Here is a 122,200-nt window from a genome sequence, read left to right on the forward strand (position 1 = left end):
ACCCCCAAGCTGGTGTAGCCACCAATCCACCTGAATACCCAAATTAAAAAGACTCACTAAGAATGGTCAAATGCATTTCTTTCAAAAGCCAAAGCATTGCTCTAGCAAAAGCTATTCATGCATCATTTGAAGTTTCACATCAAATTAGAGGGAGGGAGAGATGAGAAGAAATCCTTCCTGCTGGACAGACATTTGCACTTGCCTCTGAAATACAAATGTGTGAGACCATACATAGTAAAATGTCTTGGAAAGGGATTCTCCTGTCAGTTAATGCAATGGTGAGAGACACTGAGGACATCTCAGAGGGCTGCAGGTTCTGGTTTCTTGGCCCATGGGAACAAATTCCCAAGTCTATTCTGAAGCTTTATTAATTAACATTGCAAATTTCCCTATATGTACATATACACTCCAATTACATATTCTCGAATCACAGCAGAATATATACAAATAAATATGCATAAGATTTTTCTTACATTCTTGTTCAGAGAAACTGGAAATGGCTGGGTTTTTTTTAACAAGGTGTAAATTTCCTAAATTCTTAGAACCTTTTGGTTTGTTAGGATTTAATAATAAACAAAAAGTAGATAAACTTTTTTGTTACTTGTGTTATCTGAAGGACAAGAAATGTTAAGACAGTAATAAATTATTTTTAAATGTTACAAAAGCATGTCAGTTTAAACATGATATTTTGGTGGTTGGGCCCAAAATGTTCATCATACTTTGGAAAAATATGCATGAGAATAATAAGAAAGCCATGCTGGCAAAGACTGCATACTTCAGAGGAAAAGCACCTCATCTTGTGGGTTTTTTCCCTTTCTGCTCCATTGAATGCTTATCCATAATTTTTGATTATTCAGGATGTGGCTGTGTCAGTGCTGAGATCACCCTGACCTTGCCTCTGCTGCTCTTGTCCTGCCAGTGCCTTGGGGATTTCCTGGCTCTTGTCATGGATCCCTACTCAGAGACCCACAAAAAATTTACCATTCCTCTGCTCCTGCCTTTCTACCAGTGCTGGAAGATCCCCTGATCAAGTATTATGGAATTGTATCATTAGAGTCAGATTTCTGAAGCAGATTCTGCATAGAAAACTTCCAGTCTTCTATGGATGTTCCAGTTACTGCTGTGTGTGGTACAGACTGTCACCCAGTACAAAAACAATAATAATTAAACAGATCAGGTTCATTCATCTGTTTATTTATTTATTATTTAGCTGTTTGTTTAGTTATTACCTGGATGCCCCATCCCTGGAAGTGTTTAAGGCCAGGTTGGGTGGAACTCTGAGCAACCGGCTCTGGTGGGAGGTGTCCCTGTCCAGGGCAGGGGTGGAACACGATGATCTTTAAGGTCCCCTCAAACCCAGGCCATTCTGTGATTTCCAAAACACACCTGTGAGACTTGCACACAAAGGCAAATGTCACAAGCAAGGGGAAGGAAATGTTTCAGCCATCAGGAAGCAGAAGAAAACAGGCCAACCCCCAATTCCTACTCTATCATATCTTATTTATTGCTTTGTTTTAGATATTCCTCTCGTTATGTGGCAACAGCTTAAACTCATCACAAGCCTAACGAGGAGAGTGCAGCTTAATGGAAAGCAGATTACTCCAAAGAGATTTGATATCTTTCTCTGACAAGATTAAAAATAGGAATCATAATGGAGACTATATTGTTGATATAATATAATCAGACTTTTTTAGACTTCTGGCTTTGTGCCTCTAACGTTCAGATAAAAAACCTAAAAACAAGAGCATAATGGAAAATCAGAGTGGGACATACTAAATCAAATTGAATGTGTCAAGCTGATAGGCTCACTGCAATTAATGTGAATGCATCAAATAACTGCAATGAGACTTGTAATATCCTATAAATACTGTTCTATTGTATACATATAATCTCATTTTACAATGATATACAGACATAATGATAGTGTAAATATACACTGGTTCCTGGAAAGTTTTCAGATTGCATAAACATTGAGATGTGGTAAACAAGAAAGCCTGTGAGCAGATCACAGAGCTGTGAAGTGTTTGGCATGGCACACCAAGGCATTTTTGATACAATAAATCCCAGTGTTCTTCCTACAGGAACAAAGAATCATGTGCAGAGACCTGGATCTGGACAGGCTGGAAATTTCTGTAGGCAACCTCTTGAACATCACTGAGCTGGATGACAAAATATATGATAACAGAGGAGCACTGAGGAGAAAATGAGCATTTCTTTGTAGCTTTTGTGACTCAGCTTCCATGTGTGCCCTTCAAAACTGTCTCTGGTTCACAGAGGAGCAGTCAGAGCAAAAACTGGTCTGGAAAACAGGACAGAGATCAAAGGAGCTACAGTCTCCAGCTTACCATTGGGAACTTAGAGGTGGTTTGGTCAGAGTCTGATGAACAGAAATCTATCAGATGCCTCTTTAACCCAGCAAAGGCATCTGACACACCCCTGTTATTATCCAGCAGTTCAAAGAAATGGAAACAGGGAATAAATTGTCACTATAGGACATGAAACACAGGCACACCACCGTTCTCAAGGTGAAGGAAGAAAAGGGCAGTTTATTTTCTGACTTCAACATTTATAGATTTCCAAAAGTGACAGCGGATTGGAGGGTGACAGTGACACCTCTCCAATCTCACTGGACAAACCAACCGTCCATCAACTTTCTCCTCCTCCATAAAGGATGACAAAACAATGGGTTATTTACAGAAAGTGTGTGATAAAGTTCACTACAAGAATGTCAACATCAGAAGGCTTGGAAAACCTTAAAAAACCAGGGTGACAATAAATCACAACTTATAACACCCAAAGGACATGGCAAGGTATATACTATGTCATCTCTCATCTGATCCCTTTAAATCAATAGGTGGGGTCTTTCTAAAGGTGGTTCATGTTCTGTCATGGTCTTGTTGCAGGGAGAAGTGCATGTGAATATGCACAGAGCAGGTTAGATGATCACAAAATACATCCTGTATTTGTGAAATATAAACTTTGGATCTAACGTGCTCCAGGTCAAATATGGCTTCTGTATTTGCCTCTCCATGATTGATTCCCAAATTCCAGATAACTGTTAGCTTTCAAAAATCATCTAATCTACTAATTAACTCTCAGAGTTCCCAGAAAATACATTTTTAAGCAATAGCATAAATCAAATTCAGTTTTTACTCCACTTTGTGCCCCTAGTAGTGATAGAGAACTGGAGATTTTCTCACAAGTTACAGGAACAGCAAAGTTAAGAAAAAGTTCAGATTTCATACATTTGGAAACACACAGAAGTCCCTGTCCTTCTGCCCAAGACATATGTGAGCATCAGATGCTGCTTCCTGGGAATCCATTTCCCACAGGATTCTCTCAAATGACGGAATCTCTGTGTTACCCCCCAGGGACTGCACACATGGGTATTAAGTAGAATAAGCTGCTGTGGTTTTCTTTTTATTCTGTCGTTTTGGAAATATAACTTAACAATTCCAATTATCTTCTGAAATATAGATATAAATACAGCTGATTCTTCAGCTATGGCTTCTGCTATTGATTTTCCCCTTTGAGATCTGCAGAGCCAGTTCTGCTCTGCCTTTCAGTATCACAATTATGAACTGAAGTGTTAATGAAGATGCATCTGCAGTGCCAGATGTTGGCCTCAGCCATGGCTGTAGCCAGCTCCTTGCCTCTCTGCCATTGTATATTCTGAAATTATGATTTTTAGGGAGATGAAAATTGATGGGATGTGTTATATAATACCTTCCTCTGGCACCTGCTCATCAGACAGTGCGAAGAGTCTGACTTTAAACAGGAATGATGTTTTCTGATAAGAAAAAAACATGGTCATTGCTTATATTAGGAACATGCTTGATGTGTTCAGCCAGTAAAAAAAGGATTCTTAAACCCTGCATTTACAGCCTGGAAGAATCCATCTGCCAAACCCTCTGCTGTAAAAGTTCCTCTGTTTCTGAGAAGGCAAAAACACAACACAGTGACTGCTTCACTGTCCCAGCACGGCCTGATAGAATTTAATAACTTAAATTAATTCTTTTTTGCAGCCGAAATGTTCCAGAAGGTGTAAAAGAGCCGGCAATGAAGGTAGCAGAGCTTTGGATATGAAGCTGGAAAGAGAATGTCTGAGGCAGAAACCCTGTTGGAGAAATCCCCAGAGTGGTTCACAAGGAGAATGTGAGGCAAAACCAGCATCCCTCGGGAAACACTTCCTTGCATAAAGCTTTTGATGTCACATTTATTGGGCTAAAAGGCACTCTGAGATGTGAAAACTCAGAAGGGGGGAAATATCTCACTAAATATAGTCACACTTCAAATGTTGTTAATTAGTACTTGGAATTTCAGCTGTTTGTCCAAATTCTGTGTTTGTACCTATCTAGGTCTATAAGGCATGAGTTCCAGGATGTGATTTTTGGGTAAATTCTTCTACCATAACATAACTACCCCTGCAAATAATTATTGTTTTTTTCTAGTCCAAAGGAAATGCAGATTATTAAGCCATTTTTCAGTGTAATATAAAATTAATATAATTAATATTTTTAGTTAGGGCAACACAATTATTTATTGAGCCAGCTTTGTAAATATTGATTTTGAGAAGCATTTTTGATTATCTCTGAAATAATACATGAACATTACATAATATAATCATGTAATATAATTATATGATCTGCTTATCTCTGAAATATCCTGAAAAGCAGCATCTCCTCTGGGCTGTCAGCATGGTTTTAGCTGGTGTAATCTGAGGTAAAAGGCAAAGTACTCTGCAAGTCACTTGTGCACTTAGGCAATTTTTTTACATCACTGCTTGCTGTTTTGTTTGGGTATTTCTTTAAACCATCTACTCTAAATTAAAAATACAAGGAGTTCAAATACACTCCTGCATCTCTGTACTCTGGTACAATGATTTTCCAGAAAGCTTCCTATTTTCTAAACAGCAGTCATGAAGCTTTTGTTACACTTTTAATTAACTCCAGTTCTCAGGTCCATGTGCAATTCCAGCTGATTTGTATTCTCTCTGTTTCTCTAATATCCGGGTGGCCACATCACACAGGAGAGCTCAAATGCAACATGTTCATAAACTAAGCCAGACCAAAGAAATATTATCAGCTGATGAAAGTCTTGAAGGAAATTAAATGTGAGGCAAGAGAGTTTAAAATGTTTAGCTTAGGGAGAAAGAGATGAGAAAGTGTGATAAAAGTCTACAAAAATCAAAAGTGTGCCAAGACTGAAGCAAGAAGCAGCAAAGGCACAGGGGCACAGAACGAAGCATGTGCACAGACTTAGAGGAAAATGTAAACTGAATGCTAAGGAGCTGTTGGGGTTTATTTACATACAGATCCCTGCAAGTCCAAACACTATCTCCATATAAAAGCACATTCTAAAATCGATTATAGCATTTTTTGGTGAATATTATGGAGTGAAATAGAAACCATGAAAGAAAATAATCAATCTTCTTGACCCACTTGATCATTTGCCTTCTAATACCTTTTCTCCAGCTAGAAAAAATAAAATTTACAGGGAAGCACCTGAAATTTAAGAGGAATTGCTGCAATTACTGAAACAAGCATACTTAATATTGAAATTCTAGGCTTAAATTTATCCAGCTATACAAAGAGAAGGAAAGGTATGAATAAAAATGATGAAATTTTATCTCTGCCTTATAGCTATGCCTTGTATATGTATCTCTAATGAAATGATCAGCATAATGCAGAGGAAGTTTATGTGCTCACCTTGTTTTTATCACCAGCAAGCCCATAATAGGTCTGAACAACTTTGTTTTTGACCAGGTTGCATAAGGTTTTGACAAAGAGCACACGGCCTGTGACAGCTCAGAAATAATCAAGATATCAGCAAAACTGGCAGCAGCAATTCAGCCATGTGAGAAACAAGAACACCCATGGGAATGACTGAAGAAATGGAGTCATTAAAACAAGCCACTTTTCCCAGGAACAGCTGGTATTATTTTAGAAAACAAAACTTGCTGAAGGGAACTGGAATCTTGCCAGATCTGGTACTTAAAAAGAAAGGCAAAAAGAAGATAATAAAGGAAAAAAATTAGAGCATTTGAAGATTAGCAACTGTGCAAAAGGAGAAAACCTCCTTTGCAGCATCCTGAGGCAAGCACCAAGAAATGGGCCAATATTAGCATATGCATTCAGCACACTTCTGGAAGCAAGGACGTGTTTAGAAAGATTCATGTGCAATACCTGTCTTTTGTACCAAGGAAAATACAAGACTAGAAAAAAGCAGAAAGGGTAACAGAGGACACCACTAAGGCGAGATGGAGCAGGCCAGCTGGACTGTTATGATTTAATTAAGGAGAGTTTGACTCAGTGGGATTCACACATGGGAGGTTATTCCTATCAAATCTGACAGAATTTTTCACAGTGGTAACATATCACAGAGGGAAGCTGTGGACATAAAACCAATTTGACACTGTACTGCACGCTGTTAAATTAGAAAGTTAATGATTAAGGTATATACAGCACGAAAAGCTTGCAAAAGGAAAGAGCTGACTTTGAAATCTAATACATGAACTAAAAAGATACAGTGTAGACCACATTTTAATTCATTCAGCTTCATCAAATTACATGTAACAGCCTACTCCTAATATCTTTTGGTCAACTAACCATAGAGGCATAATACTCCACTTCCAGCAAAATATGAATTCCCATCTTCTACCTAAAAATGCATAAATTGCATATTATCTAAATGTGATGAATTCTTTCTTGGATTTCAGTCATTTCTTTTTGTCCCAGCAGCTCACTGTCAAGCACCTTTATTAAGAACTGTTCTTCCTATAATTCAGAGAGCCGAAGAATTATTGAGGTTAGAATGGACCTTGTGGAGATTGTCACCACATCACACCCACTCCCTCCACTCCCAAAATCCTGGGGGCAGGAGCTCTCAACCAATTGAATTTTGAATACATCCAGGAATGGAGATCAGTGACAGCAGGAAAGATTTTTTCCATAATTTACCTGAATTTAATATATTTCTATTCCTGTCCATTGTCCTGTCTGTTTGCTTTACTCCGTCTTTACTACCCTCACAGCTATTTGACTGACTTTTAATTCCCCCCTGATTCTCCTCTCCTCTCCTCTCCTCTCCTCTCCTCTCCTCTCCTCTCCTCTCCTCTCCTCTCCTCTCCTCTCCTCTCCTCTCCTCTCCTCTCCTCTCCTCTCCTCTCCTCTCCTCTCCTCTCCTCTCCTCTCCTCTCCTCTCCTCTCCTCTCCTCTCCTCTCCTCTCCTCTCCTCTCCTCTCCTCTCCTCTCCTCTCTCTCCTCTCCTCTCGTTCTCAGTTCACTTCCTACCCCCCTATCTAGGCTGCAATCCATCCTTTTGTCTGTAGGAGTGTTATAGGAGTAAGCACTGAAAGCCTTTCTCAGGTCAGGGTAAACAAATTCCACCATTCCTCCCTCATCCAGTGATCCAGGAATGATTGTGGAAAGACATCAGGTTGATCAAACATGATTTCCCCTTTATAAATTCATGGGTACTACTGACAAACACTTCCCTGTCCTTCATACGGTTCAAAAGGGATATTTGCTCTGCATCCTGCCAGGGACTGAGGAGACTCTAATGAGCTCTGGTTCTGCAGATCCTCCTTCTTACCACCTTGTTCTTTGTCACCACCTCCCTCATGTCATTCAGCAGTGGGTCTGTGGAAACCCAGAGCACCACAGGGAATATTTCTCTGTCTGCTCTGGGGTGCCCTGACCCCCAGGGCAGCACTGACTTTGACCCTCATTCATGGAGAAAGTTTCCCAGACTTCAAGATAGACTGGAATCCACAAAAGTGTGAAATAGATTATAGAGAGCAGTGTAGGTGTGTCACTTGGTGAGAAATTGAGGTTTTGGGATTTTTAATCTGCTGTGGATGGAAGCAAGATGGAAGGCACAGGGTGTTGTCCTGGGTTTCTCCTTCATGCTTCTTCTCCCTCCTTCTCCATGGGTTTGGGTGGCATTTTGTAATTGGGCAGAAAATTCCCATTGCTCTTTGGGATCAGTTATTGGGTTAAAAGAGAAAATAATCCAGGTGTCAGCTCTTAATTGGATAGTTTAGTCTTAAAATACCTTGTACCAAGAGATTGTTGGCCATTTTGTGCCTTCTAATGAAAAGCTGCTGAAGTCACAGTGATGAGACTGATTTACTGATAAGAAATAATAAACACCTGAGTCTGAACAGGAATTACTCTCTCAAGTGCCTTCAATCCAGACCCAGAGAAACCCACAACTGGTATCCCAACATGGGCCCTCCATTTATTCATCTTCCTCCTGCTGCCAGCACATGTTGCTTTTCCCACCCTTCATTACATTAAACTCCAGTTGAGCTTTTGGCTTCCTTTTCCTACCCTTGCCTGAATATTGAACAGCTTCTCTGTATTCCTGTGGGGTCACTCATCCCTTCTTTCACCTTTGTATGCTTATTTTTGATATTACAGTTGAGCCAGGAGCTCTTTGACCATCCATGCAGGCTTTCTGCTGCTCTCATTTGATTTTCTGGACATTCTGGGTCTTGGAGAAGGTACAACTTTGAAATCTCCAGAGCCATCTTTTACATGGTTCTTATTTCAGTAGTTCCTGAACAGGCCAAAGCCCACTCTGCTGAAACCTGGGAGCTCACTCTGGGGTTCAGAGGCTGCTTTCTGCCCAGTTCCCTCCTCCCAAAGTCCTTCCCTCCACTGCATGGTCCCTAAATCCAAGACTGACCCAGCCTTCACACTCCAGACCAGTTTTTCTTGTCTATAAGCATCAGGTCCAGCAGAGAACTTCCTCTCCTTGATTCCTCAGCCCCCTGTATCAGGGAGTTTCCACTGGGGTACTCCAGAAACTTCCTGGCTTGCTTGTGTCTCCTCTGCCGCTTTTTCAGCAAAAATCAGAGAATGGTTTGGTTTGGGAGGGACCGTGGGGCTCCTTCCACTAGACCAGGAAACTCAGAGTCCCATTCAATCAGGTCTTGAACATCCCAGGGATGAGGAGCCCATGCCTCTCTGAACCCAGAAAGTAATTTTAGAGAAACTCCAAGACATTGCTTGTTGAAAAAGTTTGAAAAAGTTGAAAAGAGAATGTTCCCTGCTTGGCTAAGAATGAAAAGTTTGGTGATTTTGGCCCTGAAATTGTACTTGGCTAAGACTGAAGTTATTTGTGCAAGTCTACAATGTTTCTGGATAAAAGTTTAGGGTTGAAGGCAGTCACTCTAGATATTATCACAAAAAATAACAGAGAATGGTAAAGTTAAAGAATGACTCATTTATTTTACCCATTAATGTTTACAGCAATGTAATCTGTTACAAAGATCACTCTAAAATAGCCTAATATTTGGAAGGAAATTAAAAGCAGGCTTTGACAGTTATCTGTTCTGAAGATCAGAACTGGGGCCACACATATTGATTCTCTCTAATAACATTCAGACTCTCAGAACTCTCAGCTTGGCAGCAAAAAAGCAACATGTTTATCACTGTCAGGCTGATATTGTGGTTATTTCATAGACAAAAACAAAGAAAAGAAAAGATAGTAAGCTTCTTAGCAATAAAATGTAATAACATGTCTCAGTTAAGTTATGTGTGGAAAGTTGACTGCTGTGTTTTCATACACATTGTAACACATTTTGTAACCCACACTCTGGTGTGGCATTTAGGGGCAGATCTCACACATGTGCGAAAGCTGCATCACACCCTGCATCATGGGATCCCTGAGCTGGAAGGGGCATACAGGGATCAGTGAGGAAGGGGCACACAGGGATCAGTGAGGAAAGGGCATACAGGGATCAGTGAGGAAGGGGCATACAGGGATCAATGAGGAAGGGGCACACAGGGATCAGTGAGGAAGGGGCACACAGGGATCAGTGAGGAAAGGGCACACAGGGATCAGTGAGGAAGGGGCACACAGGGATCAGTGAGGAAAGGGGCACACAGGGATCAGTGAAGCCCAGCCCCTGGCTCTGTGCTTGAGGGTGATGTCCAAATGCTGCTGGAGCTCTGGCAGCCCTGGGGCTGTGCCCATTCCCTGGGGAGTCTGGGCAGTGCCCCACTATAGCTGCGAGGACCCCGATGAAGGAGGAATGGTGAGGGGGACTCCATTGATATCAGAAGGCTAATTAATTACTTTATTATACTTTATTATTCTGTACATCTAAAACTGAATCTGCCAAGCACTCAATCCTATACACAAATGCACTGAATCTAGTGACTGTCACCCGACAGTCCTGACACACACACACACTCTCTTGGCCCTGACAGGCCAAGGAAACAAAACACCATCACTTTGGGTAAACAATCTCCATGTTGCATTCTAATTTTTCACAAATGCAAGCACAGCAAATTGCAATAATTTTGTTTTCTTTCTCTGAGGTTCAGAGAATGGGAATCCCAGAAATATTCTTGGGAAGAATTGTCCCTTGCTTTTTTTTTGTGAAGAGAAATGTGGCTACACCCCTCCACTCTGTAGGGAAAGAATCTTTTCCTGATATCCAGCCTAACCCTCCCCTGACACAGCTCCAGCCATTCCCTTGGGTCCTGCCCTGGTCACAAGAGCAGAGGTGGGAGCTGCCCCTCATGGGAAAGCTGCAGACCCTGGTGAGGTCTGACCTCAGCCTCCTCTCCTCCAGCTGAACCAGCTGAGTGCCCGAGCTGCAGCTCCTGTGCCTTCCCCCACAGGCCCTTCACCAGCTTTGCACCCTCCCTAACAGTTTTAGAGGTCCCTAATAACTTTAGATCTCTCCTCTGCTGTGGGACCCAAAACTGCCCTCAGGACTCGAGGTATAACCCGCACAAAGTGCCCTGAAACCCTGTGTCAGTATTATTCCTCGGGGAAGAAGATGCATAAATTACCTTTTTTGGAGTGATTTGCAAATGGAGGGAGAAAGTCAGAGGAGGAATTCTTGCATGCCACCTTGTTGTGAAGCACTTCTATACCACAAATAGAAGGGGATATTTTGCACATGGGCTGTAAGTATAAGGCAACTAGATTTTTAAATTATTTTTCTTCTTATTATTTTTATTTTTCTGCAGGCTTAATCTCCAAGGAAAGCTTTATCTTGTATGTGGATATTTTAGGAGCTCTCTGCTCTGCTGGTACATCATCATCTATGTGAAAATGATACAAATCTGCTCCTCACAGTATCTTATTGCAGCATTTGTTGTTCTCACAACTTCCTGGAGCATGGATTCTGGAGTGGTTTTGTCAAGCCAGGTCAACCTCAGGCTTGTTAGGAATGCCAAGAGTCAGCACTGCCCCATCCCAGAGCTGTGCCACTCTTTCTCCACTCAGAATTACACAGCTCCTTCAAACCTTGCTGTTTCTGGGCCCTCCCCATTACTGCTCTTCACAGCATCTGCATTGTGACAAAAGGCTGCAAAAATCTGCATTTTGGACTCTGGCCACACCATCTCTCCTTGATTAACCCCTCTTTTTCTCAAATCTCATTTACTTGATGCCCCCCATACCATGGTCAGTGCCCAGAATAATATCAGGGAAAACTTTCCAGTTGTCCAAAATGTCTGAATGTCTCAGTTGGCCCCTTGTAACATTTATATAACCACTTCCTTATTTCCCTCTTCTTACAGAACCTTGTGTGCCCTTGTGTGTGTGTCTGAAGAGCACCTACCTTTCTCACAGCTACTTATTTATGCACAGAGACCGAGTTTGTGCTGACTGGCACCCCAGAAAGCAGACAAGGACAACCGAAAGGTAGGCGTCAGTGAGTTGAAATTCAGATTCAACTCTTTCAGCTCTCAAACACAACTGAACTACAGCAAAGCATCAAAAGGAAGGAGGATGTAGATTTCTTCAAGTAAAAACAAAAAGCCCTTGAGGAACAAAGGGATGCAGAGTGAAGGAAGCATGAGCAGAACAGAATGATTCACACATGAGAGAGGCTGTGCAGCAAAAGGTGCTTCTTGTGCCCAGGAGCATCCAAGCACACAGGCACCAGTGGGTTTGGCTCACCCCACTGAGCTCTCAGCCGGGGTTACACAGAATTCAAGTGACAGGAGATGTACAGGGAAATCCCAGACTGCTGTGACACAGAGAGATGGCGCACAAAGGAGGGGCTTGGCATCATGGGGAGTGGTTACCCAGTGAGGTTTTGATTCTTTACACATACATACGGCTTTAAATACCTCTGCTGACTGGGCTCTTCACAAAGAGGTAAATCAAATACAGCTTCTCCAAGGGTTAAACTCCTTAAAATTGCCATGGTTTAGCAAGACAGCTTTGAAAAACCCTGTGTGAGTTAAGCTTGCACAGTGCATAATCCATCTCAATTCCTATGTTTGCTATAGTGAGCAACAACTATTTTTGGAGAAGATAAACAAGTATTTATTATCTCTCGCTGCTCTTTTCCTTTATCTGTTTGTTTACCTGCTATCCACATTTTCAATCTCCTCTTAGAACCCTGTCCTGCCCCACCACTGAGGTTACTGCCCTGCTTTCTCTGTTCTCCTTCCATCCCAAATGGAGTTGTATCCACAAGCAAAACTTGGGGTCTACATCCCAAACACATTTCTGCTTTAGCTCATGATGTTTTCACTCTGCAATTCTCCAAGAATTTGTCTTTTGGTGACATGATCTGTCTGCTTTCGAAATTAATTTTGTTCTTCAAATCTGGTCCACTCCTGGCTAAGGAAAACTGTGTCTCCACATTTTCTACTCAACCTCCAGGATGTCTGTTACCTGTCTGCTGATATTCCTCTGTTCCTCTTCTCCCAGAAAACCTTTGTGAATCCTTATGCCTGGCCTCATCTTCCTTTTCTCCAGTACACTTTCTTTTCTTCTCTTTTGTTGACCATGTAGGTCAGCAGTCCTTTTAATGACCTTTTCCTCCAGCTCTTGACTTCTTCCTTCTCTCTTCAAACTGAAATTTTATGTCCTTGAATTTGCAGATAGATTTCAAGAAGCAACTTGGTTATATCCTAGAAATGGTGTGGATTAAATCACCACAATGCTGATAAATATTCGTCTCTGAAAAAAAATAATCCAAAACCCCAAATGCAGTGTTTAAACTATGGTTTTTGTCAATATGGGGTGACATTTCAAGCATACTCCTGCAGGGATCTGTCATGCATTCAACTCCACAAAATTATTGTACTAGCATCTTATATGCTGCTGCCATGCACACAAAATCTTGGCTGATGCCAAACTAGGACATGGAAATAGGAAAACTTTCTGGAATTCAAAAGAACCTTGTCAATTTGGGAGGGAGAGTTTGAAATAAGACAAAATTTCCTAATGACACATTCAAAAAGGTGCAGGCAGGAGGGGCAGAGCAAATAGAGCAAAATAAGGAATTAAATGAGTGAGCAGTACTGCAGAAAATATCTGGGGTTATAGTGGTTCACAGGCCATAAGATGACACTTCCAAAAAACCAGAAAATCTCATTCTGGAGTATATTATCAGAAGTGCTGTGTGTAAGACAAGGGAGGTAATTATTCTGCTCTACTTGTTACTAGTGAGAGCTTGGTTCCTGCTGTGAGTACAGCATTTAAAGAAGCAAGAACATAAAGAATATCCAACAGAGAGCAAGAAAGATAAAGGTTTTACCCAAAATCACAGTCCTGAAGATTTGTTTAGATGATAAATAAGGAGACTGGGGAAAGGTGAGAAGAGTCTTCCAGTTTATTAAAGGTTATTGCAACAAAACCAGCGATCCATTGTTCTCTGTGTCCTCTGGAGGAGGGCAAGAAGTAATCTGCTTAATTTGCAGCAAAGAGGATTTACATTACACCCCAGAAACATTTGCCTCTCCAAGGATGGTTAAGCTCTGGAAGAGTCTAACTGGAGAGTTAGTAACATCCCTTAAGAACAGGTTTGACTGGGGTGTCAGGGATAGGATTGCATGGATTTAAAGTTTCAAGTGAGGTAGAAAAACATTTGGTCATCTCTTGCATCTTCACTGTTCATTTTACACTGCACCTACACAAACTCTGTGTGGTTTTGCCACTGGCCAAGCTGTGCCTCTGACCTCACTCACACTGATCAGCATTTTCACTGCAGAGCTAGCAGGAGCTCCTGTGAGAGGCCTGCTGAAGTGTTTGCTAAATTACATCAAGATCTATTCCAACCATCTCTGATATAATTTGTTATTTACACACATGCTGACAAGGTTAATTAGCAGCATTATTTGATGACAACATTTTATTATGAACCAGAACAGAAACAAAAGTAAATTATTACAGGACAGATCCTGCTAGAGCAGCCTGTGACTGTCAGCAGGTCACTACAGGATTTTTGACACTGGACTTCACTAATTTCTAAAATTCTTTTGTCAAGCAATACCCACAGAGTACACCATACCTGTATTTTGAAGTGCAATATTTTCTCATTTGGAAACTCCAATATATTGTTTTTAATTTCTAAAGCTTAATTTGTGTTTTTCCTTTGAAATCCTCTTTTTCCCCACATGACACTGAGTGAATTCCTAGTTCCTGAGCTGCTTTGACACACAACAACCTTTTCAAATGGCAGAAACCCATTAGCCTGATATTTTCTTTTGTGACCTGCATGTAGAATTCACCTCCTTCCTAGATATGACAAGACACAATGTTATTCTCTCAACATATAATGTGGTTAGTGGGTTTAATTACACTGAGCCTAGGAGTTTTAGATTTGCAGAAGAATAAGGTATTTTTAAGGACAGAAAGTTTGCTGGAATTTTACATTTAAGGAATTTATAAAACTGTCCAGTGGTCCAAGTTAAGTGCTTTGAGTAAGTTAAATTTAAATAAACAGATAAACAATATGCTTATACTGAGCTGTGATCATGACTTAACATTTTTAAATTTTCATCATCTTTCACTTGTCTGTTTCTGGGACTTGTATTTTTTCATGCCAGTAACAGAATCAGAGTTGTTAGAATTTCAAAATATATTACGTTTTCTTTCTGAAGGATCAAAAATTGCTTGAATTCCTTCCAAAACCCCAGTTCTTGCTTTTGTGCACCATTTGAACAGGCAAGCAGTGAGTGATGCACACTGCAAGGTGAGAGACCTGCACCTCCAATGAATACAAAATCTAGCACCAAACCACAAAAGCTGGGAGAAAATGGGCAAGAAATAACATCCACCAATTATTATTACACTAGGATGGAGATGCAAAAAATATTGATAAAGCAGACTTAAGACAGGTACTTAACATAAAACAGATCTCTCAGGAAAAAAATCCAGCAAAACCCAAATCCCAAGAATTACAAAGGGAAGCAACCTGAACAAAAGGTGTATAAAACATTCTAGAACAGGCTGGCTCAAACATGAGACAGTTAAATTGCTGCAGCAGTTAATGATTGAGCAGCTCAGAATTGTATTTGTCTCCATTGTTTTAAGCTTGTGAGAAGAAGTGTACCCCATCAGGTGCTTTCAAAAGTCTCAGATTTCCAGTAGGAGCGAAGGAAATAAAAATGTTTCTTCCCTATTACTGTAAAAAACCAAAACCACAACAGCAAAAAGCATCAAACAACCCAACAAAAACAACAACAAAAGCAATCAAATACCCAACCACCAACAAAAAATCCCCAAAATCAAACAAAAAAACAAACAAACAAACAAAAAAAACCCAAGGAAACCCCTTTTACAATTTTGTCCTTTCCTCTGGGCCTAGGTAGGAAAGGATTGCTTTTTAATGCTGGACTAGCCAGGTACCAACTGTCAATCTCTTTATTATATTGAGGAACAACCACTTGGTTCCAACCCAATGTTTTCCACTTTCACCTTGTATTTAAAACTATTAATTCAGAAAAACCCAGCAGAATCTCAGGAATAAGAGTGGGACAGGTTGGGATGCGCTCTCTTCACTCTCACATAATAACAGAGCCAGTTACAGGGTATTTGCGTGATAAGAGCAGAAGAACACACCAAAATCAGCACAGGCCACAGTGGATCTGCCTCAGGAGTCCTGGGAAAGGCAGACTGGGACACTCTGGAATTGCTGGGGGAGCTGGAATTGCTCAGGGAATCCAAAGGCACGCTGCTAGCCTGAGAAGAAAAGAGAAGGGGGAAGAAAATGGTCTACAGGATTTTTTGTCTTTTACTGCCTGTACCTTCATGTCATGCTCACCATAATTTAAATTTAGAGCAAATGGAGGCACCTTGAATCGTGTTCCCAATTTGTCCAGCAGGTTAGGGAGATAGTGGTGGAGCTGCAACACATGCAAAAGGGATACAACTTTTTTTTCCATTGAGTCAGCAACATGCAGCCAGTGTAAACCACTTGTGTTTGTTCCATGTCTTTAATCTGTCTGCAGTCTGTAGAAGAATACATCCCCAGAGTCTTTAGTAGACCCTGAATTCGAGCAGCTGTCACTTTAAATTTATTTCTTCCTCTGTCTGGGAGCTATTTTAGTGTAAATGCAAGCACACATGCTCTGAGCACAGCTCCCAGGAGCGCCCACCATGGCAGGTACACTCCCACATATCTGTGTCATCTTCTTTCAACAGGCTTGAAGCTGGTGGCAAATATTTTTCCTTTTAGTGTATGTTTTGTCTTTTGTGTATTTCTTTGGCCATTTGTGGTGGTCCTTTTCCCCATTGTTTCCAAAATCATCTTCTGTGGCATAAAACCTTGGGTGCAGCAGCTCTGTAGAGTTTGGGGAGGTGTTGGGCTCACAGCAGCCAAAAGATCCTGGGGAAGGAGGAGCACAAGGAGCTGCTCCAAGGCTCAGACCTGTTACAGGTTTCTCCACTGCAAACCTTCATCTCTGCTTCTCTTGAGGTCCAGCCTGCTCTGTCAGCAATTGGTTTTCAATCATGAGAAAAGGAAATCTCAGGCTCAGGAGTCACACTGCCTCATTTCTGGCTTTTTCATTGCTCCCTGAATTCCTACAGCCAATTCTCCAGCTCTGCCTCTTTCTGTGCCTGTTTGTGCTGCATTATGAGATAGTGACCTCTAGAAAAGCCTGGATTTCATTCCATTAGTCATCCTCTCCCTCTACCCTGTACAAATTGTGTTGTCATCATCCTTTGCTCCCCAAAATATTTCTAATTTTAGAATTAGGAAGCCAAAGAAACAAGGGAAGCTTTAAATTCTAAAAATCAATTCTATTTGATTTCCCTGATGCTAACAATAACCTTTAATCTTTTCACCAACATAGAAACCTGCATTTCTCCCACACTCCAACAATAATCTGCTGGGATTCAAACTGGGGAGCAGAGCAGGGTGTGGCAAGGCTCAGGGAGAAGGGAGGCTGGGAGCAATTTAACTAGGGGAATAAACCCACAATTCATTTAACTTATTCACTCAGGACTTATTAATGACTAATCAATGACAACTTGACTCCAAAACCTGAACTGCTTGAAGAAGATTACAAATAACAAAAAGTAATTTTGCTGGGCTTTCTTGCTCTGTCTAAATCAATATTTTAGTAGCTTTGCCCTGTGAAGAGACAGAAGAGGAACCTCTGGCTAGACAAGCTTCCAGGAGCAGACATCCCTAATAGCCAAAGGGTGAGATTCCCCTGTCAAAAAGGAAATGTTGGTGGTGCACACTGTCACCTTGGAGCTCGTTGTCTGGGCTGCCTTGACAAGGAGACAGAAATAGGCCTTTCAGGGGTCACCTCATCTCACTCAGAGATGGGACAAATGACTAGAATTTCAGAAGAATTTATTTCCCTCCAATGGATATGAAAGGAGATTTCAAGATTAGATCAGATGCAGATATCTGTGATGCAGACTCCTCAGATTAGGTGAGATGAGTCTCACTAGACTTTGTAAATCTTGCCCATGCACTTCCCATTTCTCCTATGTAATATGAAATACATAAACACTAGATATAATATTAAATATTAGATATTTTATTCTTTCTCTAATGAGAATAGAATTCCTTAGTAGATCCCTTACCTTGCTGTAACTGAATACAAGTGTACTAATTAGGGAAAAGGAGACTGCTGCCATAGGAACATTTAGGAGCCAGATAAAAGAAGACAGCTTTAAATTCTAAAAAATCTACCCCACTTGACTTGTTAGGTATGAACAATACACACAATGAATGTTTGTTGGTGCTTGCTGTTAATAACCATCACCAATTAGTCACACAGGTTATTTTAACAACCTTATTCCAATTTAGCTGTAAATGGCCAATGCCATGGAGAGGGTGTCATGTAGGCAGGGCCAAGAGCTGCAGTTCTTGATGATCTCTCAGTCCATGAGGTGAAGGTGATCACCTCATGTTCTGAGTTCTGAGAAGTAATTCCCCTTTCTTTATAACCCACAAATTGAATGTTTTCTCCCTTTATAAGTGTTTCATTTTCTAGACAGTTCTAAGCCATTCACTTGTTCACTGCAGGGTGCTGGGGGTAGGACTTCCCCAGGCTACTAAATGTGTCTTGGCCTGTGATGTGTTTCTTGCTTGGTGCTAACATTTATGGGGTATTTTCTTTTTTAATCTCTTGATAAGCTGCTGCACTTGCTGCCCTGACCACCACCTCACAGCCACAGCAGTCCTTTCCAAGCTTTTCAGGGTGTGTTTAATCACCAGTGGCTGATCAGCAATGATCAGTTCATTGCTGGAGGCTCTGCTTCAAAATGTGCCTGTATTTTCAAGGCCTTCACTGCTAGCCCGTGTTTAAATTGTGTATTTAGCTGAAGTTCACACAAGGTTCTTGTAGGAAGGATTGCAGCCTGGCACAATTCACATAAAGCCTGTGAGCTCTTCCTGGCAATGCCATTATTACTTTTACTGGGACACCAGGCACAAGAATGTTTATCCACTGTTTGACATAAATGTTTGACTATGCAGTTTTATCCACTCTAATATGAAGGTCTTTGTGTTTGAATTCAAAACAAAGTGTTGTTAATGATATCCTGCCTATGGATTTCCTACTTTCAAGGCTGCAAAAGGTTTCCAATTTGGCTACAGAATGTTTTGAAAGCTTCATCTTCTCTAGAAAGAGCTATCAGTCTCAAGTGCCTTGTCCAAAATACTCATTATACTAATGAAGAAACTGTAGCCTTATTTACCATCTAAAGACCTTCATTCTTCAAGCTGCTCTGTTTGAATTAGTGGCTCTTACTTCACTTATTTTTCAGTGAGATTTCTATGCTTGCTTTAAAAAGGAGCATGAAAAGTTCAGTGGAGATTAAACAAGACTGTTACAGAAAAGAATAAAGAGCCTCATCTGGAAAGTCTGCTAAGTCTTCAACAGCATGATTTCAAACTTGTGATTTGGACTAAAACTGTTTATGACAGTTTGCAACACTGGGGACTAAGAAAACATGGATAACATTTCACATATTTGAAAATGGGATTTTCTTTTAGACTGAGTTTTCAAAAACAGCTAAGATTTTCTTACCTGGTAATGTTCAAGAAAAAAGAGCTCAAAAGGCAGCATTTAGACCAACATCCAGCTATGTAAGGTCCCATCTTAGAAATGCCTTCCTAAAAATTTTCACAGGGAAAGAAAACAAAATATTTCTTGAAGGAAATAAATTTTGCATAACAAGGATCATAACTTACACCAAATACTACTTGATGTTTTTTCTGCATCAGAGAGTTGGTGCTTTATTGATTACAATTCTCTGAGCCTACTGGGAAAAAAGTAAATTAGAACAAAAAGGCATAAAGGAGAGAAAAGACCAGCTCTCCTAACAAGTGAGAGAGCATCTCCTCCAATGCAACATGGAAACTCTAAATACTTTTCCAGCTGTAAGGATATGGTTTCATCAGGCTCCACTCAGTCTTCTGGGCTTCTTAAGCAGACACTACCAAAATTTGCCAGTTCTGGACAATTTCTCTAACAGCAGTAACACCATTTCTTGTAGGATCTGGTGTGGTCACTGCCCAGGCAGGCACACCAAAAGAACAAACACTTTTATTAACATTACTCAGGCGGAAAAGGAATTGTGCCTGTAAATGCCTTGAGACAGCACAAACCTTTTCTTACCCATATTCACAGTAAGCCACGATAATCTTTTAGTAGCAGGGGAAAAGAGTGGTCCCAGTGACCTTGTTGGATGTGTTTGAGGAAGAAGCCCAGCTATGAGGCTGCAGCAGAAAATGTCTTGTACTGACAGAAAAAAGAAGTGTATGCAATAATCCACTTTTTCCAAAACATGCCAGCAAAGTCAAACTTGCCCCCAGCTTTTATTGTGGCATGCTACATTTCAATACTGTTAAAAACTAGAGGTTGATGAAAGACCTTGTGCCATTTGCCCACTGCATGATCAAATTCCTGTTTTATTTGTTATTTCCTGCTTGTCCTTGTCACACAGAAGATGAACTTGACAGGGTGTCTCCATTTTGAGGGGCTGTCCTAAGTTGCCAGTCAGCCAGAGAAATGTGAACTGCCACATCTCAAAGAGCTGAAAATGGTGAAATGAAACATTCATAGTTCAAAAATCAATGCCTTTAACTCTTTCATTTTTACAGAAAAACTCCTTTATCTACAACTCTTTCCCACATTTTTTCATGTGCTAAAAGCTCCAATTCTTTTCTAATAATTTTTGACACTTTCTGTGAGACTGTTTTCTGAGAATAGGACAATCAGGGCTCTGGAAAAAAAAAAAAAAGAGAAAGTGTGTCATGTATGCAATTTCATATTAAAGGAAACAGTTCAGAAGAACTGTACTGATTATGTGAGCAATTGAAAAAGAAACCACTGCAAAATTTCTCGTCTTTTGCACCAGGGAACTATGGAATGAGCTGATTGAAAGTAGGACTTAGGACTCTGCTGCAGCATGCACATGGCCTTGACAATTAGATTTGTGATATTTCCCTATCCTACACTAAACTGCAGTTGGCAGTGGCATTATTTTGATGATTACACGTCACTGTGGCCCAAGTAAAAGATTTCATCGAAGTCCAAGCTTCAGTACACCCCACTGTTAATAAAAGGGTGACTTACATGAGATAAGAAACGGGCCCTGAGAAGCTGTGAGAACATTGAAGGGAATGAGAAATTGCTAGATAAGTATCTGTCAAAAATGACTGCAAGAAATGAGAACATTTCTGGACAGGTTTCTTACGTGCTGTGCATGGGTTTTCAGTAGTGATTGTTATTTTATCAAAGCATTGGTCCATGGGCTTCATCTAAAATGGCTGTTCTTTTTTGTTAAGTATAGAATAGACCTTTGGTGTGATGACAGGCTGAGGAAGCTGGGGTTGTTCAGCCTGGAGAAGAGAAGGATGCATGGAAACCTTAGAGCAGCTCTCCAGTCAGAAGGGGCCCACAAAGAATCCAGAGAGGGATTGTTCATCTGGACCTGACAAGAGCCAGTGGGTTCAAAGTGAAAGTGGAGAAATTTAGGTAAGATTTATAGAAGAAATTCCCCCCTGTGAGGGTGGGCAGGCCCTGGCACAGGGTGCCCAGAGCAGCTGGGGCTGCCCCTGGATCCCTGGCAGTGCCCAAGGCCAGGCTGGACACTGGGGCTTGGAGTAGTCTGGGACAGTGGAAGGTGTCCCTGGCCATGGCAGGGATTTGGAACTGAATGGGCTTTAAGGTCCCTTCCAACCCAAACCATTCAGTGATTCTGTTCTATGATTCTTTATCTTCATTCAAGTGCAAGACAAGAATTGGCTCAGGCACCTTCAGTGACTGAGTATTTTTAACACCTCTTGGAACTCAGGAGAGAGACCTGTGAAAGAGACTGAGCCACTTTGCTAAATTAGTGGGCAAAGAGCCTGAAATTTGTGTCAGGGAAAAAAAGAAAAGACTGGAGTGGTAAGTAAACAGTTAAAAGCAAAACCATGGCTTTACGAAAAATGAGTCTTGTCAAGTAAGTGCAATACAGTTTTTAATTACTCATTGGCCTGATTTATATAGAAAAGTGTGTTAACAAAAACCCAATAAATTTCTATGCTTTAGTTTTCCACAACAGTGATGATATATAATAAAGCTGTAATTGAGTATCCTGAGTTGGATGGTACCCACAACAGCCATTGAAAGATTCTGCCTACAAAATATCTTACAGCAGCTAGGACGTGACCAGTGTGAAATTTTGGGATCTTCTATACATACTCAGGGGATTACTGTTTCTCCAAAGGCTGCTAAATGAATAATGTATGAGAAGATACAAAATTATTTAAGGAAAAACATGCAGATGGCACATACTATCAAAATGAGACACTTAGGTCAGACTGAGCTCAACTGGTTTGGGAGGTGGAGCAACAGAGACACATCTCCTTTATGACATCCAAAGGCATTATCTTACATGATCAGGAATGTAGGTCATGTGTCTGACTGGAGGAATCATATCCATAACAGCCAGGCCTGAAAAGGGCTTTGGAGCAGTCACTGAAAGAATCCAGAGGAGCTTATGCTGATCATGCCAGGGACTGGCCTGGGTGTGTAGGTGTTGCTAGGGAAGGATTGGGACACTGCCTATTGGAATTTGGGGAGGTTTGACTTTGTGTCACCCATTGGTCGCTCAAATTTACAAATGGCTAAAAATCCATGAGCCAGCTGTAGCCAAGAAGGAGGGACGTGGCATTTCAAAGCATTTTTATGAGTTTTCTGGAACAGAACTTGGGGTAGGTGGGAAGGTAGGACAGCAGAAGAGAAGCCAACATGATGGGCTTAGACAGCAAGTGTTTGGACAGTTTTTTTATTTTAAATGTGTGTCTAGACATGGGCAGAAATCCAGTCTTGCTGAATAAGCCCAGTTCTGCCCTTCAGGGGAGCTGGAGCAGGGGAGGAGAAGGAAGCATATAAAAAATACAGGAAGATCTGGTTTCCTCCATGCATTTAAAGAAGGCTGCAGGACTCATGGTTGAGCTAACTTACCAGAGCAGAGGAAATGGCCTCATCCAGCTGCACAGGCAGGAAGAAACTTGGGATCTTTCAGGATGGGATGAACCAAATCATTATTTGCCCTGTGGGTGGGTAAGCATCAGATCAGCTACCCCATTTGCCACCATCATGCCATCATTGATTAGCTGCATGTATGGATTTTGGGGCCAGCCCTGTGCCTTTACACAGAGCCGGTACCAGCGGCCCAAAGCCCAGTGGCACCTCCAGCCAACAACATAAACAATATAAACACTCCTGGTGCAGTGTGCACATGTCCTTACCCACTGAGGTCAGGCAGCATGGCCAAATGCCCCTGGGGTTTAAGAGATTTTAGTGCAAACCTCTGTGCTGGGGAAGGACTAGACTGGGCACAACATAAGTGACCCTGTGGGGTGTGCAGCCCTCCTGTGAGTGCTCACTGCATGGCGGAACATCTGGGCTGCACCCACACCTGCAGTTTGACCTATTTCTCATCCCTCACAGCTGCACGGGTCTGGCAGCTTCACCACAGAGCTCATTTAGCAGAGGGGTTTTGCTCTGGAAGTTAATCAATGCAGAACTAACTGCACCATCAATATTGATCAGGCTCTGAAGGCTTTGGCATTACAGCTCTGCAATATCCTGCTCCTCACAGGCTGCTTTGCAGGAGCCTCTGTGCATATTAATGACTGAGCCCACATGGCCTGGCAGGTTCACAGAGGAGCCCAGCAGGGCACAGTAAGGGCCTAGGCTAAAATGCTCCAGAGGAATTCTAATTTTTTTCTTAGATACTAAAAAAATGGAGCAATACAACTCACAGGTCAGCAGTTCCTGCCATGAGCCCAACAGCATATTTGACAGCTTTAAAGATGCTATGGGCTGCGCATTTGTGAAAGCCTGCTTGACCCAGGGGGCCATTAGCAAGCTCTGTAAGCAGACCAGCCACTCCCTGTGACTGAAAGTAAGTGCATTTAGTGACCTGGACTGACCTGTCACACTTCCAATCTGGTACCTTCTAATGTGAAAGAATTCAATCACATAACCCTTTTATCACTTTCTAGCTAATAAATATCTCTTTACTGGTGCTGCTGCTCAGAATCTGACTCAATGTGGCCAGCTGAGACCTACTCTTGTGCATTTGGAGGGAGCCTGAGGATAAAATAAAACTGGTTTCACCTTTTCGTGTCATTTCTTCCTCGAGAACAGAAGGAGGTCTTTGTGCCTGCCATTTTCAGTGCAGTCACCCTTCAGGGTAAGATGCAGCTCATCTTCAGGATTGTATTTATATTGTGGCTGCACTAAAGTAGATTAACAAGAGATTGTTACATGTGGCTTTGGAAAGATTAAGGTAGCTTTTGTGATGCTTGGTGGCTGCTTATGTTTGTACAAAGAACTTCCCGAGTCTACAAGTAGCTGGACTAACGCAATTTACACACCCTTGGGGTTTGGCAGATCCTCTTTATTGTGTAAACACCCATCAGGAGCTTTGTGGATCATTTCCTCCAATGTCAGTACCTAAGTGTTGCATAATCCCCTTTTAAGCGTGTAAGAAGACAAGCAGATTTTAGGCTAGATTTTTCATTATTTTAGGTTTGTGTCTTATCTAGCACACACCTCAGGGAACTTCTATCCTGAAGGCGAAAGGTGACAGCAAGTTCAGCAAAGTTAAGCCCCTTATCCTGTCACCACGTAGCGCTGGATGAAACTGCTCACAGCTGGGGTTCAGAGCATCTGGAGAGAACCAGGCTGAAAAAGCTGCTCTGGACAGGTCCCGAGCCTCTTGTGGCAGCCCATGGAACAAGATCCTGGCTCCTCACTGAGCCTAAGGCTGTTTGCACCACGGGTGATGATGAGGAAGTTGGACATCAGCCAGTAAAGGCTTGAACAGTGTGGATAATTTGGGAGTGGTAGAAGTGGGGATGTATGGAAGGCCTTAAGTGCCAGCTTACAGAGTTGATTTGGTTTGTAATTGTTCAGCACATCACTCCACCGAGAGACTTCAGGCAGGATTCTTTCAACACCCACAGAAGGAAGTTCTTCAAGGTAGGGAGTGAGTCATGCCTCCCTCATGGGGGTTAAGACACTCTGGGGGCTTGCTTAGGATATTTTCAGTCTAGCTTCCCCCAGACCACACAATTGCTCCCACTGAGTCTGCACTAAGTAGAATTTGAGCCACTGAAAAGCTGAAGGATTTATCTAACAGGAAAACTATTGCAGGATTAAAAGTCTAGGCTGGCTGTGATTGATGTGTTTTAACAATTACTACATCTTGTCAGCCTTGCTATGCAGCACCATTCCTGTAATTAATGGGCAAGGACTTTCTAATTCTCCTCAGTGCAGCTCAGGCGGTGCCAAGACACTCGAGGTGTCCATAAAATATTGCCAAAGGAGCTGGAATGGGGCTGCCAGGGCCAGCTCTGTCCCCCCAGCTCAGTGCTGAAGCCTGAGATCACATCTGATGCCCCAGCAGTGATTCACCACCCACTGCTGAGCTCCCAGGGAGCCCTTCAGGGCCTCACACTTGGTTCAGCTTCAGGCATGACTTCTGCTGGGATGGCACCTTGGTGACATGGTCACTCTTCAGCAGCACTGTGCCCCTCAGGTGTGCTCACACCCCATAATTTCTGTGCCTGCTGCCATGCTGTGCCTGGAGGGGAACATTTCCCATCTGGCAGCATAAATGGGATTTTCTCTTCAGCATTCCTGCTCCCCACAGGTCCCCCCACCACAGCGAAGGAACAGGGGAGCTGAGGAGTGGCAGTGACACAGACTTAGGGCTGCTCCATTTGGTGTGAAGGCCAGCTTAGTATTTCTGACCCTCTGACAAGGTTTTAAATCTGGTTTTCAAGCCTGGCATGTCTGTTTTGTAATATGCTTCAGACATCAGTTCCTGAATGTGGATGAGTCACTTGCTGTCTCTTTGCAGACAACAGTGACACAGCTCTGGGCACCACTGCCAGGAAAACATTTTTAACATTTTTAACATTTTCAAGCTGTGTGGCATTCTGAGAGATGTTTACTTCACCACATCTCTGTCATCTTTTGATGTTAATACCTGTGTCAGAGTGATTTCATGGAGGCTGTCCTGGGATATGAAAGGGAAGCCACAGTGCAGTGTAAAATATGCTCTTCTCATGTGGCAGAGATAATTCTGTGGTGCTTCATGCTGAAGGATTTAATTCTTTAGTTCTCTAAGCCAGCCTAAGGCACCTGGAATACAAATACTCTAGAAGTAGGTGCCTAATGTCACCATATTAGAATCACTCTGAAAAATCAGATCTTCATGATACCTAAGCAGTATTATCAGTGACAGTGGGTATTGAGGTTTTCTGTACAACATAACCATGTCCCAGATTTTACATATACAATCATAGAATGGTTCAGGTTGGAAGGGACCTTAAGTATGATCTAGTTCCACCCCTTTGTTACAGGCAGGGACACATTCCACCAGACCAGATTGCTCCAGATCCCATCCAGCCTGTGCCAGGCCCTCCCCACCCTCACAGGGAAAGATTTTTCTCTAACATATAATCTAAACTGACAATCTCTTAGTTTGAAGCCATTTCCCTCATCCTGTCCCTCCAGGCCCTTGTCAATTGTCTCTCTCCATCTTTCTTGCCAGCTCCCTTCAGGCCCTGCAAGGCCACCCTGAGGTCCCCCCAAAACTTCTCCTGTGCAGGTGAACAATGGCAGCTGTGCCAGCCTTTCCTGCCAGCAGAGCTGCTCCATCCCTCTGCTCATCCTGGGGCCTCCTCTGGCCTGGCTGCAGCAGCTCCAGCTCCTGCCAGTGCTGGGGCAGCTCTGCAGGTGGGGCACAATCCCCTCCCTTGGTGGCCACATTTTGGGATGAGCTCAGGACAGGTTTGTCTCTGTAAATACTTGGATACCCACAACTCCCACCCTGCAAAGGCAGAGCAGTGGCACTGGATCCTCCAGGGATCCGCCTGGGGATCCACAGAGAGCAGAATGAACCCAGGAGAGCAGAGAGCGCAGCATCCCCCTATCCAGAGCTAATGGAAAATTAATGTATATGCCATCACTACTGATTCCATAGCATGCTGGTTAAAGCTGCACAAGGTCAGTCCAATGTGCTAAAGCATTTATTCTGTCAGAGCTGTGCTCTGCATTCTCTGACTGTTCAGTTTTGGTGCAGCCAAGCCACCCAGGCATATGTGAGCCTAATTCTGATTCCAACCACCACAGGAAGCCCTTCCCATCCAGGATTTATTATTGCTGTGCTTGGAGCCCTCAGCTCTGCTTCCAGAGCAGCTATTTGCTTCATGCAGGTTCAGCTGTGTGTGCTACCAAAACATTGTCAGCTGTTCACTCTTTTCTCCTTCACAGACTTGTAGAGGAAGAAAGGACTTCAGGGTACACTCACTCACCAAAGCCAAACTTTTGATTAAACTTTTATACTTCTGCATATTTACAGGAGCCTTAACAGAACACAGGGCTCTTGGCACTATCTTAAAAAGGTGTTTGTAGTCAAGGAACAGTCAGTAGTTTCTAAGCAATCAAATAACAGCAAAACTGAGGACCCTGTTCATTCTTTAGGACTCAAATGAGGGAAATGGTTCAGCTCCTTCTTTAATATTTGTTTTACACAAGATCTACAAAACTGCTGCGAGGGGAGAATTGGGTTTGGAAGGAAAATTGTACCTGGTTTATTTTATCCAGTTGTTGACACAAGCAGGTCTTGAATGAGTGAAGTAGAAGCAGAAATGAAAGATGATTCTAAAAGGTATCAAAAGTACCTGCAATTAATTTCATGACTGATCTTCATATGTGAAATTTGGGAATGGCATTTGGGGTTCTGTATTCTTCCCCTGATGTGAGATGATTGGAAAACTTTTAATGAGATCCCCTCATATGATGTGCAATGACCCATGGGCTGAGCAGAAAGAAACTGCACAAGACCAAGTCTTAGAAGCCTAATGTAAAATGAGATTTTTTTTTAATGACAGGATGTAATTAATATACAACATAGCTCAGGTTTATTGTTATAAAAGCCCAGTAGTTTTCATCATTGATCTTGTATGCATAGAAACCAGACTTCCAAAGACAATATGCTCACAGAGAGTATATATGGATTCTGAAAGACATAAATGTTCAAGCGGTAAAAAGCCCCAAAACTATAATTTCCTTGTTAGCAAACTCTGCAGTGTATTTTGTCATGCTCATTTCATTGTCAGCAGGAGGATTAAAGAATTTTTTTTTTTCCTAATTTGTGTTGTTATTGGCCACCTCTGGTTCTCAATTTGCATCGTTGTGTGGTGTTAAAACAGTAACCCCCAAACTGTGGTGGGATGTGCAGATCCTGCCCCCACCTACCCCTGGTCCTCCAACCATACTTCCTGTCAAGGGTTTCTCCTCCTGGACACCCAAAATAAGGATGTCAATGGTATCATTTGTACATTAGTTATGAAATAGCCAAATTTCACTGTAGACATCTCAGCATTCTAGTTGTCCCAGAGGGTCCAAATATGGAAAAATCTTTATAAAATCTAGTGAGGTGCCTGATTCAGTATTCAGACAACACAGTGATTGTGTGGGATGTATATTCTCCTGGTGCATCCCAGCCTCTTTTGAAACAAATCCAGCAAGAGCTCCTCCTCTCCTGTGAGAGTTTTTTCTCTGTTCTATCAGCTCTCCAGACTGGAATGATTATCATCATTGGTAATCATGCTGGAATGATTATCTTCAGATTATGTTTTGTCTCCCCAGGCACTCAAGCATACAGTCCCCCTGCAGTAAGCACCTGCAATAAAGGCAGCATTGGTAAATGTAATTTTGTGTTAAAACCAGCAAATTTGAGACATGCTGCAGCTCTTGGTTCGTTTTAATAAATGCAAGCCTTGGAAAACCAGCTGTGTATGGCCACTGATGAAAAATGAATGAGTCAGACTGGCTTGCATAGGGGAAAATGCAAGCACTCAAAAGAAAAACCAATATTCAATTAAAATCTAAAAATAATCAAGTGTAGAAGATTCCTGTAAGAATTAAATCTTTGTCCTGAATTTTTGCCAGAGGCATTAAGAGAGCTATTTTATGATGAATACATAACAAGAGTATTCTTCTGTGTGTTTAAGCTACCACTGTAACTACAGTTGATGAACGTTTTGGGAGCTGTTGGATTAGTCACCAAATAAAAATAAACACCTAAATGTACTTGCATAGCACATTTGCATAAAAGAACAGTTGCCTCCCCAAAGCTTAAGTTTTTTTTCCTCTTGTCTAGCCTTTAAAAGTGAATCAAGGATTCTCTTTCTCAAGTAGCACCTTTTTATTGCCAGTAAAACAAGACTGGTAACAAAAGAAGACTCTAAATAGACCACATGAGGCCATTGGTGGTTCATGCTTTGAGATATGAATTCTTTTATTAGAGCTTTGCTGTGATGTTTTAAGATTTGCTGCAGGTTCTTAAAAATGAATAGGAATTGTTCTATTCTGAACTGTCAGCAGTTTGGAAACTTAAAACATCCAGGACATGTCTCAAGAAATCCAGTTGTTCTCTTTGATCCTAGATTAAAGGGCCTTTGGAAATTTCAGAGCTATGTAGTTTCTTACACAGTTCCAATTAACACAACACTTGAGCTTTATTCTGTGAATGTACAATAATGTAGAAAACTCCTTGGAATTCCCTCATCAGCCATATTCTATTTAAAAATACATGTATTGGTTTTAAATCAACATCCTCAACCACATTCAATACTCCATTTATACCCTTAGGTTTAGTAATTCACAGAACTTCAGCTTCACAGATTCTTACCAATAAATCCCAAAATGCATGCATGGCTTGGTTTAAGAAAGATATTTTACTTGTGTTTCATACACAAAAAAAAACTGATAATCAACAGTGGCTTAAAAAATTAACACTACTCCACTTTTCCACAAGTGTACAAAAAAGAAATAATGAATTTACATTCAACAGTAAAGCTTAAAGTCCACTCTAATAATAGTTGCATTGACATTCACATACACAAGCACAGAATAAATATTTCAGGATTCTTATAAGAGCATACAGCATACATACAGTACTTGAATTTTACATAAGGAGTGTTAGTAGGGTCAGGAATTCATAATCTCATAGAAAAGTAAAACTAAAATCAGAAAAGGTCGTGTGGGAGGTCACACCAAGGTACTGCACAGAGCTAGCAGGTTAGTAAATCCATCTGTGTGAGGAGTTTGCTTCTGCTTCTTCATATTAGGACAGTTTGTTTGCAAAGGTGTATTCAAAGTGCAGAATAATGCAAAAAAGAAAGAGAAGATATTCTTGTATTTATTAACACATGCAAGAGGCAGCCCCCAAGTCACCCGACAGAATAAAGCTGTGATTGGCAAGTGGCCGATATAATACAGATGGTTCAGGCAATTTTTCTAAAGCACTTTAATAGCAGCAATTGTAATTTATAATGGCTCTAGATTGACTTCTGTTTGGGTTAAAGGGCATCATATTTCTTTAACATTTACAGCTATATTTCTTTATAAATAAATATCTCAAATAACAAATAGCATAGTTAATGTTACTTTTTTTCTCTCTTTTGCATAAGTGTCGTGGAAAAACTCTGACCTTTTCAGAGACATAATGTGCAAAATAATGTGGAAATAGGGACACAGAGCATCACAGTTACATTCCTGGGATGTCAGCCCAGCCCTTGTTACTCTCTGAGGGCTAGCCTTACCAGGGTAATGCAGGGCTTTAAGGGACAATTTTTCCAATGGCTTGCTTGGTAAAGAGATAGAATTTATGGTGTCTTAAAGAGCTGTAAATGTGAGGTTTCATTTGAAGCAGTGTGTACAATACGTCATGTATAGGAGTCAGTATTTCCACACAGTGACTTCTCAGGATTTGATAAGTCTGCTCATCTCTCTTTCAGACATTTTCTCCCCAGCCTGAACATCTTTGAACATTTGTGTTCATTAGGTGTTTCCTCTGTTGCATATTTACCAGCTCTTCTTGCATTTTATAATCTGATCTCATATCACCTAGCTGACATCTGCACACAAATATTTCCAATCAGATAGAGGGTGCACAACATTAAAACTTTTAAACCTGTCCTGTAAGTGTCATCAAGACAGGAGCACAGGAACCACAGTGCAGAGTCCAACCTCTCACTGGCTGTACTGTGAAGATTCTCCTTTTCGGCGTAGGAGAAAGGAAACTTGTGTCTGCTTTTTAGATTCTGAAAACAAGCCAGAGTGGAGAAAAAGAGTTAACACCAGACTTAATAAAGCTTTTAAGACAAAACCTGTTAAGCAATTTAGACAGACACTGAATTTCCTGCTGATTTTCTCAAGTCTGTACATACAGGAAATTTGTTAACAATAGGAAGAAGTTGGGATTTGCTACATAGGAGAAATCTGCCATTATTACAAAAACTGGCTAAGAGGGTTTTTTCAGTATAACTCCCTCACTGGTCACTGTTCTCAGTGGTGCTGTTGCCCTTTTCTTTTTTCTCCTGAGTCTTGTTTCCCTTCTTCTTTTTCTTCTTTTTCTTGGTCTCTTCTTTCTTGCCAAAGGTTATGAAGTCACTTTTGTCAATTTGGCTGTTGGGTGGCTCCTGCCGGATGGAGATGATTGCAGGAGATCCTGGGATAATGAATTTGTCTGGCAACTCACCAGGACCACCTTGTTTGGAATTGCCCGGTCCGAATTTAAAGGTCCAGCTGTTGCTGTTCACACCAGCTCCCACTGGGGGGGACACCTCTCCCGCCTCAGGTTCTGAAAAAGTCAAAACAGCAAGAAAAGCTTAAAGCATCTTTAAACACAGGCACTCAGTGAGCAGCAGCTCTCTGTTTGAAAGGCTTCAGCCTACAGTGACTCTCGTTTGCCTGGCTGCTCATCTGGGGGTTATCCACTGGTTCTTGTCCAGTCCACTCAGTGTTTGCATGCACTGACCCTCTCCTCGTGCTCCTGGGTGCAACAGGCTCTGGATCGCATTTTGTTCTTTTGGATTTGAAGTGTTTTGAGTAAGAGTTCACTGTGATGCAGCCCACTGAAGTGTTTTACAGCAGAAAACACGAGCACATTGCATGGCAGAAGGGTGTGTTTGAGGGTGTTGAGCCTCTTGGGACAGTGTTAGAAGAGTGGCCAGGGCAGGGGGTGACAGCCTTGGCATTGTGCACATCCAGGTGGGCGTTTTAGCAAACCATCCTGTGATGGATGTGTCCAGGAATCCTCGTGCAGGGAAAGAAGGGAGAGTGTCAAAAGGCTGGAACGGAGCCAGGCTCGGCTCGGTGGTGCTGAGCAGCAGGACAGGAGGGGACAGGAATGGATCAGGACAAGAGGGGACAGGAATGGATCAGGACAAAAGGGAACAGGAATGGATTAGGACAAGGGACAGGAATGGATCAGGACAAGAGGGAACAGGAATGGATTAGGACAAGAGGGGACAAGAATGGATGCCCAGGAAGTTCCACCTGAACATGAGGAAGAACTTCTTTCCTGTGCAGTGACCATGCTCTGAACAGATTGCCCAGAGAGGTTGTGGGGTTCCCCTCACTGGAGATATTCCAGAACCATCTGGATGCAATCCTGTGCTGTGTGCTCTGCTTGAACAGGGAGGTTGGACCAGATGAGTGCTGTGGTCCCTTCCAAGCTGACACACTGTGTGACTCTGAGCTGGTGCATCCCAGAGAGGAACCTGAGCATGCGTGTTTGTGTGTAGCTATGGATGCAAAGTGGCCGAGCAGCAGACACAGAGCAAAAGCAGAATAAACTGAATTGCCTGGGCAGAGCTACTGCAGGATTACTTCCATCAGGGTGCACAGTCTGGTCTCAGAAATATTCATGGTCTTCACAGAATCATAGAATACCCTGATATCCTCTCTAGATCACAGTATTTTATACAGGCAAATATAAAGTAAGTTCTATCCCCAGTTTTAGGCTTGCAGGATGAAGTCAGTTTTAATTTTGTTTCCATTATTTTGATTAGATGGAGTTAATCAGATTGAAATGTTTGCCTATGTTGCTCTGACAAGGACAAATTTCTAGCAAAATAAAATGCTACAGAATTAGGTTTTCCTGTGAAAGCCTTAAGACTTGGTTGTTTTCTTTCCTTTTATACTTCGAACATTTGTTGTAATTTACATAACTGCCAATTTTGAATAGGAACAGCATATCTATTTTAATGTATCATGGTAAGTGTTTTAACAACTGTGATGAGGGGGAAACTCAGTGTTTATGCTCTGATGCTAAAGCCCTCAAATCAGATGAAAACTTTCTTATCTACACCCTAAAAGTTCAGTAACAAAACATGGGACTCTCACCCTTGTAACACTCCTAGCCACACACAAATCCACAAAGCCACACAAACAATTCCAACACCACTGATCTGATTAAATCTCAGCATCATGTATCAGAGCTGTCCAGCTGAAGAGACAAAGATGTTTGGGGTAAAGAAGGAGGGGGAACCATGATGGAAAACCATTTCAGAGGGATTCCATGTCCCTTGGAAGAGGAAATGAGGACCCTGGATGGGGGAGAAGAAACCAAGAAGTCCAAGGTCTCCTGCAGGTTAAAGAGGGCAGGAAGAGAAAACAAAGCAGAGACATTCTAGAGGGTGATCCCCAATGTTCTGCCAGCAAACATCTGGTACTGGCTGCTCTGTACCCCTGCAGCTGTAGAATGCTGTATTAACTTCAGCAGCTCTTGTATTTCTTATTCTTTAACAATTCTTCATCTTCTGTTATGTTGTTTGTACAATTTTCTATTTTATGAAATAAATGCTGTGTGGTGCATGCAGACATAAGGCTCTGATTTTAGGTTCAAAAGCTGAAAAGACATATTTTGCTGCCTGATAACCTTTCTCCTGCCTGGCAGCAAAACAAGGCTGGGAAGCAGGATTCCTTTTTCAAGCTTTTCTATAGTGATGCAGCAGGTCCATGTTACAAAGCCCAAGGAATGTGTGTACAAAACACATCAGAACCATCTCTGAACCCATCAGAATAAGAGGTTTTGGCACATGAAATCTTTGGCGTCTCTGAAGCTCCATTTTACAATGCTGCTTTTACAATGTGATATTTAATCAAGAACTAGAAGACACTGTACACTTCTTTTCCCCCTAAGATTGTATTTAATGATGAAGGAGCTTTGACTTTATGTTCTTTCTAGGAGCTGCTGACGTTGCTTTAATGACCTTAACCTCTCGAGTCTCATATAGCTTTTCTGATGTTATTATTAATGGAAGAGCTCCTCCATTTTATCAGTGGTAGCTTTTCTGTACATTTCCTATGGTCCTAAGTATCAGCTTCAGATTTTTTACATGTTTCCTGTAAGTAACAACAGTGTCCTAGAAAGGCCTTTCATAATAAACGCATTAATATGAACCAGCTTTCATTTCTGTTTAATAAATTGTTTTGTTCAGGTACCTTTTATATCACTTTTCTTTCTCTGAGATGACAAATTACAAAGGTGGAAAATGTGTGTCTTGGCCTTTTTCCAAATTATTAATCAATTGTCCTTCTGCTGCAATACAAAAATGTGAGCTTTCCTATTGTACATAATAAATTAAGGATTTATTTGACAAATAAATCCTCTCTTTCCCCCAGCAAACCACACAATATGCATTCCAAACACTGGCCCAGACCCAATGCTCTTTTTCTGTTCCTGGCAGGAAAAAGACAGCTGAAGGTGACCTCAAATCATGTTTGACCCACCCTTGCCCTGGCTGGGAAGAACCCTGTAGCAAAAGAACAGTAGAAAAATTGCTTTGAAGAGTAGAGGGTGAGAACTCTGTGAGCTGCAGGGCCACCAGAGCACAGCTGGAGCTGCAGTGCATGGCTGGGCCACTTTGGGATGAGCATAGAAACATAAAATGATAGAATGGCCTGTGTTGGAAGGGACCCCAAATCTCACCCAGTTCCAACCCCCTGCCATGGGCAGGGACACCTTCCTCTAGGCTAGGTGGCTCCAAGTGCTGTCCAACCTGGCTTTAAATACTTCCAGGGATGGGGCAGCCACAGCTTCTCTGGGCGGCCTGAGCCAGGGCTTCATACACTTACCTTGTATTCTTCCTAATAACTGATCTAAACCTTCCCTGTGTGGGTTTGAAACCATTCCCCTTGTCCTGTCACTCCAGGCCCTTTTAAATAGTCTCTCTCCACCAGTCTCTCAGGGACTGGGAGAGGCAGTAAGGTCACCCTGAAGTGTAGGAATGTGCCCCCTGTTGATGGAATGACCAAATTATCCTTTGTCTCCTTAAAAAGGAAAAAAGCCCAGCAGTTTCTTTCTTCAATTTGGTAAAAAAGACACCTCATAAGACCTTTAAGACTTCACCTCAAACCTAAGGCTACCCAATTAGACAGAAGCCAAAAAGTCCCACCTAAATAATTCACTAGAAAAAGAAGAGAACAAAGGAAATAATCACTTTTGTGTAGTGTTTTAGCAAGAGCAAGAACCTCTTGCCCCAAGCTCAAGTTTTCTCTACAAGAATTTTGTTATTTTGCCTTTTATTAAAACTTTTCTGTTTCCAACACTACCTCAGAAGTCCTCCTACTAATTCTATACCATTTGCAGTAGCTAGGCTATCTCATGTATGATAGATCCTCTAAGAGCTCATAAGACCTAGCTCAAAGAGAAAACCCATCATGAAGCTTCTTTTCTCCAGGCTGAACAATCCCAATTCTCTCAGCCTCTCCTGGACAGGTGCTCCACTCCTCTGATCAACTTTTGAGGCTGAACAGAGGCCATGGGACAATGACAGTGACTTGATGTAATCCATTTGACCGCACAAATTCAGTAACATGCAAGAATCCAGGGTATCCCTGAGGCAAAGAATCTCTTGTATAAAACCTCTTGCCAGACTAATGGGGCGCACATCCACATCTGTACTACTGAAATCTAATTCAGAGCAGGAAAACAACCCTTTAATCTGCTTCTGATTTGGCAAATCAACTCACCAGATGAAGTCAGTAACATTTGCCACAAAAACATCTGACTTCATCATCCAAACACAAGAAATCCATCCCACCTACCCTGGAATCAGGATTCTCTCAGACTGTGGGGTTTGCCTGCACCTATGTCTGGTTTTGTCCCATCCTCTGAATACGTTTGTTGTCCATATGAACTAAGCATTTTAATACTCCTTAATACTCACTAATCCAAGGAAACTAATTATCCTTACAGCTGTGTGGAGAGCTTGAATACAAAAAGACAGACACAGAGAATCTAATGAGTTAATAACCATAATTTCCTACAAGTGGGGCTTCTCCAGTCCTCAGGAAATGTCTCTTCTGCATGATTTACCTGAGAACGTGTGTGTTTATCTGTATTGGCAGGCTGGAAGGTCACAGTTCAGCTGCACTGACAAAGTCGTATGTTGAGGCATTTCAGATCAAGGATAAATGTCATTTACTACCTAGATTCCAAGGCTTCCTTAAATATCTCTTCTGTTTCTTATCAGCAGGGATTCAACAACAAAAGCTTTCTATTTATGTGTCATTTTACATTTAATGGGATTAGTTGTACTTCTTTTGCATATTTTCTGCATCTTTAATTGAGTGCTTAAAATTTGTTTATTAAACTTAGAGGAAAATCTAAATAAAACAAACCCCCTGGTTATATTTATAACACTTAATTTAAAACATTACACTTCTCTTCTTCCTACAGCTAGAGAGGGGGGTTGCCTGAGTTCATACATAAAAGCCCAGAGTCTGGTCATTTCCTGGGGTAATTTTTTGGGATTACTTTGAACTTTTTCTTTTATTCTCAAGGAATGCTTTAGACTTCATGTTCAATGACCAAATAATTAAATTTTTAAATGCTTGCATGCAGCAGAACCCAAAATCTAGGCTGCACCTGCAGGTCCTGATGCTTCTTTGCCTGTGTGTCTGCAAGCTAAAATGGGAGATGAACTTTTCACCCCATCCCTTTCCTACTCTCACCGAAATACAAATGTCTCAGTAGACTTTAAATGGAAGCCAGAGCAGCAGAGACTCTGCAGTTGAGTAGGTCACATATTTAGCTGGCATGAAAGGACTTCTAGGCTGTCTTTCAAAATACTTCTTTTTCCATCCCGTGACTGCTGTCTGAAGTGCACAGGCAAACTTACAGAGAAAAAAACCTCCATATCCTCAAATCACCTATGTGAAAGCTGGAGGGAACTGGGTATGGTGCAGAGCTAATGCTTTTTCTCTTCCAGAGGCATTTAATGGTCGTGTATTGCAGTCCTCTGCCCCTCACAGGACTTCAAACCATAAAAACCTCGGTCAACAGGCACTGCTTCAACAAGCTCTAATTGCTCTGGAACACCTGATTTCCTACACAGTGTCAGATATAGAGGGTCATGTCTGCCTGGAGAAGCTGTGGCTGCCCCTGGATCCCTGGCAGTGTCCAAGGTCAGGCTGGACAGGGCTTGGAGCAGCCTGGGACAGTGGGAGGGCTGGGACAGGATGAGCTTTAAGGTCCCTTCCAACCCAAACTATTTCAGAATTCAATGTGGAAGTCACAGTGTCCAAGATTCCAGAAAGGAAGCAGGCTGCAGGTGAGCTGTGTCCCCTCACTGATCCTCACCTGCATGCTCCAGGCAGTCCTGCTCTCAGCACACAGCTTTTTCAGAGGTTCCCCTGCTCTGTGCAGGAAGCCTGGACACCAACAAAGAACCAAGTCCCTAAAATTCAACCTGTAGTAACTGTAGGTACCTACATTTCCTTTTCTTAGAGAGTTAAACACCCCTTTCTTAAATCCAGACACCAGAAATGTAGGCATCCAATCTACCATGTCTAATTTAATTCATGCTGCAGTCTATTAACAAACCACCTGGTTTAAATGCTTGGTTTAAGAAGTATTAAATTAGTATTGAGGTATTGAATCCTTATCACTCTCTTTGGAGCCTTTCTTGCTTTCTACATCTCCCTGACAGGAGGTTGTAGCCAGGTGGGGATCAGCCTCTTCTCTCAGTGGCAGGACAAGAGGACATCAAGCTGCACCAGGAGAGATTCAGGTTGGACATTAGGAAGAATTTCTTCCCAGAAAGGGAAGTCAAGCATTGGGAGGAACTGCTCAGAGAGGTGGTGGAGTCACCGCTCCTGGTAGTGTTCAAGAAATGACTGGAGATGGCACTCCAGCGCTCCGGTGTGGCTGACAAGGTGGTGATCAGTCAAAGTTTGGACATGATGGTCTTGGAGGTGTTTTCCAACCTAAATGATTCCGTTGAAAAAAATCCAAATTTTCTCTGTTCCTCTCCTCTCTCTGCTGGAGACAGCTAACTTTTGGGTAGCTAGGAAAAAAGGAGCTGAATTCTATCCTCACGAGCCAGGTAAGCAGCACCACGGCTCAGTGGGTGTTGCACTAATGACCATGCCAGAGCATTTTGGAAAAAAGAAGAAGTTTGAAACTAATCTCTTTAACAGAGGCAGCCACAAAAAAATCCTGTGCAACTGTTTGCAACTTCCCCAGCCCTAATCTTTTCATAGGATTTTCACTTAGGTAGGCATTGGCATCTTCTGTCCAAAAATGCCTGAGAGAGCACAGCCTTATGTTCTTAAGGTTACTCCAGTTCCACCCCTTCAAAGGCCACATTTTAGTTATGACAGCAATGCCCCAGTACAGCTCAGAAGCTCTGGTGCAGAACCCTGAAGTACAGGTCTGTCACTGAGATTTAAGGTGCTGTCTTTCAGATGTGGAACTTGCAAATTCACTCAATGGAAGGGCTGGCTTTCCCCAGCCTGTAAAACCATCCAAGCTGAGAGATAATGCCGAGCGATGGGTACAAACAGTCTGAAATTGAGATGTCTCATACATTTGGGACAAAATGTCTGCTCACAGAACATGTCATCACTCAGCCCAGGTATCAATATCCCATCAGGTCTGGGCTATTCCATCAGGCCTGCAGTTTCTATCTCACTGACATTTTTCTCGCTTTTGGGGAGGCCACATGGTTTTCCCCTGACCCTGCACAGCCCCAGAGCTCCAATCTGCTGTTTACTGAGAACAGGTGGTGCTCACTTCCCATGATGGGAGCTGCCCATGTATCCTGAGTGTCATGAACAACCTCTCCACCTCCTATGGCTCTGCTGCTTTCTCAAGGAGCCTTTGTCAGAAGAGGCTAACTCATGTTAGAACAGATGTGCCCCTGCTCAAGGGGGAGAAGAGGAAAACATTTCTGTGCAGCTCTGTCTCCCTGCAGAGACATCTTTGACTGTGTGACATGCTCAGCCAAGACAGCAGCTTGTTTGCACTCTGTTCCATCCCTCCCCACTTTGTCCCTGTCTTTAGAAAACTTGGTAGCTCATGGAATAAGAAAATATAAAAGCTTTCAATCAAAATTAAATTTAAAGGAAATATTTTTCAATGCTCTTTTCTAGACAGCAGAGCATGAGGGCTGAATCTACTGTAAGACTCAGAACACTCCATCATTAATCACAGCCCCTTCTGTCCGCAGGTCAAAGTAGCAAAACACATTAATTAAATGAATTTGTTTAAAACTGAGATCAGGCAATAAGCAGGAAGCAAATTGCAGGGAAAGCTAGTCATTAACCTGATTTCTCTCTTCCCTGCCTCCTCTGCTGATGCTGTACTGACTGCAGCTCCTGCCCCTGGCAGGCTTAATGAATATTCACCACGATAAAGAGTCTGAAACAGCACATCCAATGCAAACAGCGTGCACTGAAAAACCCTCTCTGTGTCATTTGGAGGATCTCTGTGGACATTCTGGCTTCACTGATCATCCTTAAGCCTTTTTGGGATTAAAAAGCCCATTTAATCTTTCTCTTTTTTTTTTCCAAAAACAAAACAAACCAAAAATGCAAACCCACAAAAAAAAGAGAAAGTGAATAAAAATCCATCATCAGCATGATAAAATGACAGAAATAGAACTGAAAGACAAAAACACTATTCAATCAGAACAAAATTGAACCAGTTTAACTAACACTTTGCCAAATAATCCCAAACATCACTAATGACTTCCTCAAACTGGAGTATTAAACAGAAACCCAAGTAATTCTCACTGTCTGCCCTCCCATCTCTTTGACCTGTTCTGCATTAATGAATTTGGAGGAATGAACAAAATGGAAACTTCTCCCCACCAGGAGCTTGCAGCCTTAATCCAGTGCTTGGGTTTAAAGGCAGTATCATTAATCAGGGTAATTATAGCACAAATGTTGTGGGAGATTTGTAACCCCCCACTGCTCCAACATCCAGGCACAGAGGTCACTTCCAGCTCACTCTCAGGTTACTGTCCACGCTGACACTGACAATTAATTTAAATTGAGATTATTTACCTCACTATAAAAACCAATCTTACATGGCTGTGTATTAAAGGAATCGTCTCAGCTATCTAATAGCTCTGCCAGCATATTCTGAGATATGTGAAAGCATAATTTGATTTGCTGGCTTCCACAGCCTGCTGGTGCCAGAGCACAGCCCAGGGTAAATGGCTTCCTGCAGCTGCTGAAGGAGCAGACAGAGCACGGGGTCTGCAGCTCCTCTCATTCTTCTTTGGCTAAAAACCACTTTTCTTCCCATAAAAATATCAACTTTTTCAGGTAATATCCTTCTACTAGAATTTAACCCCTTTCCTCCCCAAACTGAGGGTTAATCTGCTGCCTCCCTGAGACTGCATGTGCACACATCCAGGATGCTCCTTATCATCTTTTGAGCTCTAATCAAATGTTGGTCCTGGGGGATGCAGCACTGAATGTTTGTGTTGCTTGAAGAGGGGATTAGAGAGACATTACTCCTGCAATATATGAAAAAGTATTTTTGGGGGGTATTTCCCATTTCTGCAAGCTCACAGTGTCTGTTTTTAAGAGTTCACAGCTGAAAACAGATCCCTTCCCCCCACCCCTCCCCCCAAAAAAATCCAAACCCAAACCAACCAAACAAAAAAAGCCCAAATTATTTTAATCTTATAAATGTGTTTTTAATACAGTGTGGGCAGACAGCACCAGCCATTCTGCCCTTGTTTTAATGCACACAGTAAGGTAAAAGCACTGAATAGTGCAGGAAAATTGAAATTGGAGCTGGGGGGACTGCTCTGCCCTTCAGTACCTGGGAAGGGTGTGGGCAGTGGCTGAGGACAATGTTCCCCTGAAGATCTGTGGTGGGTTGGTCTCAATACCACAAAGGAAATGCTTTTCTTTGCTTTCATGGCAAACCAGGTGCTGTGCAGCCTAAATGTCCTAATTAAATGTCCTCAAATGCCCTAAACTGAAAGACTAGAGCAGCAAGCAGCTACCCAGACCTCTGCTGAAGGCTGATTTTAGGCAAAACATCCCAAAAAGGTGGACTTTGAGTGAGAAATTTAAAAATTTTTGAGCTTTGTGGCTCACATCTTTTGTATGTGACCAGGAGTGGGGGTGTCACTCTAACCATTTTCAGGAGGCTGCTGCTGTGGGTGGGGTTTGCCTCTGTTATATAAGGACATGAAATATTGTAAAGAGAGCAAAAGTCACCGCAGAAGACAAAGCCCTGAATGTCGGGAGGACAGAATACGTCTGTACACTGCTTAATGTACATTATGGAAAGCCAATTCTTGTTACTGTCTTCTGTCAAATTTAAATAAAAAAATAATTTTATTCTACCATACAAGCTCTTTTATGAGAGAGACAACAGGCTCACCGAGCATCATAAATCCTGCTGTGAAGGTGAAAAGGAGGAAGCATTTCCTGGCTGCTGCTGGAGCTGTAACAGTGCCCTGCAGGCAGCCAGCCCCCTCCTGCCCTGGCTCCCTGAGCTGCTGAACTGAAGCCAAAGCACAGACGTGCATCCTCTGCAGGCATCTCCTGCCACTGGAGGCCACTGTGCCTCTATGGGGTGACACAGGATCCACCTGGGCTCCTGTCCACAGCCCCAGTGCCTGTCTCAAAGCCTGGCTGTGATTAATCCCCAAAGAAGGAAAATTTTCCTAAAGGGAAGGCAGGATTAAATGTTTGAGTATTGGATTTCTGTTTACAAGGGCATCGAGTGGCAGGACAAGGGGAATGGCTTCAAATTGACAGAGAATAGGTTTAGATCAGATATTAGGAAAAAATCTTTTACTGGGAGGGTGGGCAGGCCCTGGCACAGAGTGCCCAGAGAAGCTGTGGCTGCCCCTGGATCCCTGGAGTGTCCAAGGCCAGGTTGGATGGAGCCCAGAACAGCCTGGGATTGGGGAAGGTGTCCCTGCCCATGACAGGGGGTGGAAACAAGATCTTTAAGGTCTTTTCCAAGCCAGGACATTCCATGATTTTGTGATTATATGTTTTCCTGGACAAGGCTTAGATTGGTTTTGTTTGTGTCCATCTTGGGGAGTGAACACTGCTAAGAGAATTGACTTCAATTCTGTCCCTGCCTCCTGCTTCCCCTCAACAAAACTTTAACAATTATGAACCTTTACAGCTCTGAACAGCTCTGAAATAAATTACCAGCTCTTTACAGCTCTTACACCTTCCACAGGTACCTTACCTGAGCACAGCCCCCATTGCTGCAGGTGCACAAAAGTCCAGCACAGCTCCCAAAACCCAGCGGGGTGAGCAAGAGAGAATCCCCTCCATTTAACTGAGCACAATTAATAGAAAGACAGTAACTATGGAAACTTGAAGCATCAATTTTAGCCTTTCAAGGCAGAATCTAATTTTAACCAACTAATTGGGTGCTCGAAGTGGTAGTGAAATAAAAAGAGACACATTTTTGTCAGTGCTCTTGGAGGCATCTATTTTAAACATGAATGAATGTGTGAGATTCACCATTTAGAAAGGACAGAATAGTAATGGAGCAGGGACACATGAGAAATGGTCTTAGAGATAATTTTTTCTTACTTTCTTCATCATCTCTGTTTAACTTACAGACTTCAACCATTCCTCTTGGGCTGTCACCCCAGTAGCCCAAACCATTGCAATCTCCAGGCCAGAGGATTGCAGGGTAAAGCTTTCTGTTTGGATATTCTTTTAAAAACCCCCAAACACACAAAGCTTCAGACAGTGGAAAATGCAGTTCCTTGTCTCTCAGAGGCTGGAGATGGCTCTGAACCTCAGAGTTGATACCTGTTCCCTGGCTCCCTCTGGCTCTGATCTCATATAAAGGGATAAATTTACTGGTATTTTACAGATGAAACCTGAAACTGACCTTTTCTCTATCTATGAAGGGGAAGAAAGGGTACTATTAATGTTTAATTTAGTTTGATTTTGTTATCCCCAACTGATTTCATAATATTAAAAGTAAACTCTACCATACAGGTATATAAAATTCATTTAGACCTACAAATCCTTTAGCTGACCTACTTTGACTAGTTTATCACTAAACCTCTGCAAACTTCTCCTCCTCTGAAAGCCAATTAACCAAATACTAACCAATGTCTATTTTGATTCTCTGTTAGCCAGCAACCTGCCCTAAAAGACATCTGTCACTGTAATACCTTCCACAAAATGGGGCTGTAAAACTGAAGACATCAAACTCCCCAAAACAGACTCTGGCAGTCACAGCACTCCTTCTCTTTCCCTTCCACAATATATATGTCAGATTAGCAGCTCCCTATCATCTCCTGTTAGCATCACATCCCATTATTATTCCTTTTTACTGATATGGGGTGAATGGAGCTAATAATATTCCACATCAGTTAAAAAGGAATCTTAATTAAATGTGATGGGGAAGTGCAAATACAATATGATAAGCCCCCTGGATAAGCACACTACATAATTTCTCTCTTTTCCAGAATCTTTTAAACATTCCTTCAGAAGAAAAGGGAGGTGACCTTGCAAAGGCTCCCCACATCCCTTCTCCTGCTGCAGAAATAGTTTTGCTCATTCAAGTGCTTGCAAGGCCCACATTTGGAGGATTTTTTCTCAGGTTGTAGGTAAATCCAGGTGTTATGATCACTGAGAGTCATCTGGGCCTTTGAAGCAGATTTTTTGGTGCTGATGAGATGAACCTGCCTGACTGCTCTGGAAGTCTGGACCTCCTGGATCATGGAGCCAAACCTTCTGTTTGTCTTCTGCTGCAGCTAAAGGTGTCCTCTCAAAACTGATCCAAATGATGAATTAGGCTTTCAAAGGGTATTTATAGGTGTAATTCTGCAGCAGATCTATCAAATATCAAACCCCAGCTCTGGATGGTTGTTAAAATCCCATTTAAATGTGTTTATAAACCTTCTAAATTGGTCAGTGCTTTATTCTACTTGGCCACAAAAAACTGAAATCACAAACTGCCAGGTGATGTGCTGTAAAGGCCATGTAATACTGAATAATACTAAAATAAACTTTATAAAAAGATAATTTAGAGGGGGGATAATACACAGCTAGGGAATATTAAGGTATATTTACCTCAGTAAAGCTAAGATCAAACTTGGCAGTGGCTGGAAATGGATGGCAGCACATTGCAAAAGGCATTTCAACAGTTGCAGCTGCCTTTGTGACTTGTCTCAGACCACACTGCCTTAAATATTCATCAGATGGTGAGTATCAATTCTGGGAGGCTCTTGGAAGTCTAACACACAAAAAAGTGGGTAGAGCTATCTCACTTGATCACTATAACCACTTCAGAATAGACCACTCATAATCCCAGTGTATGAGTTAGTAAATTACATGCCTTCTATTTCAATATTTTGATTTTAGTTTTACAGCCCCAGTCATGCTTTAAGGCAAGAATTATTCCCTCAATGGAACAATTGGAGAAATGGCTCAGACTTGTCCTTCCACATAAAATGATACTTTACATTATACTCAGGAATATGAGTATTAATGAGCTCTTTTTCAAGAAAGGCTCAAATAATTGTAGTAAAACATCCAAAACTTATTTATTTAATATTACTGCCATTTCACTTTTCTGAAGGAAATATTAAAAATGGAAGAACTGGCTCAAAACAAACAGGAAGATCAAATTTGGGAAATTAATTATTGCACACAGATTGTAATGGATGTAAAGTGGGTATCTGAGAGCAAAGAATGGGAAATTAACTTTGTTTCCACATTATTGCTTAATGGAGGCTGACTCTGGAAAAAGTCCTACCCTGGTTAAATTGGAGAAAATGTCTTTTACTTGTGATCCCTTTAAATGAATAGGCAGGGAAAAATCAAGGACAGACTGTATCTGGATTGATAGCATAGTTATTTTCCTTCCAGGAAATGTGTCATGTGCTCAGGTAACTAGGACAAGCTGTCAAAGAATAGAAACTTTTAAAATATCTTAATGTTCATAAAGGCTAAAAGGTGATGTTATTGCTTCTTGAATCCTTCACTTCAAAAGGAATTTTAATTTGCCATCTGCTGGAATCTACATGTAGAATATTATAAAATTATTTTAAGACAGAATTAAAGCTTACACTTTCATTTTCCTGCTGTAATTGTGTGTATTACACATGTCCATGTTAATATAAAACTGGGTCATTTGTTTTGAGTTTCTGCAGTTCTTGAGGTGGTGACTGACTCCTAAATTTCACACATCAGACTCTACTTTCCCAGTATCTTTTTCAGTCCCACCATCAGCAGATCAATTAATGGAAGAGAGGGCTTCTTAAATTATGAATTCTGTATCTGGAAGTAGCTGAGTGGGTGCTGTCACAGAATTTTTAGGAGAGAAAGGGAGCTCTGGAGATCATCCAGTCCAACCCCCTGCCAGGGCAGCGGCACCTGGAGCAGGTGACACAGGAAAGTGTCCACACGGGGTTGGAATGTCTCCAGAGAAGGAGATTCCCTGATCTTTACGAGCAGCCTGTTCCACTGTTCTGCCACCTCAATGTGATGAAGTTCTTCCTCATGCTGAGCTGGAATTTCTTGTGTTTTAGTTTGTGGCCATTGCTCCTTGTCCTGTCACTGGGCACCACTGAAAAGAGCCTGGCACCAACCTCTGACACACCTTGGAGATATTTATGGCCATGAATGAGATCCCTTCTCAGTCTTTTCTTCTCCAGACTAAACAGGCCCAGCTTCTGCAGTCTCCCCTTACAAAAGTGATGCTCCAGACCCCTCATCATCTTTGTGGCCTCCAGTGGACCCTCTCCAGTGGCTCCTTGTCTTTCCTGGACTGTGGAGCCAGGTCTCAGCTTTGCTGTATGAGTTGGGAACTCCTCACTGCAAAGGTGTGAGACCAGCATGTGTCAGAAGGGGAGCACAAAGTGAAAAATGCTTCATCCTCAGACTGTGCAACCTGACAGTTCCATGACAGGGGATTTTTTTCAGCAATTTCAATATGCTCCCCTACTGGAAAGGGAAAAAAAAACCAAAACAAACCAGGCAACTTCTGCAGCCAAATGCCAGCTGTGTGGACAGCAGCAAGAGCTGCTGATAGTATAGGGATAAAATGTTTCTAAAATCATGGGATATTCAGGGCGGGGTAGAAAGAAGGTCAGGCCTGATAGGCCCTGTGAAAATGTTAGGCTCATGCAAAACTGCACCTGTATAATCATTTGATTGCTATGATAAATGATATGATTGTTAAATGTGATGATTGTTTGGTAATTGGATATAATTATTGTTTAATTGTAACAAGAATCATGAGAAACAATGTTTGGGGGGGGTTGATGGAAATTACAAAATCCATGCTTGGATGAAATCAATGTATTCAATAGAACAATATAAGTTTAATAATTAATATGTAGTTATATAAAAACGTATTCATCTCAAACCCATGTCAGAGTCAGATTTGAGTCTGTATCCCTGACACCCAGAGCTCTTCAATAAAAGCACCTGCATGTAATCATTCCATGATTATGTGTTCCTGAACACTACCACTGCCATTCATTAATCCTGATGTGCCTTGCCCCACTAAGCACCAGGTGTAAATGGCTACAACCCTTACATTCCTTCATATGCTCTCCATGATCCACAACTGCAGCACCAAACATCACTTAAATGTAAGGAAATACTTAAATGTATTCCCTTGACACCAGACTCGAAGAAGAAATAGCTTGGGGTAGCCAGCAGAAACACAGACCATGACAACAAGGAGGAAAAAGCTCTATTTTTATCTCTTCCTGCTGACACACGGAGCAGCACACACTTCATTCAAGCATAGACACAGCTGCTCAGTGGCTGGGATTTCTGCAGCAGCTCTGAGGCTCGAGGAAGTGCAGTCAAAGCAGATATTCTCTGTTCTGAGGAGGAGAGACAGCACAAGGATGCTTTGAAATGCTCTGCTCGATCTAGTTCATTCTACTCACCAGGGAGGCACACAATTCCATATTCAAAAACATGTGTGCATATTTCCTGAAACTAGCACGAATATTTAATACCTCTCCTTGCAAAAACAAGATAATCATGCCTGCAGATCTTCCACAAGCAGCTATGGAGCATTTTTGCCTCAGCAATCATTCAATTTGCATCTCTAGTGAAACAACTCAGTGAACAGGCAAACAGATTTTTATCTCTGTGCTTGAGCAGATCTGCCAATTGCTTAAAGCTGAAAGTGTCAGGCTTCAGGCAGGGACAGTACCTGGAGAGAGGACAAATATTTAGGCTCAAGAGCAAAAACCAGAGAGAGACTCTTCATCAGGAACTGTAGTGATAGAACAAGGGGGAATGGATTCAAACTGAAATAGAGGAAACTTAGGTTAGAGGGGAAATTTTTCATTGTGGGGGAGGCCCTGGTACAGGGTGCCCAGAGCAGCTGGGGCTGCCCCTGGATCACTGGCAGTGCCCAAGGCCAGGCTGGACAGGGCTTGGAGCAGCCTGGGACAGTGGGAGGTGTCCCTGCCCACGGCAGGGGGTGAAAGAAGATGATTTTTAAGGTCCCTTTCAACCCAAACCATTCTGTGTTTCTATGCTTCTACTGATTTGAGAACCATACAGCTTTTAGTATCTGAATCAATTAACAAAAATTAATTATGATGGCTTTTTTTTTTCAGGGGCCCAAGCTTTCCCTTGGTACATGTTTTTTAGAGATACAAACACAACTTAAAAAAAGAAGTGAGAGGGAAAGCCAACAATATGACAACAAAACTGTTTGCAACTACTGAAAATATTGTGTTAATTGCTCAGCTGCTCTCTTGAGGGCCTCAGACTTTCACCAAAATATTCCAAGTGGAGTAAGGGGGGTGGCTTCATCCTCACTGAGGAAGCTCAGATAAAATCATGAATCCATGGACAGAGCAGGAATCTTCTGTTTCTCCTTCCACCCAAAGTCTCCTCTTTGTACAAATATGTCTGCAACTGCACCCAAAACTGCAGAGCCTTCTTAAGGCAAAGCCCACTCTTCCCCCCTATAAATAACTCAGGAATCAGTTCATACTCCTCCCAAATATCCTTCCCACTCCTGCCTGCAGCTTTGATTTCATGCTTGTCTTCAGCAGCCAGAGTGAATCACCCCTTCCCTGCCTCCTAATCCTCACTCTATCACAAAGCTCTGCAGCTTTTCTGCTGCTCCTCCAGGTATTTCTGCTTTGGGCTTGGTAAGAAAAGCCACATTAGGATAGAAAAATGCTGAGCAGGTGGCACTACCATAGTCTAACACACAGAGAAAGGAATCAAGCTTGTTCCCTCGTGGCTGTTGTATTTTAAAGACAATTAAATAATGAAAGAGGATAAATTACAGCCTGGATTTTCTCACATAGCTTTTTCTTCCCATGTGGGGTGGAGAATTCCACGTGAGATTTTAGTGTCTCCAGTCTTTGCCATGTGGAATTGTGTCATAGCCATTCAACCTTGACAGGTCACTTTTAAATATCAGTAGTTTTGTGAGAATCTCAGGTTTCACATGAGAATAAAGAAACCCCAAACCATAAAAAAAAGTAAATTTTGGATGTTAACACACCAGGAAGCAAACAAAAGGAAGTCACTTGAGGATTAAGTTTTGAATGTTTGGGATTGGAAGCATAGGACTGACCTAGCGCAATTTCATGGTCTGTTTATCCATCCTGTTCTCTAGACCATCATGAATTTTATAACAGGTGCTTTCCCTTAGCCAGGCATCTGTGACAAACAGAACATGCTGCAGAGAAAGCAACTGCCCTCATAAATCTAATTCCAGTCAATGAAGAGCTCGTGGCTGAGAATCACAGAACTGCATAATCAATAACCATGGTCTGCAAGACAGAAAAATATCTTCTGATGGCTTCCTCCAAAGCTGTGCACCAGATTCTGGATTCTTTTTCAGTATTTCAGGATTATGCAGCTTCCCTAAAGGCTGTGTGGACCAGCACTGCTATCCTGCATAACTCTATCTGGCACTTGACCTGAATATGTTTCCCTCGATTAGGCAGTGACATTCTCATCTGGAAACTCTGTTTGTACATTCAAATTGTTGTCTCAGCATAAAGGTGTGCTGCAGTTATTCTGAAAACCCAGATGTGTGACACTGTCTGTATTTCAAAAATGTTAGTTATTAGCATGACTTGGAAGATTTCACTCCCAGATTCCAGGATTTGCTGCCCATGATTTCTCCCAGCACATGTGTTGTGAGGTGATGAGTCTCTGTCAAGTGGTGGTGCCAAGCTCAGCAGAGAAAAAAAGATTTATTAACACCTAAATAAGAATTAGCTAGTAGCTGCTGGCCTGGATTTTTCTAGATGAAGCAGGTCTGCAAAGGAGGTACAACTTCTACCCAGCACCTCTTCTGTGCAGCAAACAGGGGACCTCACTGCCAGGTGCAACAATTTGTTCCCTTTGACAAATACTAAATTGGCCTCAACACCCAAATATCCCATTTACCTTAATTCATGCTCCATATTTGTCATATTTTCCAAGAGAATTGCACAGTTTCAGATCACATCTTCCATATGGAAAAAAAACCTGCAACAGCTGCCACTTTGCAGATCAAATAAAGGCAATTCAAACCAAAATCATCTCCTGTCTTCTCAGTTCCCCTGGGAAAGTAGGACTTGAGATACAGAGCAGAAAGCCAAAAACTCAGCACATGGCAGGGCAGAAAGCAAGCTCTGCTCCACAAGAACAATTATTTGCCAGTTCCAAGAGTAACACACTGAGTAGCTGACCTGACCTTAACTATCAATCTAACACAGGATGTGAGCAGTTGTGCTTCCAGAAGTCACAAAATGTTTACAAAAATAAATACTACAGAGTTAACACAGCTCCACTTTTTACCAGGAATTACTCTGAAGTGCAAAATGCCCAGCTCTCTCATTTTATGCCTGCTACATGATGGCTGCTACAGTTTTTGAAGGCTCACAAGCTGCTCCAGCATTACATAATCACAGAATTAACAAAATCAAATCTATAATCTCTATGGCATTAGAAAAAGCTGGGCAAAGGGGAGGGGAGGGGGGAAGTAAGAAAAATAAATCACCACTCTAATGATGTAGAAAAAACAAATAAGTAAATTTTTTAAAAATTAGATGATCTTTAACTACTGAGCTCTGTACATGGGGTTGGTAATAATTACTTTTCAAGGACCTTCTCAAGTATAATGCTCTGCACAGCTCAAAGGAAAGGTTATTGCCATGAACTCAAAATGGCAGAGCAAACATTTAATTACTGTTTACTCCAACTCCCAGGCTGTTCCTCAGCAGACCCCAATGCAATCCTGCCCACTTTAGCCAGAATCCATCAGCATATCACCTAAATCCCAAGCAGTAGTATCAAAGACTGATGAATTGTTTGGAAAGAAAAAAATTCTTTGGCTTTCTAGGCAATGCATATCATTTTGGAAAGACATCAATTGGGTGATTGAGCTAAAAATAAAATTTAAAAAGATACAGATAATCGGGGTCTTCAATTAAGAGTCTCCTCACCACAATCTCAGCATTTCAGTTTTTTAACAGAAGCAGATGCAGGTCAGAGGATGACTGGTCAGCTCATGTAAGGAGAGAACAATCACTTAACTTGAGCAGCCTCACTTTCCATGGCAAGCTCTGGGTAAACATTCATGGAAGATTTTCCCTCATTTCCAGGACTCCGGTTGGCTACAGACCCCCTACACCCACTTCCAGGGTGTGAGATGAGGATTTTTCTCTGGGCTTGCTATCTTTCCAAATAAAAGGTAATTCAGTGACATTGGGTGACACTTAGATGTCTAGTTCCTCTATTGTCTGCATATATCAACACTTTTTCAAGCCCTTAAGCACTTACTCCCAGAAGTGCCTCCTAAAAGCTGAGGCAAAGACAGACAGACAGTTCTGTCTGACAGAACAGAGTCCTGGCACCAGAGTCAGGAAATCCTGCCTTGGGCAGGTCACTTTGTCCTCAGATGGTGGAAACAGCTGACATTTTTATCAGTGGGCTGCCAGTGATGATTCTCAGCTTACCCACAAATTTTACAATAATTATTTAGTTGTGGATTTACTTTCTAATTGTAATGAAGAAAACACTTCCCTTTCTTCACACTCTGTTCTTTCTGCAGTGCTATTATCGCATCTGATGGCCACTGCATTTCAGTAGTTCCATGAAATGGTTTTCATGGCTCTGTTTTGACTTCAGCTTACTCTTAGAAACATCCTTAGAGGGTGTGGGAAGGGGAGAAGAGCACAGATGAGTTCTCCCTTTTCTCTTGTGAATATGCTCAGGCAACACTGCAGCCACATGCAAGAGTGACTCTGCCTGCTGGGATAAATTCCAGATAATGGAGTCTCCTGGTGCTGGGTTTCTTCCTCTCATTCTGCAATTGCCCAGCAGCCATTCAACACTAATCCAACACTGGTTCTCCAATCTGGTATTGCTGCTCATCAGCATTGCTGATGATATTGCAGCTGGCAGCACAACCCATCTGCAGTGGAATTGGGCATTGATCAGGCTGCCCAGCTGGCAGCTGGATGCCTGGCAGCTCTTTGTGCTGAGGCTCTCTGGGTCTGCAAAGTCATGCCATGGGTGTCATCCTCAACCTACATTTCCACATTACAGGTGGGTTCTTGTGCCTGGTTTGTTTGAGACTGGATTGCTGCTGTATCCAGATTTGGAGTAAATATTTTCCATACCCAGATCAGTGCTGGTCCTTCCCAGCAAAGGACAAAGGTTACAGTCATGGGTCTGGCTATTTCCACTTCCAGCTGCAAAACAGCATTTTCAGTAGTGATGGTAAAACTACTCAACTAACACTGAAAAGGGAACTTGGTGAACATAGTTCGGCTGATCTCTTTAATTACCTGCTCAAGGAAATGACAAATTAAATGTAACACATCATTTGTCTCCACCAGAATTTGCTTGAGCTCACAAGTTCATGTGACCACCTGGGATGCCATCATTGACATCACAGGAGACTAAAGGTCAACCAAAAACTCATCTTCTTTTTTTTCCTGATTTTTCGTTTCTTACTTGTCTAATTTGTAATAGCATAGCTGTAACTAATCTGCATTTCATCCGTAATTTCTAAATTTGATGTATTGAGTGCCGCAGATTCCTCAAGCAGATTTCTATTCAACATTCTAGTTCATAAATACACTTCAGACCAAATAAATTTTAGAAGAAATAATATTTTCAGGGGGTTAATATACTTCTCAAACCCCTTATAATATGCTTTAATATTCTTAGATGTAGTATCTCTTTCATTGTTTGTGTTGTACTTACACATAATGAAAGTCCTTATCTTTCTTTGCTTTTTATCATCTGTTCTCATCAACTCTACAACAAGATCAGTTGTTCTTTCCTCTTTCTGCCTTGTTTTCACAAGTCAGATTCTCTACAAGCACAGCAGTCCTCTGTTCATGCAGCCCCACCCATTCAGTCTGTGGCACCCCTGACCCCTTTTGTGCCACTCTGAGCTCTCAGCAGCAGCTGAGTTGAAAATGGAGCCTCCACAAACCTCTTCAGGCACAGTGAACCAGCTTATTCTGTATCAGAGGAGATTTGATAGAGGACTGGAATGTATGGCAAGAACTAACAGAAAAAGCAAAACAAAAAAATCCCAAGATTTCATAAAATAGCCTGGATTAGAAGGGACCTTAAATCTCATCTCGTTCTAAACCTGTGCCATGGGCAGGGACATCTCCTCTACACCAGGCTGCTCTGAGCCCATCCAACCTTGAACACATCCAGGAAGAGACCTAGACAGGTAAAAGCTGATAGGGAACTACATAAAGCCATTCATTTAGTACACAAAATCTCCCTGAAATGCATGCAAGCTCTTCCTGCAGTTGAAACACAGCTCTTTCTAAAAATTAAAATTACTTCCAGGTAGGACTACAGACATCAGGACAGAAATCAGCTTCCTAATGCTTTCTTCAAACTGGTTTGTGCAGCTTCTCTCCATCCTCCACCAAGGAAGGGAAAAAAAAAAGAGGAAGAGCAGCAAAAATCTGTCATGCTCATGATATCTGTGCAATACAGACTAGGGATTTGTATTTTGGTTTCCTAGCAACTCTGAAGGCCAATTCAGCAGTGATTTTATACTGAGCACCAGTTCCAGGGTTGCTTCAGCTCTTCTCACAGAGAGATTTCTGAATCTTTAACTGCCTCCTTCTCTCCTTTAATGCACAGGTAAAGTACAATCCTAGGCTGACTGCTAGATTAGAAACACCTACATTTTGCTTTTATCTACATTCCATCCTCTGATGATTTTTTATTCCACATGAAAAAATGATGAAGAGCTCTTAAGCTAGTGTTTAATCAAATTGGTCAGGGGAAGTGAACAAATGGAAAGGAGAATCTGCAGATTAAAATGAAGCTATCATCAAAGAAGATCAAAGCCAGAGCTGACCTCACATCGTAGCTATGAAAGACCCAGATGCAGTTTCTGCAATGTCTGTTGCAGAAAACTTGCCATCTGTGAATGGTAAAAGGAGAAAAACCAGGCAAGAATAACAAGGTTAATTCTAGACCTTGATGAGCACTAAAGCCTTTTAAGATTATAATTTCAAAATTCATAAAAATGCATCAAGAAATAAACACTGGGAGCATCAGTATTTATGGCTGGGAATATATTTTCCACTGAGAACAGCTCCAAAGCTGGCAGGAATGCTCCAAGCTTTCCATCACACTGTCTGGCCAAGATGCCTCAGAGAAGATCAGAAGTTGACCTGCATGGATTTAGTCTGCACAGCCCACTGGCCTCCCTGCTGGGGCTGCCAATTAGTTTCAGTTGTGAGAGTGTTTTCTGCAATGTGGCAAGTTGCCAGTGGGGAACTGGATTAAGATCACCAAATTACTTTGCCTGCCAGCCCAGAAGTAAAGCAGTTCTCTTTTCCATTTACCTCTAGATAGGTTCAGCTGCAGTTTGAATGCCTGTGCACCAGGATGGATGCACTGATTCACAGTGTGGACCAACAGAAATGTGTTTTGTTCTGCCTCCAGAATTCACTGCTGAAAATAGTTTTACTGTCTAACTGCACCTGCACTCTTCAGAGGGGAAAAGGCAGGGACCCAGAGCAGCCAGCAGCATGTGTGGTCCTTGAGAAACTCTGTCACCTTTTTTGCCCCACAGATAATCAGTTCAATTAAAAGCAAGAGGTGATGTTCCTCACGGTGCTTTATTTCTCCTAACCAAAGTCTGGGAATAAATGAAGCAGATAATCTGACACTAATGTTATTAATTTATTTTAATTCTTTGGTTTGCAGCTACACATGTGGGAGACTCTGCTACCTACTTAGCATAAATTTGCAGCAAGATCATAATCTACTGAGAACAGGTAATTTTCCCTGTGAAGAGATGACATATTCATGGTACCTGAGAGAACAAATCACCTGGAAACCGAATCAGCAGAGTGCTGCTGGCCCACTCCTCCCGCTGATGGTCTGTGCCTGCTGCAGTCACAGGGGTTTGAGAGAATTTATCCTCCACATCTGACTGAGACATTTGATTCCAGGCATTTGGAAAGGACACTGTTACCATGAGAGTCTGTTTGTTATACTGTCAGAGATGACAGCAGGAGTGGTCTGAAATGGTGCAGAGTGGACAATTCAGCTGCTGTTGTTATTAATTATGACCACTTCATCCCCACTATGGCTGCACACATTGATTCACCACTAAAATGACATCTCTTGCTCCTGGGAGCATAGTGGATCACAGATGCAGCACAAGGTAGTGAAAAGCAGAGAGCAGGAGGGAGGAGAATGTACTTTGCAAATCCTGAGATGTGTTTAATGCATAGTGTTCCTTGGTAAAGAAAATTCCAGTTTGGATTTTGGTATTTAAAAGCAAATTTATAAGGTCTACAGGCAGTGTTTGAAGGAAAACTGGGGAAAGAATCGTTTGTTCTGCATCTTTCAGTATCATGATAATATGTTTATTATTTATTTTGCCATTTTTCACTCACTGCCTTTGGTCAAAACGTCTTTCATTTTATTCTGTCTTACAACATTCTTCCTTTAAACTCAGTTACCACATTCAAGTGATTATGTGGAAAAAAGTATCAGAACATTTAATCAAACGGACTAAAGAAGGCTCATGGCTTTCCTGATTGTTTATAAGCATAGTCTGTGTTCTGCATTTTCAAGTGCCTCCCAATGCATTCAAAATCTGCATATGAAAAAACTGCTGAAATGACTTGAAGATCAGATCTTGCATCTTGGAAATAACTGTTTCTTTTTTCAAGGTTTGAATAATTTAACTAGAATAAGCTATCCGAAGGCCCAGGCACCAGGCCAAGGAGGAGTGGTTACAGGATAAGTAGGCATAACTTCAGGCAAAATCCTTTGGCCAGCTCAAGTAACCACAGGGACAAAAGCAGAGAGAGAAGGGCAGAGGACCTCTCTTGCCCTTAATTGTCTAAGTGAGCCTAAGGAGATTAGCTGCACAATTAGGGATCTAATTAGTGCCACTCCCAGCCAGGACAGCAGCCTGTTTTCCATGTGCTTCAGTGTTATACACCTGAGGTCTGACCTATAAAGGGAGTTTGAGCTCCCTGTGCAGCCCCTCAAATCCCACCTAGCACCCACACCTCCTAAGAGTCTGGGAATCCTTGGGCACAGGATTTGCTTGTCAGGAAGCAAATCTTGCTTTTTTCAAAAACTCCTTTTCAGAACAGCCCAAAAGAAGTCATGCAAGGCAGGCATGAGACAGAACTGGGATACAAACAGCAAATTGTAGAAGGGCTTGGGGTGGAAGGGACCTTAAATCTCAGTTAGTTCCAACCCCCTGCCATGGCAGGGACACCTCCCACTGCCCCAGGTTGCTCCAAGCCCCAGTGTCCAGCCTGGCCTTGGGCACTTCCAGGGATCCTGGGACAGCCACAGCTGCTCTGGGCACCCTCTGCCAGCACCTCATCACCCTCCCAGGAAAGAATTTCTTCTTAACATGCAACCCAAACCTACTGTCTAAGTTTGAAGCCAACCCCCCCTTGCCCTGTCACTCCATGCCCTCATCATTCTTTTGAAGCACTTGTCCTGTTCCTAGCAACCAACTCAAGAAAAAGATAAAAAATTTAATTTACTCATATTCAAACCACTCTCAGGCAGTTTGTTCTAGCTCCAGCCTCCACAGCTTTGTGGTGGGATGACCTGCTGCTGTTCACTGGTTTGTTCTGGTCACCTCTTGGTGTCTGACCTCAGCCCTGGATGCTGAATGGGGACACCCAGGCTGCACCACATCTCCTTTGTGATCTCTGAACCTGTTTTATCCCCCTGTGCAAACAGAAGCAGCACACTCTTTTTCTCAGCATAAACACATAGGAACAACTTCCACAAGACCACAAAGGGTTTCTGGTGTGGTTTTTTCCTTCCTAATCAACCCATTTATTTTGCTAGTTGTGTGCATGCTAAGAGGGGATGCTTTTAGGGATGGCTGATTGTAATTATATAAGACAAGAGCAGAGAAGCTGCATTCAGATTCATTTCCTCCACAGCCAGAGCCTTGATTTTCTGAGAATTAAATCCCCATAATGAAGGGGAAGCCTTTGTGTGCTGCTCTTGCTGTTTTACATCTCTCATTGCACCCTCTGAGTGCACACAAGTAATGACTGAATGATTTCAGGGTTTAGCTCTTGGAGTAAAATCAGCATCTGCAGGTCAATGTTACATAAATAGGCAGAATGTGTGCTGGTAAAACATGCACATATTGCTTTCTGTGCCTTGGGCAGCCCTGTTCTGGAGTCTCAGCAAAACCAGGGTACAGCCAAGAGAACAGAGAGGTTCACAAGAGAGAAACAGCATTACATGGAATGGCTTGGGTTGGAAGGGACCTTAAAGACCATCTCATTTCAACCCCCTGCCATGGCAGGGACACCTTCCACTATCCCAGGTTGCTTCAAGCTCCATCCAGCCTGGCCTGGGACACATCCAAGGATGGGGATCCACAATTTCCCTGGGCACCTTGTGCCAGGGCCTCACCACCCTCAAAGGAAAGAATTTCTTCCTAAAATCTAATCTAAACCTACTCTGTAATTGTGAAGCCATTCCACCTTGTCCTGTCACTCTTGTAGAAAGTCACTCTCCAATGGCCCAGAGGAGCAGGCAGCAGCCTCTGCCTGCCTCTAACAGCAGGGCTTGGGAGCTGCTAAAGGTCAGACTTCACAGGCAAAGGGCCTGTGAGCACTGCAGGGAAACAGGAATAACTGCAGTGCTCAGGAAGCCCTGACCTCATGGGCTCTGCATGGCTCAGCAGCTGGGAAGGAGCAGGGAAGGAGAGCCCCAAAACAGCCTCACAAAGCTCTTCATCCCCTCCTGCTGCACTGAGAGCATTTTGGGCCAGGTGGACGCTGATCACCATCCCCACAGAGCACTCTGTGATAAGAGTAATTTTAATTTTCCTGTTTTTCCTCTTTTTAAAGCAGGATAATGAACATGTCCTTTGCCTTGTGTTCCCAGACTTTGTCTGCCCTGCTCATGTCAGTGGCAAGTTCCTTAAGGCAAGGCTTGTCTTTTGCTGTTTGTGTGGGCTTTGTGCAGCACCATCTGACCTGAGAGGCACTGCCACACTACAGCATGAACAACAGACGCTGAAGCAATGCCTGGTTACAAAAATAAACACATGAAAAATACATTTATGACCCTTGTGTACAGCAAAGTGCTGCACACAGGCAGACATCCATTAAGGGAAGATTCAATATCACAGAGTGGTCTGGACTCCTTCAACCTCATTTCTTCTTCCACTACTCACAATATAAATACATTCCAGACCAGAATTTCTTAGGATTACTTAGAAACACCCTTCTTTCATCCATTTATTTTCTATCAGATAGCGAATTGTATATTGCAAGAGATAACAGGGTTAAACTTCATCTGGGATCATCAATATCATGGGTTATTTTAACATTTACTTGAGTATATTTTCTTTCAAAAAAATCTAAACAGAATAAAATTAAGCCCACAGCAGTAGAGAAAGAAATAAAAAACAACCCCCAAAGCATGCACACAAAAGTGAGGCACAACAGGGAAAAAATAAAGCAGCTGTAAGCTCGAGTGGAAACAATTTGATTACCATCAATTCCCTGAAGTACTGACCAGATAAACACTTGTTTATTTTATAAGTTCTGACAAGATCACAACCCAAGGTAGTACAGCAGCAAGGGAGTGATTTTTCTATTTATTTATTGAAACTGCTGAGAAAATAATAAAGACAGGAATCAAAATCCATGTCTTCTGTGTAGCTACAAAATATTTCCAGTAGGCAGACAAGGCAAACTCACTGGTATTGTTATGAAGATCACAGACCAACATGTCTAAAGCAACAGACAGTGAAAAAGTTGCTTAGATTTGAAAATCTGACTTTATTATATTTATAAAATTATTTCCTAACAGATGTCTAAGAACTAATCACATCATCTGGCAAATGCTATATTTGCTCCCCCCTTTTATTTTTTGGCTCAGTTATGAGAAATATTTTTATTTTTTCAGTGCAAATTTAACCTCCATTTTGAGGAAGCAAAAAGATTTTTACAGAAAAGGATGAATTAAATAGACAAGGAGTTATTGCTATTAAACTTTCTCCCAGTGCCTAAATATAGAAATTATAGCCAGATAAACTGCTTACGTAAAATCTCTTTATCACTTCTTAAAATGATGAAGTCTGGAGCTGCAGCAGCTTTTGCCCACAGTTTCAGAAGACTTTTTTCATATTGTTCAGTCACAGAAAACCTCTAGCCTTTTCCCCCTTTACTCTTATTTAATTCCTGCTTTCAGATATTTTGCAGTTCCCCTGGGTTATTTACATCTCAGCTGGAGCTATCAGTCCTGCCTTTAGGAAACCTGCTTTGAAACAATCACCCCATGTGGGGATCAGAAATTGGACTTGTTCTCTACTTGGGAAAATTCAACAACTGGCTCCAGTCAGGGACAAATGTACAAATGTGGTCCTAATCCCAAAGGAAGGATGCACAGACACAGGGACTGGACTAAATCATGAGATGCACAAATGCATTCTTGGCCTAATGAGAAAGGGAAATTCTTCTCACAAATATTTGCAGCAGGTGAAATCAAGAATTTGCCACAGCAGATGAAGACATAAACTCTTCCAAGACCATTCTATTTGAGAATCAAAATTAACACAAAGTCTTATTAAAATACATGAAGTCAAAGAGACCACACAATTTAGAAGCTTCCAGCATAAGCCTTTCCCAAATTCTGATGAGTCCTATCCTTTTTTCCTTACACTGAGCCTTCAAGGACTAAGGTATTAAATCTCCCATCCATGTCATCTCATTTAGTTGGTACACCCTGCTGAAAAATAATGGAGCCCTTGATAAAGATCACAAACACTATTTCAGGTCAGTCACGAGGGTTTTGCAGCTAAGAGGAAAATAAATTAACAGAAAGTAAATTTAACTTTAGCCAAGTCATGACTGCAGTTTCTGTATAATATCATCTATCATCCCCTCCTCTCTTTGCTCACTCTGCTGAGCAGAAATCTAAACTAACCTATTAATTTACCCAGCCCTGGCTCCAAATATTGAAAGCCCAAAGTGCTGGTTCAGCCACAGTTTGGATGGGGTGAGGCAGATGAGTTCCTGGTCATAACAGTCATCAGCTTTTAAAAAATAATGATCAGTATGTCAAACAGCATCTGTCATAAAAATATGTATTTTGGACATGTTCTTTTTTGAATTTCAAAATGCTTTTCTTCAGTCCAAGAAGCATTTGAAATTCTCAGTCCTCTCCAGCTTCCATCAGGCTGTCAAAATGAGAAGCATTTATCCCTGAAAACTCTTAGTTCAGTATGAAATATTGAAAAGGTGATGTGGGGCCAAGCTGGTGACCTACATTTCAATATTCCTGAAATAACAATACAGAGGGGAGACAGTGGACAGATGAGCAGGAAGAGACCAAAGTCATTAGATGAAAGGAAAAAACAAGAAAAATTAGGAAAAGGGAGGTACATACATGGCAAACCAGAGACGTAACAAGAAAGGAGTGAAAATGGAATAAACAGAAGTGCAAAGCCAAAAAGCAGGAAGCATGCAGGGAATGTCCTGGAAATAAAATGTTCTGGGAGCAGGGGCAAAACTGAGGACTGTACATCATGTTGAGGGTCTCAGCAAGTGGCTGGAATTGACTTGAGAATTCAATGAGCAAAATCTAAAAGTAAAATAAAAGAAAGGGATTTAGCCTTATATGGCCCTTGCAGATTATTTCTATTTCAGTTTAGGCAGGGCACTGCATCCACACAAGTAAGCTGGCATGATTTCCTTCCCCAGACCACTGAGCTGATAGATTCTGCAGCTTCAAAGAATTCCTTTAGTGTGCTTTAAGGGCATGATTTTTTCCATGATTCAAGAGGCTGTGAACCAAATCTCTGTGATACTTTCCTACAAATTCTTAGGAACTGCTTAGGAGCTTCCTTTTGGGAATTTATGAAATCACTGTTTTGAAGACTAATTTTCAGGAGAAACATAAATAACTAGGCTGTTCTGGATTCCCCCTCTTCTGTTCTTTAAAATATTCCATATATTATCACAGTGTTTTTTAGACTACTAAAGATACGAATTTTAGGGCTGATATTTGGCTTTCGATCTATTTCTTGTTTTGAAGGTTGGAATTATGAAATTCCATAGAAAACTGATTATTAATTTAAAAAATAGAGAGAGGCTCTAGCACAGCTGCATTTTCTAGCTCCTTCCATTTTAAACAGCTGCAGCATTCTGCACCAAACCAAGAACCTGGTTTTGTATTATGGGCTGCTAATTAGTTATTATCTTTTATAGCTTTAATCAATGAACTGCTAAAGCTAAGCCAGAGCAGTGCTGTTATTTGTAAATTAACCTTTAACAGTCTCAAAGAAACACTTTCAGCCCCTGCACATTCTTTGCAGTGACTGCTTGATGAGTCTTGATCACACCCTTTTTCTCTAGATGAGGAAGGTCATTTGAAGAAGGAGAACAGAAATTCACTGACATTTCAGGAAGAAATTGTCCTCTACTTACTGTCAGAGTATAAAGCTGTATCATATGAAATATGTTACAACTCAGGTCTCATCACTCTGTGAGTTATTTTCTTAGGCTCTTTCTCTTTAAACTGGATTTTTAGAAGACTAATTCAGTAGTCAAGAGCTTTGTGACAGTACTGTGGGGCCCTTAACAGCTTCTCCTGTAATGCCTGCCTGATTTCAAGACCAGTGTCTGTTCTAACAGTGAGACTCAATCCTCCCAAAACACTTTCCATTCCTTCTGTGCTGCTGTTACACTGACTCAAAGATGCAGACAATGTTAAATGGTTATTCCATGAAAAGAACAACTGCAGTGCAGCTCTCTGCCCCACTCATCACAACCTATTACCCGAGCCCAGGGTGCCAATCTCCTTTCCAGTGACCTGTGCTCAGTAGTCACTTAAAAATCAACACTGCCATTCCCTTGGAATCTGCCTCCTGCAGACCTTCTAGCATCTCTTCCAGTTGTTTCTCTCCACCAGATCCTCTGTGCTCACCTTTCTATACAAGAATTTTACTGGTGTGATGTGAGAAATGGAAAGATAGAAATTTCCACAGACACTGAAAAATTTGATCCTTGGAAGAAGCTTGGATTTATGTAAAAATACAATATACAGACATTAATCAGAAAAATTATAAACTTATTTTTCTATAGTTGTAAGTAAGAATATGCCTTAAGCAAGTAAAAAACTGTATTAATAAGATGGTGAAGGGTTTATAATGTAGGGGTGTGGTTGTATAGAGTAAAGTAAGAGTTTAGAGGTTATAATAGAAGCAAATGTGTGCACGTGAGACAGAAGCCCGTTGGATAAAAGTATCCACAGTGCAGCAAAATTAAGTAAAGGTGATAGGTTAGAAAAGCAAAATAAACTTTGTGGCAACTGTCCATTGGATTAGAAAGTTCTATATTGTCTTGTGACCATTTTGAGCTCTGGCTGACTGCTTGCTCTCTTAAACCTCACAGCCTCTGAGACTGTTTATCTGAGCAATAAATAATTTTTAGCCCAAATGTGGTCCCATCCCTTCATTAAATAATAGTGTCCCCTCTCAAGACCTTAGGATTCTCTGCTCAGATCTCTTTTCCTTGCACTATCATCCTGTATCTCTTCTCACAGTTTCATTGGAATGAAGTTCTCTTTCAGATATAATATTCAGATTGAATTTACTTGCTTGGCATCCAGATTAATCTGTGAAACAGAGAATTGGGAAAGCCACAACTAACAGAGGGTAATTATAATGATTTCTTTCCCTATCAAGGTATTTTTGGACATTTTTTCTTAAAATCCACACAAGAACCCCTGTCCTTTCTTCACAGTTTTCCCACAGTTGTTCTGTTCACAACACCCTACCCCAAACCAGCAGCACAAAACTCACTAGGAAGACTGACTTTATTTTTCAGGAAGTTTTGCTTATTTGACATATTTACAGTTGGTTCACATTTAGTTTTTTGAATTCCTAACTTACTCTGCATATCATGCCCCATCAATGGACCTTGTCTGTATTCCAGGTGATTGCAGCAGAAACCTTCCTCTGAGAGCAATACAAATTTATTCCAGAGAAACTGTAGTTCCCAGGGTAAACCTAGGGCAGCCTGGGACTGTGTGACAAGGCATATCCCTAGCTAGCATGGCACATGTGAGAAGGTCACAGGCAGGAAGTAAGGAAGAGTAGGAGAAACAGAATAAAACCAGGAAAGTTGCACGACACACAAATTTCAGAGAAGAAATGCTGAAAGATTCAGATTTGGGGTGATGAGATGCAAAGAGCTTTGTGTAAAGGGATCTTGTTTATTATCTTGTTCTGCCCCCCTACCATGGGACACCTTCCACCATCCCAGGCTGCTCCAAGCCCCATCCAACCTGGCCTTGGATATTTCCAGGGATCCAAGGGCAGCCACAGCTTCTCTGGGCACCCTGTGCCAGGGCCTGCCCACCCTCACAGGGAACAATTTCTTCTTGCAATGCTCCCAACCAGTCCATGATGGTCTGTCTGCTGTCCTTCTGTCCTTGCGAGAGCCCAGGCAGTGCAGACAGGTTGAAATAATTGCACTGCATCCAGCTCTGGGGCCCCAGCACAGGATGGACATTGACCTGTTGGAGCTTTACAAAACAGTGTTATCACCTCTCCTCCCCAGCTAATTCCCTGAGAAAAGGAAAAGAAATAGCAGATATATTTAGGAGAATGTTACCACAGCAAAATCAGAAGTAAAAAATTAGTGTATTTTAGGATGGTATTTGCCTAAGCAATCTTAATTTTGTCTCTTGTGCATGTTTACGAGGGCAGACACTGAAATCCTAATTTCCTGAAAGTCCATGGGCTATTGACATGGACTTCAGAGATGCCAGTATTTCACCCACAGCTTCACCTACACACTTACAGATTTCAGATGCAGATTTTATCATTAAATCCTTCCCTCTTTTACAGAGCTGTCTGAATGGAATCTTTTATTTTCCCCTATCTACATATAGTGTGTGGCCCAGTGCCTGATTTACTGCACACATATAAAGTCTGTATTGAATACAGGAGTTGAAATTTCTCATGACTGTTTTTCATCACAAATCCTTACTGTTCTCCTGAGTCTTACATGTGCTATGAAAGCATCTTTAGACTGGTTTTGTCTAACAAAAATGCATTTTGAAGCATTTGCATTACACCAGTTCTGTTTTGTAGATTGGAACCAGCAGCACAGAGAAATACACATAGATTTGTCTAATGCCTACTAAGTCTAAGCTCTGAATTATTCATAACTCTGATTTATTCAGAAATATTCAGTGTTTTATGTCTAGAGCAAAATTTCTGCTCATCTTAGTTTCTGTTATGAGCTCTCACCACTTTCGCCAATCAAGCTCCATTTATTCTGAGTTAGTTATCAAAAAAACAGAGTTCACTCACATTAGTGGTCATCTAAAGTCTGAGAGAATTGCCAAAACTGCCAAAGGACATGGAGCAGAAACCAGAAATGTGTCTTCATTCCCTGATCTCATTGTATAGCATGTGAGGGACTAACAAGATGCCCCAGAGAGCTAAACTCAAAGCCAGAGGGAGTTTGAACCTTCTTGTCCCACCTCACCCAGAAGACTTCCAGCTGCAAACCTACAATGGGTTGGACTGGTGCCTGAGAAGATGCAAACACAATTTTAAAAATGTCACACCCAGATTCACTGTTCTTTGCATGGATGAAATATTCAGTAAAGTCAACAGGAATGCTGTCAGTCAAATAAAGACCAGGTTTTGCTTGGGCAACACATATTTGCTGAAAAATGGGTAAGGATGTTGGAGTTCAGCCATATATTAGGAATTAAGGATTTACTAATTTAACACTTCACTTGTTATTACAGGTCTTGAACCTAAACCAAAAAAGGAAAGAAGCACTGAAAGAGATATCTGTGGGAAACTCTAGGCAGGATTCTAAAGCAGTGGTAGTAATTTGCTAAATATGTGGTGTACTGAGGCTCAAAAAGCTAACACAACCTTTAATCCTGAGATTTCTCCATGAAACACCTGTTTGCTGTTAAGGATCAGGGACATCTAAAGCTTTCAGTTACAAAGAGAGGAGAAGAATATTATCTGAAACTCACAACATAAAAAGAGAAAAGTCTAATTAATGTAATATCAGGGTCACTAATCCCTTGGGAGGGGACAAAGACCCCAAAACCAAAATAATCTTTGTGCTGGGATGCATTCATTGCACAAGTGCCTCACGAGTCATGGAAGGAAGCAGCAATAAGAGCCAAGGGTTACTGCTGCTCAAACAAAGAGAAGTTCAGGTTCCCAAAGTCCAAAATTATAAGACTCAAAATAGAATAGCAAGCAGGACTCCAGATAGGGGAACAGGGCTCTGGGACCCAAATGCCACTGGACCTCCTCAGATGACAGAACCACCCTACCTTTGCACTTAGATTCAGATGCTTTTGGAAATTGGCAGCACCAGCATGGAAACCTCTGGGAGAATGTTTGTATCCATCCTGAACTGGGTATGAGGCAAAGCACTGAGCGCTCAGTCAAGGATGATCAGTGCAGCCAAAGCCTGAGGGAAGCCTTTGCAAAGGTTGGAGTGTTCTTGTGGTGACATTTTCAAATGCAAGCTCAACAGTCACACACCCTTCATATTCTGCAAAATCTGTGTCTTGCTGCAAAGCCTGCAGCAGAAGGAAGGGCACACAAACCCCAGCTGATCATAGCCTAGGGCTTCATGATATATTAAAATAATTCCCAAATCTGTTTCTGCAAACAGCTCTTCTGCAAGACCAGTGCAGGTTTTGCTGGGCACCATTAATTTGTGGATGTTGTAACTGTGATTGCAAACCCTCAGGTTGTTCCTCAGCCCTTTATCCAGGTGAAATTCTCATTTCAATAGAAAGAAACATTTGCACCAAAAAGATTAAATGAAGTAATTATCATTTTTGGTGCTGGAGACGCCACTGCCCAGCATTTGAGCTGCCTCTGTGACATGGGCATCACTCCTCATGTCAATTCCTGACTGAGTGCTCACAGAGCTGCCATACAGGGCTCACCACTCTACACAGGGCATCCACTGCATTTACAGTTTAGTTTGGTTGAAACATGGCTGAAAACAGGGACTGACTGCTCCTCTATGTCTCTATATTATTCCTACTCCAAAATCAAAAGTGAGAATATTTTTTTGTCTGCGCTACAAAACATCCAGGTGATTTTTTTTCTAAACTCCATGAGAACCTTCTGCCAATTCTTACTGACTGCTGTGAAGTCATCAGTCAGTGACAGAGTAAATGAAGCTACATTCTAAACCATGCTTTTTGTCATTTATTTTGACAAATAAATAACATTTTAGTTTCCATCCTCATGTATGGGTGAATGAAAATAGCTAGCAAAAATTTAGGTCTGATTTCACCACAGAAAAGTAAAATGAGAAGAGATATTCAAAGAGACTTACTGGCTTTGTAAAAATAACAAAGGGAAAACTGATAAGCTCCTACCCCACTTTTACTGTTCTTTTGAAATGGAGGGCAAACCAGCTCTGGAATACACACACCTGAATACACACATCAGAACTGAACCATTATTCCATTACACAAACCAGTAACCTCCAAAAGGAAGGTGAAAGCTGGGATCAGGGACTCTTATCTCCAGTGCTCATCTGAGACTGAGTAAAGAAAAAGATGTATTTTATGCTTTATTGTTCCATTCTATTTTGATTCCACAGAATAATTTACAAGAACTTTATATCCAGATCACAGAATATTCCGAGTTGGAAGAGATCCACAAGGATCATTGAGTCCAACTCCTCAGAGAAAGGGAATTCATACAGGGACTGATCCCACAACTTTGGGGTTATTAGCACCATGCTCTGACCAGCTGAGCTCATCTGAGGGTCTTCACTCATTGATATAAAACCGAGGAAAAAGTAACCAGCAGCATTAGGAGGTCTACTGCAATTAACATCAGTTCTTGACAAATATTTTGGATTCTCACATCCTTACCTGCTGTAGCACTGGAGACTGTTGGCCACTGCTGGTCAGGCCCTGCTGCTCCTCCACGCAGGACACCTGCCTCCTCCATATGCACAGCACTGGGGAAGCAAATATCACACCTGGGTTATACAGTTCCCTTCTGCCCTGGACTTCACAGCACTTCCCTTTCCTGCTACTCTTTGAAGTTCATAACTATTTATCACTGAGCAGCTACTCCTACAGTACTGCATGATGTTAGCAGCATGAGAAGCAGCTGCTTTGACTTGCAAAAAATACCTTTGATTATTTACTAAAACCCAGTTGTGGAATAACTTATAAAACAAACACACCTGCAGGACACTGCTCTCATTGACTGGGAGGCACTAATAAGGAAGTGACACATCTTTGCTATTAGGATGTAGCAGCATTAGGCAAATGATTAAAAAGTTGGTGGAGTTAGTTCTGAGCTTCTGTCATTATGCCATTTTAACAAATCCCACTTTCCTGGGTTACTGCACATTTCTCACGAGCAATTCAGGAAGAGAAATGCACTTTCTCAAATGCAAAACCAGCAAATTTTACAGTGTACATCATGAGCACTGGGCATCAAAAGCACCAGTTTGCACCTTACATGGAAGGAAAAGAAAATAAATCTGCTATTTTTAATACAAATCTGCTATTTTTAATACAAAACCAAGCATGATGTTTATATGCTGTTCCTTAAGAGAAACGATTCCGTGGCTGTGTCCCTGTCTCTGCTCATTGGCTTCACACTCTCTTTCACACTTCCAGCTGAACTTAAGGGACAGTCTCATCCAAATGTGGCAGACATCAAGGGCACCACATTTCTACAAGTTTTATGAAAAATCAGCACTTCATGAAAACCATCAACTGGGCAGGGCACACAGGCTCAGAACCTGAGATTTCAGGTAAGGACGGGGCAGCTGATGTGAGAGAGCAGAGGAACATGTTCAATTTCCCAGAAGGGCCCCATCAGTCTTGTGGGATTAAAATAAACTCTTACTTTTCATGAATTGTTCAAGTAGCTTCAGATAAGATCTTGTACTTTGTATCGAAAGGAATGTGGATCCACAAGAGCATGCCTGACTCAGGACCAGCAGATAAAGTGCCCAGGTAGGCAGAATTCCTTCTTCAGGATCCTGCTCCCCAGACTGTTCATTGATTTTGCAGTTATGCATTACAAAAAAATTGAAAGTCACAGCATGAATATAAAAGAAAGAAAAGAACTTGCCCAATAGGACACAAAGTCAAGCTTGCTCTGTCTTCCTTTGGTTTTGGTCCTTGAGATTCCTTTTTACACAGCATCTCAAAGTCAGAGGAGTCACTCTGCGTCCTCACCCACATGAAGCACAGTGTGACTCTGAATTTAGGACTTCAGCCTCATAAAAACTCTTGGCTAAAGGTACAGCACCACTGCACCAACAATTCTGAGAAACCCATGCAATGCTGCACTTTGTGATGCCACTGGGAATGGCTGCAGCCTCAGAACTGCCTCTACACCTGGACAGGAATCTTATTAATCACATCAGATTACACCTGAACATAGAACCAGTTTTCTGATTTGCTCAGAGAGAGCAAAAATACTGTTTGATTTAGGCTCTACAGATGCAATTTTAGTATAATTCTCTTTATCCAAGTGTACTGAGCTGAAAATCATAGCAGAGACTGCTTGCGGTATTAGGCAGTGGATTTTCAAAGATGTCTAAAGAGATTTGGACAAAAGCCTCACTTTTCCTTCTTTGAAAATCCATCTCACATCTTCAAAAAGTCCTTTCAACTGCATTAATCTTCTTGATTGCAGCATGTGGTTAATAAACCTGCTGCAGGAACAGCTACTTTTATGGTAATGAGAAACAAGATGGAAATGCAGAGTGACTATTGAAACATCAGCACTGATGACTGCAGGGAGCTTTAAAATAAACAGAAAGTATATAATGACAATTAAATGATTCAATAATTGGAACAATTATGTCTTGACAGTCAATGGATACAAAAGCAGAAGGTAAAAAGAAAGAACAGCACAGCTCTACAGCATAAGATGCAAGTCAGACTGAATTTGTAGCACGTAGAGATTGGAAGTGACAGCAGCAGAACTCAGGTGCTTTCCATCTCAGCATAGATATCATCAGTCTAGGGCATCAGAAGAAACTTTGTCCTTTTCACAGTGGAAAAGGACAGAATTCCCCTTCTCTGGAGAAACAGCACACATACCTTTGCATTCCTGCCCTCAGGGATGCAGAGTAGCGCCAGTCCGGGTTGGGGTGTTTTGGCTGCAGAAACAAAAGCCCAGGACAATGCTGTTAGTGGCAGTAGAACATGCTAGAAAACATCTGCATCTGGCTAATTTTGTCAGAAAAGCCTATGTGGATATAGTCAATTTTTGTGAATTGCCAAATCTTCCTATAATTTTAAAGAAATTTTCAAATGGGCACACAGGGAGTGTCTGTGCAATAAACTTGTCTGCACACCAAGGCCTGTGGCTAGAGATGATCTCTGTGGAACAACATTTAATGCTGCAAACTGGTGGAAAGTTATTTTATACATTCATCAACATTTTGGGCATAGGATAAAAAAAAATCAGAAATCCTGAAAATACATTGTTTATTTACCTGATAAGATGAGGAAACTCAAACTCCTGCATTGAATATTATCTGCCTGAGGGTGTATAAATGTGAGGGGACGTGGGGCAGTGAGGTTTCTGCTGGAATTCAGAGGACTGCAGAGGACTGCAATGGATGGTATCAGATTTGCAGACTGCAGCAAGTCTTTTATTAAGGACAGACATGTCCATAATACCAAAACCTATTAGATTCTCCATATTCATGAGAGGGCATAAAAGGTAGAAGGGGAAAATAGCCAGCAATGCCCTCTGACCAACAAACCTCAGCATATGCTGATGTGCTGCAGCATGACTTGCTAAATAAGGAGTTAATTAAGAAATCTTCTGTTGATCAAAAATTGCTCCCAGAAAATAGTTTTCATATTGTCAGGGGACTGTCACTGTAATTTTCAACTATTGCCTATGAGTGCAAGCTCAGGTCCCTTAAAATTAAGCCCTCAGGACATACCAAGGTTATTTCTCAGGATACTAAAAACATTATTCTGTAGGTGATACTGTAGTGAGTGCTTAAGTTCAGGCACTGGAATCCAAAGACAGAACTTCTATCCAAAAACATAATGGACTGCATTCATTCCTGATATGTCTTGCACCGTGCCAATCACACAAATAATAAATGATAGTAATGGTTTAATTCTCTTCAAATTATTGGAGGCAGATCAGGAATGAATTTGACCCCATTACTTGAAAGAGAAAAAGAAAGTGTTGAATGTTCTAAATTATTTAAAACCAACTCTGTCTTTCCTCTTGAGGTTTGGCATATGCTTTTCCCTGGATCAATAGGTTTTATTCAAACAAAAATGGAGCAATTACAACTTACAGTATTGCTCTATCACCACACTTCCCAGGTCCAGCATCACTCAAGGCTGAGATGCTCTTGGATGATGCACACGAGTATTCTTTATGATCTGAGCTCCACAAAAGGGAGGGGGAGGCTGCTGTTTGCAGCCACACATTAAACATCTGTGCTAGCAATTTCCTTCCTATTTAGCCCCCTGTTCTCTGTCATGCTCAGGTTCTGCTGAGTTTTGCAGAAAGTGGTTTGACAAGAAGCCCATTATGCATAGTTCTAGTCTTTTCTGATGAATTCCATTTTGGCCCCAGTCCCAGGGATGTCAAAGCAACTCTAAAGTCAACCACATAGTAACAGTCAATGAAAGAGGATAGAGAACAACACACCCTGATCAGAGCCTCTCCAGAGTTTGCCCTTCTTGAGTATGAAGGGTGCTGACACCAGAGGATTTGTCTTTGCTTCTGCTGGGTTTTTTTATAGCAGGGGAACTGCTGGACTTCTTGTTCTATTTTGCAACTTGAGAGGTGCAGGTTATTAACTTGTACAGGCTTGTAGGCAATGTGAGGAGGAGGAATCTTACCACAGTCCCAGGCAAAACACAGATAAAGTGGGAATTCATGAAAGCACTGAAAAAGTCTGACACGAATTGGGTGGGAGTGAGAAAAGAGGAAAGCGACCACTCACTCACAGTACACAGATTTTTGGGTTTTGGATGAGAGCTTTTCAGCTTTTGAGTGGAAGACAAAAATCTCTATTCTGTTTGCAATGGGACATCAGATCTTATCTGGATGATGGTGGCAGGAGAAACTCATTAGTTAGAAATGAAACATTTTTTCACTTCACGTGCATGGACCAAGACTCCTCATGTCAATATAAGAGAAATGAGTGCTATTTCCAAGGGTTTCTGTCCAGAAACTCTGGCATCTTGTAGCTATTCCCAAACAGTTCTCTCTCTGCTATGACTCCTTAGGTAGGGCTGCAGGGCTCTTCCAAGAGGAGCAGAAGAAGAAAGGATGAGGAAAATGTACTCTGGAGGTGGAACTATTGCCACAGTTGACAGTCAGGGCTGGGGTATTTTTAACTATGAAAAACCAATCAATAACTGTGACTTCTTTTTGAAGTCATTAGGGGAAGAGCCAGAGCACAAGGCAGTTGGGCAGCAGCCTGCCTTTGTGCATACCTATTTTCACCCAGTTTTACCATGTGCTTGCTGCTTGGCGGTATTTTCAGAGCTCAGCAAGAGGCACATTTGTCCCACACTTGTGTTACTACAGGTCAGTGTCCTGCAACTGACAAAATCAGTGAAATTTCTATTTTGTCAGCATAACTGGCTTCTCCTTTTGTTCTGCTACAGACTGTAAGTCTTTCAATTCCCCTTTCAGTTCCCCTGGCCATAAGTGAAAAGTTGTTTCAATACATCTCTAAATGAGACTGGACTAGAAAAGCAATAAAGTGTGACCAGTAACAGAGGTTGAGCACAGCAGAAGCAGCAAACCTATTCAGCAATCTCTCTCCCCAGCCCAGCTGCTTCTTAGAAATCCAAGAGGAATTCACAGTCTACAAGGCTGGGTTGGTTTTTATCTCTGGTTAAGAACAGTCTACCTTCACCAAAGCCCTCCCTGAACCTGCCAGGGCAGCACCTCAGAGTGGAGCTGGGTCCTCAGGCAGTCCCAGGGGCTGCACAGCAGCTCTCAGTGGGCTCCTCTGCAAAGCCCTGTCACAGATCTGGCTGTGAGAAGTGCAATGTGTCCTAAACCAACCCCAGCAGGACAAGGCCCAGCTGTGTGAGTGCACAGAGGGAGCACAAAGAGGAACACAGGCTCCGAAGGGGTCCGGGTGCTTCCCAGTTGGAAATCCCCATATTCTCACTATGTCACACAATGCTGATGAAGACAATATTGTTCCTTTTACCTCCCTAGCTCACTACAAGACTCTCTTTATCACAATCCAGCACATTCTACTGGGTTGAAGGTAATTTTAGCTTGCCACTTCCCTCAGAGATTTTTGGAAGTCATGTAGCAAGTCCAGCAGTCCTGTCAGCAGGTGAAAGAAATCCCATGACCCAGCACAGCAGTAATAAACCATTCCCTTTTACCCCAGTCAGTTGGTTTTCCTGATTCAGCTACAGCACATCATCATCATAGTGTGAGAGGAGGCAGAATCTATCCAGCTGCCTAGAGAAGGCACATTGTCACTGCACCTCATGCCACCAGTTTGCTCCTGCTGCTTCTTCCAGGCACCAGGCTCACGTTTTGCCAACCACATAACCAGACATTAATGTTTCTGGTCATAAACAACCAACCCCACTGGGAAGTCTGATAATGTGAATGTATAATGTAAACCAGAGCCATCTTAGGAGCAAGAGAGCTCATGGAAAATGTCACACAGTTGTTTCAAGTGGGTTAACTGAAGAATTGTTTCATTGGTTTGTGGAGAATAAGTTTAGTTGAAAATGTATTGTTACAAACATTTTCCTCAGCTCTCTTTTTTATCTAATACAGTAAGAATTTCTCTCTGGAGTAGAAGAAATTTCTGATTTTTTAAAATATTGCCCAGATCCCATATTCAATGGATCAATACAAACACTACCTTTCACTTCAGTGCTTGCTAGAACAAAACTCGCTTGAGGTAGAGAAGCATAAATCAAATATTTACAAACAGTTACCAGATGCTGAGACTCCTAAAAACATCCTGCTTCATTCTGATTTCCACACAAATGCACAACAGAATGACATAAGGTATATTTATCAAATGGATCTGCTTTGAAGCATTAATAAAAGCCTTTTGGAACCACTAACCACATAAGGGTCTGCTTATTTTCCAGTCAGACAATTCTGACAGGTATGAGGAAACAGGCTTCTATTCCTGCTTTCCTTCTGTAAATGTTTAGAATTAACTTGATGTGGAGAACAAACTATTTAAATATGTGTTTATCATTCAAGAAATCAAAAAGGAAACTGGAAAAGGGTGTAATTCAAAAGCCCAAAGCCTGGGAATGTTCATTTGCATTCCTAACTCTGAGAAAACTGAGGTGAAGGGAACAGACAAGTGCTTCTGTAAAGTACATTTAATGAGTTCCAAGAGGAGGAAAACACCTCTGCTTTATCTTGGATGCAGATTTCTGCTGGCACAGCAGAAGCCTCAAACCCAGTGCCTGAGTGCCCTGAAGCACAGAGCACTGTCCCTGCTCAGCCCAGACACTGCCATCAAACAAAAGCACAAACATTTATAGTTAACCTTTTCAATGTCAGCAGGGCTGGAGAATTTCTTAAGGGCTTAAGTTCTTGAACTGAGATTGTAAGACATTCCACCATTAATACCTTTAAATCCTCTGAGAGAAATCTCCTGGACAGACTGCTACAAACAACACTCTGGGGTTACTGGGTTTAGACACTTCAAAACATGCTTCCATTTAAAGCAGTATCAAAACATGTCCAACTTCAGTGTTGTTTTCTTTTTTCCATGTGTTTAGCAAGCTGGTTTTGAAGTGAAAAATACATAGAAAGAGACACAAGCAGAGCAAACAGCTCTGCTGTAAAATTCCAGTGGATCTCCTGAGTCTTACCACCATCAGTGTGCAGGTTTTTCCACTTTCTTTAAAAGTGTCCACAGGGCAACACACTTTATTTCTGACCAACACATGAAACATCATATTTTTTCATCCACATGTGTCACCACACAGAAGAGGGTACAAGGAAATGTATAATATAAAAGTGTTTAGTTCAATCCAGTATCCCAACTTGATAATTAAGAATGTGCCAGGCTGCCTTCTGGGACAGAAAACTCCTGTTAAAACATTTTGGTTTGATTGTTATTTCCTGCATTGAAGGGAAAAAGCTGTCATGAGATGCAAGGCACAAGCAAGGAGCCTAACTGCAAAGGATGTAAGAACAAAACAGGAAAGATGATAAGAAAAAACCAAGCACCAGACACTACCCAGACATCATTCAGCATCTTCACAGGAATATGAGGAAACAGACTCCAGACTAAAGCACTGAAACCCTTCCTGAAAATGACAGATCATCACTGCAGCAGTGCCCAGTAACAAAATCACAACTTCTCACACAACCTCTTCATAGACTGTGCACCCCTCTTTTGAAAGTCAGGAGTCCAGGCTGCCCATAACACTCACAGCACCAGAAATGAAGCCACAGTACTTTTTTATGCCTTGATTTTGCCTTCACTGCCTGCCTGGTCCCTCTGCAGTAGTTATCTGATGAGAGAGCAATATCCATTAACCCTGCACTGCTACCCTTATCACCAGCCTCCTGACAGCAATAACCATGTCCAGGATTTTCTGTGCAGCTGCATTAGTACATTTCCTCTTTTACAAAACACCCTTGGTCTGAGTCATACTTATCAATCCATAAAGCACTGTGCAGGTAAGGAGGGTGAGCACAGAAGCAGCAGCTATCTTGCAGAAACAAGCTTCCATTCCACCATCACAACACTGGCAGTACAAAAGGAATAGCCACACAGGAGTCAGAACTTCACCAGGTACAAAAATGCCCCTACCTAACCTTAATGCACTTGTTTGCACTTCTACTGTATCCTTCTAATGGCCCAATAAAGTGAGTCACAACTTAATGTAATTGTTAGCCTCTTTGACCTTACCAGCAAATATGAAAGGAATTAAGACTTATTGCCCCAAATGTTACTGAGATTAATCCCAAATAACTTGGAAATATTTTTCCTCTCACTGTGTAAACAACATTTTAAAAATATTAACCACTGTAAAACCCTAGGTATGATTATCTGTGCACAGCAAACCCATTCACCTGGTCCCATCCTCATCAATGAACAACCAGTAAAAAATTCATTTCCAAAAACTGTGTGGAAGAAAAAAAAGAAAAGACCTGTTCACATTATCCAAAAGTAACACACAGATCAGAGACTGACTTTGTAAAATGGTGCAAGGACAATACTGCCTTGCTATGCCTCACAAGGGAAGGCACAGGCTCTTAAAGGCTGATTCAAAGTTCATTTTAACTAAAAAGGGAAACACAGTTCTCTGAAAATCTAATAATGCAAAGATCATTATCCTTAAAATGCAGAATTCAGTGTTGCTAAGCAATTGATGGCATCTTCAGTGCAAACACTGAGCTTGAAACAGGGGAAAGATGTGACTTTCACTTGGTAATTAGCTAGGAACTAGTAATTAGTGAATGCCATTACATTCAGCCATTTCCTCATATGCACATGGCCTTGATACATCTTTATAGAATGTCCTACCACAGGACAGGTTAAGAAGCAGAAAGCAAAAAATTTGTGATGAGTAAAGCTTGTCAGAACTTCACCTCTGTTTAAATCACACAGAATGAGTTCAAGAATTGATTCCCCTTTTGGATGACAACTCCACATAGGCAGCACTCATTACTTTGTTCTATACATTAGTTTGTTCTATACATTTCTCTGCTTTTGTACTCCAAGTTTGGGCTGGCTTTGCTGCCACTGCCTGATCTCTGCTGGTAATCAAAACTTGCTAATTCCTTGCATTCAATGGAGTGAGTCTCAAAATGTGATAGGAATCTCTTTGCTAAACTGATTTCCTACTTGCATCCAAAGTGAAGTCATTTTCAGTTAGTGCTTTTCTTCTTGCACACCTCCCACCCCAAAAATCAGCTATGAAGTGTGTATTTCATTCTTTGATTCTTCAGCATACATACTTATAGAGCATGTCCCATATTCCCTCCTATATCAAACACATTCCAGGCATTTTATTACACTCAGAAAAATGTTAAGATCCAAAAACTGCAGAGAAAGAGAAAAAGTACTTCCCCTGTACCCTGCCACTGTGATTTACAGAAAAACAGTGCATTAATTTTAAATGGATTAAAGCTGAATGGATGATCATTACTTACTAAAAGCATTTTTATGGAAGACTTGCTGGCCCTTAAGATATGGGCATCTTTGCTCAAGAAAAACCAGTTGCTAAAGATGCTAACATCTTCATATGTGAAAAAGTAGAAATAAATAAACAAATGAGTACTATTTCTGTGGCAAGAATACACAAGACAGGCTCCTTTCTTTCCCACCAGTTATTTCCCTGACTTTTCCCTGCCTGGGGCATAGCACACATTAATGCACAAACTGATCTCACACTTGCCACAATCCCATATCCCAATTATGGGATACAAATAATACACACTAATGGCAAGATTTGCCTTTTGTGCACCAGAATTAGTCTCTCCTGTGAGTGCTGCTGAGTTCAGTCCCAACATGTGTAAAAAGGAAACTGCATAGATCATGCAAACCACACACCAACTGCAGGCTTCCCGCACAACAGAATAAAGCAACCATTAATTCTTCACTGTGGGAAAACATTGCAAAGGTTAATACATGGCTGGTCAAACCATAGGTATTAAACAATTTTCAATAGGAACCCAGCAGGCTCGAAGTTGTCACTCTGTAACTTAATGATGGTGACTTGCTGTAATTCTCTGCAAAGATGTCGCTGGGTTGTCACAGGTCAGAAAGCATAAAATGCAGCACTGGGTAGAACAAACATTATCAGAGGAGGGATTGTAGTTTTTAGACAACTAAAACACACTCACATTAGCAAGATCCTTGCAATAATATTCTTTTCTAAATTCAACAGATTTCCTCAGGTAGGAAGACAGCAGAATAGCAAACATCCATAACTGCCATAAAGTACCCTTTTGATTTCAATGCTAATCACTGATTATTTTTTCTCCTGCAATATGAGTTTTCCCATCAAAACTGTAGGATTAAATGTGTCATTCCTTAGCACTCTGTAGCAGCAGGCAATTTTAGGGAAGGATGCAATACTCAGTACAGCATTTGCTGCAAAAATGAGGTGAATCTTAAACAACAGATGCATATACTGAACTTACCAACTGCACCCTGAAAGTCTCAGTATTTACCTAGAAACAAAATGCATGGCATAGATTAGATTCATTATACCCAAGTGTCAGAGCTGAGTGTCAGCAAGCCCCTAAGGGAATATTCTTCATCTGAGTTTTCCACTTGGAACCTCTGCCTAGGTACAGATTTGCTCAGAGCACTGTGCAGACCATTTACCAAGGTAGCCTCACCTCATTAGGAGTAATGGAGTCATTTCTAAGTATGATGAGGTTTTGTGCACTCTGCCCACTTTGTCCTGTCAGATGCCTCTCAGTCACCACTGCAGAGGGACCAGTAGTTCCTGTTGGGCCACAGGTATTGTAAAACATGAAAGTGTCACTTCCTGATCCTGCAGTCAGGCAGGCCTTATAGCAGTAGGTCTTAGTGAGAGACCCATTGCCCCTCACTTCAATGAAATGGGGCTGCACTTTCAAACCTTGGGGCAATCTAGCATCAATGTTGTTGTTGGCCTGCTTGTACAGTTCAGCAGGGCTCCGTTCTCTCACAGTACAGCACCCTGCACAGCAGGAGCTCCCATACAGACTGTATCTGTAGCACTTGATGATAGAAAGCCCAATGAGTGTGAAAAGGAAAACGAAGGAGATGGCGCTCAAAGCGATAATGAGATAAAGAGTGACCTCTGAGTAATTGCTTGGGCTTTTAAAGTGTCTTCTTCTATCAGGGATGATTTTGGAAACTCTGTCCACCACAGCAATAGTGATGGCTACTGATGAGGACATCGATGGCTCTCCATTGTCTCTCACCTCCACCGTCAGGTTGAAAGTGGGTGTGCTGTCCTCACCCAGCTTGCGAGTAGTCCTAATCTCCCCAGTATGGAGCTCTATCCTGAACAAACCCGGATCTGAGGTTTGCACCAGGTAGAAGAACAACCAGGCATTTTGTCCTGAGTCCCCATCAATGGCTATAATTTTGGTTACCAAATATCCAGCATATGCTGAGCGTGGGATCATCTCCAGGGCTGCGGAAGTGTTGGTTGAGGTAGGATACAGAATCTGTGGGGCATGGTCATTCTCATCCACCACGTAGATGTAGACAGTGACAGTGCTGCTCAGTGGTGGGACCCCAGCATCCTGAGCCTGAACAATCACCTGGAACTCCCTCAGTGTCTCATAGTCAAAGGATCTGACAGCATACATGTTGCCACTGTCAGATTTAATGGAGACATAGGAAGCAACTGGTAGCCCTTCAATCTCTCCATCGAGCAGAGAATAGGACACGTAGGCATTTTTGGCGACATCTGGGTCAGTGGCTTTAATAGTGCACAGGAAGGCTCCGAGGGGGTTGTTCTCAGGGATGTAAACTGAGTACACAGGCTCCTCGAAGCGTGGAGGATTGTCATTGATGTCGGAGATCTCCACATGGATCACCTTCTGGGAGGACAGAGGGGGGCTCCCAGAATCAGTAGCAGTAACTGTGATGTTGTAGGCTGCTGCTTTCTCGTGGTCCAGCTTGCCCTGGGTGACCAAGGTGTAGGAGTTCTTGAAGGAGTTGAGAGTGAAGGGGAGGCCGGGGGGAATGCGCAGGCTTACCTGCTTGTTCAGCCCTGAGTCCTGGTCAGTGACACTCATCAGGGCCACCACAGTTCCTGACCTTGCATCCTCTGGCACTGGGCTGTACAGGGAGGTCAGCTGCACTTCGGGAGCATTATCATTGGCATCCACAATGTTGACCAGCACCTTGCAGTGCCCAGCCATAGAGACAGGGCCCTGATCAGTGGCTTGTACATAGATCTCATAGGAGGATGCCTCCTCATAATCTAAAGTGCCATTAACCCGCACCTCCCCTGAATGTGGGTCCACGCTAAAGAGCTGTCTCACCTTCTGGGGGGTGTAGCTGCCGAAGGAGTAGATCACATCCCCGTTAGAGCCCTCATCCGGGTCTGAGGCATTGAGTTTGACCACTAGCGTGCCAGGCAGGGAGTTCTCCAGAAGGCTCACGGTGTAGGTGGAGCGGTCAAAGGCAGGTGGGTTGTCATTGGTATCCACAACTCGCACAGAGATCTGGGCCGTGCCGGATCTGGGGGGATCTCCACCATCCACAGCAGTCAGCACCAGCTGCTGCAGGGCACTCTGCTCCCGGTCCAGCGGCTGCTGCAGCACCAGTTCCAGGAGTTTGCTGCCACTCTGGAAGCCTTTAAGGTCCAGGGCAAAGTGGCGATTGGGGCTGAGCAGATAGTTCTGCACGGAGTTGGTGCCCACGTCAGGGTCCTGGGCACTCTCAATGTGGAAACGGGCCCCGGGCACGGCAGACTCACTGATCTCCAGCCGGTAATCCTGGCGGGGAAACCGCGGCGCGTTGTCATTGATGTCCAGCACCTCCACCTCCACGTTGTACACCTCGATGGGCTGCTCGATGACCAGCTCCAGGCTAAGGAAGCAGGAGGGGCTCAGCTCGCAGAGCGCCTCTCGGTCCATGCGCTCCCGCACCAGCAGCGCCCCGCGGCCCAGCTCCAACTCCAGGTACTGCCGGCCGCTGCCCGAGGTGATCCGCGCTCCCCTGGCCGCCAGCCGCCGCGGATCCACGCCCAGGTCGCTCGCCACGCTGCCCACGAAGGCGCCGTGCGGCAGCTCCTCCCGCACCGAGTAGCGGAGCGGCCCGCCCGCCGCCCGCCCGGCGCACAGCCCCAGCAGCAGCAGCGGGCCCAGCACCGCCGCCATGGCCGGGGCGGGGGCGCCTACGGGAGCAGCCGGAGCCCGGAGCCGCCGAGCCCGGCCCCGGCCCGGCCTCACTCCCCGCCGCCGCCCGGCCGCCTCATGCAAGCGGCGAGCAGCAGCCGCCGGCCGCCCCCGGCCCCGCCGCCGCCCGCTCCATGCTCGCCGGTTGCGCGAAGCGGCGGCTCCGACCTCTCCCCTCCGGCGGCTCTCAGGAGGATGAGGAGGAGGAGGAAGGAGGAGGGACCGGGACTTGCCGGATCCGCTTTCTCGTTCTCCAGCTGCTGCGCGGGAGGAGGCGGGGGTGGACGCTAAGCCGCGGCTGGCGCCGGTTCAGCACCTGGGCCGGGAACAGCGGCACGGCCGGCGCCGCCCCCGCGCCCCGCCCGGCCCCGCCGCCCGCGCCCACGTGTTGCGGCCCCCGGAGCTCCGGGACCCCCGGCGCCGGTGGCCGCCGAGCCTGGAGGGGCGCGGCTCCCGTGCCGTCCCCGCCGCTCCTCGTCTCCGCCCCGGCCTCGCTGCTGAAGCTCTGGGGGCGCGGGGAGGCGGCTGGGGGTGCTGACAGCGGCGTTCGCTTGTGGACCTGCTGCTGCTGCGGCGCTGAAGTCCGTCCGCTTGAGAGGGTTAAATCAGCGCAGAGCTCCGAAAAAAATGGGCTTCCAGCCAGGTCTGGTGCCGTTTAGTGTGCTGCTGCAGTGGGTTTGACGACCTCTTTCTTGGAGACCTGCCCCTCTGCTCCATCGGCGATTCATCCTCGCTGCAGCACCATCCCCCTGCCCAACATCTATGGGCACCCCTGAGCCGCTTGCCAGCTCTGCTCGGCTGAGAGAATTCTGCAAGTCACACCCATGAGTTACGAGCATTTAAGGCGAGCCTCAGTTTCTCATCCAATGCAATACACAGGCTCAAGGTGATCAGGTGCAGCTGCAGAGAAGGTGGAACATGATCTGTTTTCCAGTTCCAGTTTTTTCCTCCTCTCCCCTTGCGACAGAGGACTGACAAAAAACAGTCATGAAATTGAACAAACTCAGCAGTGGGGGTGGAGAGGCTGCACCTGCAATGAGTTTTACCCCAATGTCAAAAGTCCCAGCAAAGACAATAAACTTAAACCACCTAAGTCACTAAGGCGAGAGGTTTGATGAGACAAACCATAGGCTGTAGTCCTCCAGGTAGGTGCAGCTATGTTGCACCTACTACCCAATGCAGAAACTCTTTCCCTACAAGTGTTTCTTTCCCTGTTTTTTTTTTCCCTTTCTTTCCCCATAAAGACTTTTGGAACATCCAAAAAACCCTCTCTGGATTGGGCTGGTCTGTCAAAGGGAGAGGTGACCCCAACATTCAGCTAAAAGCTCTTTCATTGTCCTTTGTTGGCCGGGCACCCCTCACCATGAGAACACTATAAATCTCTCTAATGTTTTTACTCAAACACTGATGCACAAACCTCAGAGCACAACTGCCCTCACTCTGACTCAGCACCACCAAGAACTGCTACCAATCTATCAGCTTTTATCTGTGGCCACCACTACCAGAAGAGACAACATTACTCCATTTTGACTGATGGTTCCTTTATTCTCAGCCCATCTTTGTGGCTCAATTATTTGCCCTCATATATTTATTCCGGTGTGCCCAGTATCCCAGTATCTGCAATTACTGCTGTCAAACCGCCTGTCCTGGCTTAGGGCAAATTTGGGAGAGAACCTCTGAAGGATGTGTCCTGTCACCCCAGGACAGCACCCAACCCTGTTTTATTTTTTAAGTAGGATAAATGTAGGTCTGTGCAGACCAACAAGAGCAGCTAGAGATGCCAAATGCCTAGAATAACTGGAAAATTGCCCATTTCAACCAGTTGCCAGGAGCCAAACACTTAGAAAAAAATTAACTTCAATTTTTTGGCTAGGTACCCACCTTCAAGATCACAATATTCACAGATTCAGAGCAAAACATCTTGACAGTCTCACCAAAAAAAAAACGTGCCAAACAACAAAAGCCCCACCCATCAAAGAACCTAATACCCTGCTGAATGCAATAAAAATAAAAGTTATAGCAGCACTAACATACATGGACTATACAGCCATGTGTCAAACCAACTTGCTGCCATCATGTAAGACAGAAGCCTGAAGAGAGACACCCTCAGTTTTTCAAAAATCACACATTAATTTCACCAGACAGTCCAGAGATCACCTCTGCCCCACAGCTGCAGGTGTTCACCCCCAGAGTCCTCTAACAAACTTACAGAACAACAATAAACAGCCAAAAGCTCCAGCAAAACTGGCAACATCTAAGGCCCTGCCTTAAAGAATTGTTTGTGAAAACTCTCCAGGAAATGAGCAATGCCCATGGCTGGGAGGTGATGGAAGATCAATCTCATCTCTGTAGGCAACAGCTTTCTAGCATAAACTGATTTAACTGTCTGTGAATGAAACACATCAATCACACACCCAGGGGGTTTAATGCCAGCAAGGAACCTTTCCCACTGTGCCTGGCCCTCAGTGAGTTACCTGTGACAGACATTCAGCCTCTGCTCCAGTGTATTTAACAAGGAGGGGCTGATGAACCCCCAATCCTGGCTCACCTCACTGTTTACACATTGCCTTGGTTCATCTTTTCTCTCACCCTGTGTCTCAGTGGGCAGCTGAGACTGTGCCCAGCTAGAGTTTTGCAAAGCACCACAGAACATAGAACTGAACAGAGATAATACACATATTCCATAATATTTTCATTCCCATCAATCTTATTTCTCAACCTCAACTCTTAGAAAATTTTTCTCCTACTTTTAGAATTGTAAAATATAGGATTGCCTGACCTCTTCCTTTTTTGTAAGTTTTATAGCACCAATAAAATATTATTCTGATAATCATTGTATAAATTTATACTATAGCTTGGCTTATTTACAGTAGCACTGCACAAATGTCACAGTCTTTCTCAAAAACCTTGCTTTATGAAGTTAATGCTGTCTACAGAGTGGATAAGTGATATAGCAAAATGTGTTCTGTTCTGATTAAATGTTCCCCAGGTCCTTTTAAATCTATATAGAATTCATCAGTGGTCATAATAATTTTAGTTATTTCTCTCAGCTTCAGTGTTAATGCTGAGTCAGTCTGCAGGTTGTGATTTTAATTCAGGAAAAACTTCAATTGAGAAAACACTTCAGGATCTGGTCTGTAGTAATATTGATTTTTCTAGTAATAGACAAAAATTGAGACACGGAAAAATGTAATTTCAGTTTCAATTGAATCAAGGTTTAGAGGCTTCCCAGTTTTCTTTTTTTTTCCCCAGAGTTTTCCTTTTCAGTAATTTCTTGAAATTTCATTTAAGCATTAAAATTTTGAAACACCTTCAAATCTCACAAAAGAAAAATGTATGCATTTTTCAGAATTGTTTTCAGAACAATGCACATGAGCAAGAGAATCAGAATTCATCCCTGCAGCAAAGCCAGCTGATAAAGCTGATAACCCCTGGAGTGATTGGGTACTGCTTGTCTGCAGTATCTATATACACAGGCCTCTGCTATTTGCTGACATTCAAAACCTGCACTGCTTTAATTAGCTTGGCTAAATTAAATAGCACAAATACAAACATACAGGTGGAGCAAAGAATACTGATTTTATCAAGTCCTGCACAAGAAAATCAAGTATATCTCAAGGCAGTTATACATTGATACGTATATACCCCAGCAGGCACTGTAATATAACTATTTCAGTATGGAAAATCCTCACATTTCTCTGCAAGTCTTCCTTGAAACTGTTCTACATATAGATATTCCTGAATTAGTAGCTGCCTGATGCAGTGCCACAGAAACATGGCTGGGCAGGTTTTTGTCTTGGTAATGACACAATTATGTACAGATACACCTCTGTAGGTATTTAGCCCTTGAAAAGTTCATCCATTTCAAATCACACTTATACAAGTAATTTTTTTTATAAAGTTGTAACAAGGATCTCATAAACTTGCTTGAGCAGCAATAAATTTGTGTTCAGTTTGCTTCACTGCAGAACACCAGGCAGAGTCCCTCCTCTTGCTATTCCGGAGTCTCATACAGCAAAAGGAGAGAGAAACACATACTAGAGACCAGGAAAATGTGGACGTACAACATGCAAACTGAAGAACTCCAAGGTGTTTTGACATCTGAAAAGACATTTCACTTCTTTGTAAGTCATTTCACTAACTCCTATCCCTTAAATATTTGATTCAATGACTCAGTGTCCTTCCTAAACTGGTGGGAAGACACCAGCTCCAAGCACTGGGCTCCAGATTTCTGCACCTCAGATTTCTGTACCTCACAGCACACAGATTTTTTAGTAGCAATGAGATTGCTTGAGGACTGAATAAAAACAGACATGGTTTCAGCCTACTGATACAACTGTGTGCAAAAAATACAGAGACAAGTCCACAAAATCCATAGTTTAGCCATTAACAAACAGGTAATTTGTGTCATTCTCCAGGAAAAAAAAACCTCAATTTCCTCTATGTGCCTGCTTGTATTTGGTGTCTGCAATTTGTCTGCCTTACTTAGAATTAAATCAAGTCCAGAGAAAGGAACATCCATCAGTCATAGGTCAGATTACATCAACCAAACTGGAAAACATTACCAATAAATTGTAAGGGAATGATGACTTTGTGCAATTTCTTATACACAGTTTTTTCCTGTGAGAACCATCTTCTAGTCCATGTACCTATGAAGTCGATGGAAAAAAATATTTTGGTAATTTAAGGGGGACTCAGGCTACTTCTTCAGTTCAGCCCCATCTTTCACTTCATTCTTAGGATTCCTGCAATCCTCTGCAACCCTGCTCACTTCAGTGAGGAACCCCTCAGCTCTGAAAGGGACTGTACAGGCTTTTTCTGGTGCCTTCCCATGCCTCAAGGACTGTCTGAGCAGGAAGATACTGCCTGGACATATGGCACCATAAAGGTCTGCATTCTGTATGGAATTTCTTGGGGATGTGGGATTCCCACTTCTCCTAAAAATGCTGCAAAATGCCTCCCTGAGGGAATGTGAGCTACTTATTTCTACACTCAATTTCTTCACTCCTATGCTCCAGTCATCTTCCACACTGGAATTACTTGTTGACAAGTCATCTTTTCATTTGGATCTTGCCTCTCCCATGTTTGAAATAGACCGATCCTGTGCCAAATTGCTCAGCTGGATTGGCACTGTTCTTTCATAGCTTTCCTTAAATCCACTTTCCCATTGGTAGGAATCTAACTGGTGAGAATTTCTTTTTGTATCACAGGCATCTGAAGCCAGGCTATTTAAAACATTGCTGTTATGGGAACCAAGGCTGCTAAACAGCCAGAAAAATCCTGTTTGTATTTAGGTCACAATATCTTTGCAATAATGTTACTTGCTTGTTCTAGAAAATGTCACGTAAAGAAATTGGGGTTGGGGTATGGAGGGGTTTGGTGTTACAAATTTCAGTTGATATAAACCACAAAGATACATAGGAAAAAAAATTCCTTTTCCTCTCCTGCTCGCCAGAGTACATTCAATCATTTCTCACTTCTAGTCTAAATTTTAAGGATGGATGTGCCTGGCTCATTCTGTCTTTTGCTATACTTTTCTGATGACTTTAAAATGCTTTTGTAATTTATTGCACATAATGTCACACGCTGTACCATTCTAAATGGAAGCACATTAACAATGTGGACACCAACAAAACAACTTTCACCTTCCTAAAGTCACCACCAAGCCTGTAAGTGTTCCTTCTACTGCCAAATCTTTTCTTGAAGGTTTTGGTTGGTTTTTTCCTTTATCACCATTGTCTCTCTTTGGAGACAGAGTCTTTACCACTTGTCCATGCAGGCTGTGATTCTCTAGCCCTCACCACTAAATTTCACCTCAGTGAACTTGTGAGACACACTGGAGTCAAACAAGTTTCTTCCAGGGGATTATAATTTAATTTATTTCTCAGCTCTGGCTACTGCTTTGCTCCATACTTATATTCACATGTGCTGCACGTCCCTCTCTAGAGTTTGAGTTCTGGGATGAGGTTATGAGGCAGCTCTGACCCTCCTGAAACTTCTCTGAATGTTTAATTGAATGTGTACATATGAATTCACAAATGAGTAAGCACTAGCCTGAAAACTGAGGACTCAATTTAGTTTTCCTTTTAAAGACCACTCCTGTGCTCAATTCCCTAAGAAGTGCCTTCATCATAAGCCACAGGATGTCCACTCACTTTCTCCCTTTGTGTTAATTTTCCATATTTCTCTCCCCTCAGCGTCCTAGGAGCTTTGCATTTGTCCTTGTGGCTATACAAGAAATACATTCAGTTCCAAAATGATGCTGATAAGGTATGCTGAGGTCTCCTTTCCCCTTGTTTTTGTCTACACAATTCAGATAAAGTAGGAAGCTAAGCACCAAACAGTGGCACAGAACCAATGGAAATGGAGAGCTGGGTATAAAAATAGAGGGCAAGAATCAAAAGTACAGGCAAGGAGTAATATGAGGAACAGTCACCTTCTTCACTGCTGAGAAAGACCAAAGGCATTTTCTTTAGAGCCTGGCAGCGCCTCTCTTTAACAGGGAAAATAGATCAGGTTTGTATTAGTAAAGACTGTACAAGTACCCAAGTACTGTGGATTCCCTCTCTTGAAAACACAGGCTGAGTTACATCTATTAGCTTTGTTTATACTCCCTGCTCACTCCTAAAGTGTCTCTTAGAAGTTAACAACCTAAACCTGGTTTGGATCTAGCAAGGAACTGGCAGTTTGGTAGGTTTGAAACCACACTGTTTTAATGATGTCCTGCATTTGCCTTTGAGTCTGTTGGACGTATTGACTGTCAATGCCCTAAGTGTAACCTGCACACCTTGTGCTGGATCAGATTTTGCTTTTTGGGAGGTTGGAGTTTTCTCCACCTTCATTTGCACTTTCTTGCTCTCCTGCTCACTAATGACTAATGACTTTTCCAGGTTTATTCCATTTCCTAATAACATCTCCATGAATCCTCTTAGTTCGTGAAAATACATCAAGCAACAGAATGGTAAATTTAAGTCATAAAAGCATATCTTAAGTTTTGATTTCAATGCCTAATTTATTGAGACCTGTATTTGGGCAATCATATTCAGTTTAGAGCCACAAAACAACAATGTGAAAATCTCCTTTCCTCAGCAGCAGCCCTGCTAAGGTACTAACAGGATTACCCCTTGTACTGAACAGTTAACTCATGCTTTTGTTATTCAGAGATGCTTTCACTGCAACTTCCTTTTACAAGCCTGCCTAATCCATCCTTAACACCTCTAAAATGTTGCAGACCTTTCACTGGGAGAGGAAGAGCCTAGCCTAGACTCACCAGTCTCACACCTGCTGCCACTCTGCCTCCTGGTATTTTCAAAGCACCAGCTGAAGCAGGCAGTAACCTATTAACCTCTAACTGGGCTGGAATGTCAGGTGCATTCTCTCACCAAAGCACACCCACATGCAACTTCAGTCCCATGTGACAATTTAAATGTGACTTAAGTGCTTTGTGCTTATTCCCTACACAGGAATTCCTTCCAATGCATATTCACTGCAGCCACCCAGGCAGTCCAATTCACAAGTAGAAAGCTGAGATGCACAACTGGAAGATGGTTGGATCATACAATGGAGGCATCTAAGCTGTGCTCATGTTGCTCAAATTTTTTTCTAGTCCTTTCTTTCTCTGTGACACTTAAAATGGTTTGATTAGGAAGGGGCCTTAAAGCTCCTCTAATTCCAGCCCCTGCCATGGGCAGGGACACCTTCACCTATCCCAGGCTGCTCCAAGCCCCATCCAACCTGGCCTTGGATATTTCCAGGGATCCAGGGGCAGCCACAGCTTCTCTGGGCACCCTGTGCCAGGGCCTCACCATGCTCACAGGGAACAATTTCTTTCTACTCTCTCCACATCTCTACTCCAAATCTCAATGGGAGGTTAGCTCTGAACTACAAGAGTCTGTTTGAAACCACCAGTATATTCTTACACAGCACCAAGTTACAACTTGCTCCTGAAGTTAATATGTAAAGCCGCACAGAAGTGATGGGCAGACTTCCTCAATCTAAAATCAGACCCAAAATGCTCTTATACTGAGTTGTACAGAGCCCTAAATTTCTCAAATTAATAGAACAAGTTCTACTTAATCAGACTTAAAAGTCTAGTGATGACTTCCCCTTTCAAGGTTATATTTTAAAATTAACTGCTTGATTGCTCTTTTCTTGATGTTGGACAAAGTCAATGTCAACTTTGCCAGGAAATTCAATCATTACAGCTATGCTTTTTGAAATATAGAAGTGAAGCAAATTATGACCTCTACCTGTGGCTGGTACAGTCAGACAGAAGTCCCAAGCTTTCTGCAGCCATCATCAAATCAGAGCTGTTGATATATCATGGAAATTCCTTGCTGTAGAATGGACGAGCAGCCAGAGGAACAATGAAGGTGATGTTCTGGGCTTCCAGAGTTCACCAGCACAAACACGGGTTGGGTACAGGGTGTTTTCACCACACCTGCCACAACAGACCAGCCAGATATGGTGTGGAGTGAACCTCTGCACCTCTTCCAGCCTTTCATGGGCTTATGATTGGTCATTGTTTAGATTTGCAATTCTCTATGTGGTGAAAAGGAAGAAACTTGACCCAAGGACAAAGAGAATCACAGAATATCCTGAGCTGACCCAGAAGGATCTTTAAAGTTCAACTCCTGACCCTGCACAGGACACCCCAACAATCCCACCCTGAGCCTGAGAGTGTTGTCCAAGCACTCCTTGAATTCTGGCAGGTTTGGTGCCTCAAGCACTGCCCTGGGAGCCCATTCCAGTACCCAACCACCCCCTGGGTGAAGAAAATGTTCCTAAACCTCCTGTCCCTACTCACCAGAGAGCAGAGATCTGTGCCTGCCCCATAAGGAAATTGTGGACTGCTATGAGATCTGCCCTCAGTCTCCTCTTCCCCTCTTTTCTCCTCTTGGGGAAAATCTCCATCACAGAATCCACCCAGCTTTTAGCACAAAGGGGAAAGGCTTTGCTGAGCACCAGGGGCAAACACCCAGGAACCCTCTACTCTTATCCCCCTTGCAGCTGCACATTCAGCTGCACTTTCTCCTGCAGCTCTGATACATGTGCCACACCTCATGCAGCCAGATAGAAAACTAAACCCCTTCAACTATTTTAAAGAGCAGCTGAGAGCCATAAAGGAGGCAGGAGGGGATTAGAGTACAGACTCCATAAAACACACTGAATATGTGAGGATTTTTTAATAAGATCAGTACTCTGCTCCACAGCTTTCTGTATTTCATGTGTCTGCACAGGAATGGCTAAGCGAGGAAAGTAGGGCAGGAAAATATTTCATTTTGTTTGCTAATTCTCAGCAGGCATTTCTGAGCTTAGAAGATTTTTACTTCAAATCCTATTACAAAAAAATCCTTCTGCCCAAACTGTGCTGTTCTTGGACTATTTATAACCTATAGCCACGTATATGATGGACAAAATGTTAATACTGCAGATTCTGCTGATATTATCTGACCTCAGGACACATCTCATTGATTTCCTGACTCGGCAGAACCAGGAGCAACATTTGACCCTGACTTACACACTCTGCTAAATGATTTTGGTTTATATTTGTGTTTCTCTGCAGGGTGCTGGCACACAGTGAGATTCCACACCCTCCTTGCTCCCAACTCTCTCTTAAATAGACACACCAAAGCTTGGGATTTTTTCTTTTTTTTTGGTTTCCTGTTGACTTGGAATCTAGACTCCAGCCATTTTATGCCCTTTACTGCACTTTTCAATCTCAGTCATATTTAATAAGGATATCAGAACAGCACAGAGGATTGGATTCCAGCTGTGCACTTCCAAGTAGTACCGGATAATGTACCAAAATAATCTGATAATAACTCTATGAAAAAAAAAAAAGGCCCAGCAACAACTTAGCTTCCTCCTTTCTTGTGAATATTTTATCAGTAGTTTGAGATCATTATGTGTAACTAATCTGAATTTTTCCTGTCTTTAATCTATGACTTGCACCCATTTACTTTCTTTCCTTTTGCATGCAAAGATTCAAAAAAAAAATATTATTTAGGATTAGTATAAAGCAGTATGACTCTGTGTGCAAATGTTCAAGCACACAAAGAAAATACAAAACAAGGAATAACAGGAAAACAACACATTAATTGCTACAAAGGACCCTATATGAGGTTTCAATCCAAATGAATGAAGAGGAGAAAAATTACCTAAAATAAGGTGTAAAGAAGATAGAGAACTGAAGCTTTAAGATGCACAGTGGGCAGTACAAGAGAACTGTGAAATTAAAGAATTTTAGTTAAGAATATAAAAGGTGAAAGGAAACAATGATGCAAAAGATCCCAGAGAGCGCCCATTGCTAATAGGCATCAATGACAGGTCCCAGATCAGTCTCTTGTCACAACTGAATGAGGCTGTGAGCCATGGCAGCCAATGTCCCTTGTCCCAAAGCACTGCACACAAGTGATCCTGGTCACCAGTGACCACCAGGCACTGATGCTTGGGACCATGTGGGTGTGAGTGTGCAAAATCTAGCAAGAAAATGAGTGAGAGTGGGAAACTTCAGGCATTTGCAGAATAAAATCACTTTTCTCTGCCACAAGATCTTACGCTCATTTCTGTAATCCTGATTTTCTGCATAATGATTCCAGATTCTTCTGTGCAAGACTCAATTTGCAGAGACCTGAGAGGGGTAAGAGTTCAGTCTGAAAGGATGAGGCAGATGCCAGAAGATGCTGTGAGCAACCAAGTTAAAACAAAACCACCGACAACACTGTGTGGAGGGGCTCAGAGAAGGAAAAGCAATATTGGTTTTTACAACCCAGAGAGACTTTAGGAAAGGGATGAGGCACAGCTACATGAGGGCTCTGCTCCAAGTCCACCTCCATACCTACACACAGACACCAGCTCCTGCATCCTTCCTCAGAATCTCTGTCTCCAGCACTACTGCTGCCATTGCTGCTGGAGAGCAGGACCAGCTCCAGGCAGCTGGAGGGGTGCAAGGAGCAGAGCAGGGGGGAGATGAGATAGGAGCAGTCAGCAACATCTCTGCACTCATCCCCTGAATGGGCACAGAGACAGGGAATGAGGTAGCGGTGAACAGCTTTAAGGAAATATAACACTGTATTAAAAAAGTGTTTGGCTGCATGGCATGAGAAATATCCTGTGTTGTGCAGGCTGACAGGCACACCTCGGGGTGAAACACTGGCCAAGGGATTAAGATGATGGTAGAAAGCCACTGATCACAGCTGTCCAGTTCAGGACCTGTATGCCCAGCCTCAACACTGCTGTGACAGCTCTGTCAGAGTCACCAGTGCAACAAATCCACCTCTGATTTATGGCATCTGAGAGCTCTTGGAAAGGGGGGCAAAGAAAAAGGGAGATGGAACATATGAGGTGGGGCAGATCATGATCAGAAGCTCAGAGGAAGGCTTGAGAAGCAGTGGCACTCATGCAGTAACAAGAAGGGGGGAAAAACTACCCTGGAGCTAAACTGACAAAAGAGAAATCAAGAGAAGACAAAAGCAAGGTGGAGGCAGAGGAAATTGGTCACACATCATAAAAGCAGGAAGTCAGGGGAGCTGGGTTCTGTTCACTGTTACATCAGGGGCTTCATGACTTTTGGCAAGTATCTTAATTGGTTCCTAAGATGTCAGCAATGTCTGGGCTCAAATGGCCACAGCAGCAAGGTTTAAAGCACTGCTGTAAAGGATACTTGGGTATTCTCAAGCAATAAGGTACATATGCACATGTATAATTTATTGTTTGCAATAGGTGCTGAAGGGAGATAAGTGTTTGGGGATTTTTAAGTAAACTTGAAGTAAATCTGTTCTCAAACTTCCCTTTGGAATTCTTAAAACCTCGTTGACACAAAATATTTATGGTATGAATTTAGTAAGACTTCAATATTTGTTTCCTTGAGCACAAAAGTCCTTACTGAATAGATCAGAGTGATTGGCCTAATGAAATATTCCTTTAAAAGCTGGACTACATCTGGTGTTTAGCATGAATTAGTGCTGTAGTATTCATACAGAATTATCTTTGCATTTTCCATGGATCATACACGTGGCAAAGCCAAACATTTTTGTGTACTGAGGGAAACCCACACTGTTTGTAGGAGTTCCTGGTACAGAGGCAGAGGCTGTGGGATGCGGAGGACAGGGTGTAGGAGTGTTGGGGGGGTAGGACGGTCAGAACAGAGATCTCTGCAGCCAGGTCAGGAACTTGGGGTTTATTGCAAAGGGCCTGGGTGCAGGGCCCTGCTGGGAGCTGCCAGCCACAGCTCAGAGCAGGCTGAGAGAAGAGAGGGGGAGAGAGGATGAGAGGGTAAGAGAGTAAAAAGGGTAAGAGAGGCAGGTTCCCTTTACAATACAATAAGTCTTCTTCTGTGCTGAATATTCTTATTCTCACTAACCAATCTAGTACAAGATACAAATCCTACAGCATTTACATACAGCCTATAAGAATCACTACATTACCACATTGTGTTACATTTTAAACCCTAAAAACTCCTCTTTGGGCCCTTCTGCCAAGCTGTAGGGTCTGCTCTGACCCTTGGACCTGTATGCAAGCAGAGGGTGTTGTTCCATGAAAAGGGGATTACCTTCAGCTGGCCACACCATTGTTTTCCAGTTGTTCAGTAACTGAGGGATCTCAAAGCTTGCTTTCATTTCAATCTCACTTATAGTTTCTATATTCTCAAAATCTTTTGCCTGACAATCATATTTATAAGGCTTTCCTGTTTCACCTTTCCCAACAACAGGGTGTCCTGCCTGGTCCTCAACCGCTCCTCCCACAAAGGCACAGATCTCCCAACCTTACAGAACACATCTGCTAGCCCTGGAACACCTCAAATGACACCAGGCTTCCAGCTTTTAACAGCTCAGCTGAGCTCAGCAAATTCCTCCCATCGTCGAACAGAGAAACCACAGCAGGACATGTGAGACTTTGAGTGATAAGCAGGGATGATGATATCAAATGTACCCTCTGAAATCAATCCCCTCTCCTTGTACTAATCAAAACATTGTCCTCCACAAGCAGATAAAGCTGCAGTGTCTCAGCATGACTCCTTGCATTTGATATTCCTTGCAAACTGTGCTCTTTGGAGACAGATTTTAGGATTGTGCATTTGGAATACCAACTACTACTACACACGTGGTTAGAAAAAAACTAAAATCATGTTCAGCTACACCAGTGTACCTCCTGGGTTTCTTTATCACTCTGAATAGTGGTTAAAGACAGAGTTTAGAGGCCTTCAAATCCACTTCACTGAGAAGGACATATCCCCCCAAGCCATTACCATGGAGGTCAGAGGAGCATTTCTATGGAAACAGAGACAGTCAAAGTCAGGGTTTATAGGAACACAAAAAGCAGTGTGGTTCTGTCTGCTGGTTCAGCCAGAACAGGAGACTGGGTCTGGTCCCTCTCTCAGAGGTTTATGGATTTTAAATCAGAGCAAAAGGTGAAAAGATTTCTGACAGTGGGAACTTGACCTCAGGAGAAGCTAAGAAAAAAGGGACAAGCACAGGGGAGGACAAAACAAAAACCTAGAAAAAAAAAGAGGTTTTGAAAGACAGGGAGATACAAACCAATCCATATTGCTTTCATCTGGCTACTTGATCTTTTAACCACGAATACCATAGGTATCTTTCTGCTGTACACACACTGGGAACAGTCTTGACATTGTATTTTCACAAAGATTTTCAGTCTCCTTTAATCCTTCATTCAAGAATTCTGGCACCTAAATTCACCCACAATGGGAACTCTGCCAAATTTTAACACTGATTACTTATTTTCTGGTCTTTTTATTGTGCTGAAATACAAAAGCCTGTATAATCTTCAGCCTTGCTAGAATCTCTCTGAAACACACCATCTTCACTTCAGGTAGAAGTATTAGAAGTGGGATTAACAGAAGAAAATAGTGAGACTATTAGAAGAAAATAGTTATTAGATTTCTGAGGTATAAAATATTTTATCTATTTTCTTCCATTGTGATTCATCTGTTTAATTACTATCCTGTTGCATTGTGCAATTAGTTAAGCTGTCTATGCTCATCACTGATACTTATTTGTTTACTTAGCTTACTTTATTACACTCCTTGAATATTTTTTTAGGGACACTGTGAAGCAGGCTGCCGCACACAAAGTGCTGCCTTCAACAGCACCCATGTACAGAACTCACATTTCTAAATCTTTGTGCTGAAATTAGGGACCCTCCACATCCCTGCACCCTGCTCCTGAGCTGGCCACTGTGGTCCTTTTGGGGTTTTTTTTCCCCTCCAAATCTCCTGTCCTCAGTTCCAGTCCCAGGCTCAGTTTTGGTCTGGGCCACAATCATACAACTGCAATTACCAGAAGGTCCTGCCAGCTCTTGGCTGGATCAGGGCTCTCTGCTGGCAGGACTCAGGCAGCTGAACTTTCCAGCTCTACCAAGTAGATTGAACAATAATTTCTCAAAAGTTTGCAACGCAGCCAACCTTAGCAGCTCTTAATGGCTATCAAACATGACACAAAGACCACTTCACAACAAATACCAAGTGCTTTTTCCAAAAGACACTTCAGCAAGACATTGAAAGGAAAGATCAGACACATTGCACATCAAAAGCAGTGCGGGCAGCAGGTCAAAGGAAGGGATTGTACCTCTCTTTTTGGCTCTGGTGAGACCCCAGCTGCAGAGCTGCCTCCAGCCCTTAGGTCCCCACAACAGGAAGGTCAAGGACCTGTTGGAGTGAGTCCAGAGGAGGCCACCAACTGATCAGAGGGATTCACAGAATTCACAAAAGGACCAGATTGGAAGAGACCTTAAAGATCATTGAGTCCAATCCAGCCCCAATACCTCAACTAAACCCTGGCACCCAGTGCCACATCCAGGCTTTGTTAAACACACCCAGGGATGGGGACTGCACCACCTCCCTGGGCAGCCATTCCAGAACTTTATCACCCTTTCTGTGAAAAACTTTTCCCTGCTATCCAACCTGTATTTCCCTTGGTGCAGCTTGAGGCTGTGTGCTCTGGTTGTGTCAGTGCTGCTGGAGAAAGAGCCCAGCCCCAGCTGAGCACAGGCACCTTTCAGGAGCTGTGCAGAGTGATGAGGGCAGCCCTGAGTCTCCTTTTCTCCAGGCTGAGCACCCCCAGCTCCCTCAGGGGTTTGGATTCCCAGCCCCTCTCCAGCCTCCTTGTCCCCTCTGGACGTGCTCAGTGTCCCAAGGTCCTTCCCAAACTGAGGGGCCAGAGCTGGGCACAGCACTCAGGGTGTGCCCTCAGCAATGCCCAGTGCAGGGGAAGGATGCCCTCTCTGCTCCTGGATGGAGCACCTCTCCTATGAGGAAAGGCTGAGAGAATTGGGATTGCTCAGCCTAGAGAAGAGAAGCTTCAGGGTGACCTCACTGCAACCTTCCAGTACCTGAGGGAGTCTAAAAGGAAACCAGAGAGAGACTGTGCAAAAGAATGGAGTTACAGAACAAGGGGGAATGGCTCCCACTGCCAGAGGGCAGGGATGGATGGGATATTGGGAAGGAATTGTTCCCTGGGAGGGTGGGGAGGCCCTCACAGAGAAGCTGTGGCTGCCCTGGATCCCTGGAAGTGTCCAAAGCCAGGTTGGACATTGGGGCTCGGAGTAGCCAGTCTGAGAAATAACCAAAGTGTGCAGTCAAACCTGTCTAACAGGTAATGCCCAGGTCCCACCCATCAGCACCCTGGGACACCTGAGGGTTCCTGTGATGGCAGGGTTTCTCGGACCATTTTTGTAGGAAGTAATGGTACGAACACAGCCTAAAATGCTGAAAAGGTTTTGTTCATTCATCAGTGGACAGAGCTGGAAATACACAAGTCTATGGCTCCAAGACCACCAACTGCAATTGCTTTTGTTAAATAAAATAGAACCATTTTAAAGCTGCTCATACTGTTGAATTTCCTTTCACCTGTTACTGAGGTGGGAGATGGCACATTAATCCATCCTTTGGTTTAAGCAAAATATCCCCCTATAAACAATATAGATTTGGTCCTGGAAGCAAATTTAGATTGGATCTTTGGATATAAGATGCTACTGCTGACAGTAATTGCTGCTGGTCCATTTTTTCTCTGTTAAAGCATTTAGAAAAACAATCCTTTTGGAAGAATTATTACTACATTAAAAATGCATGATATTAAGTGACTCATCACTATTTATAATAGTAACTAAAAAGTGGTTTTCAGGCAGAACAGTTTTATGTATAAAATTTCACCACCTTTATTGGAGGCAAACCTGGATTGAGCATTAGCAGTAGCCAAAGATAAACTTGGAACAGTCTAAATATACAGCATTAAGGTTGATAAATAGAATAACTCTGCTACCTTTGAGGTGACTGGAAACTCTGGGTACAGAGATGCAATAAGTTATGAGATAATGCAATATACATCTGTTTGAGAGTGTTAATGTGTTTGGAATGGCCACAAATTATGGAGATTTTCCAGACTGCACACATAAAACACTTACTCTAAGACTCTGATGAATTTAGAGCCAATATATTTTTTTACAAAGGAGAAAAAATGTGTCAGCATTTTCAGAGGGGAAAAAAACCTACAACAAAATTGTAGCTCTTGTAACTCCATCCTCGTTCTACTTGTGTTCTAACACAATCTCTGTTCTACAGAAACTGTTAGGAGGGAGTAGGGACATTTCAACTAATCTTTGGCTTTTTAAATTACCTGGCCAGCCACTATGTTTCATTTTTCCCCCCATCCAATCAAGTTTAATCCAATACTGTCAGTTTTACAAGTTTTCCAGGAACCTCAATTACCTCCATTACCCACATTTCCCTCCTACCCTAAATGAGAATACAAACAAAAAAGAAGATAAACACTTGGTGATGAGCTATTAATCCATAGAATGGTGACAGCTTGATGGGTTTGGATTTTATTCAAAAGCATCTGGATCCTCTTTAAGCAGGCTGAGTAAGAAAACCTTTTTCCATAAAACATGACATGACAGTGGTACAGGGCCCCACCAGACTAAGATCTCCAAAGTGATAATATTTTTCAGTGCACATTTGTATTCTGCAGCTCTATTCTGACCACGATCAAGCTGGCATCTTTCCATGTCCTGTATTAGCTCAGGTTAATTTTTCCTCTAGTAATTTTAAATAAGGTGAAAGGCATTAAAGAGGTGAAATGCCCTGTAGAGAAGCACAGTGCTGTAAAGGAGAAGACAGGAACTTGCTAATTCTAATCCCTAGACAAATATATAATACGATTAAAACAAAGATGAAAGTGCAAATTGCAGTCCTAAACCAACAACCCCAGATCCTTTGAAGGTATTCCAGCTGGCAACTTTGACTGCACAAGTCATTTGCTGGGGTGATTTTACTTCACCAGCCCCAAAAAGGTGAGACAAGGTAGCAGTTATATCTCCTCTGACTGCAGGGAAAGAATAATTTCCTTTTTCCACCAAATCTCCTTCCAACCAGTATGATATTGAAAATAAATAGCTTTAGAGATTGATTATCTTTAGGTATTTGTGATTGTTCAATTAAAAACAAAACAAAACAAAACATGCACACAGCAATAAAACAAACCCAAACAAGCGAAGGATTCACTTGGAGGAATAGATATATAAATCATAGAATTGACACAGGCCATATTCCGCAAGATTAGTGTTCTACAAAGAAGAAAACTGAGTCAACTTCTCCATTCAGAACAACACAGAATCACAGACTGGCTGAGGCTGGAAGGGATCTCTGGAGATTGGCTGGTCCAGCCCCACTTCCTAAGCAGGATCAAGCCAAGCAGGTTGTCTGGGACCATGTTCAGATGGGTTTTGAATATCTGCAAGGATGAAGACTTCACAGTCTCCCTGGGCAACCTGCGCCAGTGCTCAGCATCCTCACAGTGGGAAAAACCCCAACAAACAAAACAAATTACTTCAGCTTAGTCAGAGCACCCTCCTCTTTTCTTCTCACTATTTAGAGAAGAAAAGGGCCTGGATCTATTTTCATACAGTATAAGGTGCCCCCACCCCAACAGCCCTCTCTCCTCTTCTCTTGGCTAAAAAGTCCCACCTCTCTGTCCTTCCACACATGAGAAATGCTTCAGGCCCTTTGCTATCTTAGAGGGCCACCACTGACCTGTTCCAGTGGCTCCACATCTGTCTTTTCTTGAAATCACAAAGCTGAAAGACTGAATTCTGGCTTTTATGGAAACCTCTTCATACTACAACTATGATCACAATCCTGCAAATTAATATCATCTAATGAAAACTGCTTTGACCAGAAGGATATTGCACCAATCTCCACATATTTTTTGACTACAAAGCAGAACCTAAAAGCTGTCTAAAACACATTCCCAGGACACAGAGCAAACAGCTGTGTAGTTCAAAAGATGAAAAGCCCACTCAGCTGTAAGGCTTCCCGGCTCCCTTGCTTCTGACCCCAACAAAGGAATTGGAAAAGGTTGAGAAGTAACAGCACAGAACCTTTTGGAATCAGTTCCTTCGGGTTTTGTGAGGGAACATCATAAACTTTGATTTTGCAGGCTGGTGGGGCAAAGATGTTTGACTTTTGCAGAGTAAGAGAGAAGTAAAAAGCCACTAAAAACAGTGTCAAGACCCATCAGGCTGGGACCAGTCATGGGGGAGATGGAGGAACTAACACATCAAAATATTAAAATTATTCCTTTGGAGAAGAAAGAATCCAAAGAACAAAGATATGTTCATTTTCCTTAGAGAGACTGCTCAAAGACTAGAGGCTTCAAACCTCCTTTTTTTTTTTTCTTTTTTATCTCTCTTTTTTTTTTAATACCTTCTTTCTACGATATTTAACTTCCAGTTGCCTTATTGGTCAAATTTGCTTTTATTCTCCAAATGCCTCTGATAGCACCAAATCTTTGAGCTATTGCCCTGCCTGTTCTTTGCCTTACAAATTCTTAATTAAATACCTTCATTCCCATGTGCCTGCATGCCCCCTTTTTAGTTTGGGTGCTGGATTTTGTCGCCACTCTTTTGATTAATTGCAATTTTAAATAATCTTTAGCAAGTCACAACTCCTTTTGTTATTTTGAAACCAGCAAGCTGTAACCCCAGAAATTAACACAGTTAATCCACACTAAAACCCAGCAGCTTGTCTCCAATGGGAAGCAGAGGATGCACAAGGCATTGGTACAAAAATATGGCACACATGGACCAATGATCCCCTAGAAGCATAGGAGTGAAGACAATTTGTTTTGGCTTAGTTTTTTGGATTTTTTTAAAATATAAACCTGTCAAGCCTGAAGTAGAATAATCACATTGAAGAAAAACAGCTGCAGACATTAATTTAAAATGGTGAAATCCAGCCTGTGTGACCACAAGCACATTATCCTGTTTGTTTGGATGCAAATTTGGAGGAAAGACTAAAAAAGAAATGAAGGTACACTGAAAAAGAAGGAAAATACTCATAGATTTATCAAAGACAACAGTTTGCTGGATTGGTTTTCAATTCTCTTCAATACAAACAAACTGAAATTCATCTTATCTATTCTGATTTTAGTAAAACATTGAATACGGTGCAGCATTGAAAAGTTTAAGGCCCAAGAAGTTGGGCTATCTAACAATAGTTCTAGAGGACAATCATATGGAATCATTCACTTCAAAATCTGGATATCTGTTAAGATAAAGGTTATTCATTTACTCTCAGTGCTGTCTGTAGGCTTTGTCTAAACCTAGACATACATATATATAAAACAAAGATGAACAGGATGATTTGTTCTGAGCAGCTAGACTTTTTAGCATCTAAGGCTCAAACATCCAGCATTTAGACGGATGAATTTAAGCAGAAGAACCATCATGGGAATTAACCTTTACCCATGCACCTCTACCCCCAAAGAAGTTCTGCAATAACACCTATGTGACTGATTAATCAACTTTTTAAAACTATGGAAGAGGTAATTGGCCTCCCCAGAGGAATCAGGTGATGTATTCCCTATGAGCTGGGCAAGGAAATATTCCTATCTACATAAGAAGTCCTTTCTCTGAAACATATGTAATTCTGGTCACATATTTGCAATAAAAGCAAGAAATATATATCCAAAAATTAAAAACTGATGCTGAGAAGGAAAATCAGCATAACCAGATAAGTGCAGAGGTGACCATAGGAAAAAAGACTGGAAGAGATCAACTTGTTTAGCTTGGTAAAACAAAGGCTAAGAAAGGATCTGATTGCTTTCTAAGCCATGGATAAAGCAAGATGCAAAGAGGGAAAGAACTGCTCATACTAAAAGGGAATTGCTGGCACAAAATCAAAAGTCTACAAACTCATAGTAAAGAACAGTTGGCAGGATGTCAGAAGAGCTTTTCAAAGCCTTAGAGGAATTACTTTCCAACAAGAATAATGGGCACAGTCTAGTGAATTTTGTAATTAAAATTATTATTTTTACAATTAAAATGTAAATATTTGAATTTAAATATTTAAGATTAAATTGTGACTTATACAGGAAAGGACTGGACTTGTTCTAAATGATGTTTTCTTGTGTTATGCTTTCATACAGGGATTACCCTTCTTCAGCCCATGTCACCATTCAACCCCATCCTTCCTTTCCCTTATCCATCTCCAAATACAATCATATTACTCTCCACATCCCCTCAAGCCCTTTGTTTCAACCAACTCCTCCTGTCACTCTCCCTTCCCCTACCTCTAAAAATAACACTCCAAGGCAGGCAACAGACAAGAAAAGTCAGAAGGAGGCATTTTTCCTTGGTGAATTTGCTTTGATCACTGCTCCTTCTAGGATTTTCTAGGCCTGACCCCAAGAATAACTTTCATAGCCAAGAAATCTCCCTAAAAACTGAATTCTTGTAACGTGGACATGAGACTGCTGGTTCTGGACAGGTTGTTATTAGCAGTGACAGGAGGAATTGGGAAGGTGCTTCACTCTTACACTTGCTGTGTTGTTCCCATCAGAATGAGCCACAGGGAGGGCTTGACACACATCTGCTCTTCACTTGTGTGAGGAAGCCACTGATGCTTAGCCTGCAGCAGTTCAGCCTCAATTGCCAGCCTGTCTCAATGGAAGTGGATCCATTTTTGTCACAGGAAATGCATGCCATGTTGTGCAAAATTATTCCACTCCCATTACAGTTGAGCGAGAAAAATTCTCCATTGCAAGGTTTGCATCTATTTTTGGGTATAACCTAAATATTGAATGCCAAGTCACAGAGAGGTCACTGTGCTCTGAATGTAGAAATATCTCACAGGCCTTTTGTGCAGCACAATGGCCAACACAAGCAAACAAAAGAACTGGAGCAATCCATGGCTACATGACAATCCCAGAAATCAGTCAGGGAACCACTGCTTACTTTAGTAATCACTCCTGCCTTTGTATCTCACACAGCACAGCAGCGTGCCCAGCTCTTCACTTAGCTGCCATTTATGCCATGCTGCAGAAAGACACAACAAAATACTGGAAAAGATACAATTGCAGTTTACTCTATGGCTCTTATGGCCATACACAGAGCTATTCATAGCTCTAACCCAAATAGAAAACATAAAAGCATAAATGGCTCTCATGTGTCTGCATGTGTAAAATCATTCAAGCCTACTGTTTAATTCGGTAGCAAAGGCAGAACAAAATTAAAGAAATCAACTTATATTTTGAAAATACACCTTATTTCTGGAAATTCAATAAATGTTCATGTATGCAGCCCTTTTTCTATCCTAAAATTGTAATCGCTTTCTCAATTAAAAAAACCAGCCAAATAAAAATCAGGTCTATTTAGCTTCTGCTAAAATTGTAATTTTTAAATACTTTTCAGTGCTTTGAATGATAACTATGAAGTTGCTCCTAATGCCTTTTAAATATTTGTTGCTTTCTTTTTCTTACATTTGTATTCCTAGGGAGCAATACAATCACTCCTCCTCAGAATCTCAAAGGGTCATGTAGGTTTATATTTTTAATTCCAAATGAATCAGTCTGACAACACTTACAGGCTGCATTTAGTCAACATCCAAATTTAAATTCTAAATTTTTTAACCAAAATTTCTCATGGTTGATACATATATTTATTTATTTATTTATTTATTTATATGTATGTAGTTAATTCTAAAGCTCAAATGCCACTAGAATGATCAGCACCAAATTAATAATAACCATATTAATAAGAATGATTTTGGTTTCAAGGGTCTGTGGATTTTTGCAGTCTCTGCCTCTTCTCCCCTACTCAGCTCAATTAATGTAAAGCCTTTGGACTTTCCACATAAGCAATATCTATGGTTGTCCGTCTCTGAGTATTAGAAGCCAAGGAAATAAAATTGCCAAAGATGACACCTGGGATTTATTTTGCCCAATATCAAACACTGCAAAAAGGTGTCTGATGTCACAAGTTTAAAAATTCACCTGAATGATTGAAATACAGCAAGATGCAATGAGACACAATACAGTTGTTCTGATTATGGAGATTAGGGATACTTGGGTATTTTTATTAATATTTGGTTCTTTAATGTATTGGTAACCTGAGTTTCCAGATCTTGCTCAACTGGAACAAAGAAATGAGTTGTGACAGTTTGTTGAGTGGTTTTGTGTTATATATATGTCATCACTATTATTAGTTTTGCAATTATGAACTACTCTCCAGCCAAAGTTACACCCCCCAGACACTGTCAGGGCTCTCGCAGACACCTTCTGAGTCAACATATCGCCAAAACACTTTTCACCTCCCCCATAACAAAGGTTCTAACTCTTTTTTTTGTTCGTTTTTCAGATCCTCAAATAATCAATGATATTTCCAAAGTATGCAATGCATTAGATACAGATTCTTTATATACTGCAAACTGCTATTTTCCTAGGCTCTACAGTTTCTTCAAGAAGGACATCAACTCTTCTGTTTTTGCAAGATCTAGATATTCCACACAGCCCTCTTTGAACAGTGAGAAACCCACAACATCTGCAACCCTCTGCTACTACAGAGAACAGAATTTAAAACTAATTATGACTGATTAAATGCTAGGAAAACTATCATGTGTAAATCAAATCTGGTCAGCACGTAAATAAGGGAAGGCATGATGTACTAATTGCATAGTGAAGAGCAAATTTGGAATTTATCTAGGAGGGAAAGTTTACCAAAATTCACTACTTGGAAATTGAAGAGTTATAAACCAAAATGTTATGTAGTTGAATGTATATTTGATTGTAGAAAGAAGTTATTGAGGCTACCCTTACATCAAGGTTCAAAAAGGAGCTGGGCATTTACATATATTTAAAGGTACAATAAAGATTTCAAAGGTGAAAATAAATATAATGGCTACAGATTTAGGACAGCCTCTAATATTTGTAAGCTAGAAAAAAATAACAACAGCAGAAAGCAGATTGCACCATGTCTGTCTAACCTTAGTTCTTACATTTCCCTTGGAAACATCTGGAGCAGCTCCTACCAGACAGAGTACTGGCCTGGACAGACCCAACAGTGGTTGGTTACTGCTATGCACACCAAGGAATTTGACAGTCAAAACATGTCAAAGCTTCATAAAAATATAAAGATGACTCACAGGACCTATTAAAAATAGATATAAGACATCTGAATCTTGGACGAGTAATGAAGCAACACCCAGCAGATTAGGCCTGCAGACACAGCCCACCTTGTGACCCTACACTGTGATCACAGGAGGATATTTTCTCCTGCAAAATCACTCATCACACTGCTGAGAAGAAACCAGCTTGGTCAGAGGCTCAGAAGAGAATTGGTTTAGGTCGACGAAACCTATGGATTGCTTGGAAAGTGAGATGAGCACTCCAAGTCACACTTGCTAAAGAGATTCTGGATATGGAATTACAGCTATTCCACCACAGAGTCACCTTAGGCATTGCAAACCACATCTTGGCTCAACAAACTACTCCCCTCAATAAAAAAAAAAAAATCTCTGGAATGTCAAGGCAGGGGTAAAAAAAAATTAAAAAAATAAAATCACAGACTCTACACAGTGTATCTTAGAACCACCCATTGATTAGAAACTTGCATGGACTTGTATCATGTCCCAACTTAGCTCTCTGAAGACAATGGCTTCGCTTGCAAGGTATTTTGTTTTCACTTACACCTTTACCTTCAGTTGTGTCTGAAGGTCCTTAATGTTTACAACAGAAAAAAAATCTCTTCTGTCATCCCATGAAAATATTTCAGCCAAAAGATTCTTGGCTTTAGGAAATACATAAAAGAAACTGAAATTTCCACCAGGTGCCATGAATTGATGGCTGTTTTCCTGCAAATTCCCTCAGTATGTACTGAGCAGGCACATGCCTGGGAGAAAACAAGTGAAAGGAAGAAGCACTTACCACGAGGACAGCGCTCAACCGGTCACTTTGGACCTGCTGCACTTGGATGCAGGGTCCTGGCACTTGTAACCTTGAGCCACCAGGAACATTCCCAGCATCTCCATTGGGAATGCTGCTGTTACCAGGCCCAAGACCTACAGATGCCCTGTACAGGTAGGTGTGAGTGAGTTTGCCCACACCAGTGACCTCCAGCATGTCCGGTGGGAGGTGGGAGCTGGGCAGCATGTGCACACTGTAGCAATACTTTTTATAGTCCTCAGCTGGGCAGCAGCAGCCACTGCAGCAGCAAGTCCGGCACCGGCAGAGACGGGTGATGGCGAGGAAGAAGATGAATGCCGCGAAGATGAACGAGACACAGGCAAGGGAAACGATCAAGTAGATGTTGGTGGCATTGAGCAGTGGTGGTGGCTCCCCACTGTCATCGAAGTCGGGCAGTGCCTGGGGCAGGGTGTCAGCCAGCAGGATGCCCACCGTGACGGTGGAGGAGAGTGGTGGATCACCGTGGTCCCGCACCACCACCACCACCTTGTGCTTGAGGAAATCGGTGGAGCGCATGGAGCGCGTGGTGCGCAGCTCGCCGGTGTGCGGTGACAGCTGGAACAGGGTGGAGTCGGAGGAATGGGCAAGGTGATAGGAAAGCCACGCGTTCTGTGCATTGTCCTCATCATCTGCCACCACTTTGGTCACCAGGTAGTCCTCATCAGCCAGGCGGGGCACAACTTCCACAGCTACTGAGCCGTTCTGGCTGGTGGGGTACAAGATGGCCGGGGCATTGTCATTCTGGTCTGAGATGTAAACATTCACTGTTGTGGCAGCACTCAAGGCTGGTGACCCATTGTCCTTGGCTTCCACTTGAAAATGGAAGCTCCTAAGCTGCTCAAAATCAAAGGCACGTTTTGCATAGATGCTCCCATTGGCCAAGTTCATAGACAAAAAGCTGGTCAGGGCACTGCCTGCAACTGTGGAATTCCTGAGCGTGTAAGAGACCCGTCCATTCTCGCCTATATCAGGGTCAGATGCCGAGACCTGGTAGAGAAAAGCACCAAGTGGATTGTTCTCCTCCATGAACACATCGAATGCGTCAGCACCGAAGACAGGAGGGTTATCATTCACATCAGAAATCTGCACCCAAACAGTCTTCTGAGTGGTGAGAGGAGGAGAACCCAGGTCCGTGGCAGTAATGGTGATGTTGTACTCACTGATCAGCTCTCTGTCCAGAAGCCCACTGGTGACAAGGCTGTAGTAGTTTTGAAGGGAAGGCTTTAACTGGAAGGGAAGGTTTTCAGAGATCTGACAGGTTACTTGCCCATTCTCCCCAGGATCCTTATCCAAAATACTCAGCAGAGCTATCACTGTGCCAGGAACAGCATCTTCAGGAATGGGACTGGAAAGGGATGTAATTGTAATCTCTGGGCCATGATTGTTCACATCTGTGATTTCCACCAGCAGCTTAGCTGTGCTGGACATGCCAAATGCCCCATTGTCCCTTGCCTCAATCAGCATCTCGAGAAGGGGTCTCTGAACAGCTAAAACGCCATTGACTGTCACCTCCCCAGTGTGTGGGTGAATTGAGAACATTCGCTGTAAGTCAGCAGAAGTTGTATTGCTAAAGGAATACCTGACCTCTCCATTTGGACCTTCATCCAAGTCCGTGGCGTGCACTTGGACTACCAAAGTGCCACTGGGGGAGTTCTCCAAGATACTCGCCCTGTAGACCGAGTGCTCAAATTCTGGTGCATTGTCATTGGAATCCAGCACAGTCACAATGACCGGGACATCACCAGACTTTGGAGGGTTCCCACCATCTTTGGCTGTAAGCACAAGTCTGTGAGTGGCTTGCTGCTCCCTGTCTAAGGCTTTCTTCAGCACCAATTCAGGATATTTACTCGCATCCCCGCGTATCTGCATTTCCAGATAGAAATGTTCATCAGGGCTCAGAGTATAATTCTGGACACTGTTAGCACCTTCATCCAGATCCTGGGCGTTGGGGAGTGTAAACCGTGCCCCAGGTGACAGGAACTCCGGCATGTTCATATGATATTCACTTAAGGGGAAGCTGGGGGAGTTGTCATTTATGTCCAAGACTTTGAATTCCATCCTGTAAAGCTCTAGAGGGTTTTCTAACACGAGCTCGTAATTCAGAAGACAGACAGACTTTAACTCACAAAGCTGCTCCCTGTCTATGGGCTCGTTTACAGACAAAGCCCCTGTGCTGGCATTTATATTAAAATATTGCTTACTTGAACCGGTGATCATGCGAAATTTCCGAGCTGAAAGTGTAGCTGCATCTATTCCTAAATCCTTTGCTATGTTCCCAACAGACGCTCCACGCTCTGTTTCCTCGGCGATGGAATACACTATTTGCCCGTCCGCGGTGCAGCAAATAAGGCAGAAAACCATTAAATAGCCCCGCATGCTTCCTCCCCTGGCTCAGCTCCCCGCAGACCGGCTCAGCAGGAACATAATCCAGAATTTCAGCGAACACCCCAAGTTCCCGGCGCGAAGCGATCGGGCACCGGGGCGCACCGGCGGCAAGTTCGGTGCAGGCGCGGGAGGCTCCGCGGCGGCTCCGCTCCCCCGGGCCGTGCCGCCGGCTGCCGTGCGGGGCTCGGCGGCAGCTCCGCAGCGCTGCGCCCGCCGCCGCCGCTCGCTGTGACCGGAGCGCCGGCCCCGCGCGGTTCTTAGACGGGCAGCGGCGGCGGCGGCGCCACCCAGAGGCCGCGGCGACACCCGCGGCACCGGGGGAGGGGGCTGCGCTCCCCCCGCCGCCGCTGTCCCGCCGGCCGGCGGCGGCTTCTCCTCCCCTCCTCTTCTTCCTCTCTTTTTTTAACACCCCGACGGAGATAGGGCGGGGGGCTGCGCGCAGCCGAGTGCGCGTCATGGATGTGTTCCTGTGAAAAAGAGAGGCAGAGCAGAGCCCCCTCCTCCCTCCGCTCCTGGCGGGAGAGGCAGCGAGAGGATGCGCTGTCAGAGAACCGCGGTGGAAGGGAAAGGTGGATGAGAAGTGACAGGCATCGGCTAAACATGGGTCAGCACAGCCCAGACACGCTCCGGCTGAGCACAACATTTCCCAGAGGGGGTTTAAGAGCACAATTAGAGGAGGCAGTCGACTCTACCCCTGTTAAACTTTACGGGAAAAAGAAAAAAAAAAGAAAAAAAGAAAAAGGAGGGGGGGAAAAGGCGGGGGGGGGGGGAAGAAAAATATGAAAAAAGGAAAAAGAAAAAGGCTCTTTCTTGCTTCACTGCTTCACCTTCTAAACAAGAGTAATTAACACGAATTATTGGACAGAAAGGTCTCTGCACTGACAGTCAGGTCAGCCCCAGCCACAGACGAGCTCCCATCCAGCCTCCCAAATCAGGATGGGGGTGGCTCAAGTGGCAGGGGCAGAGGCTGCAGCAGCTCAGTTACTTACATAGAAATAAATATCAGCACCAAAGAGATTTTGCATTAAGGACATCCCCAGGGATTGTGGGGAGAGATGAGCTGATACCACAGAGAGACTGCAGATCATGAGTGAAGGAAAAATAACATCAAAGCTCTCTGCTCCCCCAGCTTTCCACACAGAGGAAACAGTTACCAAATACACCCCAAAGCAGGTACAAGAGGGGAGAAAAGCATTTCAAAATATCCTCCTGGAAAACCTTCCCGGAAGGATCTTCAGCAGCAGTTTATACAGATGGGCCCTGGCAGCACCTGCATCTCCTCTGTTTCCAGTTCCCTTCTGTGAGAGCTTGTTGTGATGAGATCCTGATCGATCAAAAGCAAGAGGCTATAAATGTGTAACAAGGACAGCTCTTAACCCTTCTCATATTCATTGTGCTTCTTTCTGCAGCTGAGAATTGCCAGGCAAGTGAAACAGAACATTTCAATTATATATAGTATATACAGGACCTTTCAAAAATGGAGAAAATCTGGACCACAGCCAAAAGTTGTACATTAAATTAAAAAAAAACAACACATCTGTTTGCATCTTCACAACTCAGCAAAGCCCCACAGTGAGGTTCTCATCCTGGCACACTGGAACAGGTCTTGGTCTGCTCCAGCACAACTGTCTGCAGATGTAATTTTTTAACTCCAGGAGGTCCTGGCAGTACCTGAATGTTGCATTTTACTTCTGCTCATTGATGCTACAGAATCCCTTACCGCTCAGGGGTAGCAGGGGTGGCAGCAGAAAGCTGAGAGAAAGCTACAGAGCTGCTGCTGTGCATCCACCTCAATCCACAGAGGACATAAACCTGTCAATAACCCATTGCACACCGTATGCAATGCAAATACTCATCATTTGCTGCTTATCCTTTTTTCTTTTCTTGATTGTTAAGTGCAGAAATGCCCAATTCCTATCCAATCACTACAGAATTATCACCCAGCCTCCCCCCACTCCCAATCTGCCCTAGATTCCTCTTCTGCAACAATGTCATCTACAATACCTGAGAAGCTGCTGGGTTTTCTGCTCTGTAGTGATGCACAGTCTAAACACCCTGAACCAATGCAAAAACATCTATTAAAGTCACAGGAAAAACTGATGTATGTCCTTAACATTAACGTGCAGCAAGGATAATCCATCTGTCCAGGAAGAGCTGAAAAGCCACGTGTTGATCCCTCAGGTGCACACACAGGTAAAACACACAGCCTCTACCTGCCCATCTGTGACTCAGTTTACAATGAGGAAACCCAAGAATTTTAGGCTCAACATCCTCCTGTTGAGCAGACAAACCCCCTCAAAGGCAGATTTTCCTCAAATATAATATTGGAATGACAAGCTCTAGTTATTCATTGTGGCACCTGAAATACTAGCAGTACTAGCAGAAACTGATTAGTGAATGGTCAAAATCAAAGTAATTGCACATTTACCTCTCAGATGTATTCACCTTTTCAGAAGTATCAGCAGCCTACAATGATATTAGTCTTTATTCCATTCATTTACAACTCATTTACCAAGAAATAAGTTTTTCATCTTTTTCTGCTATATCTCTAATTTTGCAGCATTGCCCAGTGCTTATTTACAGGACTCTTAGTGAATTTGTCTTCACTGGTTTTTAACATTATTTTTAAACCTCTCCACCCTGCTTTTGTGTTTGGGCATAGCTTTGCCTCTAGTCATTTTCCACTGGCCACAGTGATGTGTCAGGCAGCTTTGCTCACCAGAACGTGCATGTAGCCAGCACCATGTCAGCACCCAGATCCTGCCACGCTGCCTTCCCAATCCAGCACATGAGTTTCTGATCCCCACACCACTCAGGTAAGCAACTCTGGGTCACAGCCAAGATCCAGTGCTCAGTAATATTAAATATCGAGGGTCAGTTACAACACAGACACTGCTGCCATGAAGGGAATAACAGAGTTGTGCCACGGGGGCAGAATCCAGCCTTGCCTGTTGTGTGGAGCCTCTGCTCTGCTTGGCTGAGTCCCAGGCATGTTCCTCCCTGCCTGTTTGTACTTTCCCTTCCACATCAGCTCAAGGCAGCCTCAAGTGTGCCTTTATACACAGGGTCCCCACTCACTTTTTGGGCCACCCTTCCACCTAATCCTTCTTTTCAGGGTCTCCAATCTCAAAGGTCTCCTCTCCATTTCAATTCACTGACCCTAATTACATTTCTATGCTGTATTAAAGAATTAAGTTGTATTAAACACCTTTAACACAGACACTTTCCTTGGTATCACAGCAGACAATCTGTTTAAACCCCCTCATCTTACATTTGCCTTCTGTTTGCCATATCCAAACCATTCCCTATTCCCTTCTCTCCGCTGGGCCCATTCTTAGTGCCCGATTGACCCAACTGATGGAGGAATTGATCTTTGTGATCCTTCTGAGGTACCATTCACTTCCACACGACTCCTCATCATGTCTCACTCCCTGATGTGTTCAGAGAGCTCATCCTCCGTGTTCCTCTGCCTGCCTGGTGCTTGCCCTTGCACCGCCTCGGGGCGCACTCATTCTCCCTCCCTGCCTTACATTTCCAGCCAATCCTCCCCTTTTCCTGCGGTTAGACGTCGCCAGTCCAGCCACGTTGTGCTTCTGGTGGCTGCCAGAAAAAAACTGTTAAACCAGCAAAGGAAAAAACGAAAGGCGAAAACCCAAACTGGTTTGTGTGGTAGCTGTGGAGCACCACACGAAGGGACACTGGTGTTTGAATATCATCATTATGTTAGAGATGATTTAAAAGCGCCGTTTCCGCGGGCAATGCATCAGAGGTGGTGCCTTCGATGGAGGTTTGCAGGACACGTCCTGCTCGGTGCTGGGGCTTGGGACAATCCCTGGGGCGCTCACTAAAACCGAGGGCCGCCCAATGGTGCTAAATTAGGGCACCGAACTTCAGCGGGAGGCAGCAGGGGAATCTGTGAAGGAGAACGGACGGAACAACAGCTCTGCTGTTTCTCCTCCCACGGAAACCGATGAGCTCTGCGCGGCGCAGGTGCCCCCGGAGGGCAGCTCCAGCCCCCACCGCCACTCAAAGGAGCGCATGAAAAGCTCTCACAATAATGGGAACCCGGCAGTGCATAGGGTCTGCCGGCGAACCAGGGACGACCGGACCTCGGACCGAGCCCAGATCGCCAGCGAGGAGCAGCCGACGGAGGTGCAAGGACCCCGCTATCCCGTTTCACACGAGAGGAAGGACGGGGGTGCCCCGGAGACCCCAAACACCGGGCTCCTCCCGCTCGGGGGGTGTGGCAGGCAGCCCACCCTGAGCCCTGCGGGAGCCTCCCAGCCCAGGCTCGCTCCCAGCCCCGCGCTTCTCCCGGAGGATGGGACGGAAAGAACTTTGGCAGCATCGCCGGGCTGATCTGCTCTGAGCCCCTCTTCTTTGCCAAGGCAGGCTGTGCCTGCTGGCAGAGCAAGCAGTGGTATCAGGATGCCCTTCAAAAAGCTCGTAGCTACTCCTTGGGGACGCGGGAGAGATGACTTTTAGCTATCAGCAGCCTGGAATAACGAACTCATATGCAGAGGATTTTTAGATTCCCTGGAAAATCCTCATTACCCGCATCGAGGCACAGAAAAAGGGACCCACTACATGCTATTCAATACATCGCAGGCAAGATTTCATCTCTTTAACACGAGGACACAGATCGGTCTGTTGACCCCCAGTCAGAGACCACCGAGCTTGACGGAAGCTGCAGGGGAGGACACCAGCGACAGCGGTACGGGGACTCAGTCCCTCTCGGGCGGCAGAAGCGGCTCCGAGCCGAGCACTCGGAGTCTCTGACAATTCCGAGGCAGCCGTGCCGAGCATTTCCCTGCCTGTAAAATCTCGTTTGGAAGCTGCAAAACATCCTCCGGCCACCACGGCGGAGCAGGCGCTGCTGCCGCTTCCCCCGCGCTCCTCCCGCCCCCGGAGCCGCCCGCAGCAGCGCTCCCGCTGCCAGCCCAGCCCCGCCTCGGCTGCCGGGACTGCGCTGTGCCTGATAACACCGCCTTAATCAGCGTCACTCCCCAGAAAAACGGGCGGCGGTAAGAACAGCCTGGGCTTGCAGCGACTGACGGCTCTGCGCGAAATTGGCGGCGTTTATTCAAGCACTGAGGGATATTCTAGAGCCTTCTGTTAACCACTCCTGCCCTGACTATTCCGCGAAGTAAAAGCATCCACGAGCTGTTTCTAAAGTTAAGATTGCTTTATGTTTCTAACAGAAATACTGAAATATTTTCTTGACAGTGTACGCCTATAACAAACCCCGAAAAACTCTTCAACTCATTATTACAGTCAGAGAAACCAAGGGGAACCGAAGCCAAATCCTGCCCTGCCCCAAACGATACTGAGACCCCACATCGCCCTTAATCATAACATAAAGAAAGGAGTCTCTTCCCACATCTGTGCGCAAATGCTGTTTCTCCATCTTCTAGAGAGGTAGATAAATCTGTTTATAAGCTTAAAATACACGTTTTTCCTTTCGAAAACAGAGGTTCCACCACACGCATGTGAATAAAGGAAAGAAGTGACAGGTCTACAGAGCTGGGGCAAACTCTGCTCCTCACAATTGAAGTAGTTCACGCATAGTTAAGTGATGATGACCCATCCCCTTCAGCACGCGACTCCCGTTCACGATCAAAGGAGACTAAATAAACAATCCCCAGCAAATACACAAAGAACTCGAACTTAAAGCCGGTACTAAGTGATCTAAGAGAAGAAAAGAGAAAATCGTGGGACACCTTGAAATGCTTTTCTACGGATCGACGAGACATAACCCACTCCTACGATACTTTTCAAAAAGGATATGAAGTTTTAAAAATTAATTGCTGTCTTCTGTACACCTATAAGCACCATTCTCGTAATTTTGGAAACAACGATCCGTCATTTCAATTCTACAGTCCGTGTCCTTCCTCTAAAGAGTTCTATTAGCTCAAAACACAACCAATTGTACTTAGTCAAAATAAAAATACTGCGTTTACAGATATCACTGTGTCTTAAAAATATGGGGGTTAACCAAACGAATTGAATGTATAACACGAAATATATATGTACTGCTTGATTTATTATCCCAGCAGCTTTACACATTTCGCTTCTAAGTTATAGAGAAAATTAAATGAGATAGAAGAGATCTTCACTTTTCCCCTTAAAAATTGCTTCAATTTTCTGACACTTAAGGAACACTAAACACGACCCTGAAGTCTTATCTCAAAGAGAGATAAGCTTTGAAGCTGGCCGAGATGAGAACCGAGTCAATTCAGTGCCATCAGAGCAAGGAAAAGATCAGCTCAAAAATTATGGAGTTGAAAATAACCCGGTAATTAAACAATCACTCTCTGCGTCACTGAGGAAAATAGTACCGAAATTGTTCTATCGGTATTTTCTGCTCTGCTGCTGAGAGAGCCAAAAGCTTTCAACCTACCATCCCTGAACTATTGAACACCACACAGAGAAGTTTTCCGTTAAAATTTTCCCTTAACAAATATCCCGCCTCTCTCCACTCCCACCACATTTGGACTCTTTTTTCTACAGCGTATTTCTCTATGGATGGGATAAAAGAGATGCCCCATCACTACGAAAAGTGAGATCAGGTCGTGGGGAATGGTAAATTACCACCCTGTTCCTCAAACAGTTATCCATTTCTCCACAAAGCATCCTGGATTTTGCTTCACTCCAACCTCACACACGCACATATTTTCGATGGACTTCCAGACACAGAACAAAGCTCATAATTTCCACCAACATTTCATCTGCTCTTTTCCCCGCAAAATTATCACATCATGTATTTAAGTTTCTCAAGAGTGGTGAATCGCGACAATCAGAAAGCTTCTAAATATAAAACTCGCGAGCGTGTCTTGGTGGTTGACTGATAAGTCATCAAATAAGCGTTAAGGCGTTCAAAGACGGAATTACATTCACCTTGAGGGAGATATCAAACTACTGAAAAACTCACAATTTGAAAGGCGCTTAAAACAGGAAAATATAATATCCCCTAACACCGAGTAATGCAGTTTGACAAAAGGAGGCAGTAAAAAGAAAAAACTACAAACACTATTAAAAAAATAACGTCCGATTCACGACACTTTCTTAAAAGTGAAGGACGAAAACACGAAAATATTGAGGGGCAGTCACGTATAGAGAAAATTATATTTCAAAATGAGAACACACACAAAGAAGGAAGATAATCATGTCTAAATGCAACACACTGCAAAGCTAGGACATCCTTCTAAAATTCTTATCACAGAAAAAGAGTTTTAATACATTGAAGATTCATGTATTAAGGAAAATGTACTACCAAAGAGAGAAAAAAAATGTCGAAGGCTCTTACCACGCTTGAAGCGAGAGAGGATACAGACGGCCCCTTGCCGGCAGAGCCGTTTTCTGCAGCAGAATCGGGCGGCGGCGGAGGGAAGTTGGGGCTGAAAACCATGAGGTCGCTCTTGGCAGCGCCGTCGGCCACGCACAGGCTCCGGCTGTGGCGCTGCGAGTAGGACCAGCTGCCCACTTCGCTGGCGCACACGAGCGTCGTGGGCCCGGGCCCCGAGAGCACGGCCGCCCGCGGCGCCCAGCGCGACGCCCCGTACAGCACCACGGCCAGCAGGAAGAGGCTGGACACGGCGCAGATGGCCACCACCAGCCACACGTTGGTGGCCGCGCTCGCCGCCGCGGGCCCGAGCTCCACGCCCGCCGCCGAGCGCGACACCGCCGCCGACGCCGCCGAGGATCCCGCGGCCAGCGCCGCCTCGTTGGGCTCGAGCAGCGACACGCTGAGCGTGGCCGTGGCCGAGCGCGCCGGCTCGCCGTGGTCGCGCACGACGATCAGCAGCCTCTGGCGAGGCCCGTCCGCCTCGTCCAGCGCCCGCGCCGTGCTGACCTCGCCGCTGTAGAGCCCCACGCGGAACGGGCCCTTGCCCCGCGGCTCCCACAGCTCGTAGCGCAGCCACGCGTTGTAGCCCGAGTCGGCGTCCACGGCGCGGATCTTGGCCACCACCTGCCCCGCCGGCGCCCCCCACGCCGCCCACGCCCACAGCGTGCCCGACTCCGAGCCCGCCCCTGCCAGCGACGCCACCGCCTCCGCTGCCGCCACGCCGCCCGCCTCCGGGGCCGAGCCCGCGGGCGGCAGCAGCGCCGGCGCGTTGTCGTTCTCGTCCAGCACGAACAGCTGCACCGTGGCGTTGCCGCTCAGCGGCGGCTCGCCCGCGTCCACCGCGCGCACCTCGAACTGCAGCACCTGCAGCTCCTCGTAGTCCAAGGGCTGCAGCGCCCACAGGCGCCCGCTCTCCGCGTCCACCGACACGTAGCTCGACGCCGGACGCCACTCGACCCCCGACGACGATGACGAGGAGCCCGCGGCCCCACCGCCCACACCCACGCCGCCCTCCCAGACGGAGTAGCTGACGCGCCCATTGGCCGCCTCGTCCGGGTCCCGCGCCCACAGCCGCGCCAGCTCCGCGCCCGCCGCGTTGTTCTCCCGCGCCAGCACCGTGTACACGGCCTGCGCGAACAAGGGCGCGTTGTCGTTCACGTCCGACACCGGCACCTGCAGCCCGCGGCTGGCGCGCAGCGCCGGCGCCCCGCCGTCCTCCGCACGCACCTCCACCTCGTACTCCGACACCCGCTCCCGGTCCAGCGCCTCGCGCAGCACCAGCGAGTACGAGCCCATGAACGTCGCCTCCAGACCGAACGGCGACGCCGGCCACACCCAGCACCGCACGCGCCCGTTCTCCCCCGAGTCCCGGTCCGACACGCTCAGCAGGGCCACCACCGTCCCCAACGACGCGTCCTCCGGCACCGGCACCGACAGCGACGTCACCCACACCTCCGGCGCGTTGTCGTTCACGTCCAGCACCTCCAGCACCACCTTGCAGTGACCCGACAGTGGGGGTAGCCTTTGTCCCTTGCTTCTACTGGGATCTCGTAACTATCCGTTTCTTCATAGTCTAATTTGCCTTGAAGTCTGATTTCTCCTTTGTTTTCGTTAATTGTGAACATTTCTTTAACATTTGTACTAACACGTCTACCAAATAAATACATAATATCACTATTGATCCCTTCGTCAGGATCCGTGGCACTAAGCGTGACTAACAGAGTCCCGAGCTCTGAACCTTCTGGGGCTTTAACTTTATACACAGACTGGTTGAATTGAGGCGCGTTGTCGTTCGCGTCCAGCACCGAGATCACCAGCTCCATGGTGCCCGTCAGAGACGGCCGGCCCCCGTCTGTCGCCGTCAGCACCAACCGGTGCACGGGAATCGTCTCGCGGTCCAGAGATTTTGTTAAAATAAGACCCAAAGATGCACTCTGGTCATTATTCCCCTGATGATCAAGACTGAAATACTCGCTGGGGCTGAGTGTATACGTGAGCTGAGCGTTCGCTCCGATATCCGCATCCGACGCGCCCTCCAGCGGGAAACGAGACCCCGGCACCGATAATTCCGCGATGTTTAGGGCTTCTTCGTCCACTCGGAACACTGGGGCATTGTCGTTGATGTCGGTGACCTCCAGCTGCACATGGAAGACGCGCAGCGGCCGCTCCAGCAGCACCTCCAGGCGCAGCGCGCACGGCGCGCTCTTGCCGCACAGCTCCTCCCGGTCGAGCCGCGAGCTCACCAGCAGCGCGCCGCTCGCCCCGCTCACCTCCACGCTCGCCCGCCGGCCCTGCGCCACCAGCCGCAGCCGCCGCGCCTCCGCCTCGCCCGCCTCCAGCCCCAGGTCCTGCGCCAGACGGCCCACCACCGTGCCGGCCTTGGCTTCTTCCGGCACCGAGTAGCGCACCTGCCCGCCCGACAGCGCCCAGGCCGCCTGCAGCACCAGCACCCGCAGCACGGGCCCCCACCGCATCTCCGCCGCTGTCACCTCCGGTCCCTTCCCTGGCCCTGACCGGCTCTCCGCCACTCCCCCGCCGTCCGCCTTAGGGTCTCCCTGGGAGAAGCGGCACGCAGCTCCGCTTTCCCGGCGCCCCGCCCGGGCCGGTCCGGCGCATCCTTCCTCCGGCTGATGGTACCGTGACTGAGGCTCGGGGAGGAGCTGCCGCCCTTCCGTGGCTCACGGCGCCTTCGCGGCCAACAGCGGCACCTGGTGTCCGACCGCGGCTCCTCCCGTGAGCAGCCGCCAGCTGCCCTCCTCCTGAGGCGGCTCCGCGCCGGGATGGACCGCCCGTGGCTCCGCCCGCTCGGCCGACGCGCTCCGAGATTTCTCTTCCGAACACTGCCTTCCTCCGCAGCCGTAATAGTTGGTCCTTTTGTCTCCTCCCCTTTCTCCTCTTCCTCTTTTCCTTCCTTAAGGCACTTTAATTGAGAAGCACTTACTTGCCAAAATGTACATTCAATTGAACTCCCATACTAACCCAGGAATCATTCCGAGGATTATCTTCACTGCATAAAACTACTTCTGATCTCCAGACTTCATCTTCTCTTATGCCTGAGGAGGCATAACTCAATTTTCTCATTTATGTTTTCTTCCGGAAGACACTTCAACTGTTTCCTCTATAGAAGAAGACTGTATCCTCGATCTTCCATCTATAGAAAGTACTCAGGTCTTCAGAAGACATAGATTCACATGTAATGTACTTGGTCTAGTCCAGAAATGCTAGAAATGAACAGAAATTACTTACCTTTTCATGGCTTTGTGACAGGGATGTAGCTGAGCAATTCCACACAGTCTCCTTGGTTTTTTGTAGAGTAAATATTACAGCAAGCCCATCATATTACAAAGACTACCTGTGTCTGTCCATAGCAGAATTGTTTTGCCTTCTGAAGTGTATTTCCAACTGAGTAAAGCATCAGCAAATACCAATTCCAAAGACTTTCAACTCCATCAGCGACTCCCTAACTCTACGCTCTCAACATTCTGACAGAGCAGAAATCCTCTCAGAAGGGTGAAATAGCTCAGGAAACCTGAACTCTCTCATTATTATGTATCAGTATTTTCTCTAAGTTTTATCCCCCAAGTGTAGCTGCACAATGAAGATCAAGGTCTTGGTTATCACTTTTAGGCAGGTAGAAACTCACAGTATGGCAAAACCATGCGCCTGTTACTGATGGAGATGAGCTGCTGCAGGACACAGCAGAATCATACAACCATGACACAACTGAAGATGAGATAAAAGGGTTGCACCACTGTTCTGGCAAGGCACAGTTCATCCCATAACGGGTTCCCAGGCTCCCACCTCATCTACTGACATAAATACATCAGAGCCTCTTCTCTACACAGCCACAGCACTTTCTGCTGCCCTGCCCTGTAGGTCAGGCAGTAACATAAAACAGGGAATTTCGCAGATTAGTGAGTTGCTGGTTCTACCACAGGAAGAATCAAAGATGCATGCACCCAAAGGTAAAAAACTACAGCAAAAAAAGGAACATACTAACGCTAAAAAAGTCTATGTAAGTCTGTCAATAGATATTTTTAGTTACACCTGTTGCTATTCTAACTGTTGTCTTGATTTATTTCTAGGTTTCCATTGTCAGGCCTGTGTTCAAGGATCACTGTTCAAAATTTCAGGGAAGCACGGCTGAAAAAGCAAACAGGTTTTTTTTTTTTTCCCATCCTCTCAAATCCCCACTGCATTGCAAACATTTCTGTATCCGTTTCTATGAAGGCAGAAACAAATGAAACCTGAAGCCTCACAAGCTTTCTCTCGAAGTATAACTAACCTTAAAAAAAGACAGTGAACCACAGTAATGGCAAGGGGCACAGACTCTGAAATAAAAGAGCATTATTTGGCACAATTGCCAACACATCTCCAGATAAAGTCAAGCCAAATCACTCTCTGGAAATCGGGAGTTTCAAGCATCATCCAGCTTCGTATTCACGTGATTATCATAAGGCAAGCACACAATGAGACAAAAAAAATCAGTTTATTTTAAAAAGTATTCTCAGGGAAGGGGAAAAATAAAATTAAATTAAGTAAACACAAATAAGATCACGTCAAAACCCCACAACATCCTAGAAATACAATGCCTGTGACTGCTGGGTACATGGGACTACCAAGTCAGAAACCAAACTGAGGTGCTTCTACAAATATATTAATCCACCAAAAACAAGTCCTTTACCAATATGTCTTGCTCAGTCTAGCACTACAGCTGCACATTTTGACATCTACTTTGGTTCGTGTTCTTCTGCAATTAAGTACCTTACCTTAGAAAGTGAATTTCAATCATACTTAGAAGGGGGAGATGTGAAATACATCTGTCTTTTTCATGTCCATAGTAATTCTGTAGTACTTCACAAATTAATATATGCCATGCACGGTGAAGTATGCGGGCAAGAACTTTAAATATAGATTTTTGTTTCAAAGTTGAAACAAAGAGGAGGACAGACTTCTGAGTAAGAAAAGACTGGAAACCAGCAATGCACAGCAGTAAAAAGCAGGAAATTCATTAGAACTGCCCCACCTGTGAGACAGGGAAATGTGGGCAACTGAAGATACTCCATCCAAAATTAAAGAGGCACTCAGAGTTGTGATAAACTCCACAGGTGGAAGAAAATGAGACCTGATAACACCAGCAAGAGAAGGTAAACACTGCAGTCAGGGAGAAATCTTTATCAAGATTTGTTCTATTTAAAAACTCATGAGGGGATCTCAGAAAATCATGAACAGTGATGTATCAAAGATTACAGGAGATATCACCCTATGGAGCAGAGTCAAATAGAGGTCTGCAGGAAAGAACTGTAGAAGAAGTTGATGACTCTGAAGACCTTGGTAGGAAAACGGCAAACTATATTCGATGCAGGAGATAACAAAACTGGGTAGACAAGAAAAAGATGTGGCTTCAAGACAGATTAAGACTGATTCTGAAACAGCTACTGAAGGTTCTAAAATTACAAAATAGAGAAGAAAGTGACATACAGATGAACTCTATTCTCCGTGCCATCAAAATACAAGACTCATGAGACGCTGCAAGACAAAAGAAGTATTTCATTCAACTTGGCACTGAGGGCAGCAAGATGTAAGTATTTTGCCGAGCTCTCCTCCTTAACAAGATTAAACGAAGAGAGAATATCACAGTGGCATAAAAAACCTGCTAAGATATAACACATCACTGGCACCGAAGAGGAGGGAAAATACAACCACCACCCAGAGGGTAAATGACCATGACACATGAACCGCCCCCGCGGCGCTAGGGCGGAGCCCGGATCCAGGCTGCAACAGCCCGGGGGCGGGTGAGAGGGGACAGAGGGAGTAAGTGCGGAACACTGACCGTGTCGAGTAGAACGGAGGTCTCCGGCTGCGTGTCCTTGGGCGCGGGGCCCGGGCGGCGGCGGAGGGAAGTTGGGGCTGAAAACCATGAGGTCGCTCTTGGCAGCGCCGTCGGCCACGCACAGGCTCCGGCTGTGGCGCTGCGAGTAGGACCAGCTGCCCACTTCGCTGGCGCACACGAGCGTCGTGGGCCCGGGCCCCGAGAGCACGGCCGCCCGCGGCGCCCAGCGCGACGCCCCGTACAGCACCACGGCCAGCAGGAAGAGGCTGGACACGGCGCAGATGGCCACCACCAGCCACACGTTGGTGGCCGCGCTCGCCGCCGCGGGCCCGAGCTCCACGCCCGCCGCCGAGCGCGACACCGCCGACGACGACGCCGCCGAGGATCCCGCGGCCAGCGCCGCCTCGTTGGGCTCGAGCAGCGACACGCTGAGCGTGGCCGTGGCCGAGCGCGCCGGCTCGCCGTGGTCGCGCACGACGATCAGCAGCCTCTGGCGAGGCCCGTCCGCCTCGTCCAGCGCCCGCGCCGTGCTGACCTCGCCGCTGTAGAGCCCCACGCGGAACGGGCCCTTGCCCCGCGGCTCCCACAGCTCGTAGCGCAGCCACGCGTTGTAGCCCGAGTCGGCGTCCACGGCGCGGATCTTGGCCACCACCTGCCCCGCCGGCGCCCCCCACGCCGCCCACGCCCACAGCGTGCCCGACTCCGAGCCCGCCCCCGCCAGCGCCGCCGCCGCCTCCGCTGCCGCCACGCCGCCCGCCTCCGGGCCGAGCCCGCGGGCGGCAGCAGCGCCGGCGCGTTGTCGTTCTCGTCCAGCACGAACAGCTGCACCGTGGCGTTGCCGCTCAGCGGCGGCTCGCCCGCGTCCACCGCGCGCACCTCGAACTGCAGCACCTGCAGCTCCTCGTAGTCCAAGGGCTGCAGCGCCCAAAGGCGCCCGCTCTCCGCGTCCACCGACACGTAGCTCGACGCCGGACGCCACCCGACCCCCGACGACGACAACGACGAGCCCGCGACGCCGCCCGTGCCCACGCCGCCCTCCCAGACGGAGTAGCTGACGCGCCCGTTGGCCGCCTCGTCCGGGTCCCGCGCCCACAGCCGCGCCAGCTCCGCGCCCGCCGCGTTGTTCTCCCGCGCCAGCACCGTGTACACGGCCTGCGCGAACAAGGGCGCGTTGTCGTTCACGTCCGACACCGGCACCCGCAGCCCGCGGCTGGCGCGCAGCGCCGGCGCCCCGCCGTCCTCCGCACGCACCTCCACCTCGTACTCCGACACCCGCTCCCGGTCCAGCGCCTCGCGCAGCACCAGCGAGTACGAGCCCAAGAACGTCGCCTCCAGACCGAACGGCGACGCCGGCCACACCCAGCACCGCACGCGCCCGTTCTCCCCCGAGTCCCGGTCCGACACGCTCAGCAGGGCCACCACCGTCCCCAACGACGCGTCCTCCGGCACCGGCACCGACAGCGACGTCACCCACACCTCTGGCGCGTTGTCGTTCACGTCCAGCACCTCCAGCTCCACGCTGCAATGACCCGACAGCGAGGGCGTCCCTTTATCTCTCGCTTCAATTTGCAATTCATGTAAACGAACGTCTTCGAAGTCCAAAGTACCCTTCAGTCTGATCTCGCCCGTCTTGGTGTCAATGGTAAAGAGTTCTTTGTTACCAATAGGAATCGAACTCAAGATGCTGTAATAAAACTCTTTATTGCTTCCTTCGTCCGGATCCGTGGCATTCACACGTACTACGAGTGTCCCCTCTGTAGTATTCTCTGGTATCTGCACTTTATACAAGGACTGGTTAAACTGGGGCGGATTGTCGTTCGCATCCTCCACCGAGATCACCAGCTCCATGGTGCCCGTCAGAGACGGCCGGCCCCCGTCAGTCGCCGTCAGCACCAACCGGTGCACGGGAATCGTCTCCCGGTCTAAAGACTTTGCGAGCACCAGAAACAGAGACTTCCTGTTTTCATCAGACGATTTAACATCCAGTGTAAAATACTCGCTTGGGCTGAGTGTGTAGGTGAGCTGCGCGTTCACTCCGATATCCGCATCCGACGCGCCCTCCAGCGGGAAACGAGACCCCGGCAAAGATGATTCTGCGATGCTGAGGTTTTTCCGGGCGGCGGGGAAGACGGGGGCATTGTCGTTGATGTCGGTGACCTCCAGCTGCACATGGAAGACGCGCAGCGGCCGCTCCAGCAGCACCTCCAGGCGCAGCGCGCACGGCGCGCTCTTGCCGCACAGCTCCTCCCGGTCGAGCCGCGAGCTCACCAGCAGCGCGCCGCTCGCCCCGCTCACCTCCACGCTCGCCCGCCGGCCCTGCGCCACCAGCCGCAGCCGCCGCGCCTCCGCCTCGCCCGCCTCCAGCCCCAGGTCCTGCGCCAGACGGCCCACCACCGTGCCGGCCTTGGCTTCCTCCGGCACCGAGTAGCGCACCTGCCCGCCCGACAGCGCCCAGGCCGCCTGCAGCACCAGCACCCGCACCACCGCCGCACAACAACGCTCGCCCATCCTTCCTCACGCCGCCTCTCGCCGCTCTGCGCCGCTGTGGCGCCGGCCCCGGCCCGGGCCCCGCACGGCTCCCCGCCGCCGCCCGGACGCACCGGCTCTGCTGCCCGGCCCAAGCCGCTCCCCCACGCTCACAGCCGGGCGCTCCGCCGCACCGGGGCGGAGCCGCCCACACCGAGCCGTTCCTGAGCCTGCAGCGACACCGTGCGCTGCTCCGCCGCCTCACACGTTCCGTGACAGCGCCTGTGCCTCTGCTCTGTCATGGCCATCTCCTCTGCTGTTTCTTCTTACCGTTCTCCTTTTATATTTTATCCTTTGGACTTTTCCCGCTGCTCTCTTCTTACCCCTTCTGGTATCTCGCTATTCGCCTCCGAAGCCAGACTGCAGAAAAATCAAGATGGATCCCACGAACTCGACTTACGTGTCATTAGCATTAGACCGCGGAATATTTTAACCGTGAGCAGGGCTCTTGAGAACCAGGTCCACCCAGCGATTAGAGGTAAGGTCGTTGTGTACTGCTCATCTCCTTTGCTGTCGTTTTCTTTCCTCTCTTTTCATCTTTGATCTTTACTTACTTCCTTGTGTAATACCTTCATAGGATCTTCTGCCTTTCTCTTCTCTCACTCTTTTTATGTCCTCCATTCTTGCTCTTCTCCCTTTCTGTTTACCATGAGAGCATCTGTGACATACCAG

General features: G+C 44.0%; 2 protein-coding genes and 2 pseudogenes across 2 annotated transcripts; all 4 read right to left on the minus strand.

Moving 5' to 3' along the window:
- Nucleotides 1-29,469: 29,469 nt before the first annotated feature.
- Nucleotides 29,470-79,119, minus strand: LOC115908828 (protocadherin alpha-C2-like; the record flags this gene model as incomplete). The annotated part of the gene is made up of 4 exons (XM_030957691.1): nucleotides 29,470-31,395; nucleotides 66,222-66,310; nucleotides 68,424-68,482; nucleotides 76,678-79,119. Coding segments are annotated over 4 exons (2,901 nt in total), but the record flags the coding sequence as incomplete, so codon positions are not given.
- Nucleotides 79,120-79,232: 113 nt separating this feature from the next.
- Nucleotides 79,233-105,428, minus strand: LOC115908829 (protocadherin alpha-C1-like). The gene is made up of 3 exons (XM_030957692.1): nucleotides 103,523-105,428; nucleotides 79,499-79,758; nucleotides 79,233-79,442 (listed from the first exon to the last, which is right to left on the minus strand). The coding sequence occupies exons 1-3, from the start codon at nucleotides 105,426-105,428 to the stop codon at nucleotides 79,233-79,235; spliced, it is 2,376 nt and encodes a 791-aa protein (XP_030813552.1).
- A 653-nt stretch (nucleotides 105,429-106,081) lies between these two features.
- Nucleotides 106,082-115,643, minus strand: LOC115908830 (annotated as a pseudogene).
- Nucleotides 115,644-118,921: 3,278 nt separating this feature from the next.
- Nucleotides 118,922-121,510, minus strand: LOC115908831 (annotated as a pseudogene).
- Between the last annotated feature and the right edge of the window lie 690 nt (nucleotides 121,511-122,200).

The sequence above is a fragment of the Camarhynchus parvulus genome, chromosome 13 (genome assembly GCF_901933205.1).
Source record: "Camarhynchus parvulus chromosome 13, STF_HiC, whole genome shotgun sequence".
NCBI classification, from domain to species: domain Eukaryota; kingdom Metazoa; phylum Chordata; class Aves; order Passeriformes; family Thraupidae; genus Camarhynchus; species Camarhynchus parvulus.

What these genes read in the sequence shown, in the direction of transcription:
- LOC115908829 (XM_030957692.1), bottom strand. Translation starts at nt 105,428, where the DNA reads ATGCCGGAGTTCCTGTCACCTGGGGCACGGTTTACACTCCCCAACGCC. An exon ending in ATCTGTAGGTCTTGGGCCTG is followed by an intron (nt 79,759 to 103,522) that starts GTAACAGCAGCA and finishes GACGGACTTCAG; the next exon opens with CGCCGCAGCAGCAGCAGGTC. An exon ending in TGCCGCTGTTCCCGGCCCAG is followed by an intron (nt 79,443 to 79,498) that starts GTGCTGAACCGG and finishes CCTCCCGCGCAG; the next exon opens with CAGCTGGAGAACGAGAAAGC.